The sequence below is a fragment of the Liolophura sinensis genome, chromosome 11 (genome assembly GCF_032854445.1).
Source record: "Liolophura sinensis isolate JHLJ2023 chromosome 11, CUHK_Ljap_v2, whole genome shotgun sequence".
Lineage (NCBI taxonomy): Eukaryota > Metazoa > Mollusca > Polyplacophora > Chitonida > Chitonidae > Liolophura > Liolophura sinensis.
In genome coordinates, this window is record NC_088305.1 from 12,334,595 (window position 1) to 12,478,773 (window position 144,179).

The window sequence follows — 144,179 nt, forward strand, 5'->3', positions numbered from 1 at the left end:
CATCGCAGTTGTCTTGGAGTAGATACCCATATTTATACCAGGATGGTTAGGATGTTGGTAATTACTTCATGGGGCTGACGTAATCTGTCCTATATAAGCATTCATAATACTGCTAAAATTGCAGTTTGTTAGCATACACTGAAGACTTTCCAATGAACTCTAAAATATTTCTTTGCTGAAGCTCCAGGGTAGACCAGTCATCTTATGCTGTTCCAGTCTCTGTAGTAAGGGACAAAGTCGGTGGCTTCCTAAGAAAAGGAGACCTGTGAACGCTGGTTGGGTTTGTTTTATCCTGTACCGTAGTCCCCAATCATGGCCTGACCATGGGTTTCTCTATTAGAATATACTGCAGGCTTATACGTTATACGTTTTAGCATATGTTACCTCTTTTGAGAGACAGCCTTTTCTTACTTTTACTTTACTTCTTCGATTTTACCCATGTGACAATGAAATGCATTTGCTGCTTATTGGTTTTTATTAAAGGAGAGTGATATTTCTTTCCCGCCCAAGTCTGCATTCTCCTTCTTTATTGTACGTCTTGTCGATAGAAACAAGATAAAGACATGTTACGTGTCGAAATTTATGACCCTGTATAATATATGGTGTTAGTGTATACCATGGCCTTCTTGACTGTAAAGGTATAAAGCTATGATGAGCAACGAAGAAGGATAATGAAATATTCATGTAAGAAAGACGTGAGACCTTCGGGTCGCCAGGAAAACAAATACGTCGCAAGACATTCAGACACAGATTTGAGGTCTTTATTACGCTAACACTTTTAAGAAAGGTAAAATGAAAATCTTTGGGAACAATGCGACAAAAAGTAATCATGTTTTTCTAGTAGTAATATCGACGGCGAACGTCATGCATGCTGGTGGTTTAAGAATGTGCTCCCGCTCAGTAAGGCTACCGGCTTTAAGCCACACAGCTCAGCCGTCAAGTCGGATATTTTTACCATTCCCAACAACACACATGATCGCGAAACCATTTAGTTGACCGTCAAAATGAATTGGTTTTCTAAAGGTCAAAGGAGCTCTGGCTGCTGTTTAGTGGTGACTCTGTGATGGAATAAAGGGACAGTCCCGCCAATGGTTTTCCGGAGTCTACCAGCCGATGGGCTTACAATTTCGTCGTCTTTCCAGCTTTGGCCTTCCAAATCTAATGGCAAGAAACCGCGGAAATCTGTATGGTCTCTCGAAACAGGGATATGTAATAAGATTGACCCTATTAACAAGATTAAGACCTGTCCAAACACTGAGTGTTGTTCTATAATGCGGCAGCCTTGATAACATCAGAAACTGTATCGTACTGGAACGTCGGTTTGAAAACATTTATCAGCCATGCTATCCCATTTCATTTGTCTCCATCTACATGCGAGATAGATATTAAGCGCATCGTATTGTGTAGTGAATCTTTCTACAGTGGTCCTGTTTTTTTCTATTGTATTCCTGCATGAACCAATGTTCTTTTGGTGATATAAACATCCCCAAAGCCTGGTCTCCGCGGAATGTTTTAATGTATTTGTATATTAAATGCTATCACAAGACAATCAGTTTGAGTAGTTCTAGAAAAGTGACGTCTGATGACTTGTAACAATCATCTCTGCATTTATTAAGCTAATGCTGTGTAAGCATTGGACCTACGAGGCGTGTGCGTTACCACTTTCTAAATAATAACGGTTATAAATAAAATACTCACTGAAGTAAATTGACAAGAACTCGGTTTTCATTGATTCTGTTTTGCTCTCTTTTATAACCATTTATGCTATATAATATGTAGGATATATGGATAAAGTCTCAGCTAAAGAATCTGCATTCTCGTCAAAACGCAAAAAGATTTACACTGCTGCAAGGAATGCAGGGAGAGGATGTGACCTAAAATGCAAAATTGATAACTTAATAAAAAAAAAAGTCTGATTGATGGGAGAAAAATTGGAGAAGGTATAACCTACATTAAAGGTCTATCAGCTCATCGACAGCACCAGGCTTTATTAATCATAGTCCTAATCGCAAATGAGACATGGCGCTGAAGAGTCAGGGAGAAAACGGTGAATGTTGGCTGATGAATGCACAGGTGGGAGATTATCAACGGGACAGTGGTCTATGCTACTCCTTGATGTAACCAAGACCCTTCAGGGACTGCAATTATCGTCAGTGAAGGACAGGTTATATTTCTGCTTCCCCATGGACATGGTGCATGAGCTGACTAATGTACTGACTGTCAAAACCTCGCGCAGAGTCATTTCTACCTCCACAAATAAACTATAGAGTCTGACAAGTATTCTATTCCACACTGCGTAGGCAAAGAAATACAACATTTGGTAAGTCTTGCTGTAATAAAGAATACCGGTTGTGTTCACTGTCGTAAACTGGGTCATGGTGACAATCAAAACTAGCACCGGAAAAACACACGACAACGCGCCATCGATAAAAATTGGAGGATATATATCACCAGGAAATGTATTTAAATCATCTCCATGCAACATTATCCAGCTGTGATTATTAAGTAAACCAACGTAGACAGCTGACCTTTAACCAAGCCATCCTGGGATTCATCGCAGTTGTCTTGGAGTAGATACCCATATTTATACCAGGATGGTTAGGATGTTGGTAATTACATCACGGGGCTGACGTAATCTGTCCTATATAAGCATTCATAATACTGCTAAAATTGCAGTTTGCTAGCATACACTGAAGACTTTCCGATGAACTCTAAAATATTTCTTTGCTGAAGCTCCAGGGTAGACCAGTCATCTTATGCTGTTCTAGTTTCTGTAGTAAGGGACAAAGTCGATGGCTTCCTAAGAAAAGGAGACCTGTGAACGCTGGTTGGGTTTGTTTATCCTGTACCGTAGTCCCCAATCGTTCCGGGACATCAACGATAACGGAAAAAAACTCTTACATTCAAACTCTGACCATGGGTTTCTCTGTGAGAATATACTGCTTATAGAATTTCACATATGTTACCTCTTTTGAAAGACAGCCTGTTCCTACTTTTACTTTACTTCTTCGATTTTACCCATGGGATAATTTGATGCTTATTGGTTTTTATTAAAGGAGAGTGATATTTCTTTCCCGCCCAAGTCTGCATTCTCCTTCTTTATTGTACGTCTTGTCGATAGAAACAAGATAAAGACATGTTACGTGTCGAAATTTATGACCCTGTATAATATATGGTGTTAGTGTATGTCATGGCCTTCTTGACTGTAAAGATATAAAACTATGATGAGCAACGAAGAAGGGTAATGAAATATTCATGTAAGAAAGACGTGAGACCTTCGGTCACCATGGAAATAAATATCATACTACGCAAGACATTCAGACACAGATTTTGAGGTCTTTATTACGCTAACACTTTTAAGAAAGGTAAAATGAAAATCTTTGGGAATAATGCGACAAAAGTAATCATGTTTTTCTAGTAGTAATATCGGCGGCGAGCGTCATGCATGCTGGTGGTTTAAGAATGTGCTCCCGCTCAGTAAGGCTACCGGCTTTAAGCCACATAGCTCAGCCGTCAAGTCGGATATTTTTACCATTCCCACAAAACAGATGATCGCGAAACCATTTAGTTGACCGCCAAAGTTAATTTGTTTGGTAAAGGTCAAAAGAGCTCTGACTGATGCTTATCGGTGACTCTGTGATGGAATAAAGTGGCAATCACGCCGATGGCTTTCCGGAGCCGGCCAGCCGATGGGCTTACACTTTAGTTGTCGTTCCGGCTTTGGCCTTCCAAATCTAACGGCGAGAAAAACCGCGGAAATCTGTATTGTCTCTGTGGTTACTGTACCAACCAGATACTGAGATATGTAATAAGACTTACCCTATTAAAAAGATTAAGCCTAACTCAAACACTGAATGTTGTTCTGTAGTGTGGCGGCCATGTTAACATAAAACCGATGCCATTATGGAACTTCTGCCCGAAAACGTCTTAATCAATCATAATACCCCCGTCTGCACCCCCTTTATTCATTTATTCCCTTAAATGAGGTCAGATATTTATTCAATACGCATCAAGGATATTAAGGGCATCGAACTGTGAATTTGTACACACTAGTACTAAAGTCTTTTATATTCCTGCCTAAGCCAGGATTCTGTTAGTGGTCTAAACATCCTCAAAGCCTGGTTCCTGCGGAGTGTTTTAAAGCAATTTCGTAATAAATTAATTTATGTAGTTCTAGACAAGTGACGTCTAATGACTTGCAACAATCATCTTTGCAATTTCTTTACCTAATTCTGCTTAAGCAATGATGTTAGGTGGCATATACGTTGTTACTTTCTAAACATATACTTGAACTGTTAGAATAAACCCCTAACTGAGGTAATTTGACCAGAAGCTACATATCACGTGGAATACCGTTTGTCAAATATCACGCTGTCGTCACCGCACCGGTTTTATATATTGGTAAAGTGTCGGCTAAAGAATCTTCGTTCACGTCAAAACGCAAAAGAGAGGACGTGACGTAAAATGCACAATTAACAGCTTAATGAAAAAAATGTCCGTAATTGATGGGAATAGAATTGGAGAAGGTGTGACCTACATTACAGGTTTAACAGCTCATTAACAGCATCAGGCTATTTTAATCATAGTTCTAATCGCGGAACAGAGATGACGGTGAAGAGTCAGGGAAGAAACGGTGGCTACTGGGTGATGAATGCGCAGGTCTGTGGAGGTTACCAGCGGTGGTCGAGACCCTGATGTACTTAGGTCCTTCGGGACTATAAATATCGGCCTTGAAGGACGGGTTGCGTAAGTGCTTCCCTATGAACACAGGGTGAGAGCTGATAAACGTCATGATGGTTGCCAATATCTCATGTGGAGTCATTTTTACCTCCGCCAACAAACTATAGAGTTAGACAACAGTGTCCTATTTCTCGCCGCGGAGGATAAAAAAATGCCAGAAAAGCGCGAACATTTTGCTGTTATAAATGCTTCCCGCTATATTTATCCGCCGTAAATTGAGCCAAGGTGACAATCAAAACTAGCTCCGGAAAAAACACGACAGTACACAAAGGATAAAAACTGTAGGATATATCGTTGCGGGGAATGTTTAAATGACTTCCGTACATCAGCATCCACCTGACGTGTTGATTACTAAAAAAGCAGACCAAAGTAGACAGCCAACCTTTAGCCATTGAATTATTGGGATATCTTGGTGGTGAGGTGTTGGTAATTACTTGGTAATTACTGTAGCGGTTATAGGTGCGTCGATTGTACGCCTGTATACAAGTTACGTAAAGTTGAGCGAATAAAGGTTGAGTTCTAACCCAGCATCAGTTCCAGCTCAGCCTCCTGCTTGAATGTTGATTTTACTCATGCGCCTAGAACATACCTTGGACTTTTCCAATATCATTGTTGCTTCTCTTGCAGGATTCCATCCGAAGTTGGTACTATGTATTCTTTCTTGCTTCTTAGGTTTATTTATTTATTTGATTGGTGATTTACGCCGTACTCGAGAATATTTCACTTATACGACGGCGGCCAGCATTATGGTGGGTGGAAACCGGGCAGAGCCACGACCACCCGCAGGTTGCTGAAAGACTGGTTTTTAGGTAGTAAGATATTACCCGCCGTTTTGGAAATTGACCTTGAGATTGTTGACATGGAATGTTGATCTTGGTTGAAAGTTGGTATACAAATGTCTACAAATGTTTTGCATATAAAGGCATTATGAATAAATACACTCTGATGGTCGAGTTTGGGAAAACTCAGGAATACGCTGTTGTGTCGGCCCTGTTTTAGAATAACCACTCTATATCCTCATAGTCTATTGTGGGTGGTATCTCTGGCCGTTAGCGAAGCGATCCAAATTCAAAATGCATGCTCTAACGCTCTAACGTTCTAATCTCCTTTGTAAGTCAGGCGCTGTAACTGTGTAAACCTCAGAACGAATAATGTGTTAGTGGTTCGAAATTTTCTTTCCGTGGGAATTTTCGCTGAGAGTCTGACTTGTGTTTTTGCTTTTAGCTCCATCAAACATAAGGCTATCCTGGACGTTGGACTTTGTAATCAACGGTCTTTCAAAACAGCAAGGTCGTATTTTATCAGAACTTGGCGAAAGTTCGAATTGAAACATGGCGGACGTTGCTTCTGTCTGTTCAAAGGTTTAGATCACTGGATTATTGTTAAAAGATGCTCTACCGATGCCGGCTTTGACGTGTTTGCAATTCGGATGACTTTGTGGATCTGTCTATATACCAACCATACGGACGACAGGTTTGGACGTGTCCACACTTACGATGACTTAGGTGATCTGTCTATATACCAGTCATATGGACGGGTTCGAGTTCTAAATGTCCGTAAAATTGTCTGCGTGGGGTCAAATGATGGCGAACCTGAACATTATACTTAAGGAGAACACAGCTGACCTCATTTGAGTCATTAATGTAGCAGCGTATTAATGCGAAGACAAAACGCTGGGAATATTTCTCTGAAATGCATTTATGTAAATTTGAATGAAGAAGGAATAATGTTAAGCTATTCACAACATATCATGGCGTTTTGCATTCAAACATGTCGTCAATCAGTTTGCTTTTAATCACGACTAAAATTTGTACGTATATACTTTCCTACAGCAGATGTCTCAATGTTATTGATACACTGATTCTTGTGTTAAACACTTAGCAAATAAATATAAATAATATATTTATGTATATATATGCGTTCACTTCATACTAATTATTTTATTTATTTACTTAGCTGGTTATGTGTAATTAGTATTTAATTTTTGAGTCGTTTATTTTATTTTATTTTACTTTATTTTATGGAAGCATGCAAGAGGACTTAATGTTTTCCTTCAGATATACACACGGAGATGTTACCTGACTCTAATCAACCTAGGGTCTTAGATAGTACACGAGGGGTATGTGTTAATTATACACTGTTTGTTTAATTAAATATATTAAATGCAATGGCCTATTTATTGTGGAACATGCCATACTTTTTAGAGGAGGGGTTTAACACCGTCATCAAGAAATGTTCACCAGTGGCGAATGGGTAGAGGAAACAGGTCAGAGGCACGGGGTTACCGTCAAGCACCTAAATGTCACCTGGACCTAAATCACTGCTGAACTACCGAGGGCTGGGTAGAAAACCAGGACCGCAGAAAACCAGGACCGAGGGAGGCACTTTATTTTACGCCTCCAGCATATCATATGAGAACGTTCCAAAACACTAAAAATAACGTAAAAAATTCACGTATTTATGTGATTGTTGTTCATCTCCACATTCACTAATTTTCCACCTGTAAGATGGCGATCATTTTTATGGGCAGAAGAAACTGGGATGTATGGGGTAAACCACGGACAACTGGCAAATAGCTGACGCGCATGTGATGTACATACATCCCATACATACGCCATACATACATACTAGTGGCAGACAAATAGTCTTCAACGAACGTTAGATTTAGTAAGAATAAATAATATTAGGGAGTTAACAACGCGCGAATACAAGACAGTCGGACAGGTTGTAGCTGACGCCAACGTATATATATATATATATATATATATATATATATATATATATATATATATATATATAGATGTTACAGGTGAGCAGTTCGGCTATATGAGGCTCACAATCTCGGCTGTAATCGAACACCTACCATACACTCCCATTGTGTACCTGTATCAGATCAAGTGAAATCGTAGTCGTGTACAGGTAAAATATTATGACTTCTTATTTGGGTGTAAAAATGTTGATGGATATGTGCACTGTATAGGGTAGGTGAGAAATAAAGCAATAGCCGTATTCATAATTATTTAAACTTGACAAACTGACAGAAATGAATATTAGACACCTTTGATGAAAATAGAATCATCACGCGTGAGAATGTATTCAAAGAGCAACTATTTTAAAGGTGCATTCCTGAGGTGAGCAATGTCAGACAGAGTGTCAAGCTTCTGGGAAGCGGTGAACATGCGCTTGGTGGCTATGACATAAAGTGAACAAAGATAGTTGTTTTGTCCATTATATTATTTCACCTATTATGCTGATATTTTTGTGAAAGGTTTCTAATAACCATTAGATGATGTATTCTTAAGTTTAAAATATTTTGTTACCTGTTGTCATTTCTAAAAGGTTTCTGTTCACTACCTAATTTTCTTATAACTGGTATTCTGAATTTTTCATTGTGTAACTTGAAATGTTACACAATAAAGTGTCAAAGTTACATATACTTATCTGTTTTGACACTCCTACATTTAGTTTTCCAAAGAAACGTAAATTAAAACAAATCTGTCTAGCAAGACCAAGGGCCTGATTTTCTCATTGTATAACCTGGCTATAAATGACGGCTTATTAAACTAATAAGTTACTTTGAACTAAAGCGGATTTATCATCTATTAAATTTATTTATGTATGTATTTCTTTTTTGACACATTTAGGTGTTATTCCTGTACGCCTTCTTTATCATTGGCAAATAGAAAAGTAAGTCAAAACAAAACTGTCTGACAAGACCCGTGGGGGAAATGATACCTTACTGTTAAATGAGAGTATATGAAGGATACTTTACTTATACCAGGTCATATTTAATGAACGTTTTGGAATGCGCATTCACGACAGTTTGTATATATAAATAGATCGCGCAATGTTTTCCAGTCCCTTAGACCTGAGTATACATAGAAAAACTTGATAATCTTTACACTTTGACCGCGACCAGCTTTTCATTTTTAGCTGAGTTTACTCGGCTTGACCCAGTTTGATTGATAAGTATCAAACTGGATGGCGTGTGTAGATCACTGCCGGGTCGTATTCCGCCGATCTCCAGTCAGTCTCAGATGTCACGCTGTAATAGCAACTCTGCTGCTCGAGACTGACTGGCCTTCAAATCGTCCTTGCTCATTTCATACACGAATTATTCAGTCGTCTTTGTGCGGTGACGGCCGACATTGTCGACAGGGTCAGAACACTGGGAGCTACCGAGTGTTCTACAGTTTTACTCAATCGCCTGTGTCAGTTTCTGCTAAGGTAGTCCTGTTTACGGACAAAATCGCGCATTAATCCCACCCACAAATAGTTCGGCGGTGGCAGAGGTTTGTCTTGTACAATGTCGTGTGCACACCTGTGACAGTAGAACATGGATGTTTACTAGTCCTGTGTTGGAATCGAACAAACTTACAGCGCAAGCTCTTGGCGGATTCCAAGAGGTTTTTCTATCAGGTCGAAATGGCTTCAGCATTAACAGGTAGGTGGGAATAGAAATCAGCTTTGAGATATGTTGCCCAAAACTGCCGATAGTTGATAATACAACATCATCAAGGCTGTAATTGTGATATTGTCCCCAGGTACAACACGCACGTGATATTTAGGAAGCGCTTAATATTGGATAAGAAAACTATAATCAGAGAATTTGTAAATAGGACTACAACATTCGTGAAGTTATCTTCTGGTGTTCGTCAACAATGACAATGTAGAGTTACCCCCCCTTCATCTACTTAACTTTCTGCCTTTTTTTTTTTTTGTATGTTCTTTTTATTTGCCTTTTTTGTCGTGGCCAGACAGGGAAGTATTTCTTCTAGTCTGAGCGCGTGCTATACTCACGTTTCAGTTTCCTGGCTGAACACTAGTCTTTCTAAGTCATAGGCGTATACTAGGAGTTTTCTGTAGATGGGGAATTGTGTTTCTAAGCAGGTGATGTATTAATCTAATGAAGTTCTGATCCAAAGATCTCAAAACGGCTAAGTACGATTTATGTTTGAAAATAATCGATTAGGGAAAACCACCTACCAAATAAAGCAAACATATAGAAAAAATCAGTGGATTATTTATTGGATTTATTTATTTGATCGGTTTTTTTACGCCGTACTCAAGAATATTTCACTTGTACGAATGGGGAGAGCATTATGAAAACGGCAACACCACGAGGGAAACCCACGACCATCCGCAGGTTTAATACTGGAAGAGCTTCCCACGTAGAGTTGCTCAGTGGATTAAGAAGAGCACATAACTAAGTGCTAGTCAAACACTCGTTCACGTATTCCTGTATTGTCTCTTTTTTGTGGGGGGGGGGGGGGGGGGCGGTGTTGAATGAGTGTGATTCCTCGCTTTCTAAATATCTCGAGACCATCGGGATTAAAAAGCATAAATAAGCTGCATGTAGACATACTTGTCACCAGCTTGAAACTCAGACCGCGCGGTATAGAATGTCCAGTGCTAAGCGTATTCCATGACAACAACGTATTTCCCCCTTTTATCTACACAGGTTGAAGAACAGACAACATTACCTTTCTTACCGTCCTATTTATAGTCACGTCAGCTTAAGCTTTTCTTTGTTAATACAATAAACTTATATGCTTTCACTTTAGAGGACACGTTACAGTTGCAAACATGTGACTCTTACTCGAGTGGTACTACCACCAGAGCTACAGTGAGAAACATGATCGAATGTTTCGTACGGTATTTTGCATCGTCTCCGTGCAGAAGAGTTTTACTCTGGTACCTAGCCTGAAAAGTACTATTTAGCGGTAAATATGCTAAATATGCAGAAGGATCTGGGATAAAAAAAATAAGAGTGTGAAGGTTTGAAGAAAGGAAATATAACACGAAAATACGATCTTACCGGTGGGATTTCTCTTTGTGGTAAGAGCTTGAATACAACTATCAGTGACAGTTGTGGATGTAGGCGTTGCTCTTATTTGAACTGCGCTACAAATATGCTTTTTCGCTACGACACATCACAATACTTTTCGTAGTGTAACTCTGGTGGCTATTTCACTCAAATCAGTGTTACATGTTTACAAATTGGACACATTCTAACTGTTGTTCAAACCACCGCCTGTTATTTGTAAACATGTCTTCTTACCCATTATCAAAGGACGCCAATAGCTCCCTTTGTGTGGCCTGGCTTGGCGCACGCACGTCCAATGTAATGAAGAAAAGACAAACAAATGGCTGTTGACTCATTTTCATCAGACATTATTGATATTTAAATTTTACGATAATGTTATTGTTTTATAAGGTTGATGTTATGTTGTGTTATTATGCCTTTCCTGAAAATTTAAATGAACTCTATTCATTCAATCAATCAATTACTCACTAACTCGTTCCCCGAATTACTAAAACTCCTGTATCACTTATAATCAGTCAACCCTCGGGGGTGTTACTTGGCTCTAATCAGCCCAATGCCCTGTATTAGCAGGTCAGCATTTGGTGTGCATCTGGAGAAATAACGTCGAATTTGACGGGTGTTTGTCAGATTAGCTTACGTCAGGCTTGTCGGGGATATGCCTGGTGCGTGGTGGACAGTATCGGACCTGCTTGTGGTTAACTATGAAGGAGTAATGCTGGATTCATTTGTATTTGGCTTGTGAAGGAGTAATGTCAGATTCGCTTGTAGCTGGTGTGTGAAGGAGTATATGCCTGATCCGCTTGTGATGAACTATGAAGGAGTAATGTCGGATTCGTTTGTTGGGTCCTGAAAGAGTAATACTGGGTTCGTCTGTATCGTATCCTACGATTAGACTTTCAGCATTTTGTGGGGAGTCGAAGACTTTGAAACTGTGCCACATGCGACATTTATATTCCTTATCAATGCTAAGTACATCCCAACGATACATTTGTGGCTAAAGCGAATCAATGTATTTCAAAGTGTAACAGAACATAAAAACTACTGAGTTCAAAAAAGAGCAAAGAAACAATATTTGTAAGTCACGGAGTCGTGTGGTCGAATTTGTTTATTTTGAAACCAAAAAATTCACTGGAATTTGTTCTTTTATATATATATATATATATATATATATATATATATATATATATATATATATATATATATATATATATATATATAATAAGGCCATAATGTATACCGGCTAACTTTATAAAAACTACGTATTAAAGCCACTCATCCATACTTGTCGGACAAAAAGTGTCACTGTGTAAACAGGCTCAATAACAAATGTAATTTTCTCCTTGAGTTTCTTGGAGAAAAAAGGCTTTTAAAAGTAGTGCGCTTACAAAAAACTCAGCTATCCGGGTTCATTTTCCGGCTGCTTTTAAAAGTTTACACGAGCACTCAAAGTCAATGAGTTAATACAATAAACTTAGATGCTTTAACTTTAGAGGACACGTTACAGTTGCAAACATGTGACTCTTACTCGAGTGGTACTACCACCAGAGCTACAGTGAGAAACATGATCGAATGTGTCGTACGGTATTTTGCATCGTCTCCGTGCAGAAGAGTTTTACTCTGGTACCTAGCCTGAAAAGTACTATTTAGTACTTAAATATGCGGTAAATATGCTAAATTAAGCCTGAACGCTCTCTACGGTTCAAAGAAACCATGGCAAAATCAGCAAACCGCGGGGAAAGTTTTTGCGGTAACACCGAAAGAAATATACTGCAATACTGCAGCCATGTTAAAAATGTCAAACCAGCATTAAGCTACAATGGACAAAAAGAAAGTTTTCTTGCGCTTAGCATGTGTTTTAGTTTATCAGATCTATCAAATGTTTTTGTTGTTTAATACAGTACATCTAAGATAATATTAATCTATACTTTTCCAGACCGTATAAAAAAAAAGTTTTGCAACTTTTTCCACATGATAAGGAAAGTATCATACACTTTCTGATTTGAGCATCTCCTGACTTACTTTACCATGTGCGTAACTTACGTTGTCTGCACATCGTGTGGAAACTGAACATAAGAAACTCTAGGGAAAAAAGGTAGGGAAAAGAAAAGTTCTAGGAAAATCCATACAATGTTTAGTAGAAAGAGTGCAATAAAAAGAAATTCGTCGTGAAATATCACTCATAAATTATTTTTCGTTTTACAAAAATAATGTAAGAAATATTGTTTCGTGGAAATACTCGTAAATATAGTGCGATATTTTTTGTACATAACGGTGTATGATTACATGTACAAATGTTCCTAATGTATTCACCATGAACACCGTTCTTCAACTTTTATGTCAGGAAGTCTGACAAGAAACAGATCATCATTTTTTGATTCCTCATTATCTTTGCATTTTGTCCAGCAGGATCAATTCAAGCAGTTTTGTTTGACGCACATCATGAAACGAGAAATCCTACACACCTGTCTATAATTTACAGTGTGTTATGCACTTTAATGTCGGACTGAAAGACAACGGTTTTACACTTTACTTACTTCTGATTTTTGGAGTATAATTAAGACGTACAGCATAGAGAGAAAAAGCAGAGCAGCGACGACAGTGTGATAGCTAGCAAATGCTCACACTTAACTGGTGAAATACAGCCTCTTGTCAATTTACCTTAAGATTTTACTCTACCTGTTTATGTAAATACATTTCGCGTTCCGTTCCAGAAACATCTCGGAATTATTCTGCAACACTATGGTAAATGGAATGAGCATGTAAGAGCTATAGTTAAGACGAGTAATATGAAACTGAGTATGATTAGTCGAGCCAGGCGAACACTAACTAGAAAGTGTATGATCACACTGTACTTCGCCTTGATAAGCTCTTTTATTGAATATGGAGATTTTCTATTTGACAACTGCAGCGTTTCAATATCCAACTCATTGGAAAATGTCCAGCGCCCAGCAGCATTGTTATGTACAGGAGGCTTACGTCGAACTTCACATAAATCTCTTTTAAATGAACTAAAATGGGAACCCTTATACAGTCGGCGTAGATCCAAGCGCATTCTGTTTTTTCATAAAATCGTCAATGGGCTCTCTCCTCCATACCTAAAGACCTCACTAACTCAAAGGTATAACAGCGAAGCAAATGAATGCAATCTTAGAAATAGACATCACTTTCGATTATTTAAATGCCGAACTCAGATTTTCTCTTCTTCCTTCTTTCCCAAGACTACTAAAGAACGGAATTCATTGCCTGTTCATATTCAAAACTCTGCAACAGTTAAGAACTTTTTGTACTCTCAAGACGGTATTAACCGTGATCTAACATCTGTGTATAATTCATTTGACACCTTTCCCTCTATTGTGCTCTGTAGAATGAGAATGGGACTGAGCGCTCTTCGCCGGTGACCACTTTAAATACAACATTATCGACGATCAGTCATGTAGTAAATGTAAACATAAGTGTGAAAATGCATCTCATTATTTCCTTGAATGCCCCGCGAATGCCACTCATAGAAAGCACATGCTAAAAAGCATCTTTAGAATTATATCTCCTGGAGTTCACCCTTCTGTATTTTTGACTAGTTGTTCTAAACACATTTGTACTTTACTCTTACATGGCTCACCTGAACTAAGCGTGAATAATAATCAGTTGATCTTAAAATCTGTACATAATTTTATAAGCATGTCCAATAGATTCACCATCCAAGCCCAGCAGTAATATGATTTGATTTTGATCTTTCTTTGTTCCCATCACCTTATTCTGTGCATGTACATGTCATTTGTTCTCTTTGTTTTCTATGTTGGTGTATATACGTTGATGTTATGTTGAGGAGATCCCCTCGTGGCTATAGGGCTGTGGGAAATCCTCAATAAACAAATAAAGAATTACAATTACAAAAATACATAAATAGTAGCAATTTATACGCCCCCTATCACCATGACTTAAGCAGAATTAGGTAAAAAAATGTAGTAATGTTAATTGCAATTTATCACACGTCACTGGTCAAAACTTACTTAAAATGTTGTGTTGTTGTCACAGTTAGCATACAATAAGTTTAAAAGAATGGAAAAAGACAGGCCTTGGGGATGCTTAGTACACCATTAGAATTCTGGTTTATGCAGGAATACAACATAATTTAGACGTACTTACAACACACAAGACATGCAGCCACCGAAAGTGTCTCAAGAACTGCTGATCTATCCATATAGCTGAAAAGTTCAACGTTAAGAAATTCCATGTGTGGGTGGTGATGACTATTATGATGATTGACATGTCGGGTGTTAATAATTTGTTGCTGTAAGACACTGAACATCTTGGCATGAGTGCTAGGAGACGTTTAAGTTGCTATTTTTTAAGCATAGATGTGAACAGTCATAATAAACCCTGACTGAGGTTAATTAAAAAAGGCTGGATTTCACTCTCTACGCCGTCGTATTTTATATTGTAAAGGCTTGACTGGATATACCGAGGACGTTATTAATTGTTTTCCCAACTCTTTGCATACAGAATTGGATTGGTTAATTCATAATTAAACATAGGAGCGCAATTCAAAGATGAAAACAACGAATTCTGTCATTCGTGGCGAAGTACTGCCTCATTGGCGAGCTGAAGGGGTACAATTTGCTGGTATGAAAGCGTTTAGAATGACAGAGTAAATTCCTGACAAGAGGCTGCATTTCACCGGTTTCCTATGACCATTTGCCGGCTTTCACACTGTCGTTACTGGTGTAGTTTTAGTATCTGTGCTGGAAATTTTTAATTATATTCTTGAGACACCAGGCATGCCCCCACCCTCCAAATCCCAATTCTTCGGCAGACCAATAATTATCAGGTTTAAAAATGGGTCTACCTCTTTATGCTGAGAGTGGGGCCAAGAAATAGCAGCTAATGTGGTCAATTCTATATCCTTAAGGGAGGAAAGAAGCCCTGCGCCTTATCGGACACTCTTTTGCAGTCTTTCCGTCTATTTTTAATTAGACATGCTTAACCGTTCAAGGTCTGGACTGCGTGTGATTCTCAAACTTTGAGCTGCTGAAATAGTTCATGTATAGCGGTTGTCGAGCCAGTGGTAACCCCTGGAATCGATCTCTTGACCTTAGCGATTGAAAGCTTTGTGAACTGCACTGGAGACCCTTTGTCTTGTCCCAGATTAGTTGTTCGTAACCCGCGCTTCTTCTATAAAGCCCATACCTATTCATGTTGGAGGAGAAAAATATTTCAAGCGAACTGTATGGGATCGATTTTCTCGGTGAAGTGCCTGGTGTATAGGTAAATAGATACGGAGCAATGCTTGGTGAACAAGTAAATAGGTAGATATATAGCAAATTTTGACCTTCCCAATCACTGAAGAGTGTCCTTATAAAGGCTTGGATCTACCACTACCTGGCTAACGATACACACGCACCGTTACGCGTTTCTAAGAAGTTAATCAAATATCTCTTTGAAGCCCATTTGAAGCCGAAAATTACCTCAAGGACATCAGGGATGGAGACGCCATCAGAGGTAAGAGGCTGGTCACATCTTTTGAGGCCCAAATTACCCGTTGTTCGGCAGGTCCTTCTTACAAGTATACACTTAAGCAGACGATGATATGCCTTATTTCATCCTATAATCTGTGATTATGGATATATAATGGGTGATTCACGAGGACAATAAAATGGATGGTATGTTTCGTTTTTTTTAATTAGGCGATTTCTAATTTTTTATTTAAAGATCGCCAGAAATTCAAAGGATGATCTGGAGGAATCCTTGGATAATCTGTAATGATTTAATAAACGATTTGCATCTGGATGGTATATAGGTGTGTTTGGAGTCTATTTGGTATTTAACTTCACGAACTGGAGGGATTATTGTATAATCTGTGGTGACTGAATGGGTTGTCTAATGGATTCTGGTGGTGGACTTAGCATGCCCGAGGTTTCTTTGCATTATGTTACATCACTGGTTCTTTTTTTTTTACCTAATTCTGCTTAAGCCATGGTGTTAGGGGGCGTGTAATTTGCTATTATTTATGCATTTACGTAAACAGTTAGGATAATATCCTAGCTGAGGTAAAATGACAAGAGGCTGCATTTTCACCAGGTAACGCGTGCCATTTGCCAACTATCACACTGTCGTCGCTGCTCTGGATTTACAGTGCTTATTAGATCTGTGTTGGTTTTGGTGGACCCACGGTCTAGAGTGGATTAGTGAATGATGATCTGAACTGACTTTTTGGATAATCCTTAATGAATGATTGGTGTGTATATATTGATGATGATTGATGATTGACAGTCATTTACATATAGTGGGTTGACTTAGATCGCCACGTTAGATGTATGAACAGCTGTAACTGAGATACCTGTTTGGTTATCGACAACTGATATTCTAGCATTGTACGCGGTTTAAATACTGATTTCAATCAGTCGCCTAGAACATACCTTGCATCTTTCCAACATCATTGAAAACTGTTGACTGCTTCTCTTTGCATGATCCCGTCCTATTCTCGTACTTTATACACTTTCTTTGTTCTTTGGTGGTTTGTGTTATACATCGTTTTGGGAATTGGCCTGCCGATTATTGACCTGGAACGTCTTTATTGGTTGACGGCTGGTATACAAATGTCCGTTTCGACGCATAGATACAGTAATTGCTTTCAACTTGTGAGTTGGCGTACGTGACACCTCCAGATGAGGTACATCCCATTTCCGTGTATGCTTTTATTAGGATTGCAGAGTAAAGCGATCTTTGACACAAGTAAAGTGCCGTTTGATGTATAGGCAAAGATATATTTGAATGTTCGATGAAGCGATGTGTGATAAATAGGTGTTCTGACACAGGCCAAGCCATTGTTTGACTGTGATCTTGATCCCGTCCTCACAAGCATTAAAAGTGAAGAAACACTAAACAAAGTATATATATACTATATACTAAGACTACTAAAGACTGGGGGGCCTCCGTGGCTCAGTCGGTTAAAGCGCTAGAGCAGCGTAATGACCCAGGAGTCTCTCACCAATGCGGTCGCTGTGAGTTCAAGTCCAGCTCATGCTGGCGGCCGTACGTGAGAAGGTCTGCCAGCAACCTGCGGATGGTCGTGGGTTTCCCCCGTGCTCTGCCCGGTTTCCACCCACCATAATGCTGGCCGGCGTCGTATAAGTGAAATATTCTTGAGTACGGCGTAAACACCAATCCAAAATCCAAAAAAATACTAAAGACTTGCTAGGAAAATTGTTCAATTTATTTTTTTGAGAACCGATTAAAATAGTTTTAAAACATCGCCTTTTACGGAGATTGTGAACCAGAGGATGCCAGTGACGTCAGTACTCCCCCCCCCCCCCCCCCCAACACTTTGTGCTACGGTATTCTCACACTTTGCGGATCATGTAGACATGAAATGTAGACACGTTCGTCTTTACAGATAACACTGATGAAGGGGAAACAAAATTTCCAACGATTAAAAATTAGCCTTTAGATCGTGTTTCAAATTTTAAATAAGTGGCCTATGAGTGGTATAAGAACGGGTTTGATGCAATTGATGTATTCTTGAAACAAAAGATATGACGACAGGGGATAAGTATGTAGGTAAACAACAGAATTTCGACCTACGGCGATTATTACATAGTACTGACTCTGATAACAGAGCTATGTGCACTCAATAAACACTAGCATTTTTTCTTTCATTTATTGATTCATCTGAATGACGTCTTAGGCAATGCATTACATATAGCTTAGCATTTCCAAGTATGAGGCATTTAAAAGTTCGGCGTCTCTCACCAGTGCCGTCGCTGTGAGTTCAATTCCAGCTCATGCTGGCTTCCTCTCCGGGCGTAAGTGAGAAGGTCCTGCAGCAACCTGCGAATGGTCGTGTGTTTCCCAAGGGCTTTGCCCGGATTCCTCCCACCATAATGCTAACCGCCGTCGTATTAGTGAAATATTCTTGAGTACGGCGTAAAACACCAATCAAATAAATAAAATTCCGCATTAATACGGCTTCGGCAAGACGATGTAATTTAATGGACATCGTCTTGCCGAAACCCTGTTGAGTGCGACTTTAAACCCCGAGCATTCACTCACTCACTCTTGCCGAAACCGTAATTCTAGCCAGTACCCTGACAGGAAAGAAACTAATGTAGGGATTCCAAATTCCTTACACTTTCATTGGTTTTCATAAATTTTTTAATTCAGTGACATAAATTTTAAACATAAAGGAAAATAAACGTTTAATTAATTCAAGAAGTAATTGTCTCTTGACTCTGGTGATCCTATACACATTTGCCATCTGTTCCAGTTACAGTTTTTAGACTTAAGCTGACGTACTATTTGACCAGGTCGCTTTCCCTGTACCACCCCTTGTGTTTAATATCCAGTTCTGCTTTGCATCCACGCGTAGATTGAAACTAAATTTTCACGTTTGCCTACAAACACACGTATATGTACAATTAACATTTACTAAATAAATGCAGATAGCGCGAAAGTAGGGAAATTACTAATACATGGCGATTTCTAACTTCCCAGGGAAGCTTTATGCCAGTGTGTCTAAATGACTATATCTCTAGTTTGTGGAATGAGTATGACTTTGTCTTGGAAATTGGCCTTGGGATTATAGCAAGCATGTTTGTTTGCAGTTACGATTTACTGCCACTCCCCGAGGGAGGAGGGTGTTGAGCTGAGTGCTTGGGGTGGAGACCATAAAAGATATATATAATTGCAATATTAACGGTGACCTTTACTTGCCATACATCGTGAGAATGGAGTGGTGACGTCACATTATATATAATTCCACACACTGTCTGCATTCAAATCGCACAAACACACAAGGGCACGAATGCATTTCCCGAGCGGGCCATGAAACACTCCACTTCGAGAAAAACACATGGGGGAGTCATTAATACTTACTGTGTCCCAGTAAACCGCCGTGGAATTCAGTGCTTTAAAAAGCATTTTTGTGGCGATTGGGAAAGTTCTTTCATCTGGCAAATACTGTATGTTACAGTTTTCTTTGTCTTTAAGTCCAAACGATTTTTTTAAAATGCAAAATACCAAAATTTAAAATGCTAATACCACCATCAATCAGGTAGCGGTTTTAGTTTGACTTGTGTCAAACCATGTCTACAGTACAAACCCACAGTTACGATAGCATTAAATTTTAATCTGAGGCGCATCACGTGTGCTGATAGCTGTTCTGCAGTAATTTCTAACTGCATGGGAAATTATTCATCGCTAGATTTCCGGGTGGAATATATAGTTCTAAAAATCCCGTAACACGGAGCAGCCATGCAGTGTGATAGTCGGCAAATGGTCATGTGTAACCGGTGAAATACAGGCTCTTGCCATGTCACCCCGTGTAGGGTGATATGCATGTGAATCTGTTTGGAGAGCCATTCGAAATTTACGTTCAAATTTGTAAAATCGCCCAGAACACTCCGTGCGTCTATCCGTCACCTTGAAAATTATTGACTACTTTTCTTTACAGGTTTCCGTCCTGATTTCTAACTTTACATACCTTTCTTTCTTAATGCTTTTGTGTAATTTGTGTCGATCGTTGTTTTGAAAATAGGTCTTGCGATTATGCACTCGGAACGTCCGTTTAGGTTCACGGCTGTATGGTGTCTCAACACCTAATGCACTGTCTTGCGTGTTTGTGTGTTTATGAAGAGACAACGTGTCACATCACACCATCTGGACCTAACATTAGGCTCATTAACCGTTTTAATTACGGTAACGATGCATCTTGTGATCCTAACCCTGACGGTAATTAGAGGCCGTGGTTTTGCGCCCTTCTCACATAACATGGCGTTGCACACGTAGACTGTATTGCAAGAATGTCAGTTGTAAAATCTAGGTTGTAGTACATGGACTTTCAGTGCAGTATAAATTGAGGTGAGTGGTTCGTTGTTGTCAGAGTAAGCTGCGGTTTCTTACCATGTGGCTCCTGGATTTTCTAATATATTTATCTGTTTATTTATTTATTTATTTATTTATTTATTTATTTATTTACTGGGCTTAACGCCATACCCAAGGATTTTCCACCTATACGACGGTGGTCTGTTTTTATGGGTGGGAGGAAGCCGTAGTGCATAAACGAACGATCTTATGGAAAGTTACTGACGAACTTTCCGACAAGTAACTAACATATGTGCACACCACAAAACAAATGGAAGAAAACTGGTTTTCAGCGAATGTTAGACTTCGAAAACGGTCACTCAAGCGCCGTTGACCGCTTAATGTAGCCCATACCCCACACGAACAGTGAGGACGGGGCAATCCACAAATTCCTGTCCAAATATTATGATAATGGGTAGGCGGCATATTATTTAGTCCTGTGAGATGGCCTGTTAAGTCAAGAATGGATTTTTAAGGTAACGTCTTCATCATTACAATGTATCTGTGTGTACAATGTAAAATTTCTGTCTTAGTAATACTGTCTTTAATGTGACGTCATCATGATTAGCAGGGAAAGGAACATTAGACGTTAATAAAATGACGTCAAGGTCCTCCCGTCATGCGTTGGACAGGCCCCCATTCTGACAGTCCGAGTGGCGGGCTTATTAAAAACAGGTGTGCTGGGTAGGTACAGTGTCGACGAACAGCACCTTGCCTCTCATGACATACTGCAGCTATAAATTGATCTCAAGGTTTTCACTCGAAGTAACTGTATCAGCATCCTGATCTTGGTATATTCCCTCAAATAGGACGTAAGATCATCCTGACATTTAGACATTCATTCAGCCTACTAATCTTGAACTCTTCCCTCAATTAAGACGTAAGCGCATCCTGATATTTAGATGTTCGTTCAAAGCCATGGTACATGTATCAGCATCTGGGCGTAGAAACATCCTCATTTTTTTCGATATCCTCATCGAGAGATATTCATTATAACGGGTATTCGCCCATGTGGCGTTCTGACGCCAAGACATTCATTATTGCAAGGCAGTATCAACATTGTTGTTGTTTTCACACATTATAGGAGGGGTTTAATAAGCGTATTATTGATCTTTCATATCGATGAAACACCATCTCATTGGAGGTCTTTTTAAACAGTTGTGTGGATTGTGCAAGTGCGGGTCAGTCAGTTTTGTTTTTACAGCTCGATATAAGCATAGGCATAGACATTGTCTTCAGTGACTGAAGATGGCTATAGCCTAGGAGTGCGGAAATACATTTATCTGCGTCGGACTTGGATTTCTTTATTTGTTTGTGTGAATGTAGTTTTACGCCGTACTCATGAATATTTCACTTACACGACGGCGGCCAGCATTATGGTGGGAGGAAACTCACAACCATCAGCAGGTTGAACTGGACTTTAACGCAATGGTGGGAGGCCCCTGGGTCATGCTGGCTTCCTGGCCGGCCTTACGTGGAAAGGTCTGCCAGCAACCCGGTTTCCTCCGGCCATAATGCTGGCAGCCGTCGTATATGTGAAATATTCTTGAGTACGGCGTAAAACACCAATCAAATAAATAAATAAAATGAATATATACGACTTTCAGTTTTAAAATGTTTTTTAATAATTACTTTTCCAATGTGGTTTGTAATCACAATTATTTACGTCAGATTGTCATAGCTATAGCCGATTTCTATTTTGAAACGTTGTTTAGAGAATCGGGGATTCCGCATCTTGCTTATTCTTTTACTGTATATTGGGATCCATTAGTATCGTGTGGACTAACCATCCCCAAGACGCTGCATTGTTTTTATGTGATTGTTTATGAGGTGTGATGACAGCACAGCATTTTGAGTTTTTCTTCACCGGTGACGTCTGATAAATTGCATTTAATGTTTTCTAGCTAGTTCTACTTAGACCTTGAAGCTGGTTACTACCTTTCAAACATGAACAGGTAAGATAAACCCTACCTGAGCTAAACTGGCAGGAGATCAAATTTCACCGGTTATACGTGTGACCATTTGCCAATTATCACACTGTTCTGCTTTTGCTGTCTGTGCTGTAGTTCTTTATATGACAGGGTATTTATCTTTATATTGTTGTACAGGGTATAGGGATTTAGCAGCATCCTGCTATATGCTGATTGCTCTCGTACAGGGTATAGGGATTTAGCAGCATCCTGCTATATGCTGATTGTTCTTGTACAGGGTATAGGGATTTAGCAGCACCCTGTTATATGCTTATTGTTCTAGCATAGGGTATAGAGATTTAGCAGCATCATGCTATATGCCGATTGTACTCGTACAGGGTTTAGGGATTTAGCAGCATCCTGCTATATGCTGATTGTTCTCGTACAGGGTATAGGGATTTAGCAGCACCCTGTTATATACTTATTGTTCTAGCATAGGGTATAGAGATTTAGCAGCATCCTGTAATATGCTTATTGATCTTGTACACGGTATAGGGATTTAGCAGCATCCTGCTATATGCTGATTGTTCTTGTACAGGGTATAGGGATTTAGCAGCATTCTGCTATATGCTGATTGTTCTCGTACAGGTTTTAGGGATTTAGCAGCATCCTGCTATATGCTGATTGTTCTCGTACAGGGTATAGGGATTTAGCAGCATCCTGCTATATGTTGATTGTTCTTGTACAGGGTTTAGGGATTTAGCAGCATCCTGCTATATGCTGATTGTTCTCGTACAGGGTTTAGGGATTTACCAGCATCCTGCTATATGCTAATTGATCTTGTACATGGTATAAGGATTTAGTAGTATTCTGTACGTTTAACTGCGACGAAGGTTTCCGGTCTCGTAGTGCCTCCTAGCTAATTAATTCGGCCAAGTGTTATTTACAGCGATACTTTAGAACATTTCCTTTATACGATCGCGTGATGTTTGCATATTTTTGTTTTTTATTTTTCTTTTTAATGGTTTGGTTGTACATTGTGAGCTTTATGGACCATAATAATTATTGAAGTCTGCAGTGTTGCCACACCCACTTTTCTGTGACCCTAACATAGTTATACATAGTACGATGCGCTTTTTTCATGCACGCGCTCACATTACATGAGTAAATTTCACAAAAATAAAGGTATAAAGCTATGTGACATCATTGACGACACTCATCTTCAGTACTGACCATAAAGACAGTTAGCTTCATTCAAGAAAGATAACGTATAAACATCAGTTAAGAAATTCCAGACAAGGGTATTTCTCCTAACCATTTCATTTTACATTCTGTTGTCCTGTGAATTAAATATAATTAATGGCGTACAGCATAAAGAGTAAAACCAGAGCAGCGACGACAGTGTGATGGCTGGAAAATGGCCACACTTAACTGGTGAAATACAGCCTGTTGTCAGTTTACTTAAATCAGGGTTTTGTTCTAACTGTTCATGTAAATGCATAAATAGCAGCAAATTACAAGCCCCTTGCACCATAGTTTAAGCAGAATTATGTAAAGAAAAAATGCAGTGATAGTGATATTAATTACAATCTATTAGACGTCACTGGACCAGAAGTAGATATCCTTTGAAAGGTTTGGAACAAAGTCCACTTGTACATCATCGATACTTTCAAGCAATGATTTCTGTGCTAGCTTGACAAAAATATAATATAATACTCACATCATAGACAGCAAAGGCAGGGTAAAATGTGATAACTGACGAAAGGTCAGACGTAACCAGTTAAAATCCGGTATCTTGTCAGTTTACGTTAGTTAGTGTTTTATTCTAATTGCGGCTGTACGTGGGAAGGTCTGCCAGCAACATGCAGATGGTCGTGGGTTTCCCCCGGGATCTGCCCGGTTTCCACCCAACATAATGCTGGCTGCCGTCGTATGAGTGAAATATTTCTAAGTACGGGGTAAAACACCAATCAAATAAATAACTTAAATAAATAAATAAATAAATAAATATTCTAACTGTCCATGTAAATGCTGAAATAGTAAAACTGGAACCTTGTAATGGCTTGTACGGATGGTAGGATGACACTTCCTAAAGGCAAAAGGCGAGCATGATACGCGTGTTATGGTTGGTAAGGGAATAGAGATTTCCTCCACCCATAAAACTGATCTTCACTGCATCGAAAAAAATCCGTAGTATGGGGTTATGCAACAGTCCGATGAGTGATTGCTTCAATAATCTTTACCGAGAAGCGTATTTATGTTGTTGTTATGCTGTTGCATTGAAAAGTGCAGCCAATAAAATCCTTGGTTTCAAGTGCAAAGCTTGTTGTGAGAGTCAGGAAAAGCTAAATACAGCTATGAGTGACACTCTCTTGTAGTCATGGCAATTGGGTTGATATATAACAGGCTTTGATAACTCCGATGTTATGTGCTCAAAGCTACACACGTGCTTGCATATCTGGACTTCAGCGCACAAACAGAGTGTAGGAAACAAACGGATGCATGTATTACCGATCTAAGCCACGCTTGTCACGTTTTTCACAATGTGTGTGTATTTGCAAAAGTGACAACGGATTTATTTACTTGCTGCCTTTGTCAGAACCCAATATACATGAACGTGGAAATCCTTGTTAATCGTTTGCAATATTTTTATGTTATTTTTTATTAAATGCGTTTACAACATACCATATAAGTAATTCTAGGCATGACCTGTAATAAATTATAAGTAATATCATTTTTTCCTTTTTCTGTTCAGACTATGGTGATAGGGGCTTGTAAGTTGCCACTGTTATTTATTTCATGCCATTATTTACATGAACAAAAAATACATGCGGGGCTTCTGTACTAGTGCGTCGCAATGAACCAAGAGCCTCAAACCAATGCAGTCGTTGTGAGTTCAAGTCCAGCTCATGCATTTTCTCCGGCCGTACGTGGGAAGATCTTCCAGCAACCTGCGGATGGTCGTGGGTTTCCCCCGGGCTGTACCGGTTTCCTCCTACCTTGCTGCTTGTCGCCGTCGTATAAGTGAAATGTTCTTGATTACGGCGTAAAACCCCAATCAAATAAAGAAAATACATCCAAAACCACATATATAACTGTAATGTATGTTACAAGTGATGACAAAACAACCTTTTCAGTAACTCTAGACCAGTGTCGTCTTATAATTTTGTTTTGCGCTTAACTCTGCTATTCCCTAACACATGGTGCTTAAGGAATAGTTAGAATGACACTAACTGAGGTAATGTGACAAGAGGCCGTATTTCACCGGTTACGTCTGACCATTTGCCACCTATCACACTGTCGGTTTTATGGTATGGTTTTACTTTCTATGCTTTACCTGTTTAATTATATTGTATTTCATTACAATACAATATTTATTTTCATTGGGAGTTATTATATTTTGAAGGTCCTCTGAAGTCATAGCAGTATGTCATGGGTCGACTTTTAAAATAATAAATAAAATAGAGTTACGTATCTCATGTTTTGTGATGATGGCGGTAAATCACGGACACCATCACACTTCACCATGCAAAATAGCTTATAAATCACCTAATCTAAAATCGAAGTGGAAACGGCCAACGTTAAAAAATTAAAACACACAACCCCAATTCTTTAAGGAAACATGAAAAAAATCTATAAAAGAAAGATTATGATTTTGTTGGATGGATGTCAAAGTCATAAAAGTTTTTTTTTTTAATTTTAACGTTTGCGGGATATTTTATCTCTCTTCACAACCTATTAATTGTATGTATATTTTCCTGTCAGTGGTCGGAAATATTCGGAAATGACGTCATCGATGAACATCCCGAGAACATGGGGTCAGCATATTTGCCCCCATTTCGGGCTCTCCACACAACAAACTTGTTTTGATAGCTATCACCATTAGCATCATCACAGCAGTTTACTTAATTTCCGAACAGACTGCTGGTGCCTTTGGGAAACTGTAGTTAAAGCCATTTTTACTCCCCAAGAAGAAAGCTGAGAAGTTTTTTGTGTACTGTTATATATTAAGACATATCCTGAACTGTATATTACAGAATAAAAACCAATCGTTAGATGCACCCTCGAATAAACAAAGCGAATTTCTGATCCCGTATGATCTGTGGGAATTTGACTTTTGGAGACTGTTTTACCAATAGACGGTCTGTTCTGCGACTTGAATACTTTCTATAATTCTTTGTCCGGGGGAAGCCAAAATTTTTAAAACTGCAAAATTTCTCTAACAATTGTATGAGAAGAGCTTTAAACAGAGGCTTTGGTTGGATCGAGTGTGGCTTTAAGTTGGGATGTGTGTTATATATCTAGCAGAATGCGTCTTTTTACCAAGGGTGTCAGCCTTTTGGCATTTAGGTGAACCTATAACCGCTGTTGAGTCAGTGAAACATATCTGTGCTAAAGGTTAATCAAATAAAGAAATAAATAATGTAAACCACGAGGGTCATCAGGTAAGCGCGATAGACATTAATTGTGATATGGTAGCCCCCGTGATAACATCTTCGAGGTAATATAAATCCGAGACCAACTGAAAACGTGATCGCAACGAGGACTCTCTGTACGTTGTGTACACCAGCCTAAGACGTCAAAGTCCACAGATATCATAAACATATCACACTTTGTGATTGGTAAATTTAATTTAATTGCAATAGATAAATCTTCCTGATGTAGAAAAGGGTATTCATTACAAGTGACAAACGTTTTCCTTGGGGTAAAGCAGGCGATGCAAATACACAAAGACATGTAACTGCTTTTTTCCCACGTGTTATTTATTTAGGGTTCATGGGAATGGAGGTAAAGAGGAGTTCTAGACATAGATAGGATCTCTGGCACTCATACCTGGCCTAACTCCGCTTGACCCGCAACTATTAGAACTGTATGTGTACCGCGTAGAATAAAATCGCCACGTTGGATATATCAACAGTAGGGAACCTAACGCACCCGAGATACACATTTTGATTAACAACAAACTACACATACTGTACCTTGGTACAGAATTTGAATATTGATTTACAAGTTTACAGTATCTAGAATATTTCTTACGCCTTTCTGACGTCATTGAAAACAGGTGAGTCTTTCTCTTCTCGGGGTATACAAATTTGGTTTTGCGATTGTCTACCTGAAAAATCCATTATGGTTAGCGATTGGGGTATGAATATCTGTACCAATCCATACATTTACAAGTGACTGTGAATAGAAGAAGTCGAAGGATAAGCTCATGTGTAGCGTGTTAGTATTGTATTTTGTTTGCTTTATGGTTATCAGATGTGTAAGTCGAGAATCTGAGCAAAGACTGAACAGAAAACATAAATTACACAGATGTGTCTCCCTTTACGTTTCATATTTTATGAGACCGCTTCGGTAGCTTAACGGTAAGCGAGTCCGCCTCGGAATCTGGAGACACGGGATCAAACCCGGGTCATGTCATACCAAAGACTTCTGGTCTTGATACTTGTTGCTACCTTGTATCTCAGCACTGACAGGTTAGAGCAAGGAAAAAGGACTGGTTGGCCCGATGCTTGTCAGTATAATGGGGCAGGGTATGGTGTCATGTCTGGAGTCTTCGGCATGAGGCTTGAGTGGCGCCATGTATTTGGCGACATGAACTTACCCTGTCACAAGACGGCACAGTATGTGTACAAGCACGTAATGACACCTCATATGACCGAAAAATTGTTAAGTACGACGTTAAACCCCAAGCGTACATATTTTTTTCTGCATTATGTAATATATAATTTTTCTTAACGATCCTCATTAAACACAGCATTATGATGAGATGAAATCGGGCAGAGCCCAAGTGAAACCCACGACCATCAGCAGGTTGCTGACTGACCTTCCAACGTAGAGAAAGCTGTTTTAAGTATATGCCTTTTATATAAGCGTATAATACACACACGTGCAAATTAATTAAACTGATTGAAAAAAATCAAAACTTCTGCCTGGAATTAATAAAATTTTAATACATGTTTAATTATTATGTTCCCAGTCAAACAAGATAACTTTTTTATTCAGGACACGGGCGAGTTTGTTTACTCAGCAAAAAGTTCTTGGGGAAAAAAATATTTGTGCGCGCTGTAAATCTGTAACATGCTAATGAGGTAATCACTTTGTTCAACCCTGCGTGCAAATGATACTGTGTGTTCATTAATTAAGTAATAAAGCGAACACAAGCAACAGGCAGAAAGGAGAAAAAAAGTGATTAAAAGAAGAAAAGGGCAGTGTCTGGAAATACCGTATTTGCCCTGAAAATTCGCCCATCGAAATTCATTTTTCGAAGAAAACAAAAGTCATGCAGCTTTACTTTTGGTGTGAAAAAAATCTTCCATCAGGATGTCATCTTTCTTTCTAAGCAAGTCGCAAAAAAACGTTATATACGATTAACAGGACCTTCAGAATCACGCAGAATGAGCAACTGGCTGAAGGACGAAATATTAGGTCATATACAAAATATGCATATATAAATCATCATGAGAGCGCTATGGCGACGCTAAAACTACAGGGAGTAGAAGTGAACTTGTGTGTAACTATCTATAGGTATGTTATATATCTTGGGATCGTCTGTCTGTTCACAGAGATGGCGGAGGCTTTGGACGAACAGTCAGTGACGGAGAGGTTACTTTCAGGCCATGAAGATGCTCTGTGGTTCCGTAAATCAGTAAGTAATCACGTTACCCTTTAATTTACATATAAATATTTTTTATTTATATGTTTTATCAATTTATTTATTTATTTATTGTTTATTTTTTAACGCTATGCTGAAAGATTCATTCAGTTGCGACTAAAACTCAGCATGAATGTTAGCTTAAGACGCAACACAGCTCAACTTAGCACAACTCAGCTCATCTTGTACCACGGTGTTGGCCCCGACGACTTGTTCCTGCAAGTACCGGAAACCTAAATACGGTTATTTACTCTAGGCATCCCGGTTTCCCCCGCCCATAAACCTGACCGCAGTCATACATAAATTTATTATCTCTGATAAACATCAATCAAATAAGTAAATACAGAATAAAGCAACAAATAGATGATAGATGTACATGTGTAGTTCGGACTTCGAGTGTTCAGTGATTCGGATTCCCTGTGTGAACAGCCTGCATGTATAGACTGTTTTCCAGCTTTCACTGGAAGCCGACGAATGCATCTCGACTTGTTACGTTTGTTTGTTGTTGTTTGATTGGTGTTTTACGCCGTACTCAAGAATATTTGACTTATACGACGGCGACCAGCATTATGGTGGGTGTAAACCGGGCAGAGCCCGGGGGAAACCCACGAGCATCCACAGGTTGCAGGCAGACGTTACGTTTGTTGTACTAGTCTGGGAAAAATTGGTGTTAACTATCGGGACATTTTGGATTAGCAAGTCTAAATTGTCCCTCTTTGTTAAAGATACTGACGTTCAAGTTTCTTTATTCAACGGTTACACACATTTTGTCTTAAGGTATATATAAATGTGATTCTAGCCTGGGAACAACTGGTGCTAATTACCGTGGGCTGTGGGATTAGAAAGCCTGAAATACCTTTGCTTTTTAAAGGCACTGACCTTTAAGTTTAGTTCTCTATTTAAGGTGTTTGACGTATTTTCTTTTATAAGGTGTATGTATAGAAGCCTGAAGGGAGTGTCCATACAATATTTTTATACCTCATGAATATTCATAAAGCTGTCTTGAGATTCCATTGGTCAAACCCACGGTGTGTGATGGGTTATTTTCTTTTTCTCTAATTTACACGCACTTTGTACGCGATGACCCAGGAGCCCCTCACCAATGCGTATAAGTTAAATATTCTCGAGTATGGTGTAAATCACCAATCAAATAAATAAATATATAAATGAATATCGGAGATTTTGTGCGATCTCGCCTACTGCCAGGTTAAATATTGTCGATGTGGTAGGGGTAGACTCATAATAGTATAGTACAACAAAATGGTGCTAACTCGAATGTTGTGTACTTATTGTTTCCTTCGGGTTCAGAATACTGAGAAAGCTTTTTTAATTTTACTTCACGTGTTTGAACAAAGAACACTTCGCACAGGAGCATTTTCAGTCACGGCTATGCGTTGAAACGGAATGACGGCTTGCAATAATAATAACTTTCATCATCTTTGCCTTGTTTTCAAAAAAGCGAAAACAAATGTTTTCTTTTGCTTCTTACATTTGAGTATAGCGCCTTTCAATGTCGCTGTCTGTAACTGCTTTTTAACAACTATGACTCGTTCACTATTAACATGAGAATATTTCGGAGAGCCCCCCCCGTGGCCGAACGGTTAGCATGCCAGCACGGCGCAATGACCCAGGAGCCTGTCACCAAGGTGATAGCTGTGCGTTCAATTGCAGCTCATGCTGGTTTCCTCACCGGCTGTATGTGGGAATGTCTGCCAGCAACATGCGGATGGACTTGGGTTCCCAGCCTCCACCCACCCCACCCCCACCACCACCACCACGCCCAGTTTCCACCCACCGCCGTCGTATGAGTGAAATATTTTTGAGTATGGCGTATAACACCAATCTAGTAAAATACATAGATTCTTTCACCTTTAATACATGACCCCTATCCTGCATGGCAGTGATCGCGAACCTCCTGACGTATAGCTACAGTCGACTTTGTATGGTAAGGCAGAGAATCGGCCCCAGAAGCTGTACACCACAAGAAGCGAAACTCAAATATATAGCTGTTAGTAACGACTTACCTTCGTAAGGCCATTTCTTTTAACACGAATATCAACTCAAACAAAAGTGTGTTTCCAGTTTGAATATAATAAACATTGGGACTCGAACTCTTTCTCTAAGTACTTGCTCTTCTCCTGAGTGACTTCACTAACTCACCCTGCCAAAGATTCCTTGACCAGATGACAAAACGCTATAAAGTTTAGGTTCACATATGGAAACAAAACTTAACCAAAACGAAACTTTCAAAGCACTCAGTAATACATACGTGAAAGTTTCAGTAAAACTATTTGTCTGGTTAACGTCGATCTCAAAACACAGTGCTTCATTTCAACCAATAATCGAGAGTGCATTTTTTTTAGCGGGTTTTTACTCAGAAACAAACTCTTCTATGGCGATGTCATTTTTATGGGCGATTCGACAAAGTTTTATATTTTTGATGCGAAAGTTTACAGAATTGTACTGGGATTTTGAAATTTGCACTTTCTTATCGTACCTCTCGCGGGTCGATTCCTTGCCTTACCGTAAAAGGTCCTTTCCAACAAAGGGCATTTTTGTTAACAAATCAAAGTACATGCCCCATCTTCTAATGGCATGCGCTTTCTGATTTAATTAACGTCACGTTTTATAAACGCATGTGAACAAAGCTTCATATATTGCCGTCTCTAAATCTATACGTGTGAAATTATGCAAGTGCTAACAGAAGTGCTAAAGCCTCATATATTACAATATAAATCTATACATGTGAAATCATACAAGCGCTTACAAAACCACTAAACAAAGTAACACTTGCCCTGAATGTTGACAGCGTCCCAACGCTCTTGTTTTACTATTCAAATAACTGAAGTGTTGCACGCAGTTGGCATCAGCCAGGCATTGTTTTCGCGTTTGTTGTTTTTTTTCCATCTCCATGTATCCTCCATGCTGTCCCTCTGTCCACATCACACCCTTTGATTCAACCCCAGCCTCGGAGATGACATCCGAAAGATACTCCCCCCCCCCCCCCCCCCACCAACCCAAGCCCCACCAAAGCCCCACCTATATACTTGGAGTTTCATAAATTTCAAATTTCCTGTGGTCTTAAAGAGATAACATGCTGAATTCTTACTTTACTTAAAGAGAAAGAAAAAAGTATACCCACACCACGTTTTTTCAGTGCTCCTTTGGAGCTTGTTAGGTGAGAGAATACCGGGCCTAGCTCGGAGGAAACCAACGACCATCCATTCTTGCTGACAGACCTGTCCACGTACGACCGGAGAGGAAACCAGCAAGAGCGCGACTTGAACTCGCAGCGACCGTATTGGTGAGAGGGTCTAAGGTCATTGCGCCGCGCTGACACACTAACCACATCGGTTATGGGGGTCCCCGAATGTAATCTGTTGTCATCACTCAGACAATAGAATTTCTGCTAAATTTAACATATCACATGATAATGTTTTGAAAGTATTTAACAAGCAGACTCGTATACCAAGAGTCCCGCCACATGTTATATATGTGCACCCTCATTTGGTTTACGTTCATGTTCGTTATGAGTCTACTAGCAAAGTGTGTGAGACAGATTATTATTATTATTATCATTATCATTATTATTATTATTATTATTAACAAATCCCACAACCTTGGATCCCGCAAGGTTATTTCTTTTGTCTTTTTTTTTGTTTCAAGTTCCATTTCGTATTGGATCGTTTAAGAAATAACGTATGGGTAAGCTCTATGTGTGTGGTTTGGGCAATGGATATAACAAGATAATGTTTTGAGGCGTTAAATTGTAAAGATGAATAATGCCTTTGATCATATGTAAATGTATCGCTCGATTGACATGAATACGTAATCACGCTAAAAACAGTACCATCTACATAGGTTAAAGTGTTGCAGCTTTAAAACACCGGTGGAGACGTGCCCTTGGGCGATCAGTTTTGAAGGCCATTCGAGTTTAATGCCATACACGATGTAAGGTTTTGCGTCTAATGTAGTCTAATGTATACTGCAATATTTATCGTTAAGACGTAATCTATAATTCATTGAAAGAATCTAATCAGGCATTTGATGGACTGTTTCCCGTGCAAGTAAAATAGCAAATGATGTATTAACATTCATTGCCCAAGGACTACATAGTAGCGTAATAAGAAAATTTTAGAGAGAATCCGTGTATTTGCTAGTAAACAGCTTGCTATAAAAGTGTACATCATGGACAACAGAATGTTTGTTGCCTGAGTGATGCTACATTATACTCTTACAGATAACACGCATATCCTATTATTCTGTTACAGATAACGCACATATCCTATTATTCTGTTACATATAACACGCGTATCCTATTATTCTGTTACATATAACACACATATCCTATTATTCTGTTACACATAACACAAATATCCTATTATTCTGTTACATATAACACACATATAATATTGTTCTGTTACATATAACACACATATCCTATTATTTAATTCAGCATAAAGATTGTATTGGACTAAAAGGATACTCTGACATGTACCATTACTGAGTCAAGGCTGTAATTTTTCAGGGTTAATTATACGCTATAAGATTTATTTGTTTTTTTGATTGGTGTTTTACTTTGTCAAGAATATTTCACTTATACCACGTTGACCAGCATTATGGTTCGAGGAAATCGGGAAGAGCCCGGGGGAAACTACGACCATTCGCAGGTTGCTAGAAGGGGTTTCGAGAGCAGAGGAAACCAACATAAGTTGGTCTTGAACTCACAGCGACCTCAGAATCTCCTGGGCCATTGCGCCGCGCTGGCGTGCTAACCGTCTCGGTCACGTGAATATTAATGTATATTTTAACAGAATGTCTGTTGTCTGAGTGATACTAGAATGTATTCTACTGTTGTAAAAGATTATTCTGTAAAATATAACACATTTATATATTCTATAAACTCAACACAAAGATACTATTAAAATAACAGGATATAATGTATAGTTGAATAACAATAACAATAAAAGAATACATTCTAGCATCACTCAGACAACAGACTTTCCGTTAAATTAACAGATTAATTTTTTGAGTGTAGCAGAAAAGATTTAGCGTATGCCATTAAAACATCATATTAGTGTATGCAGTTATAGACATTCACTCGCAATACACAGTTACATCAATGTAGGTCTAATAAACAAAAGCAGTTGGAATAACTGAACAAGCCTGTCATATATAACATAATAGGCGTTGCGATAACACATGTATAATCTATTTTGCTGGGATAGCTTCGGTGGCCTATAATGGTTAGACCCACATTCTCGAAGTCGGGAGACCCGGGATCAAACCGCGAGTCGTTTCGTACCAAAGACTTTAAAAGTGGTACTTTTTGCTTGGCGCCCAGCACTGAGAGTTTAGAGCTAGAAAACGGGACTGGTTGGCCCGGTGTCATCATAATGTGACTGAGTGGGGTGTAATGTCTGGTGTTTTCGGCATGATGCTTCACTGTTGGCAGCACTTAGAGAGCAGAAATCTTTAAACTCGAACATTAATAAGACAAAATTGATAGGCCTAACCCTCTAATAGGTATTATTCAAAATCTTTCAAACTTCTATTTCTGATTTAATGTATATATATATCACACTCCTATCACGAAAATTTCTGGTCATATCCAATTTGGTGAAATAGCACTATACCAGCCAGAAAAGGTCATGTATCGGTGTCACAGGGAGAGTAACAGCCATAGCATTGGATGTTCTACATCGCGTAACCAGCATGTAGGCTTATACGTGTAGTGCATGTATTTACAATTACTGTATATAGGCCTACCCCTCTTTTTCACAGATTGATATAGATTTCACAAAGTTCCATTGGAAGAAAGTAAAACAAAAGACATTGGCATGGAAAGTAAAATTAGAGCATCGAGATATATTTGAAGACGTATATGTAGTAATTCAAACTGACAGCATTGCTCACTATAGACAAGCCGAATATTATCGTGAAATTGACCTGTCCCTTCCTCATCCGAAAGTGTATAATGTAGGCCTGACAGCAATATAGCTGCGATGCCCCACAAAATATTTCTAATATCGCACACGTCCATATAGGCCTACCTGTTGCAAGTCGAAGAACATAGAAATAAGCTGTATAAACAAATATGTACGCCTTTATATCGAAAAGCATCTTAGATTTTGAATTTTATACAAATATATTTACCGACCGCAGTATGCCAGTATATATTGTAGACCTATATTCATCTTACAGTATATAGGCCCTACAGGCTTACATGTACTATGTGGTCAACATTACCGTACCTTTATTATAGTGATATCTAATGATTTGTCCCAGGTGAAATTATGCCATGCCGAGCGCTAATTGCAAACATTTGTACACACTCATGTAGGCCTAATTACATAAAATCGGATTATACTGCCGGTAAACCCTTATGCAAGAAATCACCTGTTGAAGACAATGACTCTACAAGGCGCCTTAATTTGCATAAGACACGGGAGTGAGTCCCTCTGCTGGAACAGCTGGCAGCTATTTGAACCAATCAACAGACAGGTGTGGTCGCGGAGTTAAGGAAGCAGCACTGTGTAGTCCAGAGGCAGATGCTGATAGCGTCATCTCTCATCTTCCACTCTCATCGTCATGAATGGGGGTACCGTCTATCGAGACTTTACCGGTCGGAATGAGAAAGGAAACATTTCGATCGGAGATTCAGTTGTTGAGTGAAACCCAAGAGATCGGCCAGTGTTGTCTGTTTTGGGGAATTAAAAAGCTGACGGAAAACGGTCCCTCGATGAAGCACTGTCAGTGTTATTGACGGTGTATTGTTAAGACTGCGACTATTATAGTAGAACTGGATTTATTTTATAGCGAAGGAAATCAGTGCTGATATCGACTCTCTGCTTATAGCCCTCGATCTCTGGCCCCTAATCGATGTTCTCAGCATGCGCTGAGCTTGGCTAGAATGGAATTCATAGACTGGGATCTAGGGTGTGATAAGAGAACGGTGATGTGCAGGTAAGGTGAACGCTGGTCTCGATATATGTATGTAAGCCTACCAGAGCTGATCGAAAAGGTGGACAATGCTGTCGTCTACCTGTAGCCAATGCTAAGCACTAGCTGTCTCCTGGCGTTGTGACTACAGGTGTGGTGGAGGAATTTTAATCTGCTTTCATTTAGAATATGTATAAGTGGAATGATGCTCCATTTTAGACTCATGGCACTATGGGTACACATGTTTTCAGTGAAGAATTAACAGGATTTTAATTTGTAATACAGTTATTCTAACTTTCCATTGTCTGCCGGAATCTTCATCAAATTACGCAGAATTGCCTGTACTTGTGCATTACCAGTATGCTGACAATAATAGTATATTATTTATACAGTCTTTTAATGATCTGTATGTGTGCATTATGTATTATATAATGTACCGGTACTTTATAAAATGGTGGTTTCCAGAGCACTTGAGGTAATGACGTAAGCCTTAGATCTGTTCCGAATTATCTAAGGAGAAAATATAGCTTAAAAACTAGGTAGATCTGTGTATGTAAATGAGGAGATAAAGCAGATTAGCTACTTTCACCTGAATGAAAGCATGTGTAGGCTAATTAATATAAGTATGGCGAAGGTGGATGGCATTCTAATGGATTAGAGACAAATTAATGTATGGATGATGATGATGGCAAAATAAAAAATGGTAAAGTATTGAGTCAAGATAAAGCTATTGTTTTTCAGAGAAACAAGACTTTTGTATTACATGAAACATGAAATCAGTACATTTATTGGGTTATGTACACTTTACATACACTTACCCCAGAATAAATAGTGCATTGTCCGTTGTTAAATTGTTCAGTTTGTACAGCCAAGGAAAAGCTTACAATTAACGCTTGGTTTTGCACTTTTAATGTGAAATGTACACCTAGGAGAACAGAATGCATGGAAAATGTACACCTGTAAGCCCAATCGGCATTTCAGAGGTCTAGCGAGTTCACACAGATATGGGGGGGGGAAAAGGTGGGTACTCTCGCAAACTAGCGTAGATAACGGGTGTTATTTAATGGCTGTTGTTAGATTGTATATACATCCGTCTGTTGACTCGATGCCGCCGTTTGCACCATAGATTTAGCCAGAATTAGAAATCAGGCCATCTCATTTCCATTTTCTCCTATTTTTGCCCTATCCCACCTTTGTACATTTTCTCAGAATAGGATGTCTTAAAGACACTCTGCCCCCCCCCCCCCCCCCAACTGGCTAAACCTATGGTTGGCACCTAACATAAAATCCTGTCCTTCTCTCAGCTAAAATCTGTATTAACTCCTGAGACCCCACAAAAGCCTATTGGGATTATTAGTGCGGAACACATTGAAAATGAAGATCACCTAATGAAGCATGCGAAATATAAAAAAAAGGCATGACTGTGTAAGGGTATAGCTTTATGATTTAGGTGGCTTAGGATTTTTACACTAATGTATATCCTGCAATACATCCTTGCATTACATTATATTAAAGTTATACAAATATAACATATACAAAGAGGCAATATATACAAAGGAGGAATATGACATTTAACTGATATCCTCAGGGAAGTCTATGAGCCATAAAACATCTTTTTAAACTACAGTGTACACGTAGGCTTAACATTCTCATGGCTATTAAGAAGTGGTTTACAGTTTTACAGGGTATAAGTAGATGTATAGAATGTCGGTAACAATGGTGGAGGTAGATATTGTGACTGTAGGGTTGTTGGCTGATGTTGGTATGTACAGGGGCTGGTGCCGGAACTCGGGGGTGGCAGGTGGGATGTAGTTGTGGGTTGGGGGGGGGGGGGTGTTGATTAAAGTAGGGGAGGCTTAGGCATACTGAGGGATACTACTTCTACTGCATCGCCCCCACCCCAACCCCCACCCCCCCTCAATTTTTGTAATTTTTCACTGTTCCTGTATAATACCAACTGACCTATTTGAAAAGTAGAAATTCCTGGCTTGTCAACCAGCTCAAGGAATAAACATGGAGTTATTTTTAGTTATTTGACCCAGTTTTGGCATGTTTTATCATTGAAGACCATGTGCATGTAATACGAAGGACATGTGACAACCAAGGATCAGGGTATGGTGCTTTATAAGCCCGCTTGTCTGCACCCCAGGTGGGAAGTAATATCAGAATACGACAGATCTGACATGTAAGCTGTGAGGCTGAGACAGACCATGTACGTGTATGTGTTACATGCAGTCACAGTAATCGTAACTAGAGAATCTTGTTATGAACTTTTTGTTATGAATTTTTGAAACGTGTCATGTGTTTAGCCCTACGCACATCAGAAAGGTGAAAATAACGCGAACGCATACAAGGAAGGAAGCGCGTTGCCAGTGAAGCACAATGCACAACATGTACCTGTAGTTTTCTGTATTACTGCTGATATTTTATATCTAATATGATATCTTTTATCTGTCTTTCGCATGTTACATGTAGATCTGCGTGTATATGTGAATCTTTCTGTAGACATACTGGAAGGGATGCACATTGTACATGACTGTCATTTGCTGAGGTTTGATACTTGAGGTTTTGATATATTTAATTTTAGATTTAATACACAATATTTCTTCAAATGCACTGATTAGTATACTGTTAAAATAATAGCATTAAATTACTGAAAGATTTGGTTTGAACCTTGTCAGACCTGCAGGTTCTTACAGTCGGATTGTTGTTTCTATGTTCCAAGCACATGTTCGACCTGTTTAAATCTAGAAGAAACTTGCAAGGTTTCTTTATCGGTATCATCATGAACAACATTAGCGGTATTTTTCAGCCTAATAATTTTGTTTGCAAGGATTCTTTCATGAATTCAGAATATTTTTTTAAGCTTTTTGCCCTTTTCATGCTATCTATGTGTATTCAAAATGAATTTACGGAGTTGTCTACCTAGACAGGAGAACAGAAGTAAGAAAAAAAAAGAAGGAAAGTCCAGGACAAATTCCTGGTTGGGGTATTATTAACTGTAGTTTGGAAATTTTACTGGCAAGAATGCATGTTGTTATTTCGTCATTATGCAAGATGAAAACATCATAAAACATTTTTGTGCCAAAAAAAAAAATACAGGGTACATCTACATATGTGGGTTACAGTGTGGGTTAAAATGTGGGATCCAGTGAATTTAACACATGTGGGTTGAGAATGTTGGGGCTGGATCTTCATATAAAGCTCAGCATACACCGGAATTTAAAGGATACTGTATAAGAAAAGTTACCACATGACTTGTATAATTATGGTTTTATGGAAAATGAAGAAAGATATGCACAGCAATGAGAAGTATTTTTCATTTTTGAGGCATTATTTTAAATTTCGTAGTATTAACCCCTCCGTTTTATGCATATTTTTGATCAGTGCTCAGCAATGATTGGAAATAATATCATCGATGAACATACTGAAACATAGGACCAGTTTGGCACCTCCAAATGGGGTTCTCCCAACACACAGGACCAGTTTGGCACCTCCAAATGGGGTTTCCCAATCCACAGGACCAGTCTGGCACCTCCAAATGGGCTTCTCCCAAAACACAGGACCAGTTTGGCACCTCCAAATGGGCTTCTTCCAAAACACAGGACCAGTTTGGCACCTCCAAATGGGCTTCTCCCAACACACAGGACCAGTTTGGCACCTCCAAATGGGGTTCTCCCAACACACAGGACCAGTTTGGCACCTCCATATGGGGTTTCCCAAAACACAGGACCAGTTTGGCACCTCCGAATGGGTTCCTCCCAAAACAAAGTTGTTGTGACAGCTGCATATATCACCATTGACGTCACCACAGCAGTCTACCTAATTTCCAGACTTCCCACTGGGACCTTAAATAGGAAAACTGTAGTTTAACGCCATTGTTATGCCTTAAGTATGCTAGGAGGCCTTTTTGTACTTAAAAGCATCTTTTTTTAGGCCACATCCTAAACTGCATGTTCAGAAATAAAAACCAAGCATTTCATGTACAAGGATCCTTCAAGACCCAGCTCATATCAGCTCGACTGTTGTGTCAGATGTTATTTACAGCTTGTGTATGCCAAAAAAAAAAAAAATGCGACGCTACGTGTACTTTAGTCTGGATGTATTTACTGATACAATAATCAGGCATATGTCTATCAGCAACTGCAAGTGACCTGAACTGCGTACAACCAGTTGACTCAAGTCTTGAACTGCGTACAATCTGTTGACTCAAGTCTTGAACTGCGTACAACCATTTGACTCAAGTCTTGTCACAGGTTCTCGTAAATGACGTGCTTAAAGCATTAAATCACCCTTCTGTGTTACACTTCCCGCAGCATGGTGATTCAGTTGGCCAAAAAATTGAAGTCATTTTTGTGCCTACTATTCGTGTACTCCTTGATGTTGTTTAGGATTTCCTTGTAGCTCATCAATTGGACACTGTGAGGGCATTATTATATATAGAATAATAAAATTTGTGCAGAGCCCTGAAAAGGGTCAGTCAAATCAATGTAAATACTGTATGTCTCCAAAATCAAATTTTGTATATAAGTGCATTTTTGTAAATTGAATTCAGAGTTGCCCTTTTTTTATGCAAAAAGTTTAAGGAATTCGGGTTACACATACGTATTATACACGTTAGTGTAAAGTAATGGGGACAGTTTGGAGAAGTTTGTTGCTGTTAAAATGTAGATGTAAATGCTGTACAGATGTTCCCGTACTTTATATGGTAATTGGTCGTATGTTCTAGATCCTCATGATGACGGCCTCCGGCGGAGACAAAAAGGGAGGGGCCAGCGGGGATCACCATGACAACAGCAAATCCCCAGGGGGGATAGTTGAGGTCGAGGGCAACGGGCAGGCTTTGCATCCCGTGGTGGCCGGACAAGGTGGTAGCCAAAAGACCAATCAGAATGGCACATTCCATGGTAACGTCGTCCAGGATGTTAGTACAGAAAATATACACATACTGCCCGACTCATTGCCTATTAACACTGATAACAATGCCCGGAACAAAGTGTCACCAGTGAGTTCAAGACCGGCTACAGCGAACTCTATGGCGCGCAAGTCGGCATGGGAGCGTGCTCAAGAACACTACGAGGCGCAAGCCAAGGAGTCCCGTCGGAAGGGGACCAAAGTGAAACCGTTCAAATTGGACGAGGAAGAACTTGTGAGTCAGAACTTCACGTGTGACAAGAGGACTATTGCGAAAATATTCCGTTCTAAGAAGTTTAAAACACCCAAGCTAGAGCGACTGTATCAGAGATATTTTTTCAAACTGAACCAGACGAATTTGACTGTGTTGATGGCGCTTGTGTGCATCGTCAGTGTCCTTCTCATTATCTTCTACTACATTGGCGGCGCCACTGTCCCGGCAAGGGGGGTAACTCTGGGTGTTTTTGTGATACTGTTTATTGCCATGGAGATTCTGTGCAATAGGGGAGCATTTAATCAAATACAGCTGGTTGTGATGTGCTATGTGATTGTGAGTCTTCTGTTAGTCATGGTCATTTTGATTGCGGTGGACAGTGACCCGCGCAGTGCCTCTAATGGCGTCTGGTGCACTGTCTTCTTCATTTATATGGTGTACTCTCTGCTGCCGGTGCGCATGCGTCTGGCGGTGGGCTCGGGACTATTTCTCTCTGTGATACATATCACCTGTGTTGTTGCTGTCAATCACCACGACTCCTTTCTCTGGAAGCAGGTAAGTCACTTCATAAAAGTATGATTTTTTTTTTTATCTATCCCTTTCATGCTTTTTGTTGTGCATTTAATATTACTATACAGTTACTTCAGAAGAGTTTGAATTTTAGAACGCAAATGCTGTAAATTAGCACCAGTGTAAAACTCGCAAAAAAATGCGCAAAAAAAAAAAAAAAAAAGAAGAACCCTAAAGAAATGAACAAGCTAGTAAAGGCATTCAGACTGTACACATGTGTAAGCTTTAACGAAGCATCTCTTACATGTAGCTCAGATATACTTGTAAACTGTTGTACCGTAATTCCTTATCCTTTTCACGTATGGATGAGCAAATTTTAGTGCAATTTATGCATTTTTTTAATATAATTTTGGAGACAAAACTGCATTGGTCGGATTGGCCAGTTTCAGGGTTTCACAAAAAGTATGGTTTTATCAATCTATGAAGAATGATGCCTTAAGAGTAATAGCTTGAATAAACAACTTGCAAACATGTGAAAAGGCTGAAGAATTACAATGACATGTGTACTACAGTGTATGTACATTTTTGGAGGTGACCAGAACATGGTCATGGGTTTCTCCCAGACTCTGCCTGGTTTTTCTCGCACCATAATGCTGGGCAAGGTCTTGTAAGCGAAGTATTCTCGAGTACGGCATGAAAACACCAATCAAATAAATAGATAGATGAATAAATGTTGAGTTAAATAAATACAAGGAGGCTTGCCTACAGTTCTGATTAAATAAATGGGCAAATGCTGTTAAAAGAAAAGACAACACTAGACAAAATGTATATGTACAAATGCATGTACTAATAAAAAGTCCCATTTAAAGTTGAAAAAAAAAAGTCACCTTTTATTTTTGTGATGTAGATAACCAAGAAGTGCTAACGTAGGGAAAATCAATGCCACCATGCTCTCAGTTTCAAAAAAATTAAAGGCGAGATATTTCTACCACCAGAGAAGATATCTGTTCCACTGTTTTCCTTCTGATTACGAGACATTTCTGATATACGTGTACTTTAAAGCCATTTTCAACAAGGATGTGGTAATTTGATACATCTATACATGTACATGTACGTCTGGCGGTATTCCTTAAGGTTTCAACCATGAGGCCACAATGCGTTGCCTTTATTGTAATAATAAGGGGGACTGTACTTCGCACAACAAAAGAGTGTCTCACCTCTAATATTGAACAGCCAAGGATATGGATGACATGAGATGTTTCGGGTTTCTCTGAAATGGTATATCTGAAATGGCCGTGTAAGAATTGTAGATTAAAAGGTCTGAGATTCATAGTTACAGATACAAAGTACATGTAGGTAATGAAAAATACCTATGTCTGTCAAAAGGTTAGCCAAAAATGTTAAAGAGTGTGTCAAACATCCATTTGAGGCCATTTTGCAGGGTGTCCAGATTTCATTTTCACTTATCTCTCCCATGTTAAAAATGCTGAAAATAGGGTGTTCAAATTGCACCAGTTTTCTGTTTCACTCGTCCTCTTCAGGATGAGAGGATGAGTAGTTGGCTAAACCTGTGATGCTGGTTTAGGTCTGAATGAACCCCTTTTCTAAAATTACTATGCTTGTGTGTTTTGTTGTCTTTTCTTCTGATTATCATTTCAGGTGAGCTCGATTGTAGTTGATCTGCGTGTATATTCGCAATGATTTGGGTTTATAAATATATTCATGTACATGCATTTTTAATAATTTTTCACTGCTGCCAGTAAGTGGAGATCTTATACATGGCATTATAGACCCGGATGCCTGAAGAGATAAAGGCTTTTGTACAACTACCTGTGCAAGTAATTGTAACACCGATTTCATCGCATGCTTGGTATCTGATGCGCAGCAATGTTGCCCGCAGGGTAAAGCGCTGACCTGTCGAAAATTGGTTTTGCGATTCACAAGTAAAAACAACATCCGTCTTGATTATCAGTTCCATTGACTCTATAATGTTACTTGTCAATTATTCAGTGAGCTCTGCTTGAGGGAATTTTTTTTCGTTTTTTTAGGTTTTCATTTTTTGATGGTTTTCTGATCAAAGTCACTGCTGGCAGTTGTTGAAGCTAGGAATGACATAAACACAAGAGGATCGTCTCTAAGGCAGGAAATTCATGCTCTTGGCTAGGATTAACAACTTCCTGTACATTTATATAGTATGCATTTACTGCACATGTGTACATGGTTGTAATTCAGCTCTCATGTTTGTATCAATCAATAAAACAACTGAGTGTATAAAAGCTGCCTAAAGGAAAAGCGTATTTCTGATACATGTATGTGTATAGTCATGCTCAGGTAGCATTATACAATTTTACATACCTGTACATGTAATTGATAACATGTGCTATGATCATCTGACAGGTGAATTGTACATGTACATCTTCGAAATTTTACACCTTGGATTTTGGACATGTACATTACACCATTGAAACTGGCAATGTGCCCCTTTGAAATCAAACATGCACACCATTGAAATTGGACATGTACACCTTTGAAATTGGACATGCACATGTGCACCTTAGAGATTGGACATGTTCATGTGCACCTTAAAAATTGGACATGCACACCTTAGAAATTAAAGGCGTACACCATTGAATTCGGACATGCACACCATCGAAATTAGGTTTGTACAGGCATTAGGCATGTACATTAGAGATGGAGATGTGCACCTTTGAAATTGGACATGCACACGTATGAAATTGAATATGTACACCATCATGACCATGTACACCTTAGCGATTGGAGATGTGCACCTTTGAAATTTGGACACACGTATGAAATTGGATATGTACACATTAGTGATTGGAGATGTGCACCTTTGAAATTGGACACACATATGAAATTGGATATGTACACCATCATGACCACCTTTAGAAGAGCATTTGTGTTTCATCATGAGTCTAGGTGAATGTAATAACACAATCTTTTAATACCTGTACATGTACATGTCAACATGCTTTTAATGCATGTACCTGTAAGTGATTATCATATGGTGCATGGTTATGCCATCAACATGTTTGGTTGGCATGCTGCATGTATATATGTATTCCATCACAATGTCCCAGAAGCCCCTCACCAATGCAATCCCCAGCTCATTCTGGCTTCCCTTCTGGTCGTACATGGGAAAGTCTGCCGGCAACCTTTCTATGGTCATTTTCAACAGTTGTCATACAACCTGTTCAGGTCTTCTTACATGAAGTTTGTCTTTATCATTCACTAAACAGTATATTGGTGATCTGGTAGCTTTACAATACATATGCATGTAGCAAAGGCTGTGAAAGATGTTTACCAATGTTCACTGGATTTAATGGAAACCACAGACTCTCCAAATGGTACATCTTATCTGGACCCATATTTGTATTAAGACCAAAATGGTTTCCTCTCTCGCAGACTGTATGACAAGAGGGATAGTTTCAATTTTGGCATTGTAAATTATCTTAATTTGGACAGCAGTATACTGAAACGTCTTGCATATGGTGTGTGCAGGCAGTATCCTGCCTTTGCTAGATCCTCAGTGTTGTGTGACGATTTCAAACAATGTCACAAGTTATTACTGCAAAGAATTGCGTATCAAGGTTATTCCATCACTTCAAGTTTCTTAAATTTTACTATGAGTAAAACTCTCCTGTAAGTAAATATGTACAGAGCGTACTTCCTTAGTTCTTTGGTAGTTTATGTTAAACATCGTTTTGGGAATTGGCCTTGTCATTGTGATTATTGACCCAGAACGTTCTTATTGGTTGACAGCCGGTATACAGATGTTTGTTTTGACACATAAATTCCACTGATACAGTATATGTACGCAGATCTGCTGACTGATGGGTGATAGTTCTTTGGTTACAATATGCCATCGGTGGGAAGTTCATCAATTACTTGCCAAAGGTCCGTGGTTCACTCTGGACTCTTAGTTTCCTCGACCATGTCCACCTGTGACTTTCTTCGTAGGGGGTCATGCAGGGGTCATATTGTAATGTTGGATCATTCCTTTGTTTCTCAAAATGAAAACGTTGATGATGTCATCACAAGTATAACTTTGTAAATTGCAAATATTCTTCAACGTTAAAGTGATTGTATGTTATTCACCTCCGTGTTGTTTTGCAATAAGATGAATGGAATTTGATACATTTCACAATCATTGCAAACATAGTGGATGACCTCAAATTTTGTCGAGGTAATCACACTGAAGAGCTCAAAGAATCAAAACATTTTGACCCCTGGCATAAAAAAAGTGGGAAAAGTGTTGGCATATCAGGCTGTAAACTGTAATCAGTGTCTGATATAGGGTGCGTGAGAAGAGTTGGTGGGGGGGGGGGGGGGGGGGTGATCTGGGCAGCCGATCTCATTAGGTTAATTATAGACTGTACTCAGCAGGTGTCACACTGGTCCGTTGAGGTGTGAGCTTCTGACAGAGGTGTCTGTTACCTGTTGGCATTACGACAGATTAACTGTGATGTCCGTGACATATTGATTTACACACACACATTCAATATCCCCCAAATTATTGAAGCTAAGCAGCTGTCTTTGTACAGATAGGGTATCTGTTGGCTTCAGTTTATTAGGTGTATATATTTTTTTTAAAATCGTAGTATTGACTTGTTTGTGTTCATCTACTTTATTTGTATGTATTTCACAAGACATTTTAAACCTGTATAAAAATGTTGCTCATTTAAGAATTCATTTCGCTTTGATGAGTAATAAAGGAAAACCAGTACAAATTTGTGGCCAGATGGTAGAGTAATATAGACGTACTAACAATTGTAAGCCTGAAGGCCACCTGAAATAATAAATCTGATGAATGAAGCCAGTTGATAGGTACTGTATTTTTTTATTTGTGGAACTTGCAAGGAGCAATCCATGGCTATGCTTATATCCACTGTGACTGAGGATGTGGAATTATTGCATATATCCACTGTGACTGAGGATGTGGAATTATTGCATATATCCACTGTGGCTGAGGATGTGGAATTATTGCATATATCCACTGTGACTGAGGATGTGAAATTATTGCATATATCCACTGTGATTGAGGACGTGGAATTATTGCATATATCCACTGTGGCTGAGGATGTGGAATTATTGCATAGATCCACTGTGACTGAGGATGTGGAATTATTGCATATATCCACTGTGATTGAGGACGTGGAATTATTGCATATATCCACTGTGGCTGAGGATGTGGAATTATTGCATATATCCACTGTGACTGAGGATGTGAAATTATTGCATATATCCACTGTGACTGAGGATGTGGAATTATTGCATATATCCACTGTGACTGAGGATGTGGAATTATGGCATATATCCACTGTGACTGAGGATGTGGAATTATTGCATATATCCACTGTGACTGAGGACGTGGAATTATTGCATATATCCACTGTGACTGAGGACGTGGAATTATTGCATATATCCACTGTGACTGAGGACGTGGAATTATTGCATATATCCACTGTGACTGAGGACGTGGAATTATGGCATATATCCACTGTGACTGAGGACGTGGAATTATTGCATATATCCACTGTGACTGAGGATGTGGAATTATTGCATATATCCACTGTGACTGAGGACGTGGAATTATGGCATATATCCACTGTGACTGAGGACGTGGAATTATTGTAGTGGTCTGTGGATGTATGTGGTAATGTGTTGATTATGCCAATTGGACATTTTTGTGACTTTCGTGTTCCACACTCATTCAACAGGCAAACCAAACAAACCACTGGCTCACCATGTTGTGTATTATTAAACTGAGATATATTTGAATGTAGGGCCTAAAACCCTGAATAAGTGGATATTTAAAGGACAAGAAAACTTAAATATCAAACCAATACCATTGAATAGAGTATGCGTTTTGTCACGGGTGCATGCCATAAAAAAATTCTATTATGTATTTCAAGTTGGAAAATTATAAATACATTCAGCGTCAAAGTCCGCTGTGGGCAACTCTGTTTTGCCTAAGAACTAGTCTTGAAGTCTTCTGTGTTAGGAGGAGAATTGCCTTCAGAAAACGCTGAAGAGCAGTTTGTACATTTCCAGTAGAACTCTTCTTTCCAGAAGGTAGTGAACAGTATAACTCATTTACCGTTTGACAAAAGGGAAACCAGAATGTTGGACGAAGGTTCCGAGTTTACACGAACAAGCCAGCAGTTTTATCGACTTTGATTGGCTGAGAAGAAACACACCCCCAGCATAAATTACAGAGTGTTAGAGATGGAAAATGCCATGGACTCAGGGATTTATGCCAGCTTTGCCGTTTTCAGGCTTTATGTGTATGGCGAGGAAAAATCGCAAAATTATGCAGCAGACACCACCAGATAGAAAAAAATGTGCTCTTTTCAGCCTGTAGTGCCATTTTTTAAAGTTTTATTCTCCTTTAAGAGAATAGATAAATAATGTAAAATGAACTTTTTTCTTTCTCCTTCAGATTTTAGCAAATATATTTATTTTTATGTGTGTGAATGTGGCTGGGATGTTCACACATTATCCGACAGAGGTGGCTCAGCGTCAGGCCTTTCTAGAAACACGGAGGTGCATCGAGGTGCGACTCAACACCCAGCGAGAGAATCAGGAACAGGTGAGGTTATCTATACATGTATATGATTGGACTTACATATTTCAAACACAAATATGAAAAGCTAAGAAAACACTAAAAGGAAGTATGTATCAGATACAAGACAATAAGTCACTGACCAAGAAAATAGTTTGATTTTTTTGTTTTTTTTTGTTTTAGAATTTTTTTTAACTGAGTAAAATGATATTACAACATGAGATTCTACGTTGGTCTGTAGTGAACCGATGTGTAACAGTGAAACTGCATCCATTTTTTTTTTGCTTGATATAACTTGTTTCAAGGTCCAGTTGCCAAACGTAGTCATAAATCCATACTTACGTATGTGTATACATTTAATATAATGATGAAATGTTGTAGTCTATGTGTAATACATGTAAGTTGTCAAAACCAGATATGACGTCATAATCACTGGTCCCAATATTGTCAGAAAAGACCACCATAGATTTCGAACATTTAAAATATTCATTTTTCTAGGTTGAAAAAATTTTAAAAAATAAATCGAACCATTACATCTGTATATGAACAGTCTTTAGTGGTTTTTAATCTGATATACTTTACAGCTGTGTTTTCTTTGCCTTTAATGTCACCTTTTTATCTTATTCCAAGAGTTCTTCTATTCATCTGAAAAGAAAGGGTTGTTTTTTTTGTCATGTGAACCTTTAGGACAAATACTGTGTAGTTCATTGCACAGTTGACAGCTCCATTTTTCATCTTACTGGAAACTCCTTTGATGGTATACAAATATGTCATGCTCTTATTGATTTAGGTTTACAATACAGGTGATATTTCGATTTGAGAGAATCAGGAATGGATGACTCATTTTGACTGGCACGAGGTCATCGTCCTAGACATACTCGATGATGGAGTTTAATATACTACAACAGTATGAGTTGTGGATCGAGGGTAGTGCTAGGCTTTAATTGTGTTCCAGTTGCTAGGATCCTTTAGGCTGCCCAATTCTACTGATTAGCATAGGCACACATACACATCACCTATTGTTTATGACCGCTGTTGCAGAATAAAGCACTGTGAAGTAGCGATACATGGCTGAGATTCGTTTATGTTAGCATTGTCACAATTCAGAGTTTTAGGCTTCTGATTCGTCAGTCCACTCGGATAGGTTACCCCATCCACCTAACAGTCGAGGAATGCAGACTCAAGCGTTGGACATTTTTTCTGCTTACCTAGAGAGTGTACAGGCTAATAACTTTCCTTGTCTTCATTTTGAAAGGAGTTTTAATGATTCAACAGCAGCTAAAGACAACAATACGTGAAAAAAACTTGTGGTGATATTGTTTTGAGACAGTTAAATTACACACCCTTCCAAACTGAATTTCTAGAATTTCCCCCTTTCCTGATGGTCTCACCTAGCTGTTTAGATGCTTTCACCTAGCTGTTTAGATGGTCTGACGTAGCTGTATATAGATGGCCTTATAAAAGGCAACATAGATCAATCGGAATACATTTTCCTTTTTTTCAAAGATTGCCTTGTATTTTTTTTTTCTGCACAAAGTGAGCACTCTGGCTGTACCTTGTGAGAGACACACCGCAACCTTTGGTGCTTTAAAAATCAGTGTGAAACCATGGGTGTCTTTGAGTATTAATCCATAACGACATAGCCAGCTTAATGACAGAGCACAAAAAAGGTTTAAACATCTGAGCATTCCCTTTCCTCACCGCTTTGAAATAATGGCCAGTAATCCATGAATATGGCGCCATGTTGGAAATCCATGTGGTGCAGCCTTATGTACACGTACAAACACATGCAGTCAATATTGTGGTAATATTTTAGAGAAAATCATCTGATCAGGATGGGCTAATTAATTTCTACGAAGTTCATATGATCCCTCTACCTTAACTATACATGTTAGTCTTCATGCCTTTATGAACAGTTGCAATGAAAGCACGACTGAGATACTTGTTTAGCTGTTATTTGACATGGAACTCATTCACGGACTACGAATTTGAACTTTGATATGGAATTCATGCCTGGAATATTCATTGTCTGCCCGGCATCATTGAAAACTGATGACCGCTTCTCTCTTGTGTGTTACCGGCTTTATTTATTATTTGTATAATTTCTTACATACCTTTATCTTTGGGAGCTAGTGTTAAACATTGTTGTGGAAATGGATCTTGTGATTATCGACTTGGAACGCCCTTTACGGACTACGAATGGTATAGGAATGTCGAACTTGACGCTTATATTCAGAATCGGAGTCTTCATCAGTTATAATTTCAAGTTGCTAATTTTTAAATAAAAGTTACTGATATACTTTATTGGTTGAATTTGCAGAGGGTTTTATACGTGTAGGGTAAATAAAATATAGGTAACCATGTGGCAACTAAATGCTTCAGTACACTTAATGCATGCTTTGTTTTTTGTCATTATTTATAAGATGTTTGTCCATATGGCTAATGGACATTGCCAATTACATGTAGTCGTACACGAATGATAATGTTAAATGAAATGTGCATGTAATTTGCTTCCTGTTAAAAGCCTATTTAATTTAAACTTTGTTTCTTGAACATTGCTTATAAATGTTATTCTGATGGTCATCACAGGAGCGCCTTTTACTCTCGGTCCTGCCGCGGCACGTTGCCATGGAGATGAAGGCAGACATCGCTGGCAAACCCAAGGACACAATGTTTCACAAGATTTACATCCAGCGGCATGAGAACGTCAGGTAAGTGGTGTTTGATTACAGATTAGCTGGATAACGAGCAAGCTGTCAAGGTATGCTCAGGTTATAAGTCCCGAAATTACAGGCCATGTGTTCATATTTGTGAATGATTTAATATCAACCATAAAGCCCACAAACATGGAATTGTTTATTATGAAAAAGGGTCCTCTCTGTATGTCTCTAAAACACAATGATGGTTCCTTAAATCCAAAGTTTGTCAACAAAGTTTTGCGTAAACCTGCCAACAATATCAATTTTTAAAACACCTGTTTTAATGGCAGAGAGTCATGAAATAATGAAGTGATATTGTGATGATTTAGGAAAGTGATAGCTGCAAAAGTTGATTGGATGTGCGGACATTGAGGGCCTGATCTAGCCTAAATTTGAACCCCAGATACATGGTTTGGATGTTGAAACTAGGAAATAGAATAAAGAATCGTGAGAAGAAAATATATGGATTGTTTTGTGTAAAATTGACCCGTGACTGTAACACGATTATAAAAGAATGAAAGAAAGCAGAAGTGCACATATATGTATAGTGGTTCTGAATTCTTTAGTTTATAAGTGATATAGAGTTACCTCATATGCAGAAGTTTTTCTGACAGAGTTATAGTGGAGAGAAACTGATTTCATCACAAAGAAATATGGGGAATAGAAGTATTCTAGTGTATTCCTTTGAAGAAGAGCATTCGCACATCTCCCATCAGTATGGTGGGCAAGTCACATATAATATGGAACAGAAAATGTCTAGTCTGGGTTTTAAACAGGAAAGTCATTCATCATGGTGAGGTGCTGTATACGTGTACCATCTGAAAGATTCTGTTTGTACTGTAAGTCAGTTAGCCTGGTAATTGGTATTCCATCATCTAAGGGTTTTATTATCCCTAGAAGGGGGTCAAATCGTTTTTTTGTTATTTTTTTTGATGTTTTGTCTCTACTGAACCGAGACATTAAAAAAAATGATAATGTAAATATACACCGCATGCATGGGGTGCATTGTGGGCAATTTGCCAGTTTCCTGGACAGCAATTTTTGACTAAAAGGACCCGGTCGCCTAAACACTGGCTACTTCCTGTACTCAACAACGCTGCGGAATCCAATCAGGCAACCGCGGTGTGCCATTAGCCACGTCTCAAAAGCTACTTGTATCGCAGGCCCTCTGCTGCCTTTCTCCCTCTTTAGCACCCACTGTTTTCACAATGACACTCGACAGCAGAAATGCGGTCAGGATTTAATTTGCAAGACCTTTGCTGGACATGTCCTTCTGGCAGTGCCATTAACTGTATTGTGGGCCAAGACCCTTGCCTGCTCCGTGAGCGCGGGACTATTAACCCTCAGTACAAACTCTCCAACAACCATGATGACTTCAGCAGGCGCTTTCCTTATTGTAGCCTGGATCCATGTGCCTTTTAGCTGACCTCTTGTGCCGAGATTTGATTTTTCTGCCCAATTGAGATGGCTAGATGCAGAAAATAACATCCAGTCTCGATTCTTTTCTAATCTGGCCGCTAATCACCACCATCTTTTCCTGGCAAATTGGCCACAAGGAAACGGTCAAATGGCAGATTAAATTCTATTAGCAAACAAGTATCTGCACATGTATGTCTGGTTTACCCATGAGTCTTTTCTTTAATGATTAGACACAGGCAATTGCTTCTTCATATACAAGTACATAACAGTTTCTACATGTTCTTGTATTTGCTTTATTAGAATTAAGTGTTTTCAATACTGTGCACTACTCAAAAATCATATTTTCGTTGTTGCTAACAATGGGGTCTTCAGATCCTACACAAAATTATTTAATCTACTTATGTATTTAATAATGAATGGTGTTTTACGCTGTACTCCGGAATATTTCATTTATACAACGGCAGCCAGCGTTATGTTGGGAGGAAACTTGGCAGAGCCTGGGGGAAACCCACAACCATCCGCAGGTTGCTGGAAGACCTTCCCACTTAAGGTGGTAGAGGAAGCCAGCATGAGCTGGACTTGAACTCACAGCGTCCGCATTGGTGAGAGGCTCCTGGGCCATGACTCTGCGCTAGCGCGCTAACCAACTGAGCCACGGAGGACCTCCAAAGTCATAATAATTTTTTGAAGGAACTAATTAGAACAGGTACATGTGTGTACCAGGAAAAATTTCTGCATGTACAAATTTAGTCTCATGATAATTGGTTACCATATTAACATATATGTACACGTACATGAACAGACAGGTAGAACTTAATACACGTAGTCTTTGAACAGTCAGAAGTCTTTGAAATCGGAGAAAATCAGCATGGATGGCATGGCCCTTCAATTAACTTCATGAGAGGAATTCATCATGCATGCTAATCTTATTTACCACAATTTCGTCTGCCGACAATCTGATAAGGCATAAATTGCCTGGCTTGAGTTATAGATTGGCCAGCACCTTTGTACATGTAGTTAAATAAGTTACACTTCCTGTCATGCGTGTAAATCGATCAGGAACCATCATAATTCCTTGTTATCTCTATAATGCAGGGAGCTACAGAGGTCACTATTGAGGTCAGAAAGCTTTCTTGCTACTTGAATCGGCATCCTAATTGTACCGTGTCAGAAATCCATTTCTCAGTAAGATATGTCAATCATTTACCTGTAGTAATTCACACAGTGCAAATATTGTCATGACTACAGATCAAGCACTAAAATTCAGCCGAAAAAGTGGATAGTTTAATAGAGGCAAATAAATGGCACAAAATGTTAGATTTGGCACTGAATCTTGTCACTTGTCCAGTGTGAATTAATTTACATTTTATTTTGGCATTTTATAATTCCTCGCAACATCATTGTATTAAACAGCCAATTAAGGGTTGTCCTAATCAGGAGAATCCAGCAGCTCAGAAGTGGACATAATTATTTAATATTTAATACCATAATTGATTTTTGCATGTATCTAGCTGTTATTGTAAACAGTTGTCAGAATCAGCTGTGCATATATACATGTAGCTGACAGTGTCAGATGTGTTACCTAACTTTTGATTATAAGCATGGGGGCTGTCTGTGGCACTGTTTGACTGACATGACAGCGGTCAAGAGGTCAAGGTTGTTGAGCAGATGTACATGTATATGATGAAAAGCATACATGTTACAGTATGCAGTGTCATGGTTTTTCCCAAGTGTAGTGTCATGGCTTTTCCCAAGTGTAGTGTCATGGCTTTTCCCAGGTGTAGTGTCATGGCTTTTCCCAAGTGTAGTATCGTGGCTTTTCCCAAGTATACTGTCATAGCTTTTCCCAAGTGTACTGTCATGGCTTTTCACAAGTGTACTGTCATGGCTTTTCCCAAGTGTACTGTCATGGCTTTTCCCAAGTGTACTGTCATGGCTTTTCCTAAGTTTACTCTCATGGTTTTCCCAAGTGTACTGTCATGGCTTTTTCTAAGTGTACTGTAATGGCTTTTCCTAAGTTTACTGTCATGGCTTTTCCTAAGTTTACTGTCATGGCTTTTCCCAAGTGTACTGTCATGGCTTTTCCCAAGTGTACTGTCATGTCTTTTCCCAAGTGTAGTATCATGGCTTTTCACAAGTGTACTGTCATGGCTTTTCACAAGTGTACTGTCATGGCTTTTCACAAGTGTACTGTCATGGCTTTTCCTAAGTTTACTGTCATAGCTTTTCCCATGTGTACTGTTATGCATTTACCAACTGTAGCATTCAGAATGGTGAGTGAGTGAGTGAGTGATTGGGGTTTAACGTCGTACTCAACAATTTTTCAGTCATATGACGACGAAGGAATCATTAGGGTGCATGTACGTGTAATGTGCCTCCTTGTAGCAGGACGAATTTCCACCGCTCTTTTATTTAGTGCTGCTTCACTGAGACGACTTACCGAAGGCAAGTAAGCCGCCCCGCCCGAGCCATTATACTGATACGGGTCAACCAGTCGTTGCACTATCCCCTTCATGCATTCAGAATGGTGCAAAGTGTTTCGTCATAAATATTGTCCAATATATCATTTTATCTTTCTCGAGCATAATATTGATTGTCAGCGAGATTGCCAGGTGCATCATCATGACTTTGCTTGTAATAAGGTATTACTTTGCCATGATTTTTTCTATTATAAAATGTCATTGTTATGGCTGCGCACAAATTTAATAAAACAAAGTACATGTATATAAAACAGCCATCATATATATATATATATATATATATATATATCTATCTGTATAGATGTATTTCTTAATTCAGTCTATGGGACTGGTATTGGTGGCATATGGTACATTATGATCATGAAGTACACCTAAACACATGGACTTGTGATGGCTTGTGATTTAAATAATTATACCCTGGTGAAAATATTTAGCAATAGCCATTGTTACCAGGCTGAATCATTCCCTGTATGTTTTGATACCAGTAGAGCCATAAGGGTAAATATTTTTTGTTGATGATGCGTCGTCGGATTATAGCAGAACCAATATAACTGTGTCTATATATACTTATGCACCAGCCCGGAGTGTCAGCTATTCAAAATATCACTCATCTGATTAAATTCTTAATGATGGGAACATTTTGTGTTAAATTATTACATCCGTTTGCATCATATGGCAGCCTGGGGTCAGTGTATAGTTATTTATAGATGAGGAACCTCTATCTTTAGCATAATAGAAGGTATTTATAGGTAGAATGATGTAAATATATACATAGCTAGGAGGCTTGTAGGAGGTTATATGCCAGGCTGACATGATTGACAGCAGCTGAGGCTATTGTTAATTAGTACAGTGTAGTTTAGTGGGCATTATAATTGTCATATGTACATGATTCGCATGTAATAACTGTTTTGAAGTTCGCTGAAGAGTGGGGTGGAGGGTGGGGGTGGGTGGGGGTGAGATTCATTAAAGGTAATTTCTGAACCTGTGCCCACCTGAAGATCTGTCTGTCAACACTTCTTACTAAAAATTTTGATTATGCACCATGAAATGTGGAAAAATTGTCTTTTTGGCAACACATTTACATTTTCAAATATACAGACTTTAAATTTTAAATCTCAGTAAAAGTCTACACATACATACCTGTATCTACGTGTAGCTTAAAAAGTTGCACACATGTTTCCTTTGCCATTCTGAAATGATATGATGCATTTTTGTCTCTATGTTTTTCAGACGTTCTCTATTGGTTTATTAAATATGACAACAATGCAAATTTACTTTATTTACAAAAAATTAACAAATGGACTAATGGTGTAAATACATGTATTTGCCTGACTTTGAATCAGCCATTGATAAAATTTCTAAAAAAAAATTGTTTTTATTTTTAGATTTTTATTTAGGTTTAATATATATGTGAACTTTAATTTCAGTCTTATGAGGATAGTAAGATAGTAATTACAGTAGCTTCATGTAAGTTCTCCTTTGTCGTGTAGAACGTAATTTAGCCGGTGCACATATCGTGTACCAGGTGTCATGTTCTCTACTAGACTCCTCAGCTTTTAATAACTCCACCATTATATTAAGAATGATATCGATTCCCTGCTGCGCCTAAGAACCAGCTGATATATTTACCCAGGGTCGGTGCGAACAAATTACTCTTCATGTAGCTTGAGGGTCGAACCATTCTTCTTGAACACAGCATCTTGCCAAGGCTAGTTAGCAGTCCATTGTCTCTGGTGTTGTCGTTTCATGATGAGACACATTTGTTCTATGCACTATTGAACTTGATACATTCTGACATGTGATCCCTGTGTGAGAAAACAGTCGATCTCTTAGCTTTATACAGCTTGAAGCATTTACTAGTATAATTAAGTACCACGACCTTTAAGCTGCACTCAGAAGCTTTTAGCTTCTTCAGTGAATCAATGCATGATTTTGAACATAATACAAAGTGTATGTAGTAGTATATAGACTGTACATATAACACTCAGTGATACATGTAGTTGATATGTTTGACTCTACCTGTACTTTGATTACATTCGTGTCCTTCTGGCATCAGTCGCCGTTTACTGTCTCCTGTTTTGAACATGTTCTCGCCATGATATGGCTGAAATATTGCCCATGTGTCATTAAGTCATACTTGTTTCTTTGTTCATTCTGGCATCAATTAAAACTGTTCAGTCATACTTGTTTTTTGTTCATTCTGACATCAATTAAAACTGTTGAGTCATACTTGCTTTTTTTTGTTCAGTCTGACATCAATTAAAACTGTTGAGTCATACTTGTTTTTTTGTTCATTCTGACATCAATTAAAACTGTTGAGTCATACTGTTTTTTGTTCATTCTGACATCAGTTAAAACTGTTGAGTCATACTTGTTTTTTGTTCATTCTGACATCAATTAAAACTGTTCAGTCATACTTGTTTTTTTGTTCATTCTAACATCAATTAAAACTGTTGAGTCATACTCTTTTTTTGTTCATTCTGACATCAATTAAAACTGTTGAGTCATACTGTTTTTTTGTTCATTCTAACATCAATTAAAACTGTTGAGTCATACTGTTTTTTGTTCATTCTGACATCAGTTAAAACTGTTGAGTCGTACTTGGTTTTTTGTTCATTCTGACATCAATTAAAACTGTCGAGTCATACTTGTTTTTTTTGTTCATTCTGACATCAATTAAAACTGTTGAGTCATATTGTTTTTTTTGTTTGTTTAATAGCAGAATCATGTTGATTGAATGAGTGAATCAATCAGAACGTAAATTAGGCTTAGAATATATATATAAAAGAATGAGAGAGGATGATTGCAGTTTGGTGAGTTTGAGTTTATGGACTTTATGGATAGGTTATCTTCTTTTAGCATCTGAATAGGGACAGGCAAACTTAATTTGTTTGTTATACATGTACATATTATAGGTATAGGTTAGATATTATACATTTCTTTTTTTAAGAGTTTTTCAGTAGAACCTTAATTGGTTTTAACTGGGATACAAGATACATATTTTGGTTACAAATATATAAATATAAGTAGAAATCTCAATCATCAGCAAACCAACGGACTTTCATCTTCCAAAATCTTTACTTTCTTGCACATGTCAATTAAATTCTATTCTTCCATCCAAATAATAGCTTTAGTATACACATTTACCCGTATGTACACCACCTTTTAGGTTTAATTAGCCCATCACAGAGTGGTAAAATTAAATAATCACTACCATATTTAACACCTGACAGAATACTTAATTATGTAACTAGATTTCTGACTGGATATTGCAAGTGCTGGAATTCCAAATTTGTGCGAACGGAATTCTTTTCTGCCAACCCAATTAACCATTGTGATTCCCATAACTGTATGCCAGTCCACGAGGATGACAAACACGAGGAAATAACTAGTTCCCCAAAATGTCTGTTGAAGAGGTTAGTGTAATGCAAATAGACTTCTGCCTGCTTACAGCCAGTGTTAATTCCAAATTTGCATTGACTGATACTGCCTCATTCTGGCAAATCTGTCACTATTTGTGTTTGAGTAGATCGGTAATAGCCAACCTGTCTGTGGTGCTTGTGTTTCTTAATGGGGCCTAAGTTTCACCATCTGCAAAAGCAATAGGGGAGTTTCGAGTTGGAACTCTTTTGTCCCGTCAAAGGTAAAACACAGCCCTGCCATGTTATGTGACTTTTGAAATCAGTTGGGCAACCTTTGTTGACGTTAATTTACTGATCACCTGTCTGACTCTGTTTCAGAGGCACAAATGACACCTCTTTCCATTAGGAACTTCTCAAGTTCACACCTCATTCCGCACCTCAATTTTCTCCGACCATTCGATTAGTCTAAATTACCTTTTCTGAAACTTTGTTTTGACACCCTGCCTTGCTATAGTACATGTGGTCAAAATAGATAACTAACATTTGTGATAGGTCACATGATACAGTTGGATGAAAGAGTTCAAATTCGAAACTCCCCTGTTCAATTGACAGGTCAGATATTCCTTGTGTGTAACGGCAGATGGTTAATATGGCACTACCGTATGTCAGTTCCAGGCGTTTCTGGTATGGAGTTGAAGGCACAAACGCTGTGGTTATAGGATTTCAGCATTAGTGTTATTATCTTTTTGTACTGTTTTTTTTTTGTTGGTAATTAGCGATACCAGTGGTTCCAGGTGTAAACATAGCATAAATACAGTATTTATGCGTTTCAGTAAATACCAGGTGTTGTGAGTCTAACCGGCAGATTGTACAGATTAGTGTAATCAGTATTCAGACTTCATCAGACATGGTGTGTTGCATGTATTTGATTCGTATCGACAAAATCAACAGCATGGTGGTGCGCATCTAAAGATGTCTGCACGGTTCTCTCGTTTGAGGTGTTGTTAGCATAAAATTTCCCAACATTTAGGCTGCCTGATGTTTTACTGTATATGTGGAAGTTAAAATCTTAATTAGCTATAATATTAACACGCAGAATTATCGAGGGCTACAGGCTATATTCTACCTGTGGATTGCATTGATGTGACCCCATTTAAGGTATATGTGTTTTGCACCTTTTAGACGTACTTCCCTGTACCGCACTAAAGATGGCAGTTAAGTAGACTGTATAATGCTTGTAGTGTGCCTGCCGACTTTAGTCTATGTGTATGTCACAGGGGATATCTCCGTGATTTGATCACCTTTGGTTTTAATGGGGCAAAATGTTCTGCGTCTATACCAATCCATCTGTTTGGCCTGCAGCCTACACACTACAAACTGTACCCTATAAATGTTCCACTTGACCAAGGAAGGCTGCCGGGGCAGAAAATGTCTAGTGCAATTGCCAACAGATCGAACGGTTTCTGTTTAGTAACTATGGCAACAGTGTTGTCTTTTCATGCTACCTGAGCTATTTTATACCTGTGAGTGCTCCTCTCATTATTGACCAATAGTATGAGCCAGATATTGAATTATAGAAAAACACACCTGATAACCAACCCTTGTGGCTTTCAATTATGTGAAATTTATATGCTTAATTTATATAGGTATTCAACCCGGCAAAATAGAGGTAGAACAAATCTTTATGCTGATTGAAGCGCATGACTATTTTTTTAAATGGGCTGTTCCATATACTGTTGTCTCTCCCTTGTGTAAAGTACCATATGGTATACATACCATTATGATAGAATGTTTTATCTCTCGCTGTACTAACATGACTGTTGTTAAAGCAGTTGTGCATGTATTCTGAAAATTGTTAGAAACTGTAAAAATCAAACCTGACGTGGGACAGGAATTATTTTTCCTCATCTCTCACTCGCTCTAAAATAATGATCGTGGGGCGTTGACAACAACAAGTAGTTGATGTTCCTTTTTATAGTCGTAGTGCTGTCTATATTTAAGCTCATTGAATATTATCCTTACTTGGATACCAGACTAATATACTGAAGTGCCTTGAATGTGTACACATTCTGCCTTTTAGCATTTTGTTGCTGTAGTTCTCCAGCCTTTTCACACATATGCATGGTGTTTATTCAAGCATATTCTGAAGGCATTATTTTGTGTAGAGTGATAAAATTGTAGATTGAAAACGAAATTGGCCAAGCTAAACAATGTAGTTTTGTCTTCAACATCGAAATAAAAGGGTTCATAAATTGTACTGAAAGTTTCTCTTTCATTTGCGGAATGACTGAGGAATTAGAATAGATCCTGAGTGCTGTATGATGATTTCAACTAACATCGCCATATTATCACCATGGTTATTGCAAAATCTGGTGTGTCTGGGTTATATAATATTCAAGCAAATGCCTTCACTCAAAGTTTCTTAAGTTATTTTTAACTTAACTGATTATGAGGAGTTCTGATGTACAAGTCTTTGTAGTTTTACACATAGTCTGGTGGAGACCACTTAACCAGGTTCGTCAGGATAAACTTGTCAGTTAATGGTCGGTGGACTGGTACTGGTACATGTAAATTGCTTTGGGCACTCTGTTTTACTCCACCTATTTATGTACATAGAATTTACTCTGAGTGCTCTGTTTTACTCTGCCCATTTATGTATATATAATTTACTCTGAGTGCTCTATTTTACTCCACCTATTTATGTACATATAATTTATTCTGAGTGCTCTGTTTTACTCCACCATTTATGTACATATAATTTACTCTGAGCGCTCTATTTTACTCCGATCGCTGTGAGTTCAAGTCCAGCTCATGCTGGCTTCCTCTCCGGCCGTAAGTGGAAAGGTCTTCCAGCAACCTGCGGATGGTCGTGGGTTTCCCCCGGGCCCTGCCTGGTTTCCTCCCTCCATAATGCTGGCCGCCGTCGTATAAGTGAAATATTCTTGAGTACGGCATAAAACACCAATCAAACGAATAAATAAATAACAATCTATTTTACTCCACCTGTTTATGTTCCTATAATTTACTCTGCGTGCTCTATTTTACTCCACCTATTTATGTACATAGAATTTACTCTGATTGCTCTATTTTACTCCGCCCATTTATGTACATATAATTTACTCTGAGTGCTCTATTTTACTCCACCCATTTATGTACATATAATTCACTCTGGGCACACTATTTTACTCCACTCATTTATGTTCAGTCGGTTAGCGCGCTAGCGCAGCGTAATGACCCAGAAGCCTCTCACCAATGCGGTTGCTGTGAGTTCAAGTCCAGCTCATGCTGGCTTCCTCTCCGGCTGTAAGTGGGAAGGTCTGTCAGCAACCTGCGGATGGTCGTGGGTTTCCCCGGGCTCTACCCGGTTTCCACCCACCATAATGCTGGCCGCCGTCGTATAGGTGAAATATTCTTGAGTACGGCGTAAAACACCAATTAAAAAAAAAAAAAAAAAAAAATCATTTATGTTCATGCAATTTACTGTGGGCACTCTATTTTACTTTGTCAGAATAAACAAAAATATTCACAAGCAATCTGGCACCCCGCATGGTTACTAATGCACACATAATCATGATAGTAGGCACATCCAGTTTTGACTGTTTCCACAATAATTCGGTTATAAAACCATGAATTACAATACATGGTTTTGTTCATTGCAGAATTTAAGTGCTATAGTATAGTTTTAGTTCTAAATATAGTTTAGTTCTAACCAAAACTTATATGTGGTAATTTTATGCAGTACGAATGGCCCATTTATAATACTAGTACAGCTTTTGCTAAGAACTTATATCATCTCCAGCCATCTGGGAATGCGGTTCCTAGTTTACCTGTCCACGGACACTAATAAACTTTGACGAGAAATGGGAAAAGCACTGTGCTCGAAAGCCATGCATTGGGCTAGGCCACCTTTTCACTGGATTAAATGAGCGAGAGTTAGGGGAATGATTGACCATCTGCTGATACTTTTCTCATCACCAGGCATGCCTTACCAGTTAGGCAAACTGAAGAGACATCGTGACATGTTAATAGCTAATGTGAGTGTAAGGCTATGAAAAAGGGGTGGTAAGTGGTGTAAAACAGGATAAACAAGACTTCATGTACCGGCGAATTAAGATCCGCGTAAGATGCGATCAGGATGCGTGTAGGATGGATGGATGATACGCGTAAAGTATATCATTAGGACTGGGCGATACTCTGTGGACATAACAATACATGTACCAACTCAACATTAATTATGTATAAAAGCTAATGAATCTGGGGCTGCTCTATGTTGTCCTTGTCCACAGCTTCGTTACAGTTACTGCCTGTGAACAAGTTTCTGTAGCCTAGCTGCATTATTTATTATGATTATAAGCTCTTGGATTTACATGTACTAATGGTTTTAGTCACGTTGCATGGTTTAGCACCTGTGTAAACTTCAAACACAATCCTCAAGGCCTCGCCAAGGGAGGTAATTAACCGTTTGACACCTAGCGATCAATAGCTTGTTACATTCCCATTATGTGGAGTCGCCTGATCCGCTGTAGCTCGGCACTGGTCTCTCGTTGTTTGAACATTGTCTTTGTTTTGTGGGTCCAGCTGACATGTATTATCCAGTATCATCTTGTTGCTGCATAATTGAGAGGAAGAGGTGATTTAAGGAGGAATTTTATATTTCCATTGCCAACCTAAAGCTGTTAATAGATGTGAAGACCAGCTGTTCTCTGTGGCTTAAGACAGAATTCCAAAGTCTCTACAATTCTGTCTATGTCTATAGGAGACAGCCAGTTTACCTGAATAGTGTTTGTTTGTCCAAGGGAATTCTGAGGGTGCAAAAAGACCCACTAATACAAGGCACAATCAACTGTCTTACATATACCATTCATAGGCAGGGAAATTCAGTCAATTTAGCATCTTTTAAAGACATGTTACTCCAATAATTCAGAATGGTCATATTTTATTTATTTATTTATTTGATTAGTGTTTTACGCCGTACTCAAGAATATTTCACTCATACGACGGCGGCCAGCATTATGGTGGGTGGAAACCGGGCAGAGCCCGGGGGAAACCCACGACCATCCGCAGGTTGCTGGCAGACCTTCCCACTTAAGGCCGGAGAGGAAGGCAGCATGAGCTGGACTTGAACTCACAGCGACCACATTGGTGAGAGGCTCCTGGGTCATTACGCTGGGCTAGCACGCTAACCGAGCCACGGAGGCCCCAGAATGGTCATATTGAACTGTTCTTTGATTGACAGCTGATCATTCTTATTAATGTAATTGATGTGTAATGGTGCATCACACTCGCACCATTGATTCTTGGCCACAGTCAGCAGTGTTCTGTTGTGTGGTCTAGCATGAAGTTTAACACCACCGGCTGATTACACAAAGCCATTTCTGAACAATGTTAAAATTTAAAACCTCCCCATAATGCTTAGTTTATGCTACTGGAAGCTGAAATTTTTGACACATTTGCCTTATTATCTTAAAGACAACATTGAGTTGATAGACAAAGTTATAGCTAGGGACCGAAAATGAGCCCTAAAATCATATTTCAAATTTGGACTTGAGTCAGAAATGTCTTTCTGGAATCGACCATAGGAACTCACTTTAAAAGGCAGATGTGTTTACTCCGGGCACTCTTGTTTACTCCGGGCACTCTTGTTTACTCCGGGCACTCTTGTTTACTCCAACTGTTAAATTGCTGCCAAAAAGGTTCATAGAAGAGAATAATTCTTTTGTATACATTTATGGAATAAAACTTATCAATAGATAAGTAATATGATGATATGTACATGTATATGCAAAATTGCTTATCAAACCAGAATTGTAAACTGCATCCACACTATACACATGCTCAAATTCTGATCAGCTGCTTGTTTGATGTCTTCTCTTAATTTGGTCTACTTGTACTTTTAGTAATTTAGTAGTAACTTTGATATTTTGCTGTTTTATACCAAGGCTACAACTTCACCTTTATTAAGCCTTTCACAGCTCTCTCAAACATTGTATTGAAGTAATTGAAATATTCTTGACTATAAAACAATAATCGAAAATATTAACATTAAATATATTTTACCTTTATTTTTAAGCTTTATAGCAATTTCATGGAAATGAGAGATCAGGAGCAGGCCCTATGATTTGATATTTTGTTTGATACATAGCTGTACAGATGTTGTAGATAATTTAGTAGAAAATTCCAATTTTACAAACATGTGTCTGCTTTACGTTTTTCCAGCATTCTCTTTGCGGACATTTGTGGATTTACCTCCCTTTCATCCCAATGCACGGCCCAGGAGCTGGTTCAGTTGCTCAACGAGTTGTTTGATCGGTTTGACCAGCTTGCCCAGCGTAACCACTGCTTGCGAATCAAGATTCTTGGCGACTGTTATTACTGTGTCAGCGGACTGCCTGAGGCCAGGCCAGACCATGCCCACTGCTGTGTCGAAATGGGACTGGAAATGATTGAAGCCATTAAGTAAGTGGGCTTTTATAGCCGACAAGAACAAACTGATTAAGTACTGACCAGAGAGTTTATACATGCTGTGGAAAATTGACAGAATTGCATGCTAATGGAATACTTGCTATCCTCTGCCACACACTATGCACAAGTCAGTAAGTTGGCATGTTGCCTCTTCCACACACTATGCACCACTCAGTAAGTTGGCACATTGCCTCTGCCACACACTATGCACAAGTCAGTAAGTTGGCACGTTGCCTCTGCCCCATACTATACACAAGTCAATAAGTTGGCACGTTGCCTCTGCCCCATACTATACACAAGTCAGTAAGTTGGCACGTTGCCTCTGCCACACACTGTGCACAAGTCAGTAAGTTGGCACGTTGCCTCTGCCACACACTATACACAAGTCAGAAAGTTGGCACGTTGCCTCTGCCACACACTATGCACAAGTCAGTAAGTTGGCACGTTGCCTCTGCCACACACTATGCACAAGTCAGTAAGTTGGCACATTGCCTCTGCCACACACTATGCACAAGTCAGTAAGTTGGCACGTTGCCTCTGCCACACACTATACACAAGTCAGTAAGTTGGCACGTTGCCTCTGCCACACACTGTGCACAAGTCAGTAAGTTGGCACGTAGCCTCTGCCACACACCATGCACAAGTCAGTAAGTTGGCACATTGCCTCTACCACACACTATGCACAAGTCAGCTGGCACGCTGCCTCTGCCACACACTATACACAAGTCAGTAAGTTGGCACGTTGCCTCTGCCACACACTATGCACAAGTCAGTAAGTTGGCACGTTGCCTCTGCCACACACTATGCATAAGTCAGTAAGTTTGGCACGTTGCCTCTGCCACACACCATGCACAAGTCAGTAAGTTGGCACATTGCCTCTACCACACACTATGCACAAGTCAGCTGGCACGCTGCCTCTGCCACACACTATACACAAGTCAGTAAGTTGGCACGTTGCCTCTGCCACACACTATGCACAAGTCAGTAAGTTGGCACGTTGCCTCTGCCACACACTGTGCACAAGTCAGTAAGTTGGCACGTTGCCTCTGCCACACACTATGCACAAGTCAGTAAGTTGGCACATTACATGTACATGTTTAGGTTTTCAGGTAAATGTACATGTACAAGCCATAACTTGCTCATTGTGTGCTTGTATATGTATCTAGCAGCAGTTGCACTGGAGGAATGCAAGCTATGGACCTAGTTAGTCGTGCAACACAGAAGTTTGTTTCTAGTTTGCTTGTCGTGTGTTTGCAGTTTTTTTTGTGGAAAATAAATAGGGCCTCTTTGGGCTGCCTATAAATATATGTATGTTTTGTGTATACAGGAAATCCCTTCCCTGTTGGTATAGTATATCAAAGTTTTCAGATTTCTAAGAAAGCTGTTTGTATTAGCGTAAGTTGTTATTGAGCTTCCTTTGAGTATGACAGTGCTCTTTTGCTGTGGACATGCTGGACAAATAGCACGTCTACATGTACATAAACGTGGGCGTGGTGTTTGAAAAGAAATACCATTTCTGCCTAAATCCTGCATTTTTGTAACATGAACCCATGGCATGTAAGTGTTATGAAGTGCTAGCTGCAATGTACAATATCCTGTTTGGATCCTGATGAATAGTACCACTGTCCCACTTTGTATTGACTACATGTCTCCTCACACTTTATTTACTGTAGGGTATGGATTACAGTTGATATGCGTGTTGATGATATCAAATATGAGAGCTCTGGAAATTACCACACCCTTTCTTTAATGATGGTAAATGCACGTATTTCCCCTGCAGATAGCAAGAAATGAAAAGGAAATGATCTCATGCGTTCATGCAAAGCTTTCGTTCTCTTTGAAACCTAATAAACGTCCACAGTTTTCTTTGAAATCTAATAACACTGACCATTGATGCCTTAGACTGCATTGTCTCATCTTTCACAATTGGCCCTGGGTTGTTTCCTATGTCGGTGCTTATGAACATGACAGTCAGGTAATGACCAGATATTAATGAAGAGGTCTAGGTTTTGTCTTATCTACTGCCATTACCTGTTTAATCCTGTTAAGTCTAACAAGGTAAACGCCTACACGTTTATTTGGCACCTTCCTATTATCAGGTGAAGTACTTAACAAGACTTCTGCCAGTGGTATGCTTCTGGCAATGTTTTATTTATTTTTCTGTTTAACTGATTATCTGTCCATCTTCAGCCTCGCAGAAAATCATACGCTTTATATAGATTTGGATGAAATTTTGTTTACATGAAGATTCAGTGGCCCTGGATCGAATAAAAAATCATCCGTGGTTTCAGTTGAAGCTTTTTAGTTAGTTTCAACATACTGTAGGATTAAAGTGGTTACCTTATTTTGCAGTTTTGTTTGGTTGGTCAACTTTTGGGAGGAAAGAGCATGCAGTTTTATTTTAATTACGGTATTTCACCTGAATGAATGCACTGGTTGACAAAGTTGACCAAACTTCACCAAAAAGTAGTACTATAAGGTGGATGTATCTGTCAAAATAAAGCTAAATGTGCTGACTTGAAATATGGTAAATTTTAGGTAAATGACCTAAATTTTAGGCCCATGACCAAGTTACAGATTTGCCTGATTCTGAGAGGTTTGGTTGATCATGTGAAGGTGCTTTTAAGTTCACTTGGAAGGTTTGATGCTATCCTACTGGGAAAATACAACTTTCAGCTCCCAAAGTAATATTTTATGACGTTTCATTTGCCTGCAAAAATGCACTTTTGAGATGAAATTTTAGGTCATTTTATGTCATAAGTGCAAGAAAAATGCTTTAATTTTTCCAGATTTGCATTTATTTACTTTGCGGTAATGGTGTATGAAACGTTGGCCAAAATGCAAACTTTTCTGTGACACTACACATTTGTTTATAGTGAACACACAGTGTGAGTTTGTAACATTAGGGGAAAAAATGATATGTATATATGTGTAAAAGTATAAATCAAGGAAAAAGGAAATTTCACGCATTTTAGTGTTAACAGGAAATACATGTATGTAAAATGTAGTGTCTGGAGATGTTTTTCAAATTAACACTTACATGTTGTACAAGCATATTTGTACGACTTTTTTGTATGTTAAACAGCATTACATGTAAGTCCACAGGTATACCTATGGTGACATCTGAAGTCCACAGGTATACCTATGGACATTCAATGTAGAAAAATGTTTACCAAAAGGAAATGTCAGCATGACAGTAATATTTTATGGGACAAGGAAATGTCACTTAATAACATCCGCTGGTATGCCTGTTTATAAGAAGCAAGTCTTAATTGACCTTCACCTTATATATGCTGGGCAATATTTACAATAAACCAGCAAATTTAAAGAATCCTATTCGCAGCACTGTACATTATATCACGATCTCTTGTTCGATCTCTCAAGAAAGAATTTCCTTTAGATGCTCAATGGTGAAATATATCATAGCGTTTACGTAGGAGCTAAATTTTGAGCACACCACCGTCGGTGACATCTGAAGTTGTTTGCCTTGATTAGTGTCATTTTGCAGGTGGCACTAATTAAGGGGCTGTCAATTGGCTGACCACATTGATCACCTTGATGCCCGGGTCACAGGTGTCTCCACTGAGATTACCTCCTTGAGCTGACACTTCCTTTCAGCCCTCTCAAATTGGCACAGCCAGTTCCATCCTCATTTCTCCTGGTGTGCATGTATTCTGTCTTCCGACTAATTTGAGCGGCCTGGTGTGTATAATTGTCAGCAATCATCAGCATCTGCCAACGTCAGACTTAATGGTGGTCTGTTGGCATTGTGTTACGGACAAATCCTCTGTAGATCCATGATGTGTGGGTGATTTAATGTCGGTTGTATAACAAAAATCAATATAGTGATCAAATGACATTATAATGAGCACGTGATAATGACAGATTTTATCACATATTTTGTGTGCTAGTAAAAAAAAAAAAAAAAACTGAATTTTCCACTTATCGTAATTAACAAGGTTGTTAAAATTTGATCCATTATTAATTGGGATAATCAAAATCTTTCTGCCTGCATGATCGCAAGAGTTCTGCAGCGTTCAGTCCTTAGTTGTGATTCTCGGGGAGATGTCTCGCGTCATTTACATACACATCCTCCATGTTTACAGTTAGGATCGACCTGGTGATATAATAGATACAAGCTTTGCAAGGTGGCCTTGCAGGGAGATTTATTTATTTATTTATTTGATTGGTGTTTTACGCCGTACTCAAGAATATTTCACTTGTACGACAGTGGCCAGCATTATGGTGGGAGGAAACCAGGCAGAACCCGTAGGTTGCTGAAGGACCTTCTCATGTATGGCCGAAGAGGAATCCAGCGTGAGCTGGACTTGAACTCACAGCAATCGCATTGATGAGAGGCTCTTGGGTCATTATGCTGCGCTAGCGTGCTACCCAACTGAGCCACGCAGCACCACCACCCCCCCACTTTGCAGGGAGAAAATAGCCTTAAATAGGAATAGATTCACTACAAAGACTGACTGATTAATTTTGCAGGCAGAATGTGGATGTACCTCATCCGCATCTGTAGTGTTAGTTTTTAATTTTTTGTACATGTCCCAAGGTCATCTGTCATTCTTGTTTGCCATTGGCTGATCAGACAGCGTATAAAATGACTCTGTACACCTGCCAGAGGTGCTAACCACATCATGGGCCTACACTGGGTTTATATAAATCAATTCAGGTTTAAAAAATTTATACCCTGCATGTCTAGCAGAGCACAACAAGTTGGATGACAGTTTTTTTTTTCTCTTTGCTCATGTATACACAAGAAATGATAAATATTGTAGGGACAAAATTGTCACCGTTATTTTGTATATGGGCATTCAAACCATTGATACTGACTCGCTTAGAGTTCAACACTGAGAGGTTAGAGCAAGGAAACCTGACTGGTTGGCTCGGTGTCAGTATAATACGACTGGGTGGGATGTCATGTCTGGTGTCTTTGTCATGATAATTTAGTGGCGTGGCATAAGCTCAGTCTTTAAAGTATGACATTAAACCCCAAGCATATTAATGTACATACACAAACAAAAATCAAAGGAATAAATACATAAATATATAATATACTACTTATCATAGTTTCATTTCATACACATCAATTCATTGCTAGTTTTTATGTAGTATAGTATAACTTTCATATCATATTTTTATAATTTGATTTGTTGACGATCAGACAATTTTCAAATTTACAATAAGAGTTTAGCATTATTAGTTTCAGCTTTTCACATATTTTCCCTGTAATCTGTTTTCAGACTTGTGCGGGACTTGACAGGAGTCGATGTGAACATGAGGGTGGGTATCCATAGTGGGAGGGTACATTGTGGGGTGCTCGGCCTGCGGAAGTGGGCAGTTTGATGTGTGGTCCAACGATGTCACCCTAGCCAACATGATGGAAGCTGCTGGATTACCAGGGTAGTTATATAGACACATTTTCCATATTAATTTCTTTTTGTTCAACCTAATAACCTAATAACCTGTTCACCTAACATTCAAAGCTTTTTTGGCACATTATTAGGGATCCCGTTCTTCCCGAACGGGATCCCTATTGTAATCGTTCTGTTTTTTCCTTTATTATTATGATTATTATTATTATTATTTTTTTTTTTTCTCCGACTTTGTTAGCAAGGAAACTTTTACACTGTTCAAAATAGAGATCCCAGATTTTGCCTCAAATATTCTGGCGGTGAATATCTCGGGACAAATTCTCCATTTTTTTGCTATGTCACGTGGTTCGGCCGCCATATTGGATTTTGTGTAAAAACTTTTAAAAATCTTCTTCTCCAGAACCACTGAATGGATCGTTTCCAAATTTGACATGCAGCTAGTAGGTCACGAGTTCTTTAAAGTTGCGAAAATCGTTCACTTCCGGTCAAAACTCTGGAAGCTCGCCATTGGTCGAAGTTGCTGACGTCACAAAAAGTTCTCAAAGTTCAAATGTTCTCAACGTATTCTGATGTAACTTGAGCTGCTGATTCTGAATCTGCTTGTATTTTTTGCATATTTGTGTAACTTTTTGAGATATAAGCAAAAAACTCAAAAAAGTTTACTTAATTTCAATGACCTGTAACTCAAGATCTGTGGAAGCTAGAAATGTGCAACCTGCACGAAATTGTAGCCCAAGACATGCTCTTTTGAGCATTCGTCAACGGATTTGAGCTCCGATCAATAGTTTTTTCGCTAGAAGTGTTTAAATGACAACACCGTTTTTTGTTTAGAAAAAGACGGGAATGCCATTGCTTTAACATGGAGTTAGATGGGGATTGGTCTGGGTTTGTAGTATTTGACCTGATGCTTTCGACTACACTGTCCGTGATCTCCCGAAACGGTTGTAGGATGACATTGATTCCAGTTCCCATCTAACACCAGTTATCTATTAGATGGCGTAGAGATCTAACTACAACAGCAAACGACATGGACCTGTAAAAGTTAGCTTTGTTTTGCGCAGACCTCATGCTCTTTACTATACGTTAAACAGGCCAGGGTGATTGACAGATATGGACATGTGCCGTGGTCCAAGTGCTGACTTTCTAACGGTGGCCGAGCTATCAGTGGAGCAGTGAGTCTGTGCATGGCAGGTCGTGGATTGAGATGTGAATGTACAAACTTGCTGTTACACTGGTCGTGTTTTTGCGTTATTTCTTACAAATAGCGGGCTAAGTCTGCCAAGGAACGACCGTTTTTCACTGGGCATAGCGTAGCATCATCAAGGTCGCCGATCTATTCGAGGGAATGCAAATGAGTGGCCGACTGCCTCAGTGACAAACGGTGTAAGGTCGCATGGAAACTTTGAAAGCCGTGTATGTGGAACATGTGTCCTTCGAACACAGAACATGAAGGGGAAAACGTCATCCATCAGATCCGGGATCCCGGCCTAGGATCTGCTATTCGCAGATCCATTCTAGTTGATTTTGATTTTGGAGACTAAAACTACATTGGTTGAATAGGCCAATTTCGTGCAGGGCAGTACAAAAAGTATCATTTATCAGTCAACACAGAAAAATGTATTCAAGATAGGCTTGAATAAACACATGCAAAAAGTATCTCTTTCTGAACATTGCACATCTCTTTCTGATTTCTGCCGACCATTTACTTAGCATTGCCCACCTCTTTCAGGTCACTACCCACCTCTTTCTGGTTTAAATACTGCCCAGTGCTTTCTAATATACCACCATAGTTTCTATTCTCACTACTGTCCATCACTTTCTGAGGTCATCTACTGACTGGTACCCACCTGTTTGTGATGAACATCTATTTTCCCTTACCAAGGCGAGTTCATATCACAGAGGAGACCCTGAAATGTCTGAATGGAGATTATGAGGTGGAGCCTGGATACGGTGGGGACAGACATACCTACCTGAAGGACAACAATATACAGACTTACCTCATCGTTAATGACCAACCCAAACCTAAGGTACGAAGACGTTCAAAAAGGTCATTTATAGAGCTCCTGTACAGTTTGTGACTGTTCATTTTTTTTACCCTCTGTCTGAAATAGAGTAATATACATGTGGTATAGTGTAAATATGTGTATGTTGTTTATGAAGGTGTGATAGGTGGTTAGAGTGCCATTGTGGTGCAATGACAAAGGAGATTCTTACCAAATGCTTTTAACTGTGAGTTCAAGTCCTGCTAATGCTGGCTGCCTCTCTGGGCCATATGTGAGAAGGGTCTGCCAACAGCTTGAGATAGTCGTTGATTCCCGCACTCCCTCTGCTCGGTTTCCTCCTACCATATTGCTGGTTGTCGTAGTATAAGTGAAATATTCTCGCGTAAAACACCAATCAAATAAAATAAATAAGTAAGGTGTAATGTGTTTAGTTCTTTGAAAATTGGTCACAAAGAAAGACTTGAAATACAACATTCACGTATGTACAAACCCGCATTACGTGCTGTAACCATTTTATGGTGTGATGTCCGTCCATAAACTGTTTTGCATTACCACCGTGCAGCATAAACAAAAGCGCAGCCCCATATTGAGAGCTGCCACCAGAGCCGAAAATAATGAAAACAAGTCAAACCACTTCAAAATTCTGTTCTGATGCAGTTCATAATATATTGGTTTTTATTTTCTACAATACTTTAGAATTTTTTAACTTACTATTAAAAAGAACATGTGGAATATGTCTATGTAGTTTTAATCATCAACACCTGAAAGCATGATGGCTTCGTCGATATTTCAGCATGGAATGATGAGCGTTTCTTTAAGCCCTGAAACTCTCTTCGTACATGTCATAATTGCAAATTGTTTTGTTATACCTGTTGATCATGATGCCTTTATTTGAGCTATTTTCGACATGATCTATTTTTTTTGCAATGGATTGAAAAAAAAATTGAACAAGTAAAGTAAAAAAAAACTAAAGTTGAAAATGGACAGATGACACAGCATGTGAATTTTACCATTATGCAGCTTGCATAGCACATTTGTTGTGTATATGGTTTGTTGTTGCATATAAAACTAGACGGAACATTCAGTATTGAAATTTTCTGCCATGAATCATTGGTATTTTGATTTTCAGGAGTTGGTGACCTCACCAGAGAAATCCCCGGGTATGGGACGCATGTCCGTGCTCTCCAGCCCCTACGCTAATGGCAGCACGGGGAAAGAGATGAAGAGGATGGGATTCAGGGATGAGTCCGCACACTCCAATATACACCATAAGTAAGAGCTTGTGAAACCAAGTATCGTATGTACATGTATCTATAATGGTATTCCAGCAGCCTGCAGATGGTCGTGTGTTGCCTCTGTTCTCTGCCTGGGTTCCTCCCATCATAATGCTGGCCACCATCTAAAAAGTGAAATATTCTTGAATTGCAGCTTAAAACCCCTATCAAATAAATAAATACCACATGAAGTATCATATTTATAAGTCTTTATTTTCTAGAAACCACTCTTAGAGCACAGACCTAACAAATAACGCTAACACAGTAAAGTTTCAGACCATCTATTTTCCCTTACCCTTAGCTGACCAAACATAACGTCCTTGGAAGAAGTGATGATTAATATCTGTTGTCAGTTTTAGGACAGCAATAATGCATAAAATGTGAATGGCAGACAGGAAAGGAATATTATACATGTTAATTAGGTGGTGCAATTTTAAATGTCCATGTGCGAAGATTTAAATAATTCCCAGGTGTAATTAAATTATATCATGCTAAAATTTAAAAAAAGGTATTAATAAAAAAATACTATCGAATATTAACTGGAATTGAGCAAAGAACATGGTAATTCCAAAAATATACATGTAGCTATTACATATACAATATACATGTACAGTACACATATGCAGTATACATGTACAGTACATATATACATGTACAGTACACATATACAATATACAGTATACATATACAGTATGCATATACAATATACAGGTGGGCCCTCCTTGGCTCGCTAGTGCAGCGTAATGACCCAGGAGCCTCTCACCAATGTGGCCGCTGTGAGTTCAAGTCCAGCTCATGCTGGCTTCCTCTCCGGACATACATGGGAAGGTCTGCCAACAACCTGTGGCTGGTTGTGGATTTCCAACTACCCACCATAATAAGTGAAATATTCTTGAGTACGGCATAAAACACCAATCAAATAAATAAAGAAATACAATATACAAATACAGTATGCATATACACTGTACATGTACAGTATGCATATACACTGTACATGTACAGTATGCATATACAGTGTACATGTACAGTATGCATATACAGTGCACATGTACAGTATGCATGCACAGTATACATGTACAGTATGCATGCACAGTGTACATGTACAGTATGCATGCACAGTATACATGTACAGTATGCATGCACAGTATACATGTACAGTATGCATGCACAGTGTACATGTACAGTATGCATGCACAGTATACATGTACAGTATGCATGCACAGTGTACATGTACAGTATGCATGCACAGTATACATGTACAGTATGCATGCACAGTATACATGTACAGTATGCATGTACAGTGTACATGTACAGTATGCATGCACAGTGTACATGTACAGTATGGATATACAGTGTACATATACAGTATACATATACAGTATACGTGTACATGTACAGTATGCATGCACAGTATACATGTACAGTATGCATGCACAGTGTACATATACAGTATACATATACAGTATACATGTACAGTGTACATGTACAGTGTACATGTACAGTATGCATGCACAGTGTACATATACAGTATACATGTACAGTATGCATGTACAGTATACATGTACAGTATACATGTACAGTATGCATGCACAGTATACATGTACAGTGTACATGTACAGTATGCATGCACAGTATACATGTACAGTATGCATGCACAGTATACATGTACAGTGTACATGTACAGTATGCATGCACAGTATACATGTACAGTGTACATGTACAGTGTACATGTACAGTATGCATGCACAGTATGCATGCACAGTGTACATATACAGTATACATATACAGTATACATGTACAGTATACATGCACAGTATGCATGCACAGTATACATGTACAGTATGCATGCACAGTATACATGTACAGTATGCATGCACAGTATACATGTACAGTATGCATGTACAGTGTACATGTACAGTATGCATGCACAGTGTACATGTACAGTATGGATATACAGTGTACATATACAGTATACATATACAGTATACGTGTACATGTACAGTATGCATGCACAGTATACATGTACAGTATGGATATACAGTGTACATATACAGTATACATATACAGTATACGTGTACATGTACAGTATGCATGCACAGTATACATGTACAGTGTACATGTACAGTATGCATGCACAGTATACATATGGAATATACATCATATTGTGCTGACTTAATACAAGTGCTTGTTGTCTTTGTCACATTTGTGGATTTCAAACTTATTTACTACTGTATTTCTTAAACCTTTTCGCTTGTTTGTATGAAAGGTGTTTATTCAAGCATATCCTTAGGGCAACATTCTGTGTACAAATTGCCCTGAAATTAGCCAAGCCAATCAATGTAGATTTGTCTCCAAAATCAAGCTAAAAAGGTGGATAAATTGCACTGAAAGTTGCTCTTTGAAATGCTAAAAGGCTGAGGAATTAGGGTCAATCTTTTAGTTGGGTCTTGACTTCATCTTGTCCTTGATTTTTTTATGGGATCATGATTGTCTGATTTTTCCAGTATTCTTGTACGTGGCAGCAACCTGCAGATGGTCATGGGTTTCCACCGGGGTTCTGCCCGCTTTCCTCCCAGCATAATGCTGGCCACCATCAGATAATTGAAATTTTCTTGAGTACGGTGTAAACCACCAATCAAATAAATAATAGAAATAAATCCAATATGCTTTACTTGTTGTGACATTTGTTTATGTATTCTTATAATAATTGACATGATGTGTATTTCAGACTGGGCTATGGTACTCAAGAGAACAAAGACCCAGAAGATGAAGTGAATGAGTATTTAGAACGAGCAATCGACGCCAGGAGCATTGATCGCCTGCGCTCAGAACACGTTAAACGCTTCATTCTCACACTCCGCAAACCAGATTTGGAAGAAAAGGTTTGTTTGGGAGTTGTAAAGGTCAGGCTTCCGCTGTTGTTCGCTGTAGATGCCTTTATGTAATTTTAATCGTGAAAATTGCATACTCCAGTGTACTGGTGTCATATAAACACCAGTAAGCCAATAAAGTGTAAATATTTCCTTAGATAAGCTTAAAAAAAATAGAGTACTCCGGCAGCTCCAACAAATGTCACAAGGTGATACTTGATTCAGTGTTTCAGTTTTAATTAAACCATTTTCAAGGATGTGAACAGTATTCCACTTAATAAAAGTATACAAGATTCAAATATATGACTGAAGTATATAACATATTCATATGATCGAAAAGTAAAATAAAGTTTTATTTTGATGTTTGAAAAACATCTATTGTTTATTGTTTCAGTATTGTAAGGTTCGGGACACGATGTTCAAAAGTTACATGGCCTGTACATTCTTCATGTTACTCCTCATCATCATCACACAGGCTGTTATCATGCCATAGTAAGTCCTATACATTAATCATGCTATATAGTAGAGACCGCTTCGGTGGCCTAATGGTTAGATCATTCATCTTGGTGTCGAGAGAACCAGGTTCAAATCCGGGTCGGGTCATACCAAAGACGTAATACAACAGTGGTGCCATCACTTTAGCGGCATGCACTCACCCTGCCACAAGAAGATACAGCCTGTGTACACACACCTAATGACTCCTCGTCGTCTAATGATTGAAATATTTTTAAGCACATCGTAAAACCTCAAGCATACATACATATTATGTCATAGTACACTTACCTCTTATCATGCTGTTGTATGAAAGTGTAGTCTTATGATGTGAGAAGATCTGTCAGCAACCTGTGAATGGTCCTGAGTCTGCCCAGATTCCTCTCATCATAATGCTGGATGCTTTCATTTAGGTGAAGTTGAGTACCTCATAAAACACCAAATAAATAAATAAATAAGTGATAAAATACATGTATAATAAATAAATGCTTTCTTCATGTACATCATGGTATTTGAAGTTTCCAGGTGTTGATTTTGCATGAGCTGATTTTGATTTCATAGAATTTCTTTGGGGGTCTTGAAATTCTTATAATGCCAAAAAACTTTCCAAACTCCCTGGGTATTTGTTGTCTAGCAGTTCTCAGAGAGGTGGGACTGCAGGTTTACACCCATCTGTCAGTCCATCCCCCTGAAAAGTGGTCTGTCTCCTGAATATCAGTAATTCTTTTTGACCTGTAGGTTTCTCCACTGTTGTATTTACACTCTGAAAGATATACCTGTTAGATGACTGATTTGATTTTAACATTAATAGTTGCAATCTCATTTTCCAGTTCACCATTAATGGCAGCTGTCAACCCTACTTGTGTCATCATTGTTTTTGTGCTATTTCTACTTATCCTGACTGAAACTTGTGCTGTAAGTAACTTGTATGATTTTTAACATAACCAGAGTAACATTAACTGACCAGAGTAACATTAACTGACCAGAGTAACATTAACTAACCAGAGTAATATTAACTGAACCAGAGTAACATTAACTAAACACGACTACCATTAACTAACCAGAGTAACATTAACTAATGTATAATGCACTTTAGTCTAGTCTGTTATTGCTACATTTACCATACCATGAAGAGGCTGAGGCATTAGCACATCAGCACGGAGCCATGACCCAAGAGCTTCCCAGAAATGCAATGGCTATGAGTTTCAAGTCCAGCTTATGCTGGTGTCTTCTCTGGCTGTACATGGGAAGTTCTGCCAGCAACTTGCAGATGGTCATGAATAAGTTTCCCCCGTGCGCTGCCAAGTTTTCTCACACCCTAATGCTGGCGGGTTTCGTGTAAGTGAAATATACGGCATAAAACACCAATCAGATAAATAAATAAATAACAATACCAGGATGCTCGTGACACTCTGGTTTCCTTCATGGCACTCCGTTTCCTTCCCATACATGTAAACTTAATGAAAAATATATGCATGTAAACTTCTCTATCTTATTTGGTTGTTACATGTCACAGTAGTACATACATGTATATAAGTCATTTATCACATGTCTATAACAAACATGTTCTGACTAATATTAGCTAGTTGGTCCCTAACTATTAACTTTTCCTCACTGATTCATACAACTAAAATGTTATTCTCCCTATTGGGGTGTTCCGTGGCCTAGTAATTAGCTTGATATCGTGATACAATGCCCCAGGAGCATGTCACCTGAATGCAGCCACTGTGAGTTCAAGTCCAGCTCATGCTGGCTTACTCTGCGGTGATACATGCAAAGGTCAGTGGGTTTTCCCCGTCCTCTTTCTCGTTTTTCTCCCAGAATTATGCTGGCTGACATTGTCTAAGTGCAGCATTTATTGAGTTCGGTATGAAAAACAAAAATCAAATAAATAGATAGTTGTCTTCCCTCTAGTCTGAATCAGCTTTTGGCTGCAGCATTAAGTCTGGATGTTTGACAGGTGCATGTACATGGCAGAGGAAAGTGGTTCACTCAAAGCATTCTGATTTCGCCACCCACCAAACACAAGCTACTTCTGAATGAATGTTTTCAGCCAATCAGGGGTTGATCTAGTTGAATAGTTCGGGTTCCCTTTTGATTAAGAAAGCTGCCATTTTTACAATTTTTATAGATGCAAAGAACACAATTTTATCACTTGGAATTCCAAACTTTTTACCCCAAAACCCTAGATCAGAAAATCTGCAAATAGAATAAGCAAAGAAAAAGAAAAGTAAATTGAGAAAGTATAGGATGTATGTTTTATTAGTGTATAAAGATATGTATTTCATTTTTTTCCCATTTATTGTTGTATAATTCCTACACTATATATTAAACAACCTTTACATGAAAAAGGTTGGTTATCATAAAAGTGAAAGGTGTAAGGTAATCATCAAAAATTTGATACATTTGTCATGTTTCTATGTACATCTATCTCTCTACCTTTCTAGTGTACCCCCAAAGGCCTGCGTGCTGTCGCAACGAAGGTGGCTGTCAATCGTTGGCTCAGTCAGATCATTGCTGTGGTGGCTGTTTTATGTGTCTATGTTGCCGGCTTCTGTGCTATGGTAAGAGTTGTCCCCCTTTAATCTCAACTCTGAAGACAGCAATATGCTTTATGTATGTAATAGTATATACCTACATGCCATGTTACAGTGTGTTATTTCAAGTTGTGAGACAAATGTCTCTTTGTACATATAGTATAGGTTATCAGTTCTTTGCCAAATGCCTGTGGTTTACTCCACACACTCCAGTTTCATTTAACCAGAAAGCTGACTGCTGTTAAATATATCTAGGTGAAAAATTGTAAGGTTCTTATAAATATATTTAGATGAGCAATCAGAACTCTCAAATACGGGAACATTTCGGCACCTTGGAAAGTTTTCTGTACTGTTATTTATTATCTGAAGATAACGTCCACTGTTGTTATTAATGGGTTGGATGATTTTGTGGAATGACTAGATTCTGTTGTTGAAAAAAAAAACAGGTGTCCAGTATTAAACTTCTACATATAGAAAAATGTAACTGATTAACATGGTGTCTCAAACTTTAACATTAACTCAAAATGTTATGTTATCACGTCTTTGGTACTACCGTTACATCAAGCTTGCTGTTAGATGCTTTTGAAAAAAAATTCCTTATTTCAGCTGTATTCTTTATCATATTGATAATTTCCAGTTTTCCCTGGATACCACTAAGCTGACGTCGTGTCTGTCCTCCATCTACGGGATTCCGGAGGAGGAGGTCAATCTGACCACACTGCAACTGTCCAACATCTCCATGGGCGTGGAGAAATCAGTCTGTAACCCCACTTACACTACCCACTTCCCAGAGGTGAGCCACTACAAGCCTGACAACAGAAGCCTGGTGTTTTTTTATGTCAGCTCTTTGAGGAAAAGGGGCCTCTGTGGCTAAGTTGGTTAGCATGCTAGTGCAGCGTAATCACCCAGGAGTCTCTCTCACCAATGCGGTTGCTGTGAGTTCAAGTCCAGCTCATGCTGGCTTCCTCTCCGGCCATATGTAGGAAGGTCTGTCAGCAACCTGCGGATGGTCTTGGGTTTCCACCGGGCTCTGCCTGGTTTCCTCCCACCATAATGCTGAACACCGTCATATAAGTGAAATATTCTTGAATATGGCATAAAACACCAATCAAACAAATGAAATAAATAAATCTTTAAGGAAAATGGATGCATCATATGTTGTTCATGATGTATGACGGACCAAGGTTACACAGGTCAAGAAAACCTTAGTCTAAGCATAGACAAATTTTGATTGCAGACGTTTTCCTGACCAACAAAAGACCCATTACAAAAAGGCCATTTATTAAAAAAGGCCAAATCACTATGTAGGTACTGTATTTCACCTTAAGTTTGGCAGGTAAAAATGCACTTTCACAAGCACATACAGATCTTTAAATGATGCGCAAATTTTTCTGAGAAAAAGATTAATCAAACTTAACAAGAAAAGAACTCTTAAATTGCCTTATAAGGTAGATGAATCAGTCAGAATCAAGCAAAATGCCTCTCTTAAAAATGATAAACTTAAGGTGAAATGCAGTATGTATTCTATTACATGTAAAACCATGTATAGCTTTCATCGGATAATGTTCCTTTACCATATAGGTATTCTAAAATTGTGTTAATGGCCCCGTGAAAAACCAGGCCTAGTGTATGTTGATATTTGTGTTTCAGTATTTTCCATTCTGCGTACCATTACATAGTGACATCTGTGTTTCTGAATTTCGCATTCTGGGTACCATTACATAGTGACATTTGTGTTTCTGTTCTTCGCATTCTGCGTACCATTACATAGTGACATCTGTGTTTCTGAATTTCGCGTTCTGCGCACCATTACATAGTGACATTTGTGTTTCTGAATTTCGCGTTCTGCGTACCATTACATAGTGACATCCATGTTTCTGTATTTCGCATTCTGCGTACCATTACATAGTGACATTCGTCGTTTCAGTATTTTGCATTCTGCGTACCATTACATGGTGACATCTGTGTTTCTGAATTTCGCATTCTTGGTACCATTACATAGTGACATTTGTGTTTCTGTTCTTCGCATTCTGCGTACCATTACATAGTGACATCTGTGTTTCTGAATTTCGCGTTCTGCGCACCATTACATAGTGACATTTGTGTTCCTGAATTTCGCGTTCAGCGTACCATTACATAGTGACATCCATGTTTCTGTATTTCGCATTCTGCGTACCATTACATAGTGACATCTGTGTTTCTGAATTTCGCATTGTGCGTACCATTACATAGTGACATCTATGTTTCAGTATTTTGCGTTCTGATTACCATTACATAGTGACATCCGTGTTTCTGAATTTCGCATTCTGCGTACCATCACATAGTGACATCTGTGTTTTTGTATTTCGTGTTCTGCGTACCATTACATAGTGACATTTGTGTTGCAGTATTTCACGTTCTGCGTGCTGCTCTCCATGATCTCCAGCTCCGTGTTCCTCCAGGCCAGCAGTATTCTCAAGCTTGTACTTCTCTGCTTCATGGCCATACTCTATGTGATATTTGTGGAGATCTCACATGTCAACCTGTTTGATAACCGAGATCTGCTTGTCATGGCCAACGTGGGGTGAGTATGCATGTACAGTCCATGTGAATGGTACATTATTACGACCTGTGCCTTTACAACCTGTTTGATAACCGAGATCTGCTTGTCATGGCTAATGTGGGGTGAGTATGCATGTACAGTCCATGTGAATGGTACATTATTACAACCTATGCCTTTACAACCTGTTTGATAACTGCAACTTGATCGCCATGGCAAATGTCTGGGTGAGTAAGCAGTAAAACATGCTCACCCACCAATAACCGTAGCATAATTCCAAAGCATAGACCTTCCAAAAAAAGACTGAGAAGTCGCACATTCGACGTTTCAGCAAAGTTTTTATTTGTCGTCTTCAGGATACATAAAAGGTAACTGGGGTATATAGACAGATCATTTATACAAACAAAGAAGGCTCGGAAGAATTGCTTAGTATTGAGGAATGATTCAGTGGATGTACTCAGTGAAAGGTCAACTTATCAGCATTTGCATTGTAGGTCGTCATTAAATTCCTTAAGTCATTTATGCATTGCAAACGCTGATAAGTGTGAAGTCAATGAATAAAATTTTTTCGAAACGTGAAATACGCATCTTCTCAGTTTTCTCTGAGTATCTATACTTTCGCATTATGCTTAGTATGCAGTAATGTAGTAATATTACAGTCATTGTCTGCATAGGAGCCATTTCATTGGCTGTTACAGTTCATATGTAGTGTGAATATCATTACACCATGAGTCACTCACTAATGCAGTCACTCTGAGTTCCAATCCAGCTGTCTTCTTCTCTGGCCATACATGGGAAGATCTTATAGCAGCTTGTGGATGGTCTCTGTTTGGTGTTCTAGCTCCCACCATAATGCTGGCCCACCTCACTATTCAAATATTTAAATGCCTTTCAACACTCTCAAAAAATAAATGAAAATTATTTTTAAGTATAATTTTTAGTTCTCTTATGATGTACCTTACTTTATATTTTAGCTTTCTTTTGCTTTGAAGGTCTGTCAGCAACGTGCGGATGGTCGTGGGTTTCACCCGGGCTCTGCCCGGTTTCCTCCCATCATAAATAAAGAAATAAAACATCGGAAAGTTTAATCAACTTATCTCCTGATTTGTTCATTTATCACTATTTTTGTTGTCTTGTCACTTGATTTGTTCACTTATAAACCTCTTTGTTGTCTTGTCAGCTGGTTTGTTCACCTGTCATCTTTGTTCTTTGTCTTGTCACCTGATTGGTACACTAATCAGTTCACTAAATAAAGAAATAAAACATCAGAAAGTTTTATCGACTTATGACCTAATTTGTTCACTTATCACTCTTTTTTGTTGTCTTCTCACACGATTTGTTCACTTACCACCCTTTTTATTGACTTGGCACCTGATTTGTGGACTTACCAGCTGATTTGTTCATTTATCACCTTTTTGTTGACATGTCATCTGATTTGTTGACTTATTATTTGATTTGTTGTCCCTGATTTGTTCACTTGTCACCTTTTTGGCTTGTCACCTGATTTGTGGACTTACCACCTGATTTGTTCACTTGTCACCTCTTTTGGCTTGTCACCTGATTTGTGGACTTACCAACTGATTTGTTCACTTGTCACCTTTTTGGCTTGTCTCCTGATTTGTGGACTTACCAGCTGATTTTTTCACTTGTCACCTTTTTGACTTGTCACCTGATTTGTGGACTCCCACCTTGTGTTACAGGAAGGAAGTCCATGACCCAAACTCTACAATTGGCCTGAAATGGGAGACCATCATCATCCTGTTCGTATTCACAATTGTCTTGTTTATCCACGCTCAGCAGGTCGAATCCACAGCCAGGCTGGACTTCCTATGGAAAATTCAAGTAAGCACTCAATAACAATACAATTGTTGACCCATGAGCGAAGAGTTCGCAAGTTCAAATCCCACTCATCCTGGTTTGGGAGAAGCCTTTTATTTGAGTATGGGTTTCCTGCACCCATGAAAGTCAAAAGGTACACTGTATACTTTTGAATGCAAATACATGTACTTGGGGAGGCTGCACCAAGTGGTGTCTCTGGTGAAAAAGAATATGACCTTGGCTTTCTTTAGGCAAGAATGATGTAAATTAGGCAGCTGTAAATTTAGAGCTATTTCATATGAACCTGGTTAATTTAGGAGTAAAAAAATTATGTTTTTTTAAAACATAATTTTCACCATTTAGTTATTTTGATATCTTGCTGGAGATGCTGTAGTTAAATATTTAAGGTCATATTGATCTGTTTTCTAAACATATTAGGCAATTGTTTACAAACCATATTTTCTAGAAATGTGACTGTTTAAAAAAAAGTATAAATTTTTAAATTTTAACTGATGTTTGTTTACTACAGTGTAGCTGGTTTTGGGAATTTATCCTGTCTAATTTTGTTTTCTGGTTTTGGATATTCTCATGTTGAAATCCACAGCTGTTTCCTGGTTCTAACATATGACAAAATTAGAATCTGGTTTTAAGTCTCTTTCATTTATTCTTTTGGTGAGGATAGGGTGGTTTGGGGTTGGGGTATCATATTTTGCTGAAAAGCATTCCCTTGCTGAAGCTCTTCAATGTCTGTAGGTAATACTGCACAGTCTTCAGTAGATATCTGTAAATTCACCTATCAATTCATGTTAGCATCTATTGGCACATGCGGGCTAACTAACGTGACAAAAAGGCAGTGTGTATTAAACTTTTGTGCACACAAACAAATCACTGGTGTTATTGAGGATTACCAGAACTGTCTTCTCATTGGCTAATGGGCCATGCACAGATCTAATACACGTAAGTCACTCTCACGCTTCAGATGGCCGCCACTTTTTAAACAGAAACGTTGAAAGATCACGTAATATACGAGAGCTGGGTGCTAATTTTTACTCTGTATTTTATAACCTAGCCGTGACTTCATTAAATATCTGTGTCATTATAATTTCCCATTGGAAATCGCTTCCCCATTCACAATATATGGTAAAAACAGTGGAGAAACTGAAGATGCCAAGAAGAAAGTGTTACCTCAAAATATTGCTGATTTATTAGCCGTGAAAATCCAGCTACAACCTCAAACGTCTAATGCCACCGTTCCCAGCTGGGTGCTAATTTGACAACAGCTGTTCTGTTGTGGGGAGTGTAGGCCTAGTGGTATGCATCCTCAAATGTGAATGTGGGTTATATTGTGTATGTTGTTGTTGTTTCAGGCGACAGAGGAGATGGAAGAGATGGAGAGCCTCCGGGCGTACAATCTCAAACTGGTGGCCAATATTTTGCCCCTCAGTGTGGCCACCTACTTCCTCAAGAACCAAGTCAATAAACAAAACGTATGTACATGTACATATGACTGAACTGTTTGCACCCGATATTTCAGAGAGCACAAATATACAGTAGTTGTATGGTCACATGGATGCAGTCTAACAGTTAATAAAAACTAAAACATGCCTAATGCTGCATCTGATCATAAAATTGCCCCAGAAGAGTGCATGCTTATTGGGCAAATAATGAATATGAGATACGATTTTTTGAGCTGAAATGTGGGTTTTTTTCCAGTAGGATACCTTCCAAACAAACATTAAATACCTTAATATGATCACCAGGCTACATGTAGATGCCTCAGACAAAATGGACAGAAATTTGGAGTGGGTGTGTGGATGGGTGAGTGGTCTGTCAGAGTATAGAACAAAGTTGCACCAGATACTTGTGAGTGTTTATTTATGTGATTGGTGTTTTACGCCATACTCTAGAATATTCACTTATACGATGTCAGCCAACATTATGGCGGTAGAAAACTGGGCAGAGCCTAGGGGAAACCCACAAACATAAATACATGTAGGTTGCTGGCAGACCTTCCCATACACGTCCAGAGAGGAGCTGGACTTGAACTCACAGCGACTGGTGAGAGACTCATGGGTCATTGCGCCTATCTGGCACACTAGCCACCTCTGCCACGCAGGTGTTTGGAAGGTAGGATAATATCCTACTGGGAAAATGTCAACTTTAGTACCAGATGTAATATCTCATGACAATTTATATATATATATATATATATATATATATATATATATATACATATGTGTATATATATATATATATTTGAATCTATAAGGATGCTCTTTTGTGGTTGAATTTTGAGGTCATTTTGGGTAATTGTATATCACCACCCCATCATGTGAATGTGGCATTGTCATGTTTGTTATCCAATTAGTGGCCCAGCATTCTTCATTTGAGACTAAATCCGGCAGCATCATTAGGACATGTGTGGACAATTGTAGTCCATTTCTAATCCTACTCTTCTAGATTCTGTGTTTGTAAGATCTGTACCACAGAGACTGTGAGAACACGGGGATCATGTTTGCGTCCATCACTAAACCTGTACTTGTACATTCTGTGTTTGTAGAATCTGTACCACAAGGACTGTGAGAACACGGGGATCATGTTTGGGTCCATCACTAAACCTGTACTTGTACATTCTGTGTTTGTAGAATCTGTACCACAAGGACTGTGAGAACACGGGGATCATGTTTGCGTCCATCACTAATCTTGTACTTGTACATTCTGTGTTTGTAGAATCTGTACCACAAGGACTGTGAGAACACGGGGATCATGTTTGGGTCCATCACTAATCCTGTACTTGTACATTCTGTGTTTGTAGAATCTGTACCACAAGGACTGTGAGAACACGGGGATCATGTTTGGGTCCATCACTAATCCTGTACTTGTACATTCTGTGTTTGTAGAATCTGTACCACAAGGACTGTGAGAACACGGGGATCATGTTTGGGTCCATCACTAATCCTGTGCTTGTACATTTTGTGTTTGTAGAATCTGTACCACAAGGACTGTGAGAACATGGGGATCATGTTTGGGTCCATCACTAATCCTGTGCTTGTACATTCTGTGTTTGTAGAATCTGTACCACAAGGACTGTGAGAACACGGGGATCATGTTTGGGTCCATCACTAAACCTGTGCTTGTACATTCTGTGTTTGTAGAATCTGTACCACAAGGACTGTGAGAACACGGGGATCATGTTTGCGTCCATCACTAATCCTGTGCTTGTACATTCTGTGTTTGTAGAATCTGTACCACAAGGACTGTGAGAACACGGGGATCATGTTTGCGTCCATCACTAATCCTGTCCTTGTACATTCTGTGTTTGTAGAATCTGTACCACAAGGACTGTGAGAACACGGGGATCATGTTTGGGTCCATCACTAAACCTGTGCTTGTACATTCTGTGTTTGTAGAATCTGTACCACAAGGACTGTGAGAACAAGGGGATCATGTTTGCATGCATCACTAATCCTGTACTTGTACATTCTGTGTTTGTAGAATCTGTACCACAGGGACTGTGAGAACACGGGGATCATGTTTGCATCCATCACTAATCTTGTACTTGTACATTCTGTGTTTGTAGAATCTTTACCACAAGGACTGTGAGAACACGGGGATCATGTTTGCCTCCATCACTAACTTCTCCGAGTTTTACATGGAACTGGAGGGTAATAACGAGGGTGTAGAATGTCTCCGGCTTCTTAATGAGATTATTGCAGATTTTGACGAGGTAAGTAGAAACATACATGTATAAAATCATTTGAGGTCCTTTAAGATCGTTGTCTTCATATGACGTAAAAATTTTTACGATGTAAAAAGTACGATGTTAAACCCCAAGCACTCACTCACTCCTTTTTGATCGAGTAAGCATGAATCTGATATTAACTGGACAGGAATAAATTGGGCTATTCTTCGTAAAATTTAAAAAAAAAAAAAAAAAAAATTATTTTATTAGTCAATATGGATGAAAAATTCACCAGTTCATTCTCTTTAAACTTTTATTTATCAAGACATGCATGTTGTCATTGCAGATCTTGGAACAGGAGAAATACAAGTGCATTGAGAAGATCAAGACAATTGGTTACACCTACATGGCTGCCTCGGGACTGTCTCCCGAGACAAACTTCCCTGATCAGAGTCACGTGGTCACGCTGGCCGAGTATGCCTTTGCCATCAGAGCACAGCTGCAATACGTTAATGAGCATTCCTTCAATAACTTTAAAATGAGAGTAGGTTAGTATACAGTGTACAATAATACCAGTTTGTATTTCCCTGAAGTTTCAGTCCCTTCATTCCTCCGTTATTGGGAGGTTACACTTAACACATATAAGCAAATTACAGAGCTCATAACGCAGGTTTATATTTGGTCTTACATGAAGTTTGTTACTTCATGACTTGCCGTCTACCAAATGTGGTTTCCTCTCCAGTCGTAAGTGGGAATGTATGTCAGCAACCTGCTGATGGTCGTGGGTTTCCGCCGGGCTCTGCCTGGTTTCCTCCCACCATAATGCTGGCCGTGGTCGTATAAGTGAATATTCTTGAGTACAGCATAAAACACCAATCAAATAAATATATAAATCATAACGCAGTTTTATATTTGGTCTTACATGAAGTTTGTTACTTCATGACTTGCCTTCTGCCAAATGTGGCATACACCTTAAACTCATTTCTATAAAGGAAAGTGATCGCTGTGAGTTCATGCTGATTTTTTCTTTTTTTGCTCTTCCTGTTTCCTCCCACCATAATGCCCATTGCTGTTGCATAAGTGAAATATTCTTGTCGAGCATGGCATAAAACACCAATCAAATAAATAAATGAATCACTCTGTAAAAGAAAACTCTGCATGTCTCATGTGGCAAAGGTTGTCACTTGCTAAAAGCAAGCTATTTAATATTCAGATTGCCTCAGTTTCCTCCTCCTAAGTATAACTGGCCGCCATCGTGTGTGTGCAAAGAATTCATGAAAATGGCAATAAATACCAGTGAAAAAAATTATTAAAACATTGAAGTTGAAAGTAATCCCTTCAAAATTTTGTGTGGACTACCACTATATCTACAGAAGCACCCTGCAAGAGTTATAAAATTTGTTTACTGGTTTTCACTGCTATAGATTGGAAGCTTATTGAAAACTTGTCACATAAGCTTTGAAATCTACAGAGTTATTCCCCTTTGTACAAAACATTGGTGTTTCATGTCGACACACTATTTAGAGAATCGCTGTACCTGACAGTTTGAAAATCCTGTGTATTTTAATTTTTAACATGATTAACTCCAAGCCTGAAGGCATTGTCTGTTATTGTAGGTCTATCATGGGGCTCGAAAGCTTGCTTCTATTGACCGGTGGCAATACATGTACAAATGTATACGTTGGAGCCATCCTTTGTTTTGTTTCCAACAGTAAACTGGAGGCGAAGTTTTGATGCTCTGTCCACAGAGTATTGTTAAATTCCTCCTCTCATTGCTGAACTTTCTTTGTCATGATAACAGGTATGAATGTTGGCCCTGTGGTGGCAGGAGTCATTGGTGCTAAGAAGCCTCACTATGACATCTGGGGGAACTCTGTTAACGTGGCTAGTCGCATGGACAGTACTGGGGTTTCTGATCACATACAGGTGAACTTACCATTTTTACCAAGGTTTTTTCTTCTTTTTGTAAATCCAGAAGATCCACTGATAAGTTTAGCGTAATGCATAAGTAGTGTAGCTCCAAAAAAAGCAGATTCATTTTAACTCAGTATTTCAGCATTTTATTTTATCATCATCAGGAGTGACGGTGGTGAGATAAAATGTCGACCATAATCTAACAATTAACACAGATGTACCTGGCACATTGAAAGCAAGCAATTAAAAAACTTTTCTAACCGCCATTTTTGATATGAGTCGGAAAAAAAATAAACTTGTGGAACGTTTGGTTTATAACCAAGAATATTACACTGTTACATGTAAAATGGCTATTGACAACTTGTTTATGAGCCTTAAGATTTACTTTCTGGTCAAAGTGTCACATGGTGGTGTTGAGGTGTCACATGGTGGTGTCAGCATGGTTTTCCAGTGAAGCAACATTTATAATCTAAAAATATAGGTTTTTATTAGATTTTCAAATACATGCAGCTTCTGGTCGTACTACAGGTATAAAAGGGCGATAGGTATTTCAGGGGTCTCGTGATCGAGAGTTTATGCAGATTTAGCAGAGACAGGGTGGGGGCGCTCGCAAACCACCACGGCTGAAGATATGATTTTATGGTATGTGTTGAGGCAACAGACAGATGTATATTCTGTCTAGCAGCTACCGTAAAACCAGGCTTTTACCTGTATTAGTTTACGAGAGCCCCCACCTTGTGTCATCCATTTCTGTGTGAATTCGAGACCTCTGAAATGCCAATTGGTCTAGCTTATTAGAAGCACACATCATAGGATATTGACGCACGTACATGTATTTGTCAGACTGAAATACGTGTAGGACATTGCATAATCTTATAACACTCCCAACACAATCCCTCTGTTGTCTCTACCCCACAGGTCACACCTGAGGTGTACAACCTCCTTTCTCCGCTGGGGTACATCCTGGAATGCCGGGGCATAATACGAGTAAAGGGGAAGGGCGAGATGCTGACCTACTTCCTGAAGGCACGTCCAGGACAGAAAGACATTGGACCTACCATATTGTAGCCCATACTTTCACCTCTGACCTTTCACCTTTCACTGACCCCTTTTATATCATCAGTCTAACATTAATCATGAACATTTGTTATGGGTTGGTGCCTATACTCATATCATCATTTACATTCACATGGGTATATATATATATATGTGATATCTATCTATATACATATATAGTTGTTTGAAGAGAAGAAAAAGTTTGAAACGGCAGTAGAATTACAAGATTGTGAAAGAAAGAAAGTTTGGTTTTCCTTATACAGTGTATTGGTATGACTCCACATCAAAATCACCAAGTATTTACCTACATGTACATATAAAATGCATATATATATATATATATGTTATCAGCCATTTTAATATTTATACATGGTAAATGTTTTGTTTGTTTTTTTGTTGTTTTTGTTTTTCATCAAAGGACATTCTAATATCCATTTATCTCGTACCATCTTTTGTGCAGGCATAGAGTTTTGATGTCATAGTTTTATGGAAGACTTATCAATACATATCAACACATTCATCTGTGACTGATGGATACAGTGTACATGTACATATACATATATGTACAGTATTAGAGTGCTTTTGTACTGCAAACATGAATTTTTCATTGGTTGTCATGTATAACTACTATGGCAATATATACTCTTGGCCCCATAAGATTTCCATAATAAAACGACATTAATTTTATTTTGTGTTTTACAAGAGAGCTGACTCTCCGAAGGCCTATAAATGGAATGAACATAAAACTCAAAATCCACATATTTATTTTGTCCAATTTTTATATTTTTATGATTTTTTCCTGTTGTTCAGGGCTTTCCAATCATGTACATATGTATCTTCAAAAGGAGAAAACATTGATGAGTGTCCACATTTCCCACAAATTAGGCTTGTTTTTTATTCGTATTTTTATTGACTCCTTTGGTATTGGAAAAAGATTTATTCTTCCCATAAAACAACAATGTAAATTGATGTGGCAAGAATTCCCTCAGTATTTCCATCACTTCAAGCTGTACATCAGTTTGCATGTGTATGGTCACGTCTCTATAATTCCTACACCTCTTTATCAGCTAGCGCAGCGTAATGACCCAGTAGCCTCTCACCAATGCGGTCGCTCTGAGTTCAAGTCCAGCTCATGTTGGCTTCCTCTCCGGCCGTAAGTGGGAAGGTCTTCCAGCAACCTGCGGATGGTTGTGGGTTTCCCCCGGGCCGTGCCCGGTTTCCACACACCATAATGCAATATAAGTGAAATATTCTTGAGTACGGCGTAAAACAATCAAATAAATAAATAAAATTTTTATCAGCTTGTCTCTATGTACTCATATCAAGTTTCACATGTACAAGTTAGCACAATGGGCTCAGTAGAAGGCAGTTATTACCAGCCACAAGCATCCTGCTACAGTAAGACCCGCTTTATTGCATAGGCAAAATGCAAGAAAATATTCTTCAGAAAATTTTGATCCCATAACCACCTACATTTCACCAATGTTCTTATTTTACTTCATTTAATTTTTTTGTCTGGTAGCTCAGTGGCCCACTGATCCAGTGTAGCCTATAGTAAATGAAAACTTAATTGAATCATGTACCTTAATTCCTCAACATTTTCGCATATGAAAGAGCAACTTTCAGTTCAATTTGTGCACTTTTTAAATTTGATTTTCGAGACGAAACTACATTGGTTGGGTCGGCCATTTTCGGCGCTTCACAAAAAGTATAATTTTAACAGCGTACATACAATAATGTCCTCGGAATATGCTTGAATAAACACCTTGCAAAAGTGAAATGGTTATTACAGTACATCAGTACCACTCTTCAATGTGTGTATCATTCATAAACTATGTGTAAGCTTTCCAAATGTATAAAATAATTAAATTTCACATGTATGCACTGTTGACTTGCAAATGCAAAACACACTCGTCACATTCGATGCGAATTGTGGCGTGATATTGCACAGGCATTCATAATCCTTGCAATTGTGGTACTGCCTGCACAGTGTAACTGCGCGCTCACCTGTATCTCTGCAGAGGTTAAAATGTATCCGTCTACAACACTGGTATATCTGCAAGAGTGCACAAGTGTTCGTTATTTAGATATGCATGTATTTATTTAAATATGTCATTTATAAATTTTATGCACCTTGGTATTTATGAAAATCCATGCAACTATTGTACTTTGTCACTTTTTAGGTACATTTTCTGCACGAAATTGAATCTGTGAACACCTATTTTCATACCCTAATGTACTTCTACGTGAAATGGAAAAATGCATACAACTCTCTATAGACACCTATTTAATCCAGAACTTAAAGGTCTATTTTGCTAATATGCATTTGCGTAAGCATATTTGTAGGGAGATGAAAATCTGATGAAAGGAAAGTATTAAGAAAAACAGATCATCTTGTTTGCAGGTGTAAGAAAATGTGTGCAACTGTTCAGCACACTTCTAACTTTACTACTGCTCATCCCAGTACTGTATGTGCAACTTCACAACATACTTGTAGAGTTGCAACTGTCCAATCAAACTATGTGCAACTATTCAGCACAAATCTAATTTAGTACACCGTTTTAATGTGTATTTCGACTTGTACATGTGTTTTTCTGCCTGTATGACTGTTGGCAGTATATGAGTTAGTAACTGAACAATGGGTACGCTCATTAAAGAGGGCATAACGCAGACAAAACTACCCATCTGCGACGGCTATCATATCAAAACATAAACTAAGGACATGTGCCAGCTTAAAAATAGGAAGGTGATTTGGCCACCCTGGATGGTACGACGGTGTGAAATTTTGGGCCTTGGCCCATGCACTATTAGTCTTTATCTGCTGAACTATTTCTGGGGAGCAAAAACTTCCTGTTCATGAATCTTCGGTTTCAGCAGTTTATCTTTTGACATTTTATGGAAACCTTTATCATATTGCTTTATACTTAAGAACGACCTCTATTGCATACCTGCAGTAAAATTTTACTTTGCGAAATATGTACATTGATCCAGTCTCTCGAGCTTTTGTCATGAATACAGCTTGATCCAAACATCACAAAATCCCAGTTCAGCCATAACCTAAATCTTTAGGATGATATGATCATAATAAATTGTTCAATATATACATACACGTGCATACAATTGCGCATTTTGAGCTTATCCTAAAACTTGATTTTCTTTTTTTCTCTCGCCACGGTATGGCTGAAATATTGCCGATCTGGCGTTAAGCCATAATCATTCATTGTTCTTTTCTCACCTTTGACCAGCACACTTGTTATAATTATACAAATATTCCACACTGTAATATCAGTGAATACGGAAAGCTTCCCGATTTTTTTTTCTGCAAATAATTTTTACAATAGTTACAATGTTTCAATTCTGTCAAAAATGAATTGAGGTGATCAGTTCAACTTTTAATTTATAAATCTGCGCTTACCTTATGTCCTAAACTTGCCTTTATTATCTTTATGCCTGACATCATTCCATGCTATGTTTTTATAGTTTACATCTGAATATAAATGTATAGCCAAAATGAAGTTTCTTATGATATTGTATATTTATAAATTGCGTTATGAAAGCAAAAAATTTGTCGTTTCTTTTTAATGGACAATTTGCTGTAAATGATTTTAAATTTAAAAAAAATATATATATTCAATTTAGAAAGTGTTTGATACAATTATCATGTATATTATTTTGTATAAACAGATGGCAATTATACTTAATGAAACTATGTGTGTGCATGTGCAGTGTTAGCAAGCAATGTGAGCAGTGTTCAGAAATTGTCAAAACTATTTGTATGTGGAAAGGATCAACCAATGCAAAAAGAGAGAGAATCTTTTGAGGGTAGGAATGATGGCTGCCTTCAGCTGGAAAATGTAGCTTCTAGGTACATGCCTTTTGTGAGCTTGAAAGTTGCCACAGTTCAGTTTGTATATTTACACACAGACAATATAAACATATGTGTACTTATAACATGATATACCAGAGAAATAATATTGATATATGTATTTACAAAGTTTTCCATTGTCAAATTGGACTGGTTATTGATTGTAACTGGGTATAAACTATAACATGTAAATGTGTGTACATGTAAGTATTTCATGTGTATGGAACTGGTCGACAATTTGCAATTTTGTACACAAATGTAATGTGAATTCATATTGGTTTTAAATGTAGTTCACAACAGTTCACACTGGGTTGTAATCTTTGTGAATTTCAACATTGTTTTATGTATTTAAAATTGCAAAATTATATACAATTATGTTGCTCAGATGAAAAGAGGAAAAAGTTACAAAATTGATATTGTGTAAAGAAAAGATTCCATGTGATTGAAAATATTGAAACATGTTTACATTGATATATGTATGTGTGTATAAATGTGGTTGTCAAAACAGGGTTGATCACCTGTTGCTACCTGTTACATGCTACCTATTCATTCAGTAAATCAGAACTGACTGATAGGAATATTTAAATGTTTTCCATAGTACATAAGTGCTTTTTATCTCCAGAGAGTAGTTTTATACACTGTTTATTGTTTACCAATGTATATTTTAATGGGAATTTGACATTGTAATGTTAAATGTTGTCAAGCATGTGTTGTTTTTGTTGTTTGGTTACATGGGTAAATTGTTTTCCCCACACATTGCTATAATCAAGTTAAGCAGAAACTGTCATACTACTTAAGATTTGTGCTGCAGTGCAGTAGACCAGACTGGTTATTTTTCTTACTGTATAGAAGTTAATATACCATACTATTGCGCCAACGAGATACTAGCATCACAAAATCTACATGTAACTCAGCCCTCGAATCATGTTTTGTATGTTACATTGCTTGATGTGATCTGGAGAGCTCCTTGCCATTTTCATTATTTACGTGGAGAAAAACAAGTGAAAATTTTCAATTGCAGCAATATTGCACCCAAAAAAAAAATACAAAAACAAACACACGCCAGAGTTAAGTCTTGACCTCAGAGCCCTTGTTATGTAAAGGAATGAGAGCGTGGGACATCAAAATTTGGACCACTAACACAGCAACAGACAGAGCAACTTAATGTAAAACATGTTTGTTACAGCTACATGTAAGAAACGTCACGAGGTCCTTCAGAGTTTCATGTAAAAGAAAGCAGCCATGTTGTTCAAAATTAATGCCAGAAACTGACATTATAGAGTTTAGCAACACACCATTAAATGATATGTGTATACATACTGGTAGATAAAATTTGATCCAAGAACAGTTGTAAAGGTATTGATCGCCTGGAATTTTTTGAATATATACCACAATCATTTGCATGTTTCTTGCCGTCAATAATTAAAAGCTTCTAGTTGCAACACATGCAAGCTTCTATCGTGGCAGATTGGCTTAAAAGAGATTATCTTTCTTAGGACGTAAAAACGACTTTAAAGGTGGAGAAAACATAAATATGACATATAGTTCAGTTGAAAGAGTGCAATGTTATTCCTAAATGTGGTCGTCAATATTTTTTCCGATTTTGCCTTAAGGGGAAAAAGACACTTGAAAATAATTTTTGTATGGTGTCTATTGGGGGGACAACTTTTTGGTATTTATAGTCTTTGTTTAATAATGTCATAAATGAGGATGTAACACAGATTTAATAAATATTTTTGCACTAGAATTTGTTCCTTTCAGCTAACAAATGTATTATACCTCAATTTGGATCATATTTATATTTTTAATATGTTCATAAAACTTATCATAATTTAGGTTAAATGCATATGTTTCGATATAAACAACAAATTTACATTCAAATAAATTTATTAGACAAGCATCACATCCTTATTTAGATCATTATTATGTAACGGCGATAAATACCAAAAGTTGGTCCCAAATGCCCACCATACAAAAATATTTTCAAATACCTTTTCTCTTGGAAAAATAAAAAAAAAATATTACAGATCATATTTGTCATTAAGTTTTGACGCTCTTTCATTTGATTTTGACATCATTTTTATGTTTTCTTCTCCTTTGAGGCACAGTTCTCCATCAGGAGACCCAGCAGTCATTCCAGAAGTCAAGTAAGCCTGCTGTGGTGATATCAATGATCATGCCTCGATATTTTTGTTTTCTTATTTTTTCTGGCATTTCTGTCTTCATTTTCCTTCGTTTTAAAGTACCTTTTCATGTATCCTTTATTGTTAAGTCTGTAGGTTTGTCAGGCACTTGTTTCAGGGCAGTATTTTACTCTCGGCACACCGATTTCTTCCACCCGGACGTAAATTTAAGCCGATAACAATCAAATTAACAAATTTTTCAGCCAGTCTTTATACATCCTGCATGTATCACATCACTGTAGCCGGGTACTATCAACACGTCTGCACTGTTATAATTTTATCGACATATTGAAGTCCTGCTGAGGTCACATATATTGATGTAGACATTTATGTGTCGTGTTCCAGCTTTGAAATTGTAGGCCCAGATCTACCCTATTGTAGAGAATGTGTTCATAGTATTGTTTTCATGGAAGTATTGTTAAAAATGTGATCGTTTTTTACCACTTGTGAATTCCCGGTCATATTTCTGTTGTACATTTTGTTGTTGTTGATGTTAACAAAGAGACCGTATAAAGTTTAACGTTTAATATTCATTGTATTTTCCACAGGAACATGCATAAGGGGAGATAATTCCAAAAGATGTTCTCTCTTCTGTGTTAATTGTAAATCCATTTAAAGTTTAAATGCAGATCATGGTTTCGAATATAAACATTGTTTGTATTGATATATGTACTTTTGTAGCTGTGTTGGTTTTGAAGTAATCAAGTACAGTCTTGAGTCAGAGCTACACTTACCGTACAACTGTATTTTAACAATAAACATGCACTTTGGACAGAAAACAAATGGTACTGTATTATGTTTTGCACGTGACATTATCAGCTTCTTTTTTTTTTAATAGTTTATTCAAAAAAGTATCAATTTCAAGCTCTCAATACCCTAATTCTTCATCATTCTCAACCGACACTGCTACTTATACTTTGAAATGTTCTGTACAAAAGCCCACACATGGCATATTGATACCAGAATAGCCAGTTAATCTGGCCTGCTGTATTGCACTCGATTGATTGATTTATTTGATTGATGTTTTATGCGGGACCCAAGAATATTTCAATAATACGACGGCAGTCTGCATTATGGTAAGAGGAAATCGGGCTCAAACCCTTGACCATCCGCAGGTTACTGGCAGATATTTCACCTGAAGTTTGGTACGTGAAAGTGCACTTTCAGAAGCAAACAAATGCCTTAAGAAGACTTTTGATGCCAAAGCTAAGATTTTTCTCAGAAGAAATTAATCAAACTTCACAAAAAAACTCTTATATGGGACCATAAAGTGAATGAATCAGTCCGAATCAAGCAAAATGTGTCATCAGGTAAATGCAAAACTTCAGATGAAATACAGTATCAGCCACAGGCTTTGATCTCATAGTAACAAACTGGTTCTTGACCAATGAGGGCAGAGATTAAATCCAGCTCTGGCTTTGATCTCATAGTAACAAACTGGTTCTTGACCAATGAGGGCAGAGATTAAATCCAGCTCTGGCTTTGATCTCATAGTAACAAACTGGTTCTTGACCAATGAGGGCAGAGATTAAATCCAGCTCTGGCTTTGATCTCATAGTAACAAACTGGTTCTTGACCAATGAGGGCAGAGATTAAATCCAGCTCTGGCTCAGTTTTAAGACATACTTTAAGTCCTCTAAAAATTAAGCATATACTCCAACAATGGTCTAATACGTTTTTGAACTGACGTCATCAATGAACTTACTGGCTACTCTGAGACCAACAATGCCAGCTTAGGGACTCACATTTGGGTTCTTCCGCTGCCTAAACAGCTATAACCATTAACATAACGCCTGCAATCTACATAGCGGAAAAGCTGTATTCTAAAGTTATTTTTACATGCCAAGAGGAAAGCTGAGAAGTTTGTCTGCACTGTGTTTAATACCTACATGTAGGACATCCTAAACTGCATATTATCAAGTCAAAACCAAACGTTTCATGTATCCTTTAAGCTGGATTTATTTATTTATTTATTTATTTATTTGATCAGAGTTTTACACTTTAATCCAGAATATCACACTTTATAAGCATGGAGACCAGCATTATGGTGAGAGGAAACCCGTCTTGGAAACGCACGACGATCCACATGTTACTGACAGACCTTCCCCTGTATGACTGGAGAGAAAGCCGGCATGAGATGAACATAAAGCCATAAACATAACCACTTATTATAAATATGTACCCATTTTGCATAATTATGCCTTAAATACAATAGCACACACAAGTACTTGCCTGGGTAATCATCTACAGTACACATAAAAAACAGCCAGGCTAACGCACCTAATACACATGGTTATTAAAATGGTAAAATTCCTCCCCACCTTGAACAAAACCGAATAAATTTATGTACTGTATTATGAAGAGTGCTCCTAAATCTCTTAGTTATGTGGTACACTTGCAGTGCAGTGTTACAGAAAAGAACCAAGTCTTTTTGCTGCAATTTGGACAGTCTTTTGTAACCTATTGAAAGTACCTGTAATCACATGGAAGGTTGGGAAGAGCATAATCACATTTTGGGACAAACAACAAAAACGACTGTAAAACTTTCAACTCTGTGCTTGTAGATGACAACCTTTTCTCTGTAGTTCCAGTCCACACCACTAGTTCATTCGGGCTCAAAGATTTTAACATCTCTGGTGAACTTAATTGCTGTGCCGCTTTTTTTCACACCATGACTAACAGTTTATACACGTATGTACATTGTAATTATCAGACAGTTCTACGATTCCTGGACCTGAATATTGTCAAAAACACGTATGACCTCTGTGTGACCTTGTAATTTTTCCAGGATCGCCTGTAGGCTGGCCACCTCCGATTCCGGCAGAACTGTGGGCACACGAGCCACGTACTCATGGAAGGCACTTTTCACGGGGAGTTCCCGCTCTGCCACAGCCTTCTTCACTGAATGGAGGTCGGCTGCGTCACATACAAACTGAAAGCACCAAAAGTACATGTTCTTATTCATTAGCTTTGATATTTACAAGAATTTGCTGAAAAAAACAAAAAACAAACAACAACTAATATAACTTGTCTCGGTTATTAAGAAAGAGGGGTGGAAACAGACCCAAATGGCCACAGTCATTTTTTTCTCATTTGCTTGGTAACTCTTAATGTCCATTTTTAATCTATTATTCTTACTAGCCCATGCAGGACCTCTGCGGCTCAGCTGGTTAGCGCACTAGCCCAACATAATGACTCAGAAGCCTCTCCCCAGTGCGGTCGCCGTGAGTTCAAGTCCAGCTCATGCCAGCAACCTGTGGGTCTGTCAGCAACCTGTGGGTCTTCCGGCAACCTGTGGGTCTTTCGGCAACCTGCGGATGGTCATGGGACCGGTTTTCTCTATGATGATGGCTGCCGTATAAGTGAAATATTCTTGAGAATGGCGTAAAACAGCCATCAAATAAATGAACAAATACTAGGGCATGCAATGCACCATGTTAAAAAAACACAATGTCACATCACTTGTGCCCCACACAAATATGGTTAAAGGCAAAACGGTTAAGTGGCTAAGTTATTGAGATCAATCAAAACTCATAACGTGTAGGCGCTTTTGATTTTCTCAAAGTGAGCAATTTTGCTTACTTTGAACTTAGCAATCATGTTTAAGCAATATCACAAGGACAAAAATCTTTTTGAACATCATGTGAGATATTTTATTGTTGCATATATAATTTTTGTCTGGTGTTGTCTTCCTTTTAATACCTATCAAAGCACACTTGAGGTTGCCCAAAGCATCAACCGTCACCCTTGACCAGGTACCTGATGATTAATATCGTCTTGGTTACTTATTTGATTGATGTTTAATATGCATCAGGATGTTTCCTGATGTTGATGCCATATTCTTTTCACATATACAATGTCAGTCAGTTTTATGTGCGGAGGAAACAAGAGTGTGCACAGGGTAATACATCAACCTTTCGAAAGTTACCGGCCAATTTTTGCTGTACACCATTGTGGCATGGCTGGAGACAGTCGATGTTCTATGACTGTACGAATGTTCAGATGAAAGTCATCCACTGCACATTGTCAAAAAGACTGTATGAACAATGAGAGTAGGCCAAACCAGTTGATTTGATTTACATGCACTAGCTACTGTGAGCTCTACATGTGCATGTGGCTGCAAAATTCTCAGTGCATTTTGTAATTCCACAGGAATAATATAAATATAACATCAAATGTGATAGTTCTCTGCAGACTGTGATAGTGTAACCTAGGCAGTCGTTCAAAGCTTATTCGAGCCCTGCACTATGACTTACTGCCAAATATGGACTTCCTACATCATCCTCGCGTTTCTGAACGTCTTCGGCTCCAGATTCAATGGCAACCTCCAGATACTTATCCATGTCGATTTCCTTGTCGTCCTCCATTTCCACCTCAACCACGCCTTTTTTCTCGAAGGCTCGGATCACTGTGTTCCCTTCGCTCACGACGCAACTGTATCCAGAAAGAGGATAATCAATGAATACATGTATTTTTTGTCTAGGTATTATTTAACATTATTTAAATTATAATAAAACAAAAAAAAAGATTATGAATTATGGATGTAGAATTGCCCAGAACTGCCCCTTGGAAGCAACTGCACATCATTCGGTTCTTGACAAATTTCTTCACATATAGCCACATCCAATCAAATGAGAGATGGGTTCTAAAGCATTATCCCAGCACCCTGACAATGACCTTAATATACATGTTCACCCTGACAGTGACCTTGATAAGCATTTCTCACCCTGAGAGTGACCTTGATTAGCATTTCTCACCATGACAGTGACCTTGATTAGCATTTCTCACCATGACAGTGACCTTGATGTACATGCTCACCCTGACAGTGACCTTGATTAGCATTTCTCACCATGACAGTGATCTTGATATACATGCTCACTCTGACAGTGACCTTGATTAGCATTTCTCACCCTGACAGTGACCTTGATTAGCATTTCTCACCCTGGCAGTGAGCTTGATGTACATGCTCACCCTGACAGTGATCTTGATGTACATGCTCACCCTGACAGTGACCTTGATGAACATGCTCACCCCGACAGTGACCTTGATGTACATGTTCACACTGACAGTGACCTTGGTGTACATGATCACCCTGACAGTGACCTTGATGTACATGCTAACCCTGACAGTGACCTTGATTAGCATTTCTCACACTGACAGTGAGCTTGATGTACATGCTCACCCTGACAGTGACCTTGATGTACATGCTCACCCTGACAGTGACCTTGATGAACATGCTCACCCCGACAGTGACCTTGATGTACATGCTCACCCTGACAGTGACCTTGATGCACATGCTCACCCTGACAGTGACCTTGATGTACATGCTCACCCTGACAGTGACCTTGATGAACATGCTCACCCCGACAGTGACCTTGATGTACATGCTCACCCTGACAGTGACCTTGATGCACATGCTCACCCTGACAGTGACCTTGATGTACATGCTCACCCTGACAGTGACATTGATGCACATGCTCACCCTGACAGTGACACTGATTCTGACCTATATGCTCACCCTGACAGTGACACTGATTCTGACCTATATGCTCACCGGACAGTGCTACAGGGTCCAGTTTCAGTACTGGTTGTAGTGGTAATTAAGTGAACGTAACGTTAAGAGTGCTACGTGAAACCGGGCCCGGATGTATATGCTCACCCAGACATTGATTCTCATATATATGCTCACCCATACAGTGATTCTGACGTTTTGCCCACTTACCCATTTTTCTTGAGCATGCCTCGTATCTCCGCCTTTGTCCTGATAGGCTTGTCAGTTATGGTTTCTACAATCCACAGACACTGACCCGGCCCTTTAATCTCCACTGTGAGGGGTGACCCCACTTCTTTATTACTTCCCTGTAACAGAAACCACTCCACAGTTAGTTACATGCAGAGCTGAAAAGGAGGTCTCTGTCCACTTTAACCACACCCCTAGCTAGGCATTTTTAACAGAAGGAACCCTGTCTCCGTGCACCGTGCCCCATTTTTCTGGGGCACGGTGTGGAAATTGCCACCCTGCCTCTTGTTAAGGCAATATACATTTGTACTCTGTCCCTTTTGATTTCTACATGTAACTAGGGGTCACTTTGAATGGCTTATATTATATATCTGAGCAGGCAAAAGTAGTCCGCTACCTAATGAAGTATAATTAAATGAGGTAAAAAATATGAATTTTAGAAAAAGTAGGTGGCTACCTTTTCAAAATTTATACAGAAGTACGTGTAGCAGGCTGCAGGCTGAAAAGGGGCTATCATGTGAGTTTACATGTACATGAATCTGTTGAAAACACAGTTTGTAGACTTACAGCCTTTATAGCAGCAGCAATCGATGCGTTGGGCATGTCTTTTGCCTTGGCCTGTGTCAGTATCCTGGCCAGAGGATTGTTGTGCTTGGGATCATCGCTACCACCCTCTGCAAAAGAAGCAAAGCACCAAGGTTAGATGAAGGAATTTGTGAATGTGTCCATGTTTGTGTGAATGTATCCTTATTTGTGTGAATATGTCCATGTTTGTGTGAATGTGTCCATATTTGTGTGAGTGTGTCCATGTTTGTGTGAATATGTCCATGTTTGTGTGAATGTGTCCATATTTGTGTGATTGTGTCCATGTTTGTGTGAATGTGTCCATATTTGTGATTGTGTCCATGTTTGTGTGAATGTCCCTATTTGTGTGGATGTGTCCATGTTTGTGTGAATGTGTCCATATTTGTGTGAATGTGTTCATGTTTGTGTGAATGTGTCCATATTTGTGTGAATGTGTCCAAGTTTGTGTGAATTGGTCCATGTTTGTGTGAATGTGTCCATATTTGTGTGAATCTGTCCATGTTTAAAAAAATTGACATCAGAAAGGCCAAACCAATTTTATTTCGAGTTTTTACTGCCAAAGCATATAAGGCATTTAACCTTGGAATAAAACTAAAAGTGAAAATCCACCTTTTTATTTTTTCATATCTTGATCCTTTGGTGATTTTCCGGTTTTTCAAAGATTTCCCATCATGTAAATGTGTCAACAGGAAAAAACTGCTGGGACGGTCCACATTTCCCACAAATTATAAGATTTTTAAGGGTTTTTTTTTTTTTAATATTCTCATCTGACATAAAAAGATTTTATTCTGACTTCTGCTGTGTTTTCACCTTGAAACATTCACACCTTAGTTGCATTTCATATCTTATGTGTACATATGACATCAAGTCAAAACTATACAAAATACTGCATAAGACCTCAGTGAGGCAGATGGTCTAAGCTGACAATTAATCCACCCAAAAAGTAAACTGTTTAAAGTAGAGAAAATCAGATCTTGTCAACAAATCATTAAGAGAAACAACATGATTTTTACTTCTAGGCCTCTAACGCATAATTTCTTGCTTCGTGTCACCCTTATTACTTATTTTTTTTCGACAGAAATTATTTCAACAAGAGTGAGTGAGTGAGTGCTTGGGGTTTAACGTTGTACTTAACAATTTTTCACTCATATGACGACGAAGGAATCGTTAGAGTGCACGTAATGTGCCTCCTTGTCGCAGGATGGATTTCCACTGCTCTTTTATCTAGTGCTGCTTCGCTGAGATACCTTACCGAAGGCAAGTATGCCGCACTGCCCGCGTCATTATTCTGATATGGGTCAACCAGTCATTGCACTATCCCCTTCACGCTGAACGCCAAGCGAGGAAGTTGTAACCTCTTTTAAAGTTTTAGGTATGACTCGACCCAGGATTGATCCTGGAGCTACTGCTCCCGAAATGGACGCTCTACCAACTGTGCTATCCCGTCCTGTTCATTTCAATAGGAGATATTCTAACTAAATAATGATAATGGGAATAGTTCTGCCTCTCGCATCAATTTTCCAAAATACTATTTATTTATTTATTTGATTCTTACTCAAGAATATATTATGTGGCCAGCATTACGCTGCCAGTATTATGGTGGGAGGAAACCGTGCAGAGCTCGGGGGAAACACATGACCCATGAAACACATGACCAGGTTGTAGACAGATTCCGAAATACTCCATTGGGAAACAAGGTCTCCAGCGTTCTTATCCATGCAGGAACATGCATTCACCTCTGACAGCGAGTTTGATCTTTAGTGCCATCTTCGAAAACATCTCAGCTTTCTGTCCATCTTTGGCTGATTTAATGTGGCGTATATTTTGCCACTTGCTGTGACCCGCCATGGCGCGCCATGTGGTAACACACACTGCTGCTGTAGCCTGGCCAACTTGGGGGTCAGTAGACCCCACTGTCCAGAGCAACACTGGCCTGCTTACAGTAGAGAATGAGCGTTGGATGTTGACAGCTTTACGGGTTAGAGGTGACATAAATAGGCTGGGTGTGACTGGTCTTACAACACATCCTGTGGCACTGTTAGAAATGTTTGCCTGCATTCTGCGTTCATAACGTTTTGGTTGTCGATCTTCTATTGTCCAAGTGCTTTTTGGACGTCGTATTGATTTTTCTACGGTACCAGCAACGATATCTACTCGAGTTTTACATTGGCCTGCTGACAAATTTACACTCCGTAACCCAGGGAGCCAATTGCTTCGATTCGCACCAAAATCACTGGGTCGCGCAGACATTTTATTACCGCTCATGTTGTTGATGGCGTCTTTACATCGATTTACAGAGTTAAATTGACATGGGAGTTTGTCCTTAAAAACACATTCAACTCTGCGATGTCGTTGATCAAATCGAAAACCCAGGTCACTGGAATTTCTCACCACAAAAAACCCGCTCCATCCTTCACACAATGGCCACGTCAGGAACCTAGGCGGTCTACAAGAGGCCTTTTGAACCAAGAAACCTACAGAAGACATTGTTTATCTGAGGGAAACTACGTCGTTTGATACAATTTGTAAACAGCACCCCGGTTTCTGTGTTCACCTCCGCGTGGTGCAGCCGTCAAACTTAGCTCGCCACAACAGCGCAATCTGTCGCGAGATGAAACAAGTGGAGATAACTCCATCGGTTCTATCAAAAAGCTCACTCACGACGGTAGGCTGATGGGGGCGTCGGAATCGGAGGGGCGGGGGGGGCTACCCTAGCCCCCCCCTCCCCCTCCACAGGTTTGCCGTTGGTGAAATGTTTCAAGTCAAGGTGAATGTTAGTAAATGCTACGGGCAGTGACAAACAAGGGATGAAATTTGGCCCAGCACGGCCGTATAGAGCCTACATCCCTGACGCAAGAGCTAGGCCTAATCATGATATATATTATGTGACACCACAATAATCTAGTGTATAAGCCTATGGTTTTCTAGGATAAGACATATATACAAACTGAGTGGCCTATACATCCAGAGAAGAAACGACAGAAAAAACTTCAGAAAAAGAGTTTTGATATGATTTATCTTTTCCTGCGTTACCAACTTAGCCAAGGAAGATACCCAGCTAATGTAGGCCCCTATGGGCCTATAGGCCTGTCAATCAATATTTGACACCAAACAGCAGATAAACTCTCATCTTTTGTCTTTACAGATCACGCATAAAATTTTGAGACAGAAAATGTCATATATTTGCCGAATCAAGTCCGTACTTTGCATTCATATTATGTGCACGTATCATTCGAAGGTCCAGTGCACTGACTAATTAACCCAGCGTTCTTTGGAAGTGATTGACCGAAGAAAATTCCGCCAGGGGGAGTTATCTGACTAGTCAGATGACTGAGCCATCTAAGACACCGCTGCCCATTGTACGTGTTTGTATGGTGACAAGCGGATAAGCATGAAACGACAACACCTGAATACTGCGCATTTTTTCAAGAAGCCACGTAGACCTACAGGCATGTACTTGCAAATTAGGCCCTATGCCGTTTACTGATCATAACTCAAGGACTATTAGCCTTAACAAAATAAATGAACAAACTTATTCTTCTATCCAACGGAGAGAGTGATTTCATTTCAAAACACGATGGACCTATATATAGACCTACCATGGAGGTTCCAGCATGCAGATTCGTCGGATATATATCTACATCTATATCTATATAATTATACATGTATGCTTACATAATTACACAGTTGCTTACAAAATCAAGGTACGTGTATCTCACACAAATGACCGGCCCCGGTGTAGCTTATAAAGCGTCGGCTTCGGGGGCGGGAGATCAAGGGTCAATCGTGGGTTGGGTCGCACCCAAGACTTTAAAAGAGGAAGGTGCAGCTTTCTCGCTTGACGCTCTGCATTAAGAGAACAGTGCAGCGACTGGTCGACCCATATCAGTATAATGGCTCGGGTGGTGCGGCTTACTCGCCTTCGGTAAGTCGTTTCGGTAAAACAACACCAGATAAAAGAGCGGTCTAAATCCGTCCTGCAACAAGGAGGCACATTACATATGCTTACACCTTAAAGACTCCCCCGTCCTCATGTGGATGAAAAATTGTTAAGTACGGCGTTAAAACCTAAGCTCTCACTGACTCAATCTGATACAAATAAAACTATGAACACATGCGTTAACACAGTCCCTTTTTTGCACAGTGACATCTTGACCTATGTCTCTGGGATATTTGACTTTTTATTTCAGGGGATGTTGAAATACCGTCAACTGGTAGGGAGAGTCCAATATCTAGCAATGAAGCCAGCCGCTCTTGCGAAGGTGTTCAAGGCATTACAGAGGACCAGTCTATCGTGAAAAGGTGAGCAAGATATAACAAATAATTTTATTCCAGCCTTAAGTCCATATATGCATGCATATATCCGTTAATAAAAAAGCAAAATAGGTACATTATAGTGTTTAACACATGCAATTAAGTACATGGGAAAACTCGTGATACTATATAGCGAGTTAAATGCGTTTTGATTCATGAACCCCAAACCGAGAAAACCTGCATTCTCCGCATATATGTGACATTACTTGTGTACCATTACAGCTGTTAGTCCGCTTCAAAGGTTAAATACATTTTCTTATGCGTGCATAAATTTATGGAGAGGAAGGCATCCCCAAAAGTGAAAATAAGCAACCAAATTTCTTTTTACTGCCAGTGGGACAAGTACAAGTGACACGCCTCGTTGCACTGCGGACAGTTGCTTAAGTTGAGATTCTCCACATCAACTTGCAGACGACAAGACACTGGATTGGGAACAAAACTGAGCACAGAAAATGTCACAAAGATTGTTACAACGACTTCCAATGGCTTTCCCTCTGTCTGACCAAGAAGAGTGTGTTTTGTTTTTATTTCCGAAAATGCCACCTTAACAAGAAACTGAGTTAAAAATTCGGAGAATACATTTACAAAGGATGGATTCCAAAATCGAAAAATGGCTAGACAGAGATTTCAGCGACATGAACAGAGTGAAGGGCATCGGGAAGCAGTATATAAATTAAAACGATAATTCCACGATATGGAATCCAATCTTAAACAACTTCTTTCACTGAGATCAGAAGACATTCCTGCGCTGAAAAATTGGGTTATAAAAAACAAGTACTTTTCACCTGATTGTGTGAACGAGTGTATTTTTTTGATGGGGCAAGGTTTGCTGAGACAGATACTAACCAAGATCCGGGAAGCTGACTTTTAAGGCATATCGTTGATGAGACAAGGGACATCAACAATCAAGAGCAGTCTTGGTGGACGGTCCGCACAGGCACAATACAATCAGTCGTGGACAACTATGAAGCTCTTTGGGAGACCATGGAGGAAATAAATTCCACCACGCATGACGAGTATGGGATGAATACTGGGGGAAGAGTCACTCAATTGACGGAATTCCAAACATTTTTGGACTTCTCTTGTGTCACCATGTATTTAGTGCCATGGAACAAGTGTCCTGCTTTCTGCGGGGAAAATCAAACGCTGTAAACTCCGCTCTCATCGAAATTCACGTGGCTAAAAAATGCTTAACCAGACAGCGTGAAGATGGGTCGTTTGAGATATCTTATCTCAAACTGGAGGCTGTCAGAAAACACAAGGATAATCGTGGTCTACCGAGGTATGTTCGTCGACCAAGGCGTGTGAGTGAAGGATCTGACCCACATAAATTTTCCTCTCCAAATGACTACTTTCGTAAAATCTGCTTTGAGGTACTGGACTTGGTAACGCAGGAAATCTCAAGGAGGTTTGACCAATCCTCCTCGAATGTTGTAAAAGCTGTGCAGGATCTCCTTCTGGAGGCCACAAATTGGGATGGAGTCCGAGATTTGGACGTAATCGAGAAAATTCTCAAATTTTATGCCAAAGACCTAGGCGGAAGTCACCTCAAACGCCAGCTGAATAAGTGAATATGTGAGGAGAACTAGTTCGACAAGTGCGAGAAGGCCCGGGCGTCTTGAACGGTATTAAGAAAATGACAACTTTTGAAACCGTTGCTGAAATCCTGATGAATACAATTATTTCCCCGTTGGTACCTGCTGAAACCCTTATTACACAAGTACAATCACAACTGATATGAATCAATATTTCAGAATACATATATCTGCTAATATAACATAATACTTGACTGTCAAAATTTTGAACATGATCTCGTACAGGAACCAGCTAAAAATAGGTGAAATCTAATTACACTCGACATTTTCAGCTCTTCATTTTGGTGGTTTAATATCGATCAGACTGTTTTTCCGGGCATCTGGGTGCGTGGGGCTTCCGGGTCTAGGCGGCCCTGGACCCTTGCCTAAAGTTAGCTCTGATAGTCGATCGCCCAGTAATTTTTCTAACTTACTGTCTCAGAATTGGAAACAAAATACCAGAAGGGAAACAATTAATATAGGACGGTGATATATCCACACTGATGAACATATCATCTTGAGTGCGGCTGTTCTTTCCGAGATTCAGTTAGATGTTTTATGTTAGTTTGAATTATATCAGTTGCTTGACAGCTACACATTCAACTTCACACAGTAATGCGTTAATGTATGTCAAAACCTTCAACATGTTTTTCTGCGCTCACTTGCCCGGGTATGGATAAAACATTTTGGCAATAAATACCCAAATCATTGGATGTACGTGAACAATGATTGGCTGATATGTTCATCTCTGAATGAAATTTCCCGCAGTCTCACAATAAAGCTCAAAACCCTATTAGCTTAATGGTTCTCAAATTCGAGTTCTTTGTTTACGTGACACGACTGAAAAAAATAACCTTAACAAACAAAATAAATAAAAGAGACAAGAATGATAAGAAGTTAAGCCACACGACCTAATGTTCTATGTTGAAGTCATTGTTTTGGTGTGAAAACTATAGATGATAGACAACCGGTGATTGAAACAAATATGCATTGGTTTGTGAATACTATCAATATGGTGAGTGCCACTGTCTGAACATAAATCCTCACCTACTTCAGTAAATTTAAAGTTGAGCCCTCTAAAATATATGTGGACATGGGTGCACATCTCGTCACTCTCACAGAAAATATTTCGCCATATTTTGTGAGGCAACATTTCCGATTTAATGGCCCAGGGCATTTAAATTTTAATGTGCCAGTAACAAAAAAAACCCTATTGGTGTTCGAATTGTGAATGTGCTTTTGGCTGGTGTGTTTATTTTAAATCACCATTCTGTTACGATTTTTTCTACATGACGTATGTCGTGTTTCCTAACTTGCTGTACAACTGATCATTGCTTTGTTCTCAAACTTTTCCTTGCTTTGTCTCTGTAAAACTTCTGCGCATGTTTCCATCAATTTGTAAAATAAATCTTCTTTAACAGATGGTGCGGCGGACATTTTTCTGGATATCAATACGTATTTTACTGTCTATATAGCAATGAAATTTGCACCTCTTCCGTTCCGCTCTTGGACCATATAAACAATGAAGCACACTGTACCAAACTGGAAATAACCGTTTATTTGATGTCAGCTTTTCTACCTTATCGGTTTCACCCTTTGTCAGGAAAGGTTCACAAATGTAACTAACTCATTTTATTGGCGGTCAGACTACTTTCTCTGGCAATAGTGTGACATCAAGATGTATATCAGCAATGCATTGTCAAGAGTTAGAGAGGCTATACCGGGAAATTGTGGCAACAGATCGATCAGCGCGAATCGAATCGAATGTTTGCTATGATTACAGAATAGCCCAATCACTGTTCACAGAATATCAATGTCGTCAGTGTGCGTGTTACGGTTCAAAATAGGTAATATAGTTTGTAGAATTTGAAATGTTTTCAGCATTTAGAATCAAAGTTGCCCGCATTATCATTTTAATTTTTGGTAAATAGAGAAAAGCCCTTAGGCCCGCGTTAAGCAGAATTAGACGCAATCATGAGGCAGAGTGCCGAAGACTCTGAACCCTTTGTCCCCATTTACTTACAAAAGAATTATACTCATTGCAAAATTTAAGAAACTGGGAGTAAAGGCGTTTTTTTTTGCAGTATATTCTCCGAGAGAGGAAACCAATTTGGTTACGGTACATCTTATCTGGACCTATATTTGTACAATCTGTAGAATCACAGTCTTTTCTGTCAATGGATTGTTTATCAACAGCAGTTTATCAAGTCATCAACATACCGTTTAGTGAACGAGAAAGATCAGGTCTGGGAACGATTACTCCCTAATAGTTTCTGCATATTCATATTCATACGTCGTCGTCGTCATATGACTGAAATATGACGTCATATGACGTCATATGACGTCAAATTGTTAAACCTCAAGAATTCATTCGTTTGAGAACAGGTATAGGTCGGCCAAAGGAAGTTTGGAAGTTGTTTAGTTTTCACGTGAGCATTAGTTTTGATATGTTGGATTGCATACACGGCTCTTTTAGCTCGCTTTAGGCAGTAAGGAGAAGTATTGTGAGAGGGAAATCAGATACTGTGTCGGTGTCCAGTTTGGTTAAAGGTTTTTTTCCATAGGGTTGTAATGGCCAACCATAATACATAGATGGCCATTCCATGGTAGCGACTGGCATATCAAAAACCCAGGAAATCTTTTACCTGATAGCTCAACATTTTGGTCAGCAATTCACAGATTTGCAATTATCTCCCATAATACATGGATTGCCAAATGCATTTCGCGATTTGCATATCAAAGACCTCTGTGGTAAATGTGAGCACTAACTCCCTACAGTGTCTTTTACCACCACAACGATTTTCAACTCCATAACATATGAAATCACTGCTCTGCAATCCTTAAGCATATGATAAGCAGTCATAGTTGTGACAATATAATAATTTTGGTCTTGTGATTTAATAGCAAGATCTTAGCACTATGTAATTGGAGGATAATATCTGTGTATCACGTTGTTCATCATTCTATCCATTGTTGGTTTAGAGGTCAATATCTGAATACATCACATGACTTAAACATTATGCAATTTTACAAACTGCTCAATCAGGCGAGCTACCGGTATTGTCTGAATGCCTTGTTCTTAACTAGCTCGTCAAGTGCCAAGGACTGAAGGTTCTACGTTCTCCCGTTTAGATCACTTTGATGAAGTTTCCAAGCGCTGAAAGGCTATTTTCTTAATACCTCTCATATTTATCTTTCTTGGCCCTCTATACTTCGGACCCCTCAGAAGCAGACTTCGTAGATCATCATTGTATACAATGTCCACGTTACCAATCGTGACATGTTGACATGGATTATAAATGAAGTCTGACGTTTCAGTCACAGTTGTATCTAGCAGAAGTATAATCAGATATCCCAAAATCTTGAGCTGCTTTCGCATAATTAAATCTCTTGGAAGCAATTGGTTTTGTATATTTGTAGAAGGGCTCCTCCGAAGACTTCTCCTTTTCTTTTGTTAGACTGGGGAGCTTTTCCTTGTGAAAACTGGAGATTTATGGCTTAACAGTACAGGTAACCACAGTTATTCCACTACACTTTCCATCAAGTTCTGTCATGCGGTGCCATGGCTATCAGTTTTCTTTCTTTCCATTTATACAACTTATGAATGAAATTCAGTTATTTATCAGTTAAAATATTTTGTTATAACATGCCCATCGGTAACCCCATTTCAGTACCATAAGTTTAGCCTCGCCATTTGGCGTTAGATTACCGGTAAGCACATAACTAATGGCGGTACTAACAAATCAGTCGGTGGGTCACTGTAGTGTGTGCATTCATTGACCGTGTTAGAGTATCTTTATTTCAGTGCCAAGCCATTGCTAATATTAACTCACATGGTATAAAAAAAAATTAGCATGGTATTGCATTTTCATGCTGCTCTGGCTCTTGCTACAGATGCAGTAGGTATATGTGTGGGCAAAGCACATAGGCCGGGATGATTTATTTTATAAGTTGCATACTAACGGAACATGAATGTACATAGTCTACAAGTTATAAAGTTGTTCTGCCATTCATATATTTATTCTGAAAAATGCGGTTAAATTCATAAAGCGTTTTTTTTTCTCATTTACAAAACTTTATGTTCGTGTTAGTTTAGACTGTAGTTACACCTGTATCCCTGCACCATTGTTTTTTAACTAATATAATTGTCCCTACCAGACCCAGAGTTTAAATGCTCAAATATCCTTCTCAGCACGCAAATAACTTACATTGCCCCTCCATCATCCGTGATTCTCGATTGCCATTGGCTAATCAGGCGGGTTAAACTATTGACATACGCTTGTCAGAGCTGTAGGTCACACTCACATGTGTTATATCGATCACATCAGGTGTTTATATAATTTAAACCCTGCGCAGTTGAATTACTGCTCAGAAATTAACATGACGAGTCCTGCCGACGCCATTTTTCTTTTGCATTCCATGAAACCTGTGGCCCATATGTCTGTGACTTTAGGTTCTGGGGATAAATAACATAGGGACAAAATCGCTATAGGCTTGTTGAGGAATGGTATCAGGGGATGTAAACCCTAGGTTTGAAAGGTCTGAGCGCCAGAGATTCTGGACGATTTGTCCTTATTTACTTACAAGGGAATTATACTCATCGCAAAATTAGAGAAACTTGGAGTGAAGGCGTTTGATGGAATAACCTTGACACACTCGTTTTTGCAGTAAATTCTGCGAGAGAGGAAACCGTTTTGGTCATGGTTTCCTTTGAACCCAGCGAAGGTGAGTAAAGATATTTCACAACCTTTGCTATATATGGATTCTTTAAAGCCAGCAGGTAATCAACTTACCGTTTAGTGAATGACAAACACCTGGTATATCTGGTCGTATTTAAATGAGAACAAGTACAGGTCGGCCAAAAGAGAGGCACTCTTTGTACCCATCGAAATACCTGTACACTGTTGATACACTGCTTCCCCGAATTTCACATAGATGTTATTAAAGAGAAATTCAAGAAACTTAATGAATATGGAAACATCCCATGAATGGTAACTCTTGTGAGTAGTTGAACTGAAGAAGGCTTTGTTGCTTCGATCAATGAAATTTATGTGAGGAAGTGTAGAGAGTGGAGATGTCCATATACTGTATATATAAATGAGCGTCTAGTTTTGAGTTTTTAAGGATAAACATACTGTTTACGGCAGAATTTTTTTCAATTGCACAACAGTACTTGTTCAAAAACTACTGTAGTGCCTTCGTTAAGAGAGTAGATATACGTTTGGTGGTGCAGATTCTCTTTTCCGCAATAAGGCCAGCTTTGTGTGGAGATTTATGCATGTATGGAATCCAGTAGTTGTGGTATATACGGTGTGGAAAGTGCCTTGTGGAAAGTGCCTTGATCCGTGCCTTGTGGAAAGGCACGGATATACTCCTCTGTCATGTTTGGACCCAGTAGTTGTGGTATATCTGGTGTGACGGAAAGGCACGGATATACTCCTCTGTCATGTTTGGAATCCAGTAGTTATGGTATATCCGGTGTGACGGAAAGGCACGGATATACTCCTCTGTCATGTTTGGAATCCAGTAGTTGTGGTATATCTGGTGTGACGGAAAGGCACGAATATACTCCTCTGTCATGTTTGGACCCAGTAGTTGTGGTATATCCGGTGTGACGGAAAGGCACGGATATACTCCTCTGTCATGTTTGGAATCCAGTACTTGTGGTATATTCGGTGTGACTGAAAGGCACGGATATACTCCTCTGTCATGTTTGAAATCCAGTACTTGTGGTATATCCGGTGTGACGGAAAGGCACGGATATACTGATGCCTTGTAACATATATCTGTATATCTTATATCTATACATATACTAAAATCACCGTTTAGAGAAAATTCTATTGATTTGATTGGTTCAAATGCCAAACATACCAGACCGAATATGATGTGAATCAGTTTCTATATACACCCGGAGTAAAGGCTTGACGCGTGAATGTATCCTCCGAGGCAACACCAGACGGGCAGAGGCAAAATGTAGACAAAAAGGGAGACAGCTTTGCTTAAAAAAAGTTTTTGTTGTCTGCTTTCACCATGGCCGACGTCGGGGGAGGAAAGAAACGTTTTTTGTTTCGCACTAATAAAAATAATGTGGCCAAATGGAGAAAGTATATAAAGTAAGAAAATAGGACAGAGTCGTGCAAAGAAAAGCAGTAAACGGTTGGAAATGCGAAAAAAATCTAATGAGCTTGCTGTTTGTTCCTACCGTGATGAAATGACAGTTGAAATCTTTTGAAGAATTTCCTCCAGAACGATCGGGCAAAGTCCTAGGAAAAGTTTGCCTTAGTTTGAGACCTGAAAACAGGATGGGACTAAACCTTTATTCTTTGATCGACTTCGTAATTCCTAAATGTAGTTAAATCCGGCATGTCCCGACACAAATCAATCAGTTTAGTCCCTGCCTGTTGATCACAACATCACCGTGTTGGTCGTGAACGAGAGAAATTTAACATGCACAAAGACTGAATGTTGAGTGCCGAGATTTCTCCCTAATGAGTACTGTACCATATTATGGCAGCTCCGACGTTTAATAGCGGTACGATACAGTCAGTGAACAATAACAGCCTTCTTTCAACGCCGGAAGGATCCGAACTTCAATACCAATACGGACTTAAAGAACAGATTTAACGATATAAAGATTCTATTTTATTGCCCACAAAAAATCAAAGCGAGACAACTTCGGTTAAGCAGTGGGTCTGACCTGGCTAGCATCAGTTTTCTTCTGTTTCACGTCTCAAAAATGCTCTGTATAGTGATAAATTCCTTATAGGACGACCTTCCAGGGGCTTCGAATCGGAAAAATATTATCGCCCTGAGCCAAATACGTACGCGGATACCCCCGGAAAGCCGTCGTATAACAAATAATATTAGACATACAACATGTTTATGTAAGTAAATAAACTGGAACGCTTAAAAAAATTGGGTAAAACCTTGCTAATTATTTCATATCACGTAACAATAGCCGATAGCCGGTTGCGGATGAATGTGGAATACTGAATGGAGCACTTTCATTGGCTGACGGAAAACTGGGTCAGGCGCACGTGGTCGAAACGGTATTTTACAAACAAAAGTGTAAAGAAAAGGAATGCAGACGTTTCAGTGAAAATTAAAAGTGCAGTTATTGAAAACTGTGCCACCCAACAGACTAGTGTAATCTTTACAGGATGAGGACGAAAGAGTAGAGTAGAGTTTGCTGACAAAGTTAGCTGATTATCCTTGGGATTCTGTGCGGGAGTTGATGGCATCGGAGTCGTGAAAACTTTGTTTGTGTGCACTTGAACTGACCGGCCAGGGAGAGGAAGCGCGGGAGATGGTTGACTTAAGGTGCGATTGTCCTGAAGTAAACTCTACATTTGCTTCTGCTCTTTGTGATCTAATTTAGAATTATACTCCTGGATGCTAGCAAGGGATTTGTTTCCGGTGACCTGCATAATTTTATGTGGAACGATGCCAGAATTTACAAGGGTTTGGACGGTTGATTTTTAAGACCGAGTGATTAGTTTTCCGGCCTCTCAGTCCAGCAGCCTCGGCTGCCCTCTTCATTAGCTCTCCCGAACGATGCTCTCCCATTGGAGTGGAGTAATACCACACAACTGCATCAGGTTTGAGGCGACATTCGAGAATTGGTGTGAGGAAGAACGGACTGTCCGGAGACACAGACTTTTCAGGACGAGCACAAACGAACATCTTGAAAAGAGCGACGGGACACCGAGGGGCGTCTGTGTTTGGCTCGGCGTAGATGCGAGGGGTGGTCAGGCGGAGATCATCTCGTCGACTCCCGTCTCCCGTCTTGCTATCCCTTTCGGCCCATTCCAAAAATTCACTGCCATCGGACTCCTGATTCAGGGTGACATCACCAAACTTGAGTTTCCTGTGCTCATCCCGTCCTCGGAACTAAAAAATTTTGCCAAAGACATAAAAAAGGGAGAACTGTAGGCTGTGAGGTGTGTAGGGGCCGAACTGTTTTGCCTGAAGCAACTGCTCTTCTTCCTCCGGAGAAATGCCGTCTGCCGCATGGATTTTCCGGCCCTTCCCCTGCTTCTTCAGGTCCATCTTCTTAGATGTCAGCGCCTGGCTGGCCTTGTGAAACTCACGGGATCGAAGTGAGGTAGTGTACCCGGAATCTTTAAGATGTCTGCAGACGAAATGTTTTAAAAATTTGTTAAAGGTAAGACAATTTTATCTATTTTTTTGTTTGTTTGATTAATTCATTAATTTATTTTTTTGCTTGTTTTTCACCGAGTAAGGAGGCCCATGTATGTTTTTGTTGGAAAGGTTATCCAAAACAATTTAACAATATTATTGTGTTCTAAACGGATGAGGTCATTGTTTCAGTCATTTTGAAAGGCGGAATAATTTTTTTATTCTTTTCTCTTTTTTTAACGTCTGTTAGTTGAAAGCACCTCTCGATGCTGTTTTTTCATGGACTCGAGGGATGCTGTCTCGTACTCTGACACATCCTTCTTCCTGATTGAAACGAACATCTCAGCCAGATATTTGTTCAGATGATTTGGAGGAATAAATTCTATCAGTCTCGGCTCCTGCTTGTTTTGCCACAAGCATCTCTGCACATTTATAACATCGCGTTTTGTGCTCACGACTGTGTTTTTCTTCTTTTGCGAATCAATAAAGGCACTCACATCATTTACTACTTCATCTCTACTGGCACTTGGTGTTGCTTCTAAAATGTTGTTCAGCTCTGGGTTATCAAATGGATCAAGTAACATGCAAATTTCAGCGTCGGTGAGATCAAAAGGGTCAGAATCTGATTGATCGGCAGCCATGCTTGTTGTGTCGTCTGCTTGTTAACAAAATAAAAGTAGTCCGTACGTGTGACGTCACAGTTACAACTGTCCAATATATTAAATTGTTATACACCTAAGTGTCCAGCACCTACTATATTATGTAGTAAACACAACTGTCCAGTATTTTTAATATATTGGACAGTTGTAACTGTGACGTCACACGTACGAACTACTTTTGTTTGTCAACAAGCAGACGACACAACACGATGTTCGTCCGTGCTTGTCCAGAAAAATCTGTGTCTCCGGACAGTCCGTTCTACCTCACACCAATTCCTGAATGTCGCCTCAAACCTGATGCAGCTGTGTGGTATTACTCCACTCCAATGGGAGAGCATCGTTTGGGAGAGCTAATGAAGAGGGCAGCCGAGGCTGCTGGACTGAGAGGCCGGAAAACTAATCACTCGGTCTTAAAAATCAACCGTCCAAACCCTTGCAAAATCTGGCGTCGCTCCACATAAAATTGGGCAGGTCACCGGACACAAATACCTTGCTAGCATCCAGGAGTATGATTCTAAATTAGATCACAAAGAGCAGAAGCAAATGTAGAGTTTACTTCAGGACAATCGCACCTTCAGTCAACCATCTCCCGCGCTTCCTCTCCCTGGCCGGTCAGTTCAAGTGCACACAAAGTTTTCACGACTCCGATGCCATCAACTCCCGCACAGAATCCCAAGGATAATCAGCTAACTTTGTCAGCAAACTCTACTCTACTCTTTCGTCCTCATCCTGTAAAGATTACACTAGTCTGTTCGGTGGCGCAGTTTTCAATAACTGCACTTAATTTTCACTGAAACGTTTGCATTCCTTTTCTTTACACTTCTGTTTGTAAAATAGCGCTTCGGCCACGTGCGCCTGACCCAGTTTTCCGTCAGCCAATGAAAGTGCTCCATTCAGTATTCCACATTCATCCGCAACCGGCTATCGGCTATTGTTACGTGATATGAAATAATTAGCACGGTTTTACCCAATTTGTTTAGCGTTCGAGTTTATTTACTTACGTTTTTGACAAGTGGGTGTATAATAAATAGGTTATTGGATTATATGGTCCTGTATGGACTCGTCCTGGGCGCCGGAAAGGGACTCGCAAGCTCGCCCCTTTCCTAGGCGCCCAGGACTCGTCCATACAGGACCATACAATCCAATAACCTATAAAAAATATTGGACAGTTGTGTTTACTACATATTATAGTAGGCGCTGGACACTTAGGTGTATAAAAATAGCCTATACATACATTAAAACACATAAGATGTACAGTATTAGTCTATACATATATTAGGACACATAAAATGTACAACGTTAGTCTATACATGTATTAAGATACATAAGATGTACAACGTTAGTCTCGTGGCTCAGTCGGTTAGCGCGCTAGCGCAGCGTAATGACCCTTGAGTCTCTCACCAATGCGGTCGCTGTGAGTTCAAGTCCAGCTCATGCTGGCTTCCTCTCCGGTCGTACGTGGAAAGGTCTTCCAGCTACCTGCGGATGGTCGTGGGCTTCCCGCTGGCTCTGCCCTGTTTCCACACACCATAATGCTGGTCGCCGTCGTATAAGTGAAATATTCTTGAGTACGGCGTTATACACCAATAAAAAAAATAAATAAATAAATACAACATTAGTCTGTACACATATCAAGACACATAAAATGTACAATATTAGTGTATACATATATGAGGACACATATAACATATACAATATTAGTGTATACATATATTAAGACATATAAGATGTACAACATCAGTTATATAAGATGAACAATATTAGCTTATATGCTGTTAACTGTGATACATCTATGCCATGAAAATTAACCACTTTTCCACACAGTGTTATTTATGGTCAGTGCACAGGCCTGGTATAAAATTAATTGCTTTGCTACAATTATGTACAACACACATGAAGATGGTTACGTCATTAGGAAATTCATTATGACCGTAAACACCCCATAAATTAAGTTGTTAACACGATGTTATGTCTATAGCCAATGTAAAATGATGTTTAACTGATTAACTGCACTATAAATAAAAAAGCCAGATCCACTGGACCATTGTTTGTCTTGACGGCATATGCTGCTTGGGAAAACAGGGTGGGCTTGAAGCAAAGCAAACAAACCATGAATCCCGTGGGTCGGAACTTGGGACTGACTGGTAGTAACTATTCCCTAACTAGCAACCATTCTACCCCATTGATAGGTGACTACCACATACAAAGATAAACAGAGAGGACCTTTCAAGCAACATGGAGTGGGTCACGCAACATGTGTACCTCCCCAAATAATACACTGCATTGCTCTTTACTTCAGGAATTTCAAAGTATCCACATGATAGACTTGTATTTATGCTTTATATAAGTAAAAAATGATATATAAAAATCGAAATTCCCTTCAGTGAGAAAGAAGCTATTTCGGAGTGTATCGATATCAACTTTGTTATTACAAAAGTTTTATATTTCTACAAATATGTACGACTGGCAAGGATATGAAACAACTTCATGCATTCGCAGCTTTGAAATATCTACGTCAACTGCTGTATTTGCCGTTGAGTGGTCTAAATTTCATAACGTCCGTGGATGGGGTGACAGAGAGAATGACAGAATGCAATATACCACCTTTTTTTGCACTTCTGCTTTACTTTTGAGGATTGGATAGATTTTAACAAACCAGACGATGCTTTATGTGTAACCCGATACCCCTTAATCATGTTTCATATTAGCTGCATCGAGTTACTGAACAGGCACCGCTACGGCTGTGTTAAACCCTTGAGTCACTGAAGTCACTGAATGAAGTGTCATATGCTAATCCTTCAATTTGTGGGTTGGGTATATTCAAGGTGAAACGGACTGGGGCATGCCCATTGTGATTATTGATGTCGCCTATGTCGAAAAAAGTGATGTCCTCAAAATCATCAGATAATCTACCACACGTTTCCGGCCATTTACTATTTTCATTTCGGTTTTCTTTGTACAGAACTGTAAAAGTTTTCTTCCTCGCGTGGTAACAGTTTAGTCTTCTGTTCTTCTATCTGTTTTTATGTCAGATTCCTTACCGATCCTAGCATTTAAGTCTCCACATATGAATACCTTACCTTCCCGACCAATCGTATCAGGCGCTAAAATATTGTTCATGTATTCCCGCACATCCGTGTAACTGGGCAGGTAGTAGGTACAATGAACAGGTATGTACGCCTTCAGACGAACAGGAATTTTTTGTTTAAATTTAATCCATATTTTACCAATCTCATTTTTCTTTGAGTTGGTAGAGCGTCCGCTTCGGGAGCGGTAGATCCAGGATCAATCCTGGGTCGAGCCATACCTGAGACTTTAAAAGATGAAGTTGTAACTCCCTCGCTTGGCGTTCAGCGTGAGGGGGGTAGTGCAATGACTGGTTTACCCGTATCAGTATAATGGCTCGGGTGGGGCGGTTCACTTGCCTTCGGTAAGCCGTCTCAGTGAAGCAGTACTAGCTGAAAGAGCCTTGGAAATCCGTCCTGCGACAAGGAGGCACATTGCATGCACCCTAAGGATTCCTTCGTCGTTATATGACTGAAAAATTGTACGAAGTTAAACCCCAAGCACTCACTCATTTTCCTTTGTATCGTGTATTTCTATTTTCCCATTCAGAGATTTTCTATAGATTAACGACACGCCATGGTGAAAGCCACTACCTCCAACTGATTTATACCCAGCAAATTCTTTTGTCGCAAATTTCTCTAATCTCCGTTCAATAGCTTCGTCCACCTCTGCAAAATTGCATTCTCCCGGATTGGTTTCTGATAAAATATTAACGTGGCGGTTTTATCATGTCGATAAATAATCATCATTATGTAATTTTCCTCTGAGGCCATTAATATTCATAAATATCACACCATAAAGCGCAGATTTCCATCGTCTGCTTGATTTTCTGCACCCAGGTCTGTAGGATGAGGCATTTAGTTTTTATAGAATTCATTACTTTTTCCCATGGCCATATCACACACTTTGCGAGAGTTAAAGGCGACCATTATTGGTCTTTGAACTACGAGGCTTTCATGTCCAATTATCCAAGCATCTGTTTCGGACGTGTCACTTCTGACAACATTACCCATTCCTAAACTTTTCCGGCAGTATTTCAAAAAGTTTTTTTTTTCACTAATGTGCCTCCTTGTTGCTGGACAGATTTCCACAGCTCTTTTATCTAATGCTGCGGAGACAACTTACCGAAGCAAATAAGCCGCCCCGTCCCGCCCCGACCATTATACTGATACGGGTAAACCAGTCGTTGCACTAGCCCTTTAATGCTGAACGCCACGGAAGTTACAACTTCCTGTTTTAGGATCTTAGGTTTGACTCAATCCAGGATTGACCCAGGATCTACCACTCCTGAAGCAGACGCTCTACCAACTGTTCTACTGAGTGAGTGCTTGGGGTTTAACATCGTACTGGGGCAGCTGTATGTTGTACAGATGTGAAGTGCACTTAACTAAATAAGTTAGTCCATAAATTATGAAATAAATACATCAGTAAATAAAACAACACAGACGACACCAATGGCTTTGTATTTATGGTACATATTTGAGTTCGGATTTACAATCTGATTTTTGTGCCAATGTCAAATTTCTGCATTATAGACAGTTTATGTCCATTTCTAGTCTAAATATGCATGTTAGCGCTTTTTGCTGCACAGGTACGTACCGATTACTTTTTCACATCGGCTTAGGCCTATCAAAAGTCCGAGTGTAGGCGAGAGGCAGCAGGGCAGAAATGCTATAAGGATGCCTGTAAATTGTCTGCAAAGTTATATTGAGTAGAATCACATACATGTATATTGTGGAACAAACTATTAAGGTAATTATATTAATTACAATTATAGTACGAATCTTGATGAATATAAATGTTGGCTTTTAATTTTGAATTATGGGATTTGGTTGCGTAAAAAATGGCCACACTAAAATATTGTTCAACAAAGAAAAGCAAGCAAAGTAAAATTTATTTCTTTTCAAATTTATTTTATTTGAAAAACACAGCTAGGTTCTATCCAAACCAAAATTAGGTTCTTTTCAAAGCGTAGTTATCCCTCAAAGAAATGTTTATTCTAAACCAATGTTAATGTCCATTTTAAGCAAAACTTGGCATAGTTAATCACTCGGTAAACTTACAAGTACATGAATGATTTATAACCAGGCAGATGTTCCTCTTTACTGCGTCTGCCAACGGACAACACCCCGTCCACCAGGGAGGCTTGGGCCTGAGAATGCCGAACATCCATATAATGACCGAGCAACCTTCTGACGACATTCTGGCGCGGCTGTTGACATCTAAGCAAGTTAAATGTTAGTCTTTAGTCACAGTCACTACACTGTCCTTGATATTGGTTTAATGACCATCAAAAGGAATATGCATCTCTCACTGATTAAGAGAAATGGATAACTTGCCCTTCGCCAAATCCTTTGTATGGAATCATTTACGCCACCTTATTTTAGGCAAAACAATGAGCTATATAACAACAAAAAAGGCAAACGTCATCTAAAAGCTTTCCGGTGGTTACGACAATCGTCACTAAAGTACGAAAAAAAACCCTGCTCATGTTCCTCCGTAGACAATGTGTATCTGACGATTTGCTTGACCTCATCTATATCGCATTAAGCTTTTTTGTAGGCCACAACTTGCTTTGACGTTATATACGCTTGGGGAGTATCACACATAGTGAAGGATTGTTTAGGCGAAGACAAACACCATTTTAACTACTTGCAATCTACAGTTACGGCCAGGCTCCAGGGATTAATACATGCATAGAGCATTCATAAAAGGGTACTTCTTGAAGATATTGCTTATACAATCGTTAACAGGATGTCTTACCTTTTATTCAAAGCATCAAGTACACACACAGTGAAGCATATATGATCGAGAAAAAGGAGAGGAAAAAGCCTGAAGGCATTCATGTCTGGGTCGTTCACTTATCGTCAACAACAAATGATTGACATCAACAAAGGACTACAAAAGAGATGACGTCATCTAATTAATGAATTGTGACTTGATATTACAGCCCGTTATTGTGACGTGTTGCATAGTAATGACGCTACCCACTCTGTGCGCAAAGTAAGTTTCATTTGCTGTACTACTTAGAAACCAAAATAAAGCTTCCTGACGTGTGTCCCCAAAAGTGTCTTAAAACAATAAAATTTGTTTACGGACGACTGTTCAATGTTTCGCACCAAATGTGTGGGTTTTTATCTAATTAGAAGCAAAAGTTTCTCAGAATTTCATTTCATTGAATAAAACTGGAGTTCTGTGTTAAATTACGCTTTAACGTCCCTAATTCGTTAGTTGTGAAGGTCTTACGCAGAACGAGGGCGAAGTAATAAACCAGAAACACACAAATGCGTCATGAACAATGTAGCGGATTTTCTATTACTCGTATATGTGAGAAACCAGGAATACTGGTATTCAAATGCTGTTTTATACCAGGTGTCTTTGTAGAAACCATATGTCAGAGCCTGAGAGGATTTTCTGAATTCTGTTATGATCTTCAGATAAATAAGCAGTTCAGTTCTGTAAATCCCGTTGTGTTTCAGTTTTGTAAATCATGTTGTGTTTCAGATTTGTAAATCATGTTGGGTTTCAGTTCTGTAAATCCTGTTGTGTTTCAGTTCTGTAAATCCTGTTGTCTTTCAGTTTTGTAAATCCTGTTGTCTTTCAGTTTTGTAAATCCTGTTGGGTTTCAGTTCTGTAAATCCTCTTGTGTTTCAGTTCTGTAAATCCTCTTGTGTTTCAGTTTGTAGCATAGTGTCTTATAAAATACACAGAGCCAAGGTTCAGAAGCCAGTCCCAAAGACAAGCTGATGATTTGTTACTTGTAAACTGAGTACAGTCTAGCAATGACCCAAAGATCATTCGCAAGTCCAGAATCCTAGCCCCACTTGACTTTTAGATTCACAATGAAAGTTTTTTCCACAAACTGCACGGTCCCCTAACAATTTCTCAGAAACTGAATGATCCCCCAAACTAGTTTGCTAACCTCTAAACTGAATGATCATTTGTTAGGATTTCCAGACTGAAGGTATTCACTATCTGAATGATTTGAAAGGCTAGCCACAATCCAGTTCTGAATTCACAGTGGAATAAATCTCGAACTAAAACTGGATGCTCTCGAAAACGTTTCTTAAAAACTGAGTGAATGTCATCAGCCCCCTTCACACTTTCCGAGTCGAACAGAGAGAGATTTGATTGGTTGACACTAGAAAATCTCAGATCTAATTGATGTATCCATGGAGACGCGCGCTCGTATGTTGTCGGATGGCAAGATGGTAACGCTACTAAGACAATGAGGGTTAAATCCCAGCCATATTTTTAACTGTGCAAATATTTTCTGCTAAGAAAATAAATGTCTTATGTTCGGCCATCCTACTAAATATTTCCCATATAACTGCTCCCCAATGTTGAAAGTTTATTTTAAAACGAAAGATTGAATGATGGTTTTTCAAATTTCCCTCGAAAATGTGCAGTAAGGCGCTATTTTTTTTTAGCATGGCGGTTACGATGTGAGAGTGACAAGATGAAAATATTAGCTTTCGTTCCTCAGGAAATCTGTTCCATTGTGCAAATATTTTACGCAAAAGGTACACTAAACTGTTCGAAACAACCAGTTCAGCATTCAAAATACGATGTTCGTTCACTTTTCCGGCTGGTAAGAGTGGCAATCCCCACGGAAAAGTGGTTAGTTTACATCCATGATGTGCGCTGATAGTTCAAATGTCATTAAGTGTCCAGATATCGTTTGCTGTATCACCATGCTTTCCATCAGAATGTGTTTAATTTATGCATGTCCAGTGACCCAAATGTTTAACGAGTTGGTCATTTGATAAGCATAAACCATCCACTTTAACTTCTTAAATATAAAAGTGAACAGTGTCTCCTAATATTAAAGTATTTAAAAATATTCATCACATCTCATGAAATACAACGACGACAACAACTAACGCGGGTCGTTATTTAAGGATATTATATATTGAACTAATTCCAAGTAGCTGAAAATAATACCACAATCACCATAAATAATATTCTCAAACTACAAGAAGTTAATTTTTGTGGAATCAAAAATAGATGTCTGTCTTCAAGACAACCATATATCCAGAGATGATCATGTATATTATTTTGATATATGTTTAAAAACTTCGTTAAAATAAAATAACAGTTTCTGATAATCAATGTCGCACGAACATTGAACTTCTTAAGTCATTATGACTATCACAACTGAAAACAATTTTTTTAAAGCCATAAGGAGCATTTGCCACTTTAGGGCTTCGCATAAACCAAGCACAACCAGTCAACCAAACGACAAAATGTAATGTAGATCTTCAGTTTTATTCTAAAAACAGAACACAACTCGAAACGCTTGTCGAAAATTGGCGGACATAGGAAAGTAGACGATTGGATTGGCGATATGATTGACATAGACCATAATCCGGAGCAACCACTCGATTGAAAATTTTACGTTCACTTCCAAAGGTGTGACTGAGTCTTGAATATATGTATAAGTGTGCCACATGGCGTAGACATGAAACGGAATCAGGCAAACAAGGAAAAGAATCAACAAAGTCACAAGCATTACAATAACCTGTGAACGTGCTTTTCTGGCAACCTCGCCCCCCAGGTGTTGTGAATCGTTTGCGGGAACCTGCCTCTTCAAGATTATAATCATCTTGCTGTAAAGACACACCAACAGAGGGATGGGCAAAAAAAACCCCACGCAGGTTAGACCTGTTACATATTGGATAAACCATGGAGTTGCGATGTGGTCGCAACACATCCTTGTACTATTTTCTGTTTCACACTGCTCATACTTTGTATTTAAGCCATAGGGCACCGAGACCCCTACAGCTGTAGCCCAGATTAGAACAAGAAGGAGACAGACTTTTTTATGGGTCCAAATACCAAGGCTCTTCAGAGGGTAGCACAGGACTGTGTAGCGTTCCACACCAATGAGCAAAAATGTTAGAACGGAACAGGCAAAGGCTCCCCTTTCGAGTGACAATACAAAAGTGCCTGAAAGAAAAATAGTCAATACATCAAGCCAGGACTTCATCACAATAAACGGCCTAAGGCCACTTACACAGTGTTGTGTAGAACAGCTCTTGTCATCCAACAGGCTGTACGTTACACGTGTTAATTTGCAAAGGTTTTTGACCCAGGGCATTCCAGTTTCCTCTATCCATAAAATTCACCGCCATTAGTAAGAATGACCAGTTTTTACCTAATACTGCTTAAACAACGCTGCTAGTGGGGCGGGATTGTAATTTGCTACTATTTAAGCATTAACACGAACAGTTAAAATAAATGCCCAAATGAGATTTTCATCGCTTAGGTGTCACCTTTTACGAATTAAATTGTATAATGGAAAATGCCTTAATTATTGTGTTATGCAACAACCAATCAATCAATCAATCAATCAATCCAGCAATCAGGACAGGAAGCTCTTAGAAAAACACTTGAGAAACATCGTTACAAAAGTATTTTTCCCAGTACCCCTTCATAAAACTTGTAAAGATAGGTTACGGGAAGGACTATTCAGTTCTAAAGTAATTACCTGAAAACCATACTTACAGAAGTTTTTCCCAAGGGCCGATTCATCAAGCTGATAAAGATACATTATGGGAAGAGTCGGTAAAAAGACGACGACCATCAGGTCGGAAAGTGCTAACGACAACAGACACATATTCACTGATGTCCGCATGTGTCGTACTAATGACACCAGTGTGATGACCAACACATTGCCCACGATTCCAGTAAGAATGATACCGCCAAATATAACGGTGATGAGAATTTTTCCGAACTGGCTGACCTGCCATGGCTCCTGATCAGTTAGGTTTCCACTCATGGTTATGTTACAGCTCGAGAACGACTCTTGAATGCACGTACACTCCCAGCGTGACACAATGATTCTGCATGTAATAAAAAGCTCGCCTTTTTTAAATACCACTCTGTTGGGCTGAAACATGATTTCCATTATCTCGCCTGCACAAACGTATCACCTGAATGCTGCCTTTAGTGTATAAATGTCAATCACCTGTGAATGAGGTGTAACGGACACATTTACATTTATTCGGACCTCAAAGTGTTGTTATGCTAAGTTGATTTATATTGGTCTTCAAACATTTGTTAATGCTGTTAATGATTCATGTAGAATTTTGCCGAAGTAGCCCATCACTGCATGACAAAATGAATTGATTCGTCTTGTTTTCATTGGCATGGTATGTGCGTGGGTTTTTTGCTCCATGTAATTTACAAACTCTAACTGCAGGTCAGCATTTTCCACAACAATTTCTTCATAATTCAATTTTCCTGAATTTACGTTTGTAAGGCGCAAGCTGATAGGTGACATTTTTTGCGTTTATGCTCCCATACAGCGAACAAAAATGAAGCAACGACCACGTTTGACTACTTTTTCTAACAATACAACTCGAAGAGACTGATGGCATGCCATCTAAAATGACAACAGAACACGGTAAATTTATCTGCTTTCGCCTCTAATATATTCATCTTCTCAAACAAAAGCATCAGTTCAAATTCCGCAGATTGCCTATTAGGAATTAAGACTTAAATTAGCCGCGCCTACCTCGATATAGGCTTGATCACATGTTTGCACGGACACGGACAGTCCTCCCGAGTCAGTCGGGTGCATACTATGATCAACCAGTTTGATCAAAATCACCTTCAAACTGATGTCTCAGTATGAACACTGTTGTTCTTGCATAACCAGTAAGATTGCGACAGTGCGATATCTTCCGTATGTCACTACATGCGTTTAGTAACCCGCTTTGCGAAATCTTCTATGTACAGATTGTAAAATTTGTTCATGTATGACAAACACTTAGACAGCCCTTATCTCTAATAACTCAGTAAAAAGGGATGTTGTTTGAACTTCTGCATAATCATTGTTCGTCAAAAGTCATTCAAGCCCGCACCTTAATGTAAAGATGATAGATAACATGTTTTATGATATTTGAAATAGGAGTTTGCTAGGAAGCTTTTTTTAGCACTCGAATGACGTTCCCAGTGGCTATGACGTTCAACCTCAGCATGGCATGCGTGACACGAATTTCCAGTCTCTGTATGTATATACAGTGACTGAGTTAAAAGATAGGAAAGTGAGGGAATTTGAATACATTAAAGTCCTTGAGATCAACTTGGCCAAAAATCATTAAGCGTGCAACTTTGATCATATATACAAAGTTTGAAATTTGAGACATGCGCCCCCTTTCAGTGACCTTGAGCTGTGATCTCTGTGGAACCACCATGATTCCCGCAGGACTCTGATTATGATATTTAATATATGTAAGTGCCTTGAGGTGGGGAGTAACTCCCGCGATCTTTCAGTCATTAAAGGGTATGTTATTGATGAGTTAGCTTTTAAACAAACCATATAGAGCATGTATAAGACGAACAGCAATCACTGTGAAACTCATATATCCACCTACTCTGGAGGAAAAAGTCAGTTGTTCAAAAAAAGCCAAAGTTAATTTCCAGTGAATATAATTTTCCAGAAAAAAAAACTTTTATTAAAGAATATATTCCCAGTAACCGTGACTTTTTCTCTTATTTTTGCGATGCTGTATCTCATGAGGCCGTCCATCAATCAGAGAACGCTTGCAAAGTTTGCTTCCAAACTAAAAACATTTTTCCAAAGAAGCTGTATGGACCGAGAAGAAATCCTAGGTACTTTTAAAAATATCAGTCAGCGAAACGACGGGCTCAGATTTTTTAAAAATTATTTTCCAGTTTTCTGTTTTTGTGTCATCCCAACGTAGGCTAACGGTGTATAGTAATACTTATCTGTCAACCCTAAGGTACCAATTATTAGACATTTTTTTAAACATTTGCAGGCAATGACATTCCAAATTTATTAAGAGCTAATTAAATGTATGACTTTCGTAATTTGTACCTTGAGAAACCAAATAAATGTCATACAGTAAATGCAAATGTAATTATTATTGCACATATAAACGATTAAAATCCAAACTCCACAAATAAATCAAAGGCAAATTTCATTACAATCAGTAGTCTTTACCCAAGTCACAACGAAACTTTGAATTACAGAGAAATGACAGATCAGGAGTGTAAGGATGTTATAAACGGAAAACTGAAGAATGGCCTTATTTTGGCCATTATAATGATCACCATGAAAATAGACCGGAACAAGTTGTGTTGTGGTGACAGGGGATGTCTTCAGAAGATACCTTAAACCTTTCATGAGCTGGGTGTATCGAAAGGTGTTGATTTAACCAGCGGTTATGTCGACAGACTGAGACTTGTAAAGACATTATCATATGGAATCGGGTGTGGTCATCGACCAGCACAGGTCGTGCTTTGCCCGTGCATGCGCTTTTCCCATTCTGCGTTTCTGCGTAGCAAAGCCAAAGTGGTTCGTATTTGTTCTTTTGTTTTATATGGTGGTAGCTTTGTGTCGAATTAATTTAGATAAAATATTCAAACCAACTGTTTTGTATTCGTCACATGTCCATGTCGTAATTTGTTCATTGTACTGTTTTTGTCTTGTAGCTTTTACGGAGCAACGATATATTAAAAGGCTTCAGTAGCAGAAAACGTTGGCGTTTGTTCTTTGCGACTCGGCGGTGGAACCCAACGGGACGGAACGGGCCGCTGTTACAGTAAAAACACAGTGCATTGCCGATAGCCTGTGACGATGTCGAGACGGCCTACGTGAGAGTGTCGTGTGTGCCTGTCGACATACAGCAAGTAATACCATTCTACAGGGAGTAAACAGCAAGGGAATTGTGGGGAGAAAACTTTGATGTGATTCCTGACACAGTCTGGGGACATTTGTACGTTGATCTTCGTGAGAAGCTTTTATTCCAACCTCAGCCAGTGCTCAACGATATTAGTTTTACCCACCCGATATCTTCAGACTGTTACTGACTGAATTTTTATAATAATGTCGAGTGTGTATGAATTGTGCCTTATATACAACTGCACGCTTTGTTCAGTACAACCTGAAAACCTCTAGTGAATCCAGATTTTCCAGGCATAACGTCATATCTTGAATTGTTGACTTTCCATTTACCGGTCATTGAGAACATTTCACAGACTGGACAATGGACATTCTGTGTATGTGCTATAAAACCAGACAGCTTCAAACTGCAATCATTTCATCACATTTTTGTTGAATCTCTCTCTTTTCCTCCTCCTCCGTTGTATGATATTTTTTCTTTCTTTTTTTTTTATGGCATCTACATCCTCTTTTAAGCCCTGTGCCGATAATGCATTGGTTATGTGTAGACGTGTACGTATACTGATAATATGTTACTGTACATCAATGTGTTTGGAATCCTTGTCCTTGTTATTATCTTGATTAAATTTATTTCCTTATATTTAACTCTTTACAATTAGGATATTATTACACTCGTCATGTTCATTAGGCAATAATTAGTAAGTTATGTAAGAAATTGTTTTACTAAAGTTATAGGTAATTGGAATGTTATGCCTAATAACAGTTTTACAGCTTGAAATTACTCGACTATTATCCATGGATTTCTAATTTAAAAATATAACTGCAATGTTTTTTCTCACAATACATATCCATAATTACAGGTCTTATTCAGATGCATATGCGTTTCTGTTTTGTAACAAGTCAGTATCGCATTTGGCTCTCAACACCCTTTAATGGCCAATGTCACAATGGCAGAAGCACCAGTGACACAAGCGATTGTTGGCTCACGATCTGAGGTTCCTACTGAACAATTTTTAGAATGGCAGGTTGACCAGTTTGAGCGGAGCTTCCGGTCATGTATTTCGTCATGGCACAAATTGGCGACTAAATTAAAGGTATTGTTGCCAGAATGTGCAGATATTTTGGTTCTAAAACGAGTGCGTGATGAGCTGATGCATTGCATGGAAAAGGTAAACGCTGCCTATGAAAGGTATCAAATATTGCCTTCTTGTGTTGATAAACGCGACGTTTTCGATCGGCATGACTCCACCGAACTTTGAGGCGATCCAGTTATTAAAAACTCGGTATGGAAAATCTTTCGTCAAAGCAAATGCGTTTAGAGATAAGTTACCCGGTAGTGATGGTCAAGCATTGCGAAAATCTGCGGAGTTTTTGCGTCATTGTTCAACAGCCATGATAAGTATTCCAGGTTTACAATGCTAAAATGACGAAAGAGAGAAACAGAGAATCCTAATCAAACTCCCGGATTGGCTCCCGGATAAGATGTAGTCGTAAAGTAACAGAGTGGAAGATAAGTCTTTCACGTTTCGCCCCTTTGCAGAATTTGGTAGTTTTGTTGTAAAGGAAGCCAATACTGCATGCAACCCTATTACTTCATTACAAGCCACAAAGTCGAAAAATAGCGAATACCAACGCAACAGATCGAAGTCAGATCGGAGCCGTGGCAAAGAAGTAAGCACGGTTGTGAGAAGAGTCGAAAGTTCACACGTACAAAGTGTGGATATGGAATTCATGCCTGGATTATTCATTGTCTGCCCGGCATCGTTGATGACCTCTTCTCTCTTGTGTGTTACCGGCTTTATTTCTTATTTGTATAATTTCATACATACCTTTGTCTTTCGGAGTTAGTGTTAAACGTTGTCTTGGAAATGGATCTTGCGATTGTCGAATTGGAACGCCTTTTACGGACTACCAATGGTATATAAATGTCGGACTTGACGCTCATATTTACTTTTGTAGGCTGCCCCAAGAGACTGACATGTGTAAGAGTTTTCTCCAAAAATCTGTTCAAGAGCGCAAACAATTTGCTAAGGGAAGCGGTCTATGTTGCGCATGTCTTGATCAAGGTCATCGGTCTAAGCAGTGCAAAAACAGGAAGGGATGTAATATTTGTTCTAAGAGGGACTCCACTTCTTTGCATGGGGATCGAATTAACAAAGATGGCGAGCCTGATCATACGACGAGTTTATGACGACTACCTTACTGGTATTGGTGTGTGCAAAAGTTCTATGATCTTGCCTGTCTTTCTCACGTTGACAATCCAAAGAAGGAAATGATGGTTTATGCCGTTTTAGATACCCAGTCGGACACGACATTCGTTCTGGATGACGTGGGTAAGGGGTTAGGCTTGGAGGGACCGTCTGTGAGACCGAGCCTTTCAACCATCAGTACTGACACAGAGTTGATTGACAGTTACAAGATTAGTGGTTCAGTTGTGCGCGGATGTGACCGTGATCTTCAGACAGAGCTGCCATCGGTCTACACAGGTGACGTAATGCATGGTCAATAGGTCACACATTCCTACGCCAGATATGGCAAGACGGTGGCCCCATTTGAGAAAAATGGCACAATTCTTGAAACCCCGTCAGAATGTCCCCGTCGCCTTCTTGATTGTTTATAACTGTTCTCGCGCACTCAATCCTCGTGAGATTATTCCGCCGTTAGGGAACGAGCCGTATGCTCAGAGAACAGATTTGGGTTGGGGCATTGTACGGATAGTTGGACCACATTTGAGGATATTCGGGATTCGATAGGTCTTAGTCACCGTATGTTAGGTAATGAAGTAACTGAAAAACATTCCCTTGGTGAAGAGGTTCGTTTAAAATTGGTTACCTCAGCTATAGTCCTGTGAACGGCTGTGAAGGAAATCATCACTCCGGCGGATATCTCCGAGATGATGGCCCTAGATTTTTCCGAGGGCAAGTCCTATCAAGCCCCTATGTCGTATGATGACAGGAAGTTCCTTGAGATGATTTCGCCGGGCATTAGCCGTAAACATGACCGTTACGAAATGCCGCTTCCACTGAGACATAAATGTTTCTTATTACTTGACAATAAACAAATGGCCATGCATCGGCTTATGATGCTTAAGCGTTGATTGTTGGCAAACCCTCAATATCTGACAGATTACGCCTCTTTTATGTGTAATATTATGGGGGGACTTGCGGAAAAGGTTCCCGATGAAGAGGTTAGCAGCAGTCCTGGTAAGACTTGGTATATCCCTCACTATGGGGTTTATCACCCTAAGAATCGATTGTAGTGCTAGATATAGGGGAATGTCCTTGAATGATAATCTCTTAGTCCGGATTTGATTAATGGACTACAGGGGGTTCTTTGAATGCCCTATCTAACGATAGATCCAGGTCGGAGCTCACCGGCAGCACTTGTTTCAGTAAGGGTTAGTTGTTTTTGTAGAACGAACTGTTTGGTGCCTTAGATTATGTGGTGGATCCAATTGAAGTTTTCTGGACAGATAGTAAAGTGGTGTTCGGCTACATAACTAATTGAAGTCGCAGATTTCATGTGTTTGTAGCCAACCGGATTCAGCAAATCCGAGAGCACACTTCTCCCTGTCAGTGGCACCATGTTAAAACAAACGAGAATCCCGCAGATGATGGTTCAACAGGCATAACTGCAGATGATTTTGTCTACCGATCTGCGGGGATTACTGGAACTTCATTTCTTTGCGATACAAATTTTGAGGTACCATCCAGTCATGCACCATTCCCATTCAGTTCAGCTAAGGCCGCAGTATCTGCTGCTACCCAGTCCGATCAGGTCGAGTCAGGCTTTGATTTAGCTCATTTGTCTTAAGTGGTTTCGTTTAAAGCGGGCTATAGCAAATTGTCCGAGACTAAAGTCATGGCTGTTAAGTCTTAGCCCATGCGATAAAGTTAGACTAAGAACTCTATCAAGCCGCAAACAACTCCAGTATATCAATCCCGTCACTGTGAAACTCTTGAGACGGGCCCAGGCTAAAATTTTGAAGACTGTCCACTGGGAGGCCTCCTCCAGCGAAGTAACTGTCTGAGTTTCACAGGGAATTAACCACAGTTGGTAGAGCGTCCGCTTCGGGACCGGTAGATCCAGGATCAATCCTGAGTCGAGTCACACCTAAGACTCTAAAATAGGAAGTTGTAACTTCCTCGCTTGACGTTCAGCATGGAGGGGATAGTGCAATGACTGGTTGACCCGTATCAGTATAATGGCTCGGGCGGGGCAGCTTACTTGCCTTCGGGAAGTCGTCTCAGTGAAGCAGCACTAGATAAAAGAGCGGTGGAAATCCGTCCTGCGACAAGGAGGCACATTACATATACTTCTTCGTCGTCATATGACTGAAAAATTGTTGAGTACGACGTTAAACCCCAAGCACTCACTCACTCACAAGGAATTGGTGAGTCAGGTAGAGGTCGAGAAGCTGCTTATCGTAGACACTCAAACTCACCAGTACCTTGTACTGCTTGGATCCATTTCTAGGTAAGGCTGGCTTTATGAGAGCATGAGAAAGATTGTGTAAGTCGGGATTGCCCACCGTTGTTCCGCATCCTGTGATTCTCCCACGAAAGCGTGGACAGATCTTAGTACTGACTCTTTCATTAACGGTTTGTTTCGTTACGTGTATCCATAAGACAGTTGCGTTCAGAACGAGGGCGAATGAATGAATGAATGATTATTGTTTAACGCCACATCGGCAATATTTCAGCCATATCGTGGCGAAAGCAAGGTGAAAATATGAGGCTTTCCGATGTCGTGGTGAGAACATCAAAAATGAAAGATAAATGCTTGGACACGTTTAAAAACAGATAAGAACAACCAAAACAGTTAAAACTCAAAAACCCGTATTTTTTGAAAATGGTATAATCAAAAAATAACTTTTTATCGATAAAATTTTTATATATTGATAATTATATCTTATGATAAAGGCCAAAGCCTTCAAATAATTTTGTCAGCGATGTTGTCAAATAAATCATATATAGAGTTGACTGTGTAGAATCTCTCCAGAACATGGGCAAAGTCCACACAGTCAACCAGGATATGTTTAATGCCGTATTGGGCATCGCATCCAACACACTTGGGAGCACTCCTCCCATCTAGTATGAAATTGTGTGTTAGACGAGAATGCCCAATACGACACCTTGTTAAAACCACTTGGTCTCTACGAGACATTCGCCAGGTATAAGTATTGTAGCCAATGACAGGGTGAATAGCATGCAGTTTATTACAGATCTGCAAGTCCCATTCACCCTGCCAAAAGGCGACGAATATATTTAAGAACATTGGACTTCATGTCGGTATAAAAGGGATTTTAGTCGTAGATATGGGTTTATTGAGGGCAGCTTTTGCCTCCTTGTCTGCGACTGTGTTTGCATGGATACCAGTATGACTTGGTATCCAAAATAATGTAATATCTTTACCTCTTCTAATTAGTGTTCTATGTATGACTAAAATATGAAGGATCAAGGGATTTCTTAAGTTATTATTTTGTATTGCCAAAAGGCAAGAGAGCGAGTAACTGCATATCATCCCCCTCTGGGCACGCCCAAAAGAAACATATGATAAGGCCAGAAGTATAGCTCTGGCCTCGGCAGAGAATATTGAAGAAGAGGATGGAAGACGAAAGAAAGAGACTCACTGTTCCATGACAGCTGCAGCTGCCACCCTGTCCCCATCCTTTGGCCCGTCAGTGTATATAAATTAATAATACATATAATTAGCCTTAATTTCAGCAAAACCTTGCTGAATTATAAGAGGATTTATATTAGATTTATTATATTTACGTAGATCGCATATTAGTTTGGGTTGTGGAAGAAGCCATGGAGGGGACTCCGGAAAAGACAACGGAGCTATATCCTCCAGCATGATGTTAGCTTCCACTATATGATCGCTTATACGAAGGCCAAACGAAGGGATCTTATTGGGACTTTTATGAAATTTGTCTACATAAATTGGAATTGAAATGGATTGAAATTGATGGATTGAAAACACAGTCGTAGGCAGGGTTTGTTGGGTGAACTTTAAGCTTTGTAGCATATTGAAGGCTCAGTTTTATACGTCGGTTATATAAAGAAGGTTCATTTGCCTCCACGTATAAACTCTCTACTGGTGAGGTTCTAAAAGCACCAAGGCTGGGCCTCAAACCCTGGTGATGAACTGGATCCAACATTTTAATGTATGACCTCCTAGCTGAACCGTAAATGATGGATCCATAATCCAATTTAGAACTCACCAGAGAACGATAAAAATTAAATAAAACTGACCGGTCAGCACCCCAATCGGTGCTAGACACGACCTTAATTATATCGAGAGCCTTTGTACATTTAGCTTTAAGCATTTTAATATGAGGTATAAAAGAAAGCTTACTATCAAATATTGTAGCATATAAGGAAGTCATCAACATATAAAGAACCCTCTGTGTCAGGTGTTAATGTTTTTGCTAGGCTATTTATTTTTTATGCTGAACAGAGTTGGTGATAGAATGCTGCCCTTGGGTACACCCATTTCCTGCTCAATAAAAATTGAGATATAAATAAAGGTAAGCGACCTTTTAATCCCATGTCCGCGAGGTCTTTTAAAATACCATATTTCCATGTGGTGTCATAGGCCTTTTCAAGGTCGAAAAATATCGACACCACATGTTCATTATTAACAAAACCATCACGAATAAAAGTTTCAAATCGAACAAGGTGATCCATGGTAGATCTACTTTGCCGAAAACAACATTGAATATTAGAGAGTAACTTGTTGGTTTCAAGAAACCAAACACGTCTATCATTAATCATCCGTTCCATAGCCTTACAGATACAGCTGGTAAGCGCTATGGGACGGTAATTATTTGGATCATCATGATCCTTACCCGGTTTGGGAACCGGGATAATACACGCCTTCCTCCACGACAATGGAAAATTATCAGTTATCCAAATATCATTGAGTGAGTGAGTGCTTGGGGTTTAACGTCGTACTCAACAATTTTTCAGTCATATGACGACGAAGGAATCATTAGGGTGCATGTACGTGTAATGTGCCTCCTTGTTGCAGGACGGATTTCCACCGCTCTTTTATTTAGTGCTGCTTCACTGAGACGACTTACCGAAGGCAAGTAAGCCGCCCCGCCCGAGCCATTATACTGATACGGGTCAACCAGTCATTGCACTATCCCCTTCATGCTGAACGCCAAGCGAGGAAGTTACAACTTCCTCTTTTAAAGTCTTAGGTGTGACTCGATCAAGAATTGATCCTGGATCTACCGGTCCCGAAGCGGACGCTCTACCAACTGTGCTATCCGGGCCGGTCAAATATCATTGAGCAAGTCCAAGAGAGTCTCCAGTGGCTCAGGTGGTAAATGATTCAGAAACTTATAATATACATTATCAGGACTACAAGCAGTATCGTAGACCTTTTTAAATGCAGTTTTAAGTTCCTCGATATTAAAATGACGATTATAATCTTTTAAATTTTTAGAAGAAAAGGGCAATTTAATTTTCTCCTGGTTTTTAATATGTTGGAATGCTTTAGTACAATTCTCGGTAGAAGATTTCTTGGAAATTGTCTCAGCTAATTTATTGGTTATATCAGATGGAGAGGTATATATTTTATCTCCATTATTCAAATGCTGGACTTTTGCTTTATTATTTTGGACCTTAAGCTTCTGAACAACGTTCCAGACCTTACGCATGGGTGTTTTTGACGTAATTCCCGAAACAAAGTTCCGCCAACAAGATCGTCTTTTGGAACTGAGTAATCGACGAGCCTTAGCTCGAAAAATACGAACCTGGTTTAAATTATTATCAGTAGGACAATGATTAAACCTGCGTTCAGCCTTTTCATGGTCCTTTATGGCTTTACGACAATCATTGTCGTACCAGGATTTACTTTGGGATTTGTCGAGGTCTTAGGTATAGTTCTATCGGCAGCTCGTAAGACAAGCTCATTAAATTTTAATACAGGATCATCTGCTGCATTGAGTGTCTCTGGAGAGATATCAGCCTCACAGAACGTCTCAAATGCGATCCAGTTTATTTTATCGAATTTCCATCTAGCTACACGTTCTAAAGAATTAGAAGTGATATGCTCTAGTATAATCGGAAAATGATCGCTCCCACAAAGATCGTCATGCACCTTCCAAGAAAAATCTGGGAGAAGTGATGGATCTGTGATAGTGAGATCGATAGCAGAATAAATGCCGTTACCCGGATGTAAATAGGTTTTACTACTATCATTGAAATAACACAGTTCCTCCTTTGATAAGAAGTCTTCGACTATCTTGCCCTTATTATTTATGTTATTACTACCCCAAAGAGGGTTATGGGAATTAAAATCTCCCATTATTATGAACGGTTTGGGTAATTGTTCTTTTAGATTATGTAACTGCAAAGCTGACAAAGAAGTGTTCGGAGGTATATAGACCGAACATAATGTGACTGTTTCACATAATGAAACACGAACGGCCACAGCCTAAAGTTCTGTATACAGAACAACAGGGCTGTGGATAATATTGTTATTTATGAAGATCGATGAGCCGCCTGCAGCTCGCTCTTCTCCAATGCAATAGGTGCTATAAAGTGAATAAATTTTCAGAGTTGTTTTATCTTTGTCAGATGTCTTCAGATGAGTTTCCTGAAGACACAGGGCAACTGGATTTAAAGATTGAACTAGCTGTGTTATTTCAATAAAATTTGCCTTAAGGCCTCGACAATTCCACTGTAGAATTTTGTCTAAAGAAGACATTATGGAGGAAGGCGTATGGAGGATCTATCTTTATGTTTAGACCGGGGGCGACCTTTCCTTGGAGATCGGCTGGAAGATCTCCCCGGTGCGGGTGATATATCCATCAAATCCGCATCTGACGTCCTCCAACGAGCCAAACTTATTAAAAGTTTGGACAGGATCCCTAGTGGCCTTAGAGGGACGCTCGGTGGGACCACTAGGTTTATTATTATTATTTTGAGGTTTTTTGCCGAACTGGGATCAGGTTTATCAGGTTTTTCTCTACTGCTTACTGTTTTCATCTGTTGTGTTCAAGTAGTCTGGGTTGAGGATGAATTAAACACTGGTTGAGCCGGAATTTGCACAGAAATAGGAGTAGGTTTGTCGTTTCCAGTGGGCCAAGTGAAAGAGGTTTGAGTAGCAACAGATGTTACTAGCTTGATCACATGGCAAACGAAGTCTGTAGAGAAGTACTAGACAGTGAGACCAATTTCTGGGCCTCGTGATATGATATATTGTTTTTAATTTTCAAGTTTATGATTTGTTTTTCTTTAAGGAAAAGCGGACAGTCCCTAGAAGGAGGCCATGTGATCTCCACTGCAGTTGCAACACTTAACTGTGTTGCTACAGTCGGAACCATCATGACCTTCTCTGCCGCATCTCAAACAAATAAGTTTATTTTTACATTGGCCTTTGCCGTGCCCGAACTTTTGACAAGTAAAACAACGTGTTGGATTGGGAATATATAAGTCCACACTAACCCTATACGGGCCAATGTAGATATGGGACGGAAGAGAGGTACTATTAAAAGTCAAAAGATGGGTGTTTAATTTTAGGATGGTGCCAGCATTTTTCGTGGTGAAGCGTTTAACTCTGGTAACACCCTGTGAATTTAATTCTCTACAGATTTCTTCTTCCGATAAGTCTATTATATCCTGATTCCGGTCACGATTATTCCCTGATAGCTGCTCAGGGAATTGTGAGGGGACTTATATACAGGTATATCAGTAATTTTCTTCAGTGAAAGTAAATTTAGCGATTGTTGTTTCCGGAAACATTCGATCAGAATGTCCCCGGATCGTAATTTTTTGACGTTTTTTTAAAGTCCCAGCTGTGCCTTCAACAGCCCTTTTCAAAACGAAATGATGAGTTTTAGAGGCTGGCCTTTGTTGACTCCTCGTTGAGAGTACAACGAAAGCTGGCCAGTTGTCCGGGCTATTGTCAAGTGCGTCCGATAAAACCTCAACCTTCCTCTTCTTATCAGCACTCGACGAAGTCGGCTGAGAGGAAGCCCTTATTGAAATATTAGTATTGGAGATATTTTAGAGACGTGTAGAGACGCATGTTATATATATAGTATAAATTCACCCCATGTGTTCCCCACCCACCACGGAGTGCCAACAAGGGCGATGCCTGAACCTGGGGATACCCAGCAGGAAAGACATCAAGGACTCCACGTGAGGTATACTCGAATAGATGGTCTGAATGAGCAGACCCCATTCAGTGAATAAGGTCACACATTAGCCACGTACTACTCGACTGACCCATGAGCCACCGCCTCAAAACGTAGGCCCGCAAACGAAATTTCAGAAATAACATTTATTCTCTACTAAGTGGTGTTATGGAGAAATTTTGGGACCACGCAGCGGCAAGACGTGACCAAGCCAATTGATCAGACCGGGCCCATCCGACCTCCCGTCTCTCTCCAAGTAAGGGTCAAAGTGACATGTTTGGTGTGAGGATTTCGCAAGACCAACACGCCCTCAGCCACCAGGATCCCGTCCTCTTAGATTACGGGTCGCAACCCAGGGCAAACAGGTCGCTCCCCGGCTGCCCCTCACACAACCGGGAAGATGTGAGCCTATTATATTCACCGGGCTCACACAGGAGAGCTCTAGGTTAGTCGACTTTTACGACAAGCTTGCCTAGAGGGCCGAGGTCCTATTCTTATCACCCCGGAAACCCCACGGGGAGCAGAGGACGAGATGGATCATGATCGCGTGCTCGAGTATCTGTTGACAAGGGAATGCGACTATGTGGCATTTAAAACAAATGTTCCAGCAACAACTCATATGGGGGGCGTCTGGAAGCGCCAGATCCGGACAGTGCGGTCGGTGTCACTTTTGGCCTCCTCTCTTACATGTTTTGACGATGAATCATTTAGAACTTTTTTTATATGAAGCCGCCACAGCCACTGTTCATGATCACTGTTAGTTGAACCGCTTTCTTCAAATCATAATACTATGCGATCAGAGGTTTTGTTGCCTCCTAGGAAGCGATGGCGAAGAGTGCAATATCTGGCCAACCAGTTTTGACATTGCTGAAGAAAGAGTTATCTTCACACCTTACAACCTTGTCCCAAGTGGAACAAGAATAGACGTGATCTTAAAGTTGGTGACATTGTCCTTATCCGGAACGAAAATATTCCACGTTACCATTTGCCTCTTGCGCGAGTAAAGGAGACTTATTCTGGTGACGACACCCGCGTGCGAAAGGTTAAGCTTTTGGTTGGTGACCAGTCTCTCGATTCGAAGGGTAGGCGTAAACAGGCAAATATACCGACCAGTCCAGAAGCTGGTTCTGCTTGTGCCAGAGTTGCTGGAGTAGCACGTAAAAATCATCCCCAGTAATGATTTTGAGGAGGTATGTGAAAGCTGTAGTTTGGAGCTTACTTAGCATGTCTTCCCTTGATAGAGGGCCTGTTTGAGGATTGTACGGCATTCGGGTGTGATCAGGCAAAATCGGGTGTGATTATCGACCGGCAAAAGCCATGCTTTGCCCATGCATGCGTTTTTTCCCATTCTGCCATCTGCATTTCTGCGTAACAAAGCCAAAGTGGTTCGTATTTGTTCTTTTTTACTGTCTTTGTCTTGTAGTTTTTACGACGCAACGATATATTAAAAGGCTTCAGTAGAAGAAAACGTTCGCGTTTGTTATGCTTTGCGACTCGGCGGTCGAACTCAACGGAACGGGCCGGTGTTACAGAAATTGTTAACATTACTAAAGACGAACAGCATACAGAACAGTGACCATAGTGTGATTGCTGGCAAATGATCACACGCAAGCAATGAAATGCAACCTCTTATCGATTTACCTCTCAGGATTTTTTCTAACTGTTCATGTGATTCCATAAAAAGTCCTGTTCAATGCTGTTATCCGCACCCCCTTCCACCCGTATTACCTCCCTTTGCACACTCTTTAGTTACAACGGGCACAAAAATAATATGCAGAGGAAACATGGCAGACAAGATGTGGCCTAGGCCTGGATTTAAGAGGCATTATTGTTGTGTATGCGGTGGTAAATGTCAGCGAAAATTGTGAACCAGAGGACTATCACTTTACATCGATTTCCGTCAGAAAAATCAGTCAAAAATGCGTGGTTGAGAAGAATTCGTTCAGCGAGTCTCAACTTTAAACTTAGTATTAAAAACGACCGTCTCTGCTGTGCTCACTTCAAGGCTGGCATCTTTGACAGAAAATCACCAGGACACAAGATACCATCCGATGTGGCGTTAAGCCCCAGTCATTCATTCATTCATTCCAGATACCATCTGTTTTCATTATGACAGATGGTACTGTCAAGCAATTTAAAGGGAAGGTAATAAGATATATCCTCAAACTTGAGTCTTTTACACTGATATCTAACCCATAGTCAGGCATGTAAAATGCATTGTTGCAAAAACTTGCAGTAACCTTAAAATATTATAGACATTAAAGCATGGTGTAGGAAATATATTTAAACTATATGTTTTATAAACTTTTGTCAGCCTAATGTTTACGTTTATACACTGAGCTGTACCCATTGGTTTTTGGTTTATCAACAGTTGTATAGGCGTATTTTTATAAATTGTAATCATGCCGGCCTGTAGGACAGTGATGTATGGCAAAACAGTTTAACATTTGTAAACTTCGTTTATGTTCAGATATGTGAGGTGTCCATGCCTAGCAGCCAAAGTGATTTGAATGTGGAAGAGGTGGAATATCAGAACTTGACATTGAAAACATCAGTAGCAGCAAATGAGCAAGTGTTTGTGCAATTTCATGACATCTTAGGCAACGTTGATATTTCAAATTTCCCTGGTTCTCTGGCAAAGGTAGTTAAGATGGATCCATATGAGGGCACCAGAACATTTGCGTCACAAACAGAACTGTTATCAGTACTTTCAAAGGAGTCCCAGAAAAGGACATTTGGGACAGACACAACCTGTTAAAGAAACAAGGAGTTTTGGTGTACAAGTTCAGATGGCAGACCTAACAATAGAGGGCATGAAGAACAATGATATGTGTGTGAGTTATACTGGTATTCCAGATGTGGAAACGTTCAATTTACTGTTTGATGAGCTCGATGATGCAGCGTTCAATGTGCAGTGCAAAGAGAATTGAGAAAGCTAGGGTCGACCAAGAGTGTTACGTTTGATTGATGAATTGTTTCAGTGTAATTGAGCTTCAAGCTTTATCTATTATTAGAGGATTCATCTGGGCGGTTTCACATTTCAAAATCTATATATATCTATTCAAAATGCTTATATCATTATGTTATAAAGGCATTATAACCTTTGTTTCAGACTTATGAACCGGAAACATCAGTGCTAAGGGTGTTTATCTCTTAAGGGATAAACACGATTAACTGATTGTGGGTGGCAGCAGGGTGTTTGTTTTTATTTACTCACGATGACTAGAGTTATCGCCCTTTAATCTGCATAACCACATAGCCTCTCAATGGACTTTGGCACACACTCACTGGCGACCTTAACTTGAAACACGTTTGCCCTATATGACTGCAATTTCTGAGAACTGGAATTTCCTACAATACTATAGCTGCCACTTACTAATGAAAAAAGGCGCGGTGTTCAGGCGAGTGGTAGAAGAACTGGGCGGATTCAGTTGCCTGTAGCTGAGGCTGACGAGAGGTGCTATCGGGCAAGACATCTTAAATCGTAGGCTACTGTCAATGCAGAACTCTGGCTAACATTTATCATCCTATCTCAAACTAAGGTTATGTGTGTGGCTACTTCGCAGCCTCAGTATCAGCCTAGGACTGGTAAAAATCCCAGGTTGTCTCCGACTGGCGTATGTTATGATTATAATGGTAAGGGCTGCAAATTTCCACACAAGTGCAGTAATTTTGGTCTCGGCCACCCACAGTCTCAGTACCGTGCTTTTCATCTTTCACACAACACAAAACAAGCTACCCAACCAATTATTTCAATTGGCAAAAAGCCCAGTTTATGAAGACATTCTACAGGATAGGCTAAGGAACTACCCACTTTCAGGCATCAAACAAGAGTTACTTCCAGGCTTCCGGTGTGGTGTCAGGTTCTGCTACACAGGGCCCAGAAACTCCAGGCAATCACTTAACTTAAAGTCCGCAAAGGAAAATCCAGATCTAGTTATAAAAACAAATAAAGAAATGAGAAGAATAGCTGGCCCATTTATGGATCGACCGATTAGCAACCCCCGAATTTCCCCGCTTGGGCTTGTTGATTTTATAGATCCTCCACAAAATTTGATAGAGCTGTGGACATTATTCAAGAGGTAGGAGTTGGTTGTATGTT

The 144,179-nt window shown here is 39.2% G+C and overlaps 2 protein-coding genes across 2 annotated transcripts; one reads left to right on the forward strand and one right to left on the reverse strand.

Annotated features, from left to right (window-relative positions):
• Window positions 1-9,075: 9,075 nt before the first annotated feature.
• On the forward strand, window positions 9,076-96,236 carry LOC135477448 (adenylate cyclase type 6-like). The gene is given in 22 exon segments (XM_064757554.1): window positions 9,076-9,184; window positions 28,899-28,981; window positions 40,659-41,612; window positions 48,031-48,180; window positions 50,743-50,864; window positions 64,330-64,569; window positions 69,828-69,921; window positions 69,923-69,987; window positions 71,842-71,986; window positions 73,092-73,234; window positions 75,965-76,118; window positions 76,501-76,598; window positions 77,429-77,513; window positions 79,046-79,162; window positions 79,773-79,928; window positions 81,523-81,698; window positions 83,375-83,516; window positions 84,860-84,979; window positions 87,073-87,219; window positions 87,521-87,722; window positions 88,976-89,100; window positions 90,007-96,236. Coding segments are annotated over 22 exon segments (3,687 nt in total). The 5' UTR covers window positions 9,076-9,165; the 3' UTR covers window positions 90,157-96,236.
• Window positions 96,237-98,534: 2,298 nt separating this feature from the next.
• LOC135477952 (translational activator of cytochrome c oxidase 1-like) lies at window positions 98,535-105,063 on the reverse strand. Its single transcript, XM_064758188.1, has 5 exons — window positions 104,254-105,063; window positions 102,500-102,606; window positions 101,915-102,051; window positions 100,449-100,626; window positions 98,535-99,124 (listed from the first exon to the last, which is right to left on the reverse strand). Exons 1-5 carry the CDS (start codon window positions 105,002-105,004, stop codon window positions 98,912-98,914), a joined length of 1,386 nt encoding a protein of 461 aa, XP_064614258.1. The 5' UTR covers window positions 105,005-105,063; the 3' UTR covers window positions 98,535-98,911.
• Window positions 105,064-144,179: the final 39,116 nt, after the last annotated feature.

Excerpts from the sequence above, each read along its gene's own strand:
- LOC135477952 (XM_064758188.1), bottom strand. The coding sequence starts at position 105,004 with ATGTCTTCTGTAGGTTTCTTGGTTCAAAAGGCCTCTTGTAGACCGCCT. Across the intron at positions 102,607-104,253 it reads GATCAAACTCGCTGTCAGAG|AGGGTGGTAGCGATGATCCC; the intron begins GTGAATGCATGT and ends CTTCTTTTGCAG. Across the intron at positions 100,627-101,914 it reads GGCATGCTCAAGAAAAATGG|TTGCGTCGTGAGCGAAGGGA; the intron begins GTAAGTGGGCAA and ends TTCTGGATACAG.